General features: G+C 40.9%; 1 long non-coding RNA gene across 1 annotated transcript; it reads left to right on the forward strand.

Moving 5' to 3' along the window:
• The first annotated feature begins 610 nt into the window (after positions 1-610).
• On the forward strand, positions 611-84,329 carry LOC141987480 (uncharacterized). Its single transcript, XR_012639549.1, has 3 exons — positions 611-675; positions 4,152-4,296; positions 84,305-84,329. It is a non-coding gene; the product is annotated as an uncharacterized LOC141987480 (long non-coding RNA).
• The last annotated feature ends 28,742 nt before the right edge of the window (positions 84,330-113,071 follow it).

Raw genomic sequence — 113,071 nt, forward strand, 5'->3', positions numbered from 1 at the left:
ACCATTTCAGATAACAGCTACCTCCACCAAGTTCATTGAGTAGAACACCTTTCATAAAGACTGTATCATAAAATCATTTGCAGAATCAAAAATAATACCACTTAATTTCTCTTTACTTCAGCTATTAGTAAGGCAGAAAAGAGATGTATTCAGCAGAGACTTGAAATGCATGAGAACCAGTGAAACAGAGAGATACTGCAAGCCTTTCCAGATGACAGAAGCTATAGCAGGAAAGGGTTTCACACCAATAGTGGTGAGATTGCACAGAAGGACAAAAGTTACTCAGGCAGAGGGGAATAGAAAGAGACAAGGGTCATCAGATAAGCTGGAGCAAGTCATGAAGGATTTTAAAAATGAGGGGACTTTTTAATTGTATTCTGAAAGAAATAGGGAAGCAGTGGAGTTGCTTTACCACAAAATGACCATTCCTTCTTCTTGGTAGATATAGGAAGATGGGCAAAGTCTGAGATTTGAAGAAATGGGACTTGACGGATTTGCAGTAATTAAGGAGAGATGATGAATATATGAACAAAGACTTGAGCAGAGATGGAGTCGGGGCAGTGGCGTATGTTGGCTTTGTTATAGGTACAATGATAGGCCGATGTAGGAGGTTCAGAATCAAGTATAATGCTAATGTTACAGAGAACAGAGCCAAATGGAATATCTCAGAGCCAGGTAAAATTTTTTGAATGAAAAGATTTTTGTTAATTGAAAAATGGTCTTTTGTTAAATGATTTTTTTTCTGTAAAGTTGTTGACATTGTCAAAACTTCTCTTCACTGCGTGAAACATGTGATGCTATTCTGGTGGCTTTTATGTGTTTATCAAAAGGATTATTGAAAAATTTCTCTTTAAATTTATGGTCAGTAAATGAAATATGTTGAGTTTTGGTTTAAAAAAACTTGTCTGGAGAATTCATAAAAACAAGTCCCATCCCTCAAAATGGGCCAATTTTGAGCCTTTTAAAATTAAAATAACTTCTAATTTTCAAAATAACCACATCAAAAATATTTGTTTGGGGGGGGGAAAATTGTTTGTGTGTGGGAAATACAAAAATGAGTGGGAGGGGAAGAGAAAATAATACCAAATTTTCACATAGTTTTTCTTCATTTTTTGACAAATCCTATCAGTGCTGGTTGAAAAAGGGAATAGTTTTGCTGCAATATACTTAGGCATCTGTAAGGCATTTGACTTTGTATCATGTGATGTTTTAATTTGAAAACTAGAGCAATACAAAATCAACCTGGCACACAATAAATGGATTAAAAACTGGCCAACGTATAGGTCTTAAAATGTAATTATAAATGGGGAATCATTCCTGAGACGGTATATTTCTTGGGGGGTCCTGCAGGGATCGGTTCTGAGTCCTATGCTAGTCAACTTTTTTTTTTAAATTAGTGACCTGGAAAAAAACATAAATTCATTACTGATAAAGTTTACAGAGGAAACACAGATTGGGGGAGTGGTAAATAATGAAGTGCACAGGTCACTAATATAGAGTGATTTGGCTTGCTTGATAAAATGTGTGTTAATGCAGCCAAATGTAAAGTCATACATCTAGGAACAAAGAATGTAGGCCATATTGACAGGATGGGGGACTCTAACAGTGACTCTGAAAGAGACTTGGTGGTCATGATGGATAATCAGTGAAACATGAGCTCCCAAGGCGATGCTGTGACCAAAAGTGATAATGCAATTCTTGGATGTATAAACAAAGGAATCTTGAGTAGGAGTAGAGAGGTTATTTTACCTCTGTATTGGTCACTGGTGTGATCAGTGCTGGAATGCTGAGTCCAGTTCTGATGTTGACAATTCAAAAAAAGTGTTGAAAAATTGAGGGGTCAGAGAAGAGCCAAGAGAATTGTTAAATGAGTGGAAAACATGCCTAATAATGAAAAACTCAAGGAGACCAATTTGTTTAATTTAATAAAGAGAAGGTTAAGGGGGGGGGAAGGGTTGATTATCCTTTATTAGTTCCCATATGGGGAACAAATATTTGAAAAATGGGGATCTTCAATCTAGCAGATAAAAGTGTAACATGATCCAATGGCTAGAAGCTAAAGCTAGACGTATTCAGTCTAGAAATAAGGCATAAATTTTTAATAGCGAAGTTAATTAACTATTGGAACAATTTACTAACTATTCTCTATCACTAATAATTCTTAAATAAAGTTTGGATGTTTTACTAAGAGACATGTTGTGGTTCAAACAGGAATTAATTTAGGAAAATTCTGTGCAACACTGGCCATAGAAGGTCAGATTACATGATCACAGTGGTCTTTTCTGGTTTTATTATTTAATCTCAGTATAGAAAGAATAAAGAAAAAGATTTATCTTAGAGGTATACTACTTTAAAATATTACACTGGAGGAAGTTGAGATTAAGCCAAAATTTGTTTTGCCAAGGGCTGGGAGGGGTGAACTACTTTAAGGGGGGAAAAATACTCTTGAACTGTAGTCTTAATTTTTTTCTTTTTGAGATTCAAATATCAAAGACACCCATTCCTTCACCCTGAGGGAGATGAGGATAGCCTGCATTTTCCCCTGCACCCAGCTATTCTTACTTGCTGTGGCAATTCTTCTGGCTAGGCATTGCTCATACACAATGGCATGATGCCACACTCCAAGATCCTTGGGTAGCAGCTCTGAAAGCTTCTTTGTGTCCTCTTTTGTCAGGGCTGTCGTCTGCATCTTCAGCCTTTGGGTGTTTACACTTTATTTCATCAGGACAGGCTGGGGCTGGAAGTTGATTCCATCATCCATACACACCTCATTCACATATCTAAACTAAACTAATAAGATTACAGCAGGGTTTTGCAAAAATGAAGGTTGCAGTAAGCTTTTACAAAATGAAGTGAGCATTTTAAAATGGAGTTTGGGGACAAGTTAAAACGGAGTATGAGTTACAGTATGGACAAGTGTAAGGAATGGCAAACAGTGAACAGAAGTTACAATAGAGACAAGTATAATGAATGACAAACAGTGAGCAGAAGTTACAATGTTGAAACAGCATAAGTTTCAGCGATTTATGCAGCAATTGGATTGAAAGTGAAACTCAATTACCCAGTTATTGGTGTAACCGGTTTTATGAATGAATGTTGTTTCATTCATAAAATTTTGCTTATGAAGTTATATTAATAAAGTGAACAATTAAAAATTTCATTGATCAGTTCTACAACAGTGCTCTGGGGCTAGTGGGGCGAAACATAAAACTAACCCAGAGGTGGAGAGCTTCTGTTGCAGTAGCTGATTGAAGTTTTGGCTTGTTTTCATGTTGTCCTCCATTAAAGATATGAGAGCCTCTAAAGAGAGTGTTCTTTAGTACTAGACAGGCCTGCTTAGACTTGTTTATAATCGGGGTGAGGGGAAACTGAGGCAGGAGTTCACCTGTGGCTCCATGTCTGATTGTAGGGCATATTTGGGGTGCCCTTATGCCATTACAGTCAGAATTTCCTGTGGAACAATAATTTGAGGTTTTGACCAGCTTTACGCAGCAGCTTATTTAAAATTAACAAATTGAATTTAACAGTGTAATGTTCATAAAAGATGTATTGATAACCATACAGACTGAAACCCTTTGTCTGTTCTCAGAATAGTTAATGACACACCCCAATTTTCTGTGGTATTTCAGCTGCATAGATCCAGCTTTTTGAAAGAGTTGTTTATTTTTGCTAATAGGTTATGTAGGTGGGTCCATTTTGCTCTATTTCAGGCCCTTTGATGCAGAATATTGCGATACACACACTTCCTCCCCTCATTTCTTTTACTGTAGTAATTCAATACTAAGTAGTTAACATTAGATTCCATTTAATAGTTGGATTAACTAGAACATTCTTTAAGGGCTTTCTTTCTATATATTTCACATATCAAGCCCATACATCATTTAATAGGTATATACACTAACTGCTTTTGGGTGAGCTCCTGGGTTTAAAAGTAAATTACAGTAAATCACAAATAATTGGTATTCACTCAGATAGCAATTTCACACAGTGGCTTATCCCTGTGACACTTCCCAAAGGGTTTTGAGTACCTCAGAATATTTATCCCATCAAGTTCATGCAAACTATTTTAAATGACTCAATTTGTAGCTGTTAAGTATTGTGACAAGCTATGATTTTTCTCTGCAATTTTTTTATTTTTAATATTTCCCAAGAGAACAAAGCAGACTGAAATGCCTTTGAGTTTAAGGAAAGGTGGATTTTTATGAACTGACCAAAGAATGGTTTCTGAAGATGGGCTGCTTGGACTCAAGTGATGTTAATAGGTTTCAACAACACCTCCACAGTGGCTTTAAACAAGTGAGTATGAATGGGTCTTACAGTGTTGTACATGACTGTTTTTAAAGTTCACATGAAAACATTTTTCCATGTTATTTTAGTCTCATACATTTTTAGTACTGTACTGTTTTTCCATACTCCATTGTTCACAGTAGTGAAATAATTGCCCAAGCCTAGCTTATATTGAAAAGCTTCTGTGGAAGCAATAAAAAATGATGGAAAAAAAATATATATATATACACACACATACACATACACAAAGGCCATGATCAGCCGAACCTGCGGACGCGGCAGGTAAACAAACCGGCCCGACCCGCCAGGGGCTTTCCCTGCACAAGCTGCGGAACAAGTTTAGGAACCGCTGGCTTAGAGAGTTGGTTAATACAAACCTGAAATACCAATCTGAGCCCATGCAAAACTGATTGGTTTCATATGAAGGTGAAGTTGAGTAGGGCCTGTCCTCCTTTTCTCTGCCCTACTCCACAAAAGGCCCATGACCTTTACTTTTTATGAAGTCTTCTGGGTGTAGTCTGGTGGCCTGAAGCCACTGCCACCTATTCTTATCCATGTCTTTAGAGAACAGTTGGCTGGACCGCTTCATACCCTGTGATCTTTAGAGGGCATCACGTGATGGCTCTCCCCAATACCCTGGCTTTTTTCAGAGAAGATGCCTGGCATAGCTCTACATACATGCAGTAATTTGTTATTCAGTGGGTGCTCCAAGTTCCACTACTTGCTTATTTTCTCTTTAATTTATATCACCACTGAATTTGGCCAGTGTCATCTGAATAGGTTATTTTACTTGTTCCATATTTTTATTTTCCTCCTACCAAGTCAAATAATAACAATTACTCTTTCATTTAGCAGAGCAGGGTAACAAAGGTAAATTTTGCCACCTCCACTTATCTTGTACAGGGATATATTTTGCTGGCTTTGATGATACGGTTTATTTGCATGGGCTTAGTATCACAGAGTAATGTATTAAGTGGATATAAAAATGTCCTGGTATTTCTCTTGCCAATATTCCGGCCTTCTCTAAGTTATCATTGCTTTTAATAAACAAAGGATGGTTCGCTGTTATAAACGCTCTGTGAATGGTCTTGCATTCTGACACATTTGAAGATTGAAAGGTCCCTCCTGGCACTTACTGTAGCTGTGCTTGATAGAAATCTGGGACTCCTTTCCTTTACTACTCAGTGGGAGTGTGACTGTGTAACCTTGTCTCCAGTCTATATCACCAGGGAGTTCTGGCATCTTTCCAGCATCTTCAACATTTGTATAATGTTCCGCTGCAGGAGTTCATCTTTTATCTACAGCTCAGGCACTTTCTTCTTGCTACCCTACAAGATTATCTCCTACCAGTGGCAACAGACCTTGAATCCCTTTTCCTCAGATTAAAGTCTGTAAAAGGATTTCTTTTAAAAACATTCCTGCTGATTTCATTGTAATGAGCCTCCCATCCTTGGAAGTTTTAAAAAAATCACTGGGAACTAAATTCCAAAGTAGGTTTTCTTTTGTTAGAAACACAAATATATCATTTTGCAGCAGACTCTTGGAATCCCAAATCTTACCAATGGAAGTTTAATGGAAGATTTTGTTCATATTTTCTTTGCCCCGACCCTTGCTAGCACTATATCAAAATTGCATTTACAAAGGGTGTTCCCTGTGCCCAGTGATCTGGGAATTATCCTGGAACTTCAACTTTGTGGGGTGGCACAGGAGTGTTTTCACAGTTGCCCTAAGGAGGTATACCAATGTATATGACAAAACTTCTGTCTCTTTCATTCCATCTTTAAAGGATTCTTTCCCAATATTGGTGTTTAATGGATTGATCCAGGAGCCGAATTTTCCATTTTTAGCTTTCAGTTTTGTGCAACTTAGCAAACATTACTGATGGGCTACATAGACACTATTTGGGCTAAATTTTGTGGTACTTATTCAGCTAAAATATCCCTCCCCCCCCAAATTCACACCCAACAGAAGGCTTTGTTTCCATGGATTTGTAGACAGAAGTTTTAACTGAGTAAGGACTGTACAATATGGCCATTTGTTGTCTATTTCTCAAGTACAGTTCTTTTGCTGAAACTTCTAAATCTCTGCTTTTAGTCATTGTTTCTCTTGTGCCTTTGGGTTGTGTGTTTTGTGCAGACCATACACTCTTTTAAAAATCCTGATAGAATTCTTAAAGGCATGTAGAAAGGGGTGCTTGATTACTTGTATTTTTTCATTTAATGTTCATGATTGCATATAGATTTTGTTTTTTAGAAAACAAAATGAATACTAAATGTAGTTCAATAATTTAAATTAATAAATTGACAGTGGTGTAATTACATAGTTTTCATAGAATACTTAGTTACTTAGCAGAAACCACAATCATGAATTTCGCTAGCTACAGTGCCATGGAATCTAACTGACCTAGATTCTGGTGGAGGGTTCAGAGTTGGAAAGTCCAGCAGAGGGGAGGTTGCAGTGGTGGGAAATAGTCCAACCTCCCCTTCACTGATTGATAGGCCCAGAGGGGGCTGTGATTCTTAGTAAATAACAAGTTGATAACTTGTGTACTTCTTGCTAACAAGATAGATCTATGGGAAAAATAGCTTCCAAGTTCTCCAATACTGCCAAAGAGATTTCTCAATATGCTACTTTATGGGATAGACAAATTTGGTCCCCAGTTTGTGAAGTTACTTAAGTATGTATCTAACTCTAGGCAATCTTGACTTCAGTGGGACTACTCATGGTCAAAGTTAAGCACATCCTTAAGTTTCTTCCTGAATTGGGTCTTGGGTAAGCCCACTGATGTTCACAAACAGCTGAAGTGTAGCTATTTCCACCTTCCCCAACTCTTTTTTAGTTTGTAGGTGAGAAGAAAAACATATTTTAGCCCTTCTAAGTTTAGCTAATTCATTAAGATGAGTAATTTGAGTTTCCATTAGTCTCAAGTACCTGCTTGAGGTAATCTAAGTGATTGTCTTAGCCAGTAATGGTCTAGCCCTTATATTTCAAAGTATATCTCACATTTTACAGCAGTTTTGGTTTTCAGCAAACTAGGTAAAAGACTGAAGAACAGGCTTCATCCTGATAGAAGTAGCAAATGATCATATGTTTGTTTTAGCTGGTGATACTTTAATATTTGCAAGGAATGATTTTGAGCTGAGACAAGCTTTTGCACAACTTCTGCTGACTCAATCTGATGGACTGACTGTCTGACTCATCACACAGACTTTCTGCCTCAGTACTATAAAGGTTTTGGTTTGAATCCATATTACATAGGGTGGACATGAGCATGAATGCAGACGTGGTCACACATGAATGCAGGGTATGTTCAGACACTATTGTAGAAGTCCATTCTTGTGTATGGACACTATCTGAGAGAGACAACAGAGAGCTCACTGCTTAGCATTATAAAGGTTTATTTTTCAGTAATATCTCCTTTTCATAGTCCCTTGGAGACCTGTAGAGTTCAGTATCTCTCCTGGACTTGTAATTCATAACAAGCTGTCATAAGATCCGATCTATGAGGAAGCTTTTAGTTCCGACTCAAATTTGATTATATTATAGTTTGAGATCAATGATGGGGTCTTGCTTTGAACTCTTGCAGTAAATAGACCCGAAAAAAATCTCACTAATTAGTTTTTTTTCTTATAACATTAGCTAGTGGATTAGGGGTTCAATCCTTCAAATTACTGAGGACTCCTACAAATTGCTAAGCACTCTCTACTCCCACAGACTTCCGTGGGAGTTGAGGGTGCTCAATGCTCACATCTTGTTGAACTGAGCCCTATAAGAGTAATAGGCTCTAGTTATACACTAGCCTTTCCTCTGGATTACAGTTAACTCTGTTGCTGCTGCTTACCAGACAGGATTCTTCCTTTCTTTAATCTGAAATTGCCACTGACTTTCAAATGCATTTTGAAATTAATGGCATACATTAGACACACTGATATGCTGACAATTTTTTTTAATAAGGGGCACCCACAAACTGGCCCCTTACTCTGTGATTAAACCCTGGGTACCAGACCTGCAGCTCCTTGAAGACAGAAGAGTGAAGTAATCAGAGAAGCTCATAACCAGGGGAAAAGACATTGCCACTTGGCCAACAAACTTATGTCCAGAGCTAGTGTGGAAATATTTTTTCTGAAAAAAATTTAAAAGATAAAGAAAAGTTTGGTTTTTTGGCAATGTGTTTGGTTGTTCATTGGAAAATTAAAAAAACAACAACAAACTTTCTTGGTTTTGGGGAAAAACTTGTTTTGTCAAAAAGCCACTTTTTTGCCAAGTTTTGAAGAGAAAATTTCAACCCAGATCTATTAATATTATGCTGTACTTGGTAGAAATGTTTGTACTTTGTGCCAGATGACTGTAATGAGGATATTGACAGCATAGGACAATGTTTAACTTGTTTAGTTTAAGTGGTGAGTGGAGCTAACCGTTTTTTAAAGGGATGTTGTGTTATCTTCCTCAAAGAAAAATACTGAAAATAACTGCTTGTCTGTTCCATGTGATCCATGCTATAGTTAAAAATATCTCTCCTGAAGTATTATTAGCCCCAAAGCTAAGTAGTCTTCTGCATTAGTAGTATCTGGAGGGGATGAAGTGCTATAGAGAAAATTTTTTATCAAATTTCCCTTCCATTTGGTGGCAGAATTTTCACAGGGGGCTTCCAGAAGCCCTTCTGCCCATCACTGATAAAACACTTTTTTCATCTTTCTAATTAAATGTATTGGGCCAGGTGCTCAGTGGGTGTAAATTGGCATAACTCCATTTAAGTTGATGGAGATACACTGATTTACACCCGTTGATGATTGGGCCTGCTTGCCTGTTTTGTAACAAGACCCAAGTAAATAATGCAAAAAAAAAAATCTAGAAATGTTAATTTTAAATTTTAAATTGATATAAGTTTCACTTGTTTTGTGTTTCAGTTATGAGTTCTCAATTCTCATGATTGAGTTTTGTTGGCAAAAAGCAAAGGAAAGTGAATATCAGTCGTTTATACAGTAACTCCTCACTTAACATTGTAGTTATGTTCCTGAAAAATGCAACTTTAAGTGAAACGATGTTAAACGAATCCAATTTTCCTATAAGATTTAATGTAAATGCGGGGAGTTAGGTTCCAAGGAAATTTTTTTTGGGCAGACAAAAGGCATTATATACTGTACAGTACTATACTATATAGTGGTCGAGAAGTGCCCCTGGCTACCCGACACAGGCACAGCCCACTGCAGGCAAAGATACTAGGAAGCACCTTCGCAGCACCAGTGGCAGCTTACCCAGAGAAGAACAGGCGCTGACGTCGCTGGGGGATGCTCCAGGCCCGCCTCTTCCTGTCCCCGCTCCACTCCAGGCCCACCTCTTCCCACCCCCACTCCACCTACTCTCCGGAGCATGCCACATCCCTGCTCCTTCCCCGCTGCCAGAAAGTCCTAAGTGGGGGAAGCACTGGGATGGAGGAGGCGGAGAAGAGGAACTTGTGCAATGCTCCCTTGTAAAGTTGCTGCTCTTCCACAAAATCTTACATGCAGTGTACAGAGCAGGCAGCCAAACGACGTTATAAGGGAGCATTGCACAACTTTAAATGAGCATGTTCCTTAATTGAGCAGTGGCATAACTTTGAAACAATGTTAAGCGGGAAGACATTAAGTGAGGAGTTACTGTGTGAGTATTCATAGAAACCGGATATTAAGAACATAAGAACGGCCATACTGGGTCAGACCAAAGATCCATCTAGCCCAGTATCCTGTCTTCCGACAGTGGCCAATGCCAGGTGCCCCAGAGGAAATGAATAGAACAGGTAATCATCAAGTGATCCATCCCCTGTCACCCATTCCCAGCTTCTGGCAAACAGAGCCTAGGGACACCATCCCAGCCCATCCTGACTAATAGCTATTGACGGACCAATCCTCCATGAACTTATCTAGTTCTTTTTTTAACCCTGTTATGCTGTTTGTGCACACACACGTTTATTTTGAAAGTGCTTGCATCCCTGTTAAGTTATCAAGAGAAACCATATCATGTCCTTCGTCTGAGCAATCGGCGTTCAATAGTACAACTTTTTAATATCTGTGATCAATCCATAGAGAAAATAAATTTAATAAGATATTAATCAAATGAATGTGAATAAATTTGAGGAAATTTGTGATCAGCTTGTAAATATTTCATGAAGAGAAAGATGCTAAATATTGATTAAATTTATTCACTCAGCTCCATTTGTAAAATAACCTGTGGCAGGAGTGGAGAGATTTTTGTAGAAGACTATAATTTAGAGACAATCCCTCATAAGGGAGAGTATTATGAACATAGGAATTTGGAGACGTGTCCTGGAGGCGGGAGTTGGGAACACTGCATGGCTGCATATTTTAAAATTTTTTTATTCCTTTCTCATTCGTTTGGTTTGTTATTTAATGAACACCAATATGCTTACAGCAGGAAAGTTTGTTTCACATAGAGGTCCTGATACAATGGAAAGATCTATGGAAAGATTCCCGTTGACTTCAAGGAACACTGAATCAGGCCCATAGTCAGTTTTCAACAGGATAATACGTACAGTATAAAAGTGTAATGACAAATATGAAGGCAGAGAGCAAAACCATTGCTATTTTAAACAAGTGGCTGTGTTTAACTAGGTAATGCAGAGTGATAAATTTAGTCAATAATCAATATTTAGACTTTAATCAATATTCAAACATTAAGTCTTAAATGGAAAACCGTGAGGGACAGACTTCCAAAGCAGGATGCAAAATGACCTCTGCTACAGTGGGTCACTCCCATCACACTTCCAAACCCTCAGATTTATCAGTTTGGGAAGTTGCTCCTTTGAGTTTTTTTTAAAAAAAGCTCATCATGCCTATCTAATTAAATTTATCAGATGACTTCTGAGCATAGAGGTTTTTAAGAGCTACTTGAAAAAAACATCTGTGGACATAGATTTGGCAAAGAAACCATTGTTTCCATCTGTGGAATGATTTGAAGGCTGATAGAGTACTTGTGACACTTGAAGGTTACCTCTGCATTCATTGTTTTTTGCACTGACACACAGTAAGTTAATATTCCCACTGACAGTGCATATATCAATTTATAGATGCACTTTTCAGCAGAACTAATAATCTTATTAGCTTTCCACAAGATAATCAGTATCACAGCGAGTAATGCATGAATTTTATGACATTGCTGGATTTGTATCTGTCTTGGGAGCTACAGGCTGTATGCATGTGGTAATGCATGCATCACCACATAATGACTAATGAGGCAAGGTAAAGAAATCGAAAATCTTTTCATTCCCTCAACATGCAGCTGGTGTATGATGCCAGATGTAAAATCATTGATGTATTTGCCAAGTTCCCAGGATCATGTCATGATTTATTCAAACTCAGACAATAAGGATTAGGTCAATCTTTTGAAGATGGTCAAATTCAAGGAGACTGGCTAATAGATAAGTAGGAGCATTTCTTGTAAATAAAACATTGAATATGTATTAAATATGAGAGTATTATTTACATCTTGCCTTTTTTTAGGTCACAGTGGTTCTTCTCTGAAGAAATGGCTAATGACTGCAGTTCTTAATCCCCAAACTCCAACAGAATTACTTTATAATGAGGCACATAAATTTACCAGACCTATAATCGAAAGAACCTTTGGTCTTCTAAGAAATAATACAGATGCCTAGCCAAATATGGTAGTATAGATTATATAAAATCACTCCTTGAATGTTTGTGAAGGTTTTTTTCTGGGTGTTGCATATAACAAAATGACACTGTCCGATGTATAATTTCTCAAGGAGAGAATGAGATCAATGTATCAAACCACAAATATATGGTCAAATAATTAAATAGAGTCCATTTGTAATATGAATTTTCTGTTAATTTGTGAATGGCAAGGAAATGCCTGGTGGATTGGGCCCTTTTGTTGTTAGAGCATAATACTTGATGTATACATTTTTCATCTTTCATTTGTAAACTATGAGTGTTCCTCTTTGGACTTATTTGCTCAGGTAATGTCATTTCTGAACTATAAAGACAAGCGCTTTATAAAACCAATGCACTTGCATTTGATTTGCTGAAATTTGAAGAAAATATCTTTTTTGAATGAGAGAGATGTCTTGACAAATCATGTGGCAGATTGCTAGCTAGGAGACAAATTGATTTCATCTCTAGTGATTAAAGTGCACAGAAGGTTTTTCAGGGAGACAAAGAAGTTTGATTTCTTCCATCTCCTCTTCCTTCTGTGGAGTGGGAATTTACTGGGATTCCCCTGAGGTGGATGCCACGAAATTCTTACAGAGCAGCATAAGGGGGCTGCAATGCTTGTAAGCACGGCTCTGTAACAGCACTCTCACTTTGTGATGATCCAAAATCCTAGTGAAAAAGTGGATTTGAGGAGGGTTGGGGGCTCTGACCACTATGGTTAGTAAGACTCCATGGTAATATTTGTAAGATTAGGGATTAGTGCCATGGCCTTTGCCAAATTCCAACTCAGGTAATTACTGTGCCTTTTAAAATTTCTCCCATAGCTATTGTGTGTGTTGCACTAACGTTTAGAGATCCCAGTGGAAATTGAAGAATCATGATAGGTGGGGTAAACACTTGGTAAGAGTTAATCCCTGTCCTGAAGAGTTGTCTGTGTAACTAGGCAAGACAAACGGTAGGATATAGGTCCTCTTCAGAAGAAATGGGTATAATTTCCTGAGTCTGAGACCTTAAGTGACTTATTGAAGGTCACAGAGGAAGCCTTTGGCAGAGGCTTCTCCCACCCTCAGTCATGTTCATATCATTCGTTTTATTTTTGCTTCACAAACAGTTTTTTTCTGTTCTCCATAAACATACCGGTATTCATAACAGAACAAGGCTAGAGGTGCACAAAGTGAGTTTCTTATTCATTATTTGTTATTCACTGTTTGTTGTTTTTTTCTCATTAGTACCCTGATTTAAGTTTCAGATGTCCAGCCATCTGAAATGGAAGCACCATCTGACTTTGCTGGCCAGTCATTCACCATGAATAATGAATAGCAAACAAGTGAAGAGAAGCTTGTGAACACCTTGTAGGCTGAAATGTGTTTGCATAATTATTGAATACTTATGAATGAGAAATGCATTAGCAAAAATCAAGATTGGTTTGTGAATAATCTGTAAACAGAAAAAAAGACTAGTGCTCTAATTTTATTTGCAATGAACTCAGCCTCATTCTGTGAACCCAAGATATAGTTGGAGAGGTTTGCAAAATCTCAGTCAGGATCACTCATCTGTGATGAAAAAATCTTTTACATTGCCCTGGAATTTTCCTTGACTAGGTGTTATTGCATGGAACATTTTATAGTGTGAAATGTAGTCATGTACAGCTTGGTATAAACTAGGGAAGCACTTTGTTTGAACTCTGTTGCTGTTATAAAAATGTTTAATTAACCTTTTTAGTTAATGTCAATATGTTTTTATTACATTCTTCAGCTTCCCCTGGTGACTAGTGAAAATTCTTGATTTCCTTTACCAAAGAGACTTAGTGTTGCATGATGAATATGGTAGCTGACTTTTAGGGTTGCTACCTGCCTGGTTGTAGACAAGAGTTTTTGACTTCTTTAACAATATGGCAGTCTACAATGGTTCTGCTGTTTTTAAATAGAGGCTGACCTGACCCATAGCTAGGAATAATATCTCCCACACTGCTGGGCCTGTTGCCTACCTTGCTCCAGTCACTAAACACAGATTAGTAGAGTATTAATCCAACCAGCACCACCTCTTATAAGGCCTGATCTAAAGTCCATTGAAGTCAATGGAAAGACTCTTACTGACATCTGTGGGTTTTGAATTGAGCCAACAGTCAAGTGGTTTTCAGCAGCTTCTGTTTCTCCTGCCCCCCCTCCGTGCACACAAAAGAAGTCACAGGAGCTAGATTCTGCCTCCTTGAACTCAGATGTATTCATGGAAATGTACTGTAGACTACTGTACTAGGCCAGCTTCATCTTCATCTCTTTAGTTTTAGGGATGAAAGAGCAGTTTTCTGGTTACAAATGGGATTTGATTTATTTGTAGAAGCTTTGGATTTTTGCAGAATGTTTTGGGGTTGATTTGCAATTGTAGGGTTATCTGCTGCTCCGTCATGCTCACCTTTGCCCCAGTGCTGTTAACACACTAAGTGTTTCTTCATCTTTGGCTAGACTACTGTGGCCTTGATGTCTACATGTAACTGAAAAGAGATCAATCACATTGCTATCTACCAGCCAAGTGGCAGAAGACGTAGGAGCCTGCAACAGAATTGCAGAACTCATAATTTTTTCTGAATAGAGTCCTAAGGGATCAACTTTGATTTCTTATAAGAACACTATTAAATGCTTTAGGCATTAAATTTAACATATTTTAATCTGTACATTCCAGAAGGAAATTTGTTCCATTTATTCCAGCATACTGTAATGTGTTTGTTTGGTTTTAAACCAAGCCTTCCGGGGCTGAATAATTAAAAACAAATGATGAGAAGGACTTGAGGATGCAGTGGAGTATTATAACGATATGGATTGCTTCACTTCTAGGTCACTATTTCAAATCAGCCAAAGCTGGTAGTGGCCAAACGTCATTGCCATTTGATGGTTGTTTAAAATCAAGGTCCAATGCCACAAAACCCACAATTAGCAACATTCCTGAGAATTTCAGCAGAGAACCTAAGGATGGAACAGTGAATGGACGCCTCTCTCCGCCCTAGATGGGATCCTTTAAGGTCATATTTGACGTGTACTGTAGTTTGGATGGGAAGCTTGTCTCCAGCCTGTGTTTGCATCTCTTATTTGGATTAATACAGACATTCATTCTCCAGGGCAATGAATCTGGCATCTTTCATAAGCACTGAAATCACTAAAAGGAGAAAGGGGGCAAAAAAAGGGAAAAATCTTCACAAAAGCAAAATTTGACAAGCATCATCCACAATCAGAAATTCATGTACAAATGTGTTCATACATATAGAATTTAGAGAAAGTGCTGTTTGTAATGCCAAATATTTTTAAAGCAAAACAAGAATAAATATAATCTTTGCCCCAATACTCTAGAGTAAAGAGAACATTCATACAGGCAAGTACAGCTTTAAAGGTAGGATACATTTCAGGAACTAGCAATGTACATTAACAATGTTATTTTAATTTAAAAGAACATATTGAAGCCAGGTACACGGTGTTTCTAGAAACATCTTAGGACAAGTTGATAAAACTGAATAAGATATCTATATAGGCTTTTTTAGATTTGTACAGTTGCTACAAAATCTGTATCCCCCCCCCCAACTCAGCTCGCTATGAGAAAACAATGTTGTTTTTTCATGTCTCCTGTTAAATATTGCATCTTATTAGTTTTCCTTTGGGGGTAGAATTCATATTTGCATGGAATATGCAATGCAGAATTATTGTCCGATGCCATTAATTATATCTGTAGGCACAAACAAAGTTGCAAGTGATGAGAAACAGAAGTGAGGTTACTACATAGTTACTCCTAATTATTAAAAATGTTTTAAACAGTGTTTTGACTTAGCATATGTAGTTAAATTATGTATCAACTTCAGACAGTTATATCCTTAATCTGCATGACACCTGTCCAAATTGTATAATGTATTCTAACTCAGCACATCTTGGTCCAAACTGATGGTACACTGGAATAAATTTGGTGTAACATCCTTGACATCATAGGATTATTCTGGAATTACATAGGTGAATATGACCACTTGTGCCTATATTCCTTTTTGGAGAATGCCCTGGCCTTGACCTCTGAGATTATTTGTGGATCAGGTAAGATGGGTGTTTCCATCTCTAATTTCTAAAATGTACATGACCATCAGTCAAAATGTCCCCATTTATCATGCAATATGGTTAGGGCAGAGAGTACGAGCGTCAGACTCTGCTCTTATGCATTGAAAGTATTAAATACTAGAATCGAAACATGTACAGAAATGATAAGTCAATGCAGAGCATGCAGCGCTAGTGTCATCCTACCTAGAAGGCAGGCTGCTGGGGGTAGATTCAACTGATCCTTTCACATGGCTTTCACAAACAACCAGCATGAAGATGGAAAAAGATATTTCTAGCTATGGCTGTTGGTTGAGCCTCTAGGTACCTGGAGTCTAGCAGGATCCTCAGTTTGAATACCATTTTCACAATGGTGGTTAGAGAACCTCAGAAGGCAACTACTTATATTTCATGTAATATGATTGTCACTGTGCCTCAGTAGGTCACAGCTGAGAATACCACATTCAGGACAGACCACTGAGAAATAGGGCAGACTCATCCCAAACTGGTCGTTATTCTGTCATTAGATAACACCAAATCAGTAACAAAAGTGAATTTCTGTCTCACCACTGCTGGTTAAGAAGCCAAAAATTCAGTCTCCTTAGGCATTCCAGCCCTTGGCCCACCACCCAGACACTGGACTATATGAGGAGTGATTACTGAAAACCAATTTAATCAAATATAAGGTCCTTCTAATCCCAAAGGATCAGCCTCTTAGCCAGGTCAATCTATAACTCACATTTTACCCAATAATCACACTGATGCCAATCCTTTAGGAACTAAAAAATAAAGGTTTATTAATAAAAGGAAAGAGTTATAAATGGTTAATAGATCATATATATTCAGGTGATTTTTCAGTGTTCATAGATCAGGATTAGAGCAGTGGTGGAATAAACTGCTATCTTGCAAAAGTCTTCTGGAGTTACCCAAACATATTGGGGGTCATCAGTCCTTGTTTAGAGTTTCCTTGTTAGCAATCCAGTCCAGAGAAACAAAGCAGACAAAATGGGGAGATCTAAGGGGTCCTCTTATATCCTCTGTCATGTGCATGGAATATTACTGTCTCAAACAAAGCCCACATCCTGTTTGTGGAAAGTTACTGACCCAAGATGGAGTCCAGAGTTACATGAGCATATTACATGTCCTTAATGGCTCATAGGAGGTGGCCATTGTAAATGCTATCTGATGGGTGTTACCCAGGAATACAACACATGTATAAGATATAACTTCATAGTCAGTGTCCATAACTGTAGATACAAAGATAATTCTGAATTTAACCAGGATTATCATATATGATTGTAACTTTTCCATGGACAGTTTACATGGCATACTTTATACAAGATTTGTTGCAATTGCACAACAGTGGTACAGTAATATCAATGATATAAATGGTCATATTCAATCATACAGCATCACAATGAAGAAGGTATTTAACTGGATGCTTATTTTGGTCCCCATGAATATAATGTAGAGCCAATGTTGCTTTAGGCAGCGTCTAAGCAGTAGGAGATTATACATAGAGTGTCACCTATGCTGTAGAGTGATAGGAAAAGCTGTAACTTTTGTCAGTGAGCACATTTTCATTTCATTGATTTAAATCGTGTAGAATGGTGACTTTCTCTGGATATGTACAGCAATATACTTTACTACAGTAGTTATAAAATCATTCAATTTATTTAACAATATCTTTGTGATTAGTTTGGTTAGAATAAGAATCTGCCTAAATCTTCACACAATGCTCAAATCAAACCCAAAATGACTATTTTTAAGGTTCAAAATAGTCTAGTTATTTTTTTCTATTTTTATTCCTGTCCATTTTCTTGTTAGCCAGGTTAGGATGCAAAGGTAGTTCTTTTGTATGGCAACTTAAAAAGCAACATTAAAGGTTGACAAGTTTGTCATCCCTTCTATGACTTCCAGTGACATGGAATGAATCAAGGGTGTCCCTCCAGAGAAGGATCTTAAAGGACACCAGTTCACTAGGTGATGCATGGTCTGGGTATTTTCTCCAAAGGCCCCATAAAAAAGTAAAACTTGTGGAAAAGATTCTCCTTTACCCGGAGGGATCACTGCGTATGTTCTCCATATTTGCATACCAGACTGTGCTTCGTTTTCCATTTGTGTAGTAGGTAATTGCATATGAGAATCTGATGTGGTTCACTATGATCCAAGACCTGGTCATAGATCCTGCAGAGAAACTGAAATACAGAGAGAAAAGCTATTCTCATGGTACACCTGAACCAACTCAACTGACTATCTGACTTACTCCAACAGAAGAAAACTGTTCAAATATCCAGCCTAATTTCTAGTCCAAAGGGGTTTGGATGAATTCAAACTTATGAATGCTTATGTGACCCAAAACTCCACTCATTCTATGTGAACTGGGATTATGACAATAAGATTTCTGATTAGGTGATGCAGTACATAGTGAATAGCAAGCTCATTTTGTAAATAGAATACCCAAAGTCATCTCTTCTCTACCTCTGTCTGTACATAGATTAAAAATACTCAAGGTATCTATTTCTTGAATGACTTACTATAATTGCATAACAGAGTTACATTAGGTACATCACAAACATTGGAGATGCAGAGTATACACAGGAATGTAAACTGCAGTCCTTCGATTGCCTTGTAAAAGAATAATTTACATGAAATAACGCATCATCATCTACAACCTATCCTGAAGGACGACCCATCACTCTCACAGATCTTGGGAGACAGGCCAGTCCTTGCTTACAGACAGCCCCCCAACCTGAAACAAATACTCATCAGCAACCACACACCACACAACAAAACCACTAACCCAGGAACCTATCCTTGCAACAAAGCCCGTTGCCAACTGTGTCCACATATCTATTCAGGGGACACCATCATAGGGCCTAATCACATCAGCCACACCATCAGAGGCTCGTTCACCTGCACATCTACCAATGTGATATATGCCATCATGTGCCAGCAATGCCCCTCTGCCATGTACATTGGTCAAACTGGACAGTCTCTACGTAAAAGAATAAATTGACACAAATCAGACATCAAGAATTATAACATTCAAAAACCAGTTGGAGAACACTTCAATCTCTCTGGTCACTCAATTACAGACCTAAAAGATGCAATTCTTCAACAAAAAAACTTCAAAAACAGACTCCAACGAGAGACTGCTGAATTGGAATTAATTTGCAAACTGGATACAATTAACTTAGGCTTGAATAGAGACTGGGAGCGGATGGGTCATTACACAAAGTAAAACTATTTCCCCATGTTTCTTCCCCACCCCCCACTGTTCCTCAGACGTTCTTGTCAACTGCTGGAAATGGCCCACTTTGATTATCACTACAAAAGGTTGCCCCCCCCCCGCTCTCCTGCTGGTAATAGCTCACCTTAGTGATCACTCTCGTTACAGTATGTATGGTAACACCCATTGTTTCATGTTCTGTGTGTATATAAATCTCCTCACTGTATTTTCCACTGAATGCATCCGATGAAGTGAGCTGTAGCTCATGAAAGCTTATGCTCAAATAAATTTGTTAGTCTCTAAGGTGCCACAAGTACTCCTTTTCTTTTTGCGAATACAGACTAACACGGCTACTACTCTGAAACATGAAATAACTTGTTTTCTTCCATCAAGCCATTTGCAAGTTCTGGAGCTCATTGAGGCTTTATTTAATGGCCTGTCTTTTTATTGCCTCTTGTAATATGCCAATGAGACAGAAATCAGAATATATCATGCATAATTTAATCAAGAACTCATTACTTAATAGATTTAATAACAGAAATCTGTACTGTTTTACAAAACATCTTTAAATATTCAATATTTAAATGACTTGTTTGCTCCATTTTTGAAATGGCTAAATTTTTGTTTTGTATTATGATGAATGCAATGCTTGGCATTTTGGACCCATGCTTTTAATCAATATCTTTAATACTTACAAGCACCAGTAAGGAGAACAGTACGATAAACATATTATTGCTGTAGGGCACATTTAAAATGTCTAAATAGTAATCAATACTGAGAAATTAGGTATTGACTAAAATAGTTTTATAATAAGTAATTATTGGTTTGCTCTTTTAGAAATTAGACATTTTCACTTTGGGAATAAAGAGTAAATATACTGTCATGAAATTAAAGTGTTTGTGACCTTTTGATACAACTTTCCTCTTTCTATGAAATTACTAAGTTTAAATATGATTGCACAGCTGTATTATGCTCTAAGCGTCAATTTTTAATTATTATAAGGTCAATGTTGGAACAAATGTGATTAGTACAATACTTCAGTACGCTTCTGTTTTTGATTCAGGGACCTTCAGCTGTTTCAGGTTACCCCTTAGCACACTGGACCTTATCATAACACTTTAGGGTAGGATTTTCAAAAGTGCACAGTATTTGTCTAATTCTGTGACCATTGAGGTCAATAGTAAAACTCCTAGTGACTTCAGGGGAACACAGGTGGGCCAGCAATGAGTGCTCTTGAAAATCGCACCATTACCACATAGTAGTATACTGTCTGAGATTGCATTCATAACGTATCATCAGGTAACTGGGTGACAGCAGCTTGACCTTCAAGCTGGTATAGCAGTATGGTTGCTTGCAGTACACTCTCTCTCTCTCTCACTCTCTCTCCATGCGTTTTATGTTGCTACATTATTTACTTCTGCTATCTTAATCAAAGAGAGAAGGGCTTGTGATCAGTATGGTGATTGAAGATGAGGGCTCTGTATGTCAGCGTCTCTGTATATCTGTGTTCTCATTGGTACACTTTGAAGTAAATTAACTACCGTATTTTATATAACAAATTCCCACAGAGTTTTAAAGCTTTGTCTGAGTAGCCTCATAACGAAAATGCAATAAATAAAATAATTAATAAATAAAACCCACCATTACACAATTTCTCCCATGTACCCCCAGAGATGTCTCATGTCCCACAGTTTGGGAATTTCTGATCTACTGGTCACAGCTCCTGAATGAGCTCTATTATGGCTAAAACCAGGGTGCAGTTATTTTTGTATTAAATAGAGGTATGTATGTCTTTGCAAAACATAGGGCTCAGGTGTGCCTTTAAGAGTCCTGCACAGAGGCATGTGGGGCTCACCACTCCAAGGAAACAGGAAACCCCTGCACAGTTGGCTAGGTCATAGGGCTTGTGGGGCCTCTGGTCCTACCGCTTTTTGGGAATCTTGCAGACAAAGGGCACATGGAAGGATAAATTCATGCTCCCAGGATTTTGCAAGGTCTGTGATTGTGTCCTGCTGTGGCTCACCCTCTCCACTTGCAGACCCACAGAGCATCAGGGCACTGTCTGGACCATCATGAGTATAGCTTGATATTTTAAAACAGCAAATACAGAAAAAGCCACTACTCTGTAAAGGAGTTGATATAAAGGTCACAAACGTACGTGTGACCGGATTCCAGGCAAATGAAAATACTGCTTTTCAGTAGCAGACTTGTTGTGTTTCAGTCAGGACCTTATCTTTTTCAATAAGTTTTCTGAACCAAGGAATATCCGTCACATTATATTGCTGAGTGGTGATCGACTCTTGTAATGTTTTCTTGTTCTGGCCCATTATCACTATTTGTAAAGCAACTCATGTTTGCCTGCAAACATAATAGAACCAATGCTACAAGGATAATAGGTATTTTAGTTAGACTGAAGAGATATTGGATAAGTCCTGGAATTTGATATTAATAAATTTATTTGTTCAGAATGTGCAGTGTACTTGGCTTTGTGAAAAACATTACACCATTTTGTATTAGGATTTATTAGTCCAAATTCTATACAGAATATACACTGCTTGTGGTCCTATTGACTTCAATGATGTTTCAAAGTAGGGGAGGCAACCCAGAATGTGGCTCTGGGATCAATCCATTTTTATCAACTGATAACGATATTAGTTTGAAAAAAGAGACCACGTTCTCTGATTGCATGCACATAATTTAGATATCCTGGAGCATGTCTTGGATTAAATTGTACAGGCATAAAATATTCTGTGCACAGGGATAAAACATTGTGTACTTTTTCATTGAGCAAACTTGTATATGATTTTATCTGCCAACAATTCAAATTAAAATAATCTAGACAAGGTTGTGTGTTGGATAGACATTTCTGTAGAGCAGATCAGAAAAGCCTTTGTTCCAGGATGGACAACAGATGGTAGAAGATGTCTGATCTTCTTCCCCTTCCCATTCCCATGTCCCAGAGATGGGAACTACAGGAGCACAGGACTACCATTTTCTGTAGGACTGCTCTTTAATGTAATCTGATGGTGAGCTGCTAGATCACAGGGAACAGCATTGCGACAACATGACCATTGGTGACTTCACAATACTTGAGCCCAGGGCTGGTTTCCAGTACTTTTGTGCTCAGTCCTTACAACAATACAGAGGGTAACAGAGCCAACTAGGACTAGAGGCGGTTAAAGCATCAAAGGCACATCTCTGTAAAGACTTCTTTTGAGTCAGCTGAAAAATGTAATCAAAGTATAACCAAGTTTATAAAAGCACCTATATATATATACATCCAGATTATTTATGGTATTGGAAAAATCCTCTGCTTGCGAGCTCAGTTACAGCAGTTAGTTGCACTTGTTTTGCATGCCTTATCAATCAGGTTTTTTAAAAAACAAACTAGTCATTCAGTCTATGACTAGAAGCTCTCATTGGTCCCAGTATGGAAATTTTTATTTCAAACTATTTTCATACAAAACTTGGAGCATCCAAACTGGTTTCTCAGTCAAGCCACTGTGAATAAAATTTTGCAGCTGTTGCTTTAAAAGGATAAAATGAAAACGGGTCAGTGTATTGCACAACAGGAAGTCACAAATCTATGCCTAAGAAACTAATTTTTTTTGGAGATATGGTTCATGTCTGTTAACCTCTGAAAGGTTGTAACCACATACTGGCTGAGGGCCATTTTGTTTTATTCTGTTGTTTGAATATATCCGTAGCTGACACAGTCTAATCTGATAACTCAGAGCCAAAGCTGTTCTTTCTATCCAGGCCTGAAGTCTTTCTCCTGAAATGGGGGGTGGGTGGGATAGAGATCAAACTTTGTACTTTCATAAAAGGTGACTTGCTGGCTGCTATAAAGAAGTCTGGTAGAAAGAAATATGACCTTAGCAACTAGTCTAGACATTCATAATCCAGTATAAGGCAAACTGTTTTCTATACAATCTCCGGCAGTCCAACGTTATCAGGGAAGGATGCATTGAAAACCAATATCAACCTGCCATGGTTATCAATCCAATCTTGACTAAGTAAATGAAACCCTCTTTGTGCCTCTTGATTTGTGTGAGCTCAAATGCTTTACATGGAGAACCTTTTTCTGTTAGTGGTAATTTTGGCTTGCAGAGTTGCTGAGCCCTACACATTAGTGACTGAGCAATCTCACTCTGTTACTGAAGAAAGTAGTGTTGCATACTCATCTACATTTTCCAGGTTAATTTTGAAGTTACATATCAATCAACTGTGCTGCAGCAGGTTGTACAGTAGTTAGAGCAGGGGAATTGAAATAAGGAATTCTAGGTTTCATTCTGGCTTTATCATTGATACTTCAGTTTACCCATCTGTAAAATTGATACATTCTCCAACCTCACAAAAGTGTAAAAGATTGAAGCTTGTAAAGTGTCTTGAAGTTCTTGGGCATAAATGCAATGTTTGGTGGTGTTTCCCCCACCCCCGACAACACTTACCCATGGGATGTATGGTCTTGGTTGTTCCCTCCCCTTTATCCGCTTTTGAAGGGGATCGTCTCCTCCCTCATGGAGACAAGGTCCTGTCATGCAACACTGTTCCCCTTGAGCCTGCAAAGTGTTGTCTGTGGGCGGATAGATCCATGAAGGGGGAAAGGCAAACCGGGAGGAGTTTCTTCAAGTTTCAGTGGCTCTTACTTGTGGGTTCAATTTATATGGTGAAGGGAACCTGATTTTCAGGTTTGGGAGGAAGACAAAATTTGAACAAACCATTCACTCAAACAAATTTTGTTACAGTACCAACTAAACACTACCATATCACCCTCCATACAACTCTGCAACTGACTGGGCTTCTCCCACCCCCATATACTCATCTAGTGTTGACTTTTGAGAAAGACCAACTTGTCATTTTCCCACATGTTCCTTTGCCATCCCATATTCTTCACAGGGTAGCAGGCTGTTCCACTTTCCCCATCCTCCGTGTTCCAAAAGGAGGGCAGCAACACAGGACTTGTTCCCTCCCTAATTGCAGGCAAGGATCTTTGGGGACAAAGCATCACACTGGCCACTGTGTTTGTAGCCACAGAACTTTGGTTTAGTTTCTGCTGATACTTCTAACACTAGGGATGGTGTCCCTAGTCTCTGTTTGCCAGAAGCTGGGAATTGGCGGTGGGATGGATCACTTGATGATTACCTGTTTTGTTCATTTCCTCTGGGGCACTTGGCATTGGCCACTGTCGGAAGACAGGATACTGGGCTAGATGGACCTTTGGTCTAACCCAGTATGGCTGTTCTTATGTTCTTAACTCAATTGGGCCTGGAAACTCCCCAGACTGTACCACCCTAACAGGGAATCCCCATACAAGAGTTTGTGTCATCCAGTGGTGGCAAAGAAAATACCTACTATTGACTAACACTAATAGTTTTACTACTTAATTTTTAAAAATATTTTTATTATGGACCGAGTTTGAAAAAAAACTTTGCACATTAAAGATTATTTCAGGAACAAGGGGATGAAATTAAACTTATTTGAGCTCTCTATAAGGGCAAGGAGCCAGAGATTTATTGAAAATGGAATTTAAATCATCACTTTCTATTTTTTTCTGATATAATAACATTTGTATCCACTTACTGATGAAAACATCTGCTTCATACCCTCCCGCAATGTATATCTTTTGTTTCATGGGATTATGACTGAACAAAGGTCAGCCAGGTGGCTATAAATGATGCCAAGCTCATTGTCCAAAGCAAATATTTTTAAAAACAAAGTACAATAATATTTAAAAAGAGACTCCTACACAGTATAACAATGAGAACAATAAAAGAGAGGGGAAATGGTAGGTTACTATAGCATATTTTAAACATCGAGCCAGGCCTTGAAGGAAATTAACAGAAATGTGCATGCAACATAATATCCTTCTCTCTCTTATACAGTAGAAGGTGCTTTGAAGATTGTTTGCAGTATACATTACACCCCATGTGATACAGGCTACATATACTTTATTTAACTGTATTGTAGATGAGATACTATAAGCACAGAGGAGCTGTTTAATGTTTTAGAAGTTGCAGTAGGTCCCTTTAAAAAACAAAAGCTAAGTGATGCAGACAGCATATTTGCCTGTTGGAGGAGGGATTAACTGCACTCATTCCAATTTTAATTAATCTTTCTTGAATATGGGTGACCAGAATTATGCACAGTATCCCAAATGAGAGCTTACCAGTGCCTTGTGCAATGGCATTAATACATTTGTCTCTACTGGAAATACCTCATCTGATGCAATCTAGGATGTATTTGCCTTTTTTCACATTGGTGGTTCACATCACAAATGGTTGCTCATAGTCATCCTGTGATCGACCCACACACCAATGTCTCTCTACTCCTCTGTTGCTTCCAAATGATGAGCCTCCAGCTTGTAGCAGAAATTCTTATTATTACACCCTAAGTGCATATCCTTGCACTCTATACTACTGAATTTCACCCCATTTCTGGCTCTCCAGTCTTCAAGGTCATCCAGATCTTCCCGTATAATTTTCTGATCCTCTGTTTTAATGATGCCTCTAACTTCGTATCATCAGCAGATTTCATTAGTAAACTCCTACATTATTTGGCAAGGTCTTTAGTAAAAATATTGAATAAGATTGGTCCCAAGACTAATCCTTGAGGAAACGCCACTAATACTCTCCCTCCAGTCTGATAATTCGCCTTTCCGCACAACTCATTGCCTTCTCCCCTTAGCCATTTCCTTATCAACCTTAAAATTCTTGTACTGATCCCCAACTTCCCTAATTTAACTAATAATTTCCCATGTGGTCCTGTGTCAAATGCTTTACTGAAATCCAAGTATGTTAAATCTACTGTACTTCTCTTAACTGATTTGTACTTTCTAGATATTTTCTTCAAGAAGGATATCCGATTACTCTGGTATGATCTATCTTTAGTAAACCCATGTTGCATTACATATTTACTGTTCTAACTCCATGAATTTAATTACTCATGCCTTCACAATTTGTTCTAAAGCCCTGCATACTACAAAGATCAGCCTAACAGGCCTGTAATTTTTTTCACTATTTTGCCTTTTTAAAAATATAGGTACAATGTTAACTATTCTCTAGTCATATGGTACTAACTTCAAATAGATAGATTTATTAAAAATTCTTGCTACCGGGCTAGCAATTTTATGTGCCAGTTCTTTCAGTGGTCTGGGATGGAAATTTTCCAGTCCCCGCAATTTGAGCACATTAAGCTCTTTAAGTTTTTCTTCCATCTCAGATGTAATTTCCATATCTAGACACTCATTTACATCAGCCCTACTGCCTTCATGCACATGTTCCAATTTATCACTCTTACTGAAAACTGAGGCAAGGAATTCATTTAGTTTTGGGGCCATACTAGATTATTTGTAAGGTTCTTCCCATGCACACTGCATAGCAGCCCAACTTCATGCATCCTTATTCTCTATTTTATTTATATAACTAAAAACCCTCTTGTTATAAATTTTTCATTACCTTGGCAAGAGCTAATTCAGCTTGACTTTTAGCAATTTTCACTTCATTCCTGCATTTTCTGACCTCTTTGGTTTTCTTTGAGGACCAATCCTTTTTTTCATTCCCCATAGTCTTTCTGTTTGTTCCTGATAACCTTTTTGAGGTGGTTATTCATCCGGCTGGGTCTGAAGCTGTTCCCTGCAATTTCCACCCCCCCGTTGCTTGGGATTCAAATTTCAGATCAGTTTTTGTATAGGTGATCTGAAGAAATTTCAAGCCTCCTCCACACTTAAGTCCTTGAGTTCTTTAGTCCAGCTGACTTTTTAACTAACATCCTTCATTTCCCAAAATCTGTCCTTTTGAAATAAAAAAACATAGTTGATGACCTGGTTTTGATTATCCTTCCATTTAATCTAAGCTGAATTAATTTGTGATCACTCAATCCAAAGTTATTTCCTTTGACCAGCTCTTCTACAATGCCCTCACCACTTACCAAAACCAAGTCTAAAATTGCATCACCCCTTGATGAATTGGTTACAGTTTGGTGATGAAAATTGTTCTTTGTCACATCCAGAAATAACTGCATCCTACCAGTATTACTAGCATTTATTCTCCAGTCAATATCTGGGAGGTTAAAGTGTCCCATTATGACACAATTCCCAATAACTTTTATCTCTCTAATAATAGTTAGAGATCTCTATCTGTATCCAAATCTGACCCTGGGGGTCTATAGAAAACCCCTAACATTATCAATCCTTCGCCAAAGTGATTTTGACACAAACAGATTCTGTTTTATCTATGCTATCGCTTCTTACTGCTTTTATAGTTTACTGCTTTGTTGATGTTCAGTGCTGCTCCATCACATTTCCCTTTATTGCTAACTCTTCTAAATAGCACATACCCTTCAATACCTGTACTCCAGTCATGAGTGCATTCCACTATGTTTCTGTAATCCCTACAACATCTTGTTTGACATCCTGCACCAGCATTTCTAGTTCCTCCATTTTTATTGCCCAGAATGCTTTTATGCATGTATAAGCATATCTGTTATTTCCCTCGGACCTCACTCCAGTTTTCTAGCCTGATTAGATATAGTTCTGTTACTAACCGTAAGACCTAAGTGACTATTACTTAAATCAATATTTGTGCTCACTTTCTCCTTGCTGTCCAAACTCTAATTTTGTGGTGTTCCCTTGCTATATCTTAATTTGACTGATTTTCCTACTCCTGTGTATTGAAGCCAGATATGGAGATTTCACAAGTCTCTCCCAACCTTCTCTCCTCAAGTCCTAGTTTAAAGCCCTTCTTATCAATTGTGCCAGCCTTGATCTCAGAAGGTTAATACCAAAGGTACTCAAGTGGAGTCCATCAGTTGAGAAGAATCGTCTTTCTGTGAATGCCTCCCAATTGTTGATCATCCCCAAACCTTCCTCCTAGCACCAGTCCTTGAGCTATCTGTTGCACTTCATTATCTTGTCATGCCTTCCCCCTCCTTCTCTAGGGACCAGAAGTATTTTGCTGAAAATCAACAGAGTTTCCACTTCTTTAACGTCTTACCCAGCTGAGCATAGTAATCCTTGATCCATTCCAGTGGGAATCTAGTAGTGACATTCATTCTGACATGCAACATAATCAGTGGATTTTCCCCCACTGCTGTCAGAATCCTTTTCAGCTTCACGTTCCCATATCCTTGCTCTTGGAAGACAGCACACTCTTTTGTTCTCTGGATTTGGTTCGGTCCAGGCTGTATAGTGGGCAATTAGGGAATAACTTTCCCATAAGGGAAGGTCCTTCCCAACTCAGGCAATTGTTACTATTTTTACTCTTCACCAAGTGTCCAAAAATGTACTAGGTCCCGTGTATACAAATAGTAAAGAGAAAGTTTCTGTCTTGAAAGGCTCACAATCTAAATAGACAAGAGAAACCAAGGATTCCATCAGGGGATACAACATACAAGATGAGGTGATGTTAGGCCAGAATGCATCTTGTTAGTTCTAGCTATCCCTCTTCTGACCCCTTACATCTCCTAGTGCTCTAGGTACCCTGGCCTATCATTTCTAAACCTTTGTAGGAGTAAACATGGCCTCATTCCATGCAGCCCACCTCACCCCAACATAGATTTGAAAGTGGGTGTAAAAGCAAAAATAAACATCCAGAAGGTGCTGACATTGATTCATTTTTGGAGGTAGGAGTAGGGCTTCTGACATTCTTCCCCTCTCACCCCCCATCCCTGAGAGGCCTTGTGCCCAAGGGTCAGATGACATCTCCTGTTGCTTTTTGTAGAGGAGCTGGGGGTATAGCTCAAAGGGGGTTTGCCTCTTATGCTGTGTTACTTTAATGCAGTGGTTCTCGACCTTTCCAGACTATTTTACCCCTCTCAGGAGTCTTATTTGTCTTGCGTACCCCCAGTTTCACCTCACTTAAAAACTACTTGCTTACAAAATCAGACATAAAAATACAAAAGTGTCACAGCACACTTTTAATGAAAAATTGCTTACTTTCTCATTTTACCATATAATTATAAAATAAATCAATTGGAACATAAATATTATACTTACATTTCAGTGTATAGCATAAAGAGCAGCATAAACAAGTCATATGAAATTTTAGTTTGTACTGACTTCACTAGTGCTTTTTATGCAGCCTATTGTAAAATTAGGCAAATATCTAGATGAGTTTGATATCCTGCATCAGTAGTTCTAGTTCCTCCGTTTTTATTGCCCAGACTGCTTTTATTTGTGTATAAGCATATCCGTTATTTCCCTCGGACCTCACTCCAGTTTTCTAGCCTGATTAGATATAGTTCTGTTACTAACTGAGTTGAACTGCTAAACACTTGGACTTCCTGAGTTCCACAGGTTAGTTACAGGCTGTGTAATTTAATCAACATATGGGAACTGGGCCCATCCATTTTCTCTGGAAGGGAAGGCCATTGTAAAACGGAGCGCCGGACTTTCTTCTGTACCAGGGCTCTGGACAGTGCAGGAGGTTGAGCGAAAAAGTTGTGGTCAAGGATCCAGTTACAGCTCCTTGATTTGGAGGGTCAGCCCCAGTCCTGACTCCACTTAGAACTGAAGCCAGGCAGCTCTAAATTATGCCACTGATGTAGGGTCCCCTATAATAGTGGAGGATTGGCAGATCATAGTGGTTCTCGATGTCTCTTCCCTATCCCTGAGATACCCCCTTTCTCACTCAGCAGAGGCTCTGACCCAAATCTGGCACAGTTATGGCCAGCACAGTTCCCTGACTTCAGGAGAACTTTCCTTGGGGGAATTTATAGCCAGATTGTGGCCCCTTTTCACTGTCAGTGTGGTGCAAAGGATCCAGATCCCCATAAAGAATCTGACGAGGGTTCTGTAAGGGAATAAATAAAGGGGGAACTATGAAGGGATCCTGGGGTCTCCATTGTCAAAATAAATTGAATTTGTACATTATAAATAAGAACAGCTGGGACTTTCCTTTTGCTTGGCAGCTTCCACTATTTTATTTATTTTTTTATTTAAAGAGCTGCACTCTCCTGAGTAGAGTAACTTAAATCATATGTTTGGAAGAAAGAGAAGTTAATGAAACAAGGAAAAGGGCTTTATCATGGGGAAAGCATTTTACATGCTTTTCTACTGTGAAAAATGAGTTCTGTGGGAAAATATTCCTTATAATATCTTATCCCTTCCATGGAGATATGGTGCTTGGTTAATTCTGCTTCTTTGCAGGCAAATGAGATTGTGTCCATTCATGATGTAGTGGAAGACTCTCCCTTTTGAAACCAATCCTGCTTTGGCAGTAGGTGATGAATCTAAAATTTGTCTTTTCTCCTTCCTGTATGAATATAGTACCAGATAATATCTCCTGTCCATTTCTTTATCTGCCTCTGAGAGCTAGTTAACTATTTTTAAAGGGTGAAAATCACTCATCTCTGCTGGATTATGCACAGTCTGAATGGCAGGAATATTGCTTTAACTCTTATAGTGTGGGTGAGACATGTTGGTGACCTCTCAACCCCCATGTGCTGCAGAAAATTTTCTGCTCTGGTCCTAAGTAGTAGGGCAAGGGGGAGGTTATTGAGGGGTGGAGCTAATCAGGATTGCCATGAGCAGACAAAGCACTAGCCCCCAAACCTCTCAGTGGGGCAGCTGCAACTAATTCTGCTCCACAGGCTGAAATAGGAACAGCACAGGAGAGGCAGGGGAGGTCCCTTGGCTTTTGGGTTGGGAGGGGGGAACTCTTTCCTCACTCAACCACACTTAGACCCCCTTACAAAGCTATATTCCTTGGTCTTTGTTCAGAGAATGATGAATTTCACCCTCAGACTTTGTTGTTCCTCATTAGGAGAAATCAGTGGCTTGGTAGTTTGATAGGGGATGAAGTAATTTTGTGTGTGTTAAACCTACAGCTAGTCAACATTTTGAAAAAAAACACACAACCTTTTTATCTTTTATTAAATCTTTTTTCCTCAACCAGCTCTAGTTAAAATCTCCCTTTTTGGATTAGGCCAGTTTTTCATGCATTGGATGTGGGGAGATACCCCCATTCTAGTTAAACTAATTTGGCTCTGTGTCAAAGAACAATTGAAGGAGCTGCTGTAACTGCAGCTTAGCATTCAAGTCATGTGAATGCAGACAGACTTCCAGGTGCCTCTTCCAAATTCTTTCCTTCCGCAAACATGCTCCTACCTCCACATATCTGCAGGCAGGCTGTTTGCATAGTTGGACCAGGGTTGCTACTCCAGAGTAAGCAGCAGAATGGCTGTGGCCAACTGTACATTCCTATGTCAGGATTTGTCCAGGTGGATCTTCACTGTAAACAAACCCATTGGCTGTTCCCCTACTGCAACAGTAGTGTGACCACTGTCTGCCCTCCAAATTCTGACACAGAAGCCCACCATAGAATTCTGCTCTGCAGCAGAAATGGGTATAAAGTAACCTTGTGTGGGTTTTCCCTGGGCTAGCAACCTACACAATAGAAATGTGATATTTCTACTGCAGTCATCCCTGGCTGGGATGATTTAATTGGGGATTGGTCCTGCTTTGAGCAGGGGGTTGGACTAGATGACCTCCTGAGGTCCCTTCCAACCCTGATATTCTATGATTCATGTATGTTTGCAAAGGGAGTGTTGCATGATTTAGGTTTTACATGGCTAGGACTTGATTCTGCAATCCACTGAGTGGCCTTTATTCATGTGAGTAGAACCATTTATTTCAATATAACTATTCATGTGAGTGCTACTTAACTTGTGTAAAGGTTGCAATATTGTGCTGTGTACAATCAAGGTAAGGATTTTATTATTTCTCTCCTCCTATTTGGCTTACAACAAACTAATATTATTTGGTTTATCTTGTCCTTTAAAAGATAACAAATTACTTGATAATGCAGCATTTTATAACAGTAACCTGCACTGATTGAGGAAACATGTAAAGAAATGTTTCAGAGGGATAGTGGTGTTAGTCTGTAGACTCCTCGTTATGTAAAGAAATGCTTGCCATTGAAATTTCACTTTTCCCCATTTGGCTATGCAAGCATGTATATTTTCCATTTTGGGTATGTAGCATTTTGCAAGAGAATTTGAAAAAAATGTTTCTGTGAAAATTGTTGTCTGGAATGTTCTCTGAAGTCTTCTAGTATTTGTGTTTTGTCATGGCGTCTTGTGAAGATGTTTTACTTTAGGCTAGCTATTCCAAGTAGATATTGGCTAGAGTTTGAGCTTTACAAACATCCACTGGTTCTCTTACAATTCTCTAAGAAATAAATATACTGGTTTTCTGAGAATAATCAATAAAAAGTATACATGGAAATATAATGAAAAGAAGCTGCTTTGTGTGGGAAGAACCTGCTACTCTGTTCAGTTGTTTTTAAAAAGCAAATCATGGACCAGGGCACTCATATTATGCGCTTACGATGTCCATGGCCATCTGTGAATACTGAAAGTAAAAAAAAATGCTACAGGTTACACTGGAATATATTTTGTGAGTCATTTCCTTCCAGTTACTTTAATTTACTGTACTTTATCTTTCCTTCACCCACCCCGCCAAATTCACCTTGTGAGCAGTAACAGTGTTTTTGTAATCTTTCAGTTGCATTGTGCAATAATTAGCCTTTTTAGTACCTCAAATGATCCTTGTTTGCTAATTCCAAAGACGTCCGAAGGAGGCAAGAATGGCCTTCAGAGCTGTTAGACTTTGGAATGAAATAGTAAATCAACTGCTGATAAGACATATATATCATATTAAACACCGGGAATCCACCACAAAATCATTACACTAAAAAGCGACAATTTTGATTGATTAAAATGGTATGGGCTGGATAGTGTTAAATCACAGTGAGTGATGTGACATTACAATTTTACATATCATATTTCTGTCAAGACAATGAGGGTAAAAGGCATTGTCATCATATGATAACGGACAATAAGAGGAATCCTGATGTTAGATTTATTACTTGGCTTAGATTTAGAAAGAAGTAATTCTTGTCTTATGCCACTTATCAAATAACTGTAAATTCAGTGATGATGTAAAATTCTAAGGCAGAGCCACTTAGAGTTTTGACAAAGTGCCAGCTATAAAGTATTTACTGTTCTCAGTGATTCTGCCTTGCACACTTAAATATTTATCAGAAACATGAACCCTTCTGATAAATGTTTCTGATCTTTGTTGGTGTTTTTTTAAGCTTATATTTTTCATTAGAAGCTGGGTTCCCTATTTTCATCATAATAATAATATAAAAATTAATAATCCGCTGCTGTTCTTAAAATAAGGATTGTTGGTAATATACATTATTTCATTATATTTATTTATTTTAATATGACGTACATAACATTTTCATGGTTTATGTCCTTTGCCATTTTCATTTTAGAGGCATGGAAGATTATCCACATTATCGACAGTGATAGTCATGACTCATGGCATATAGTGACTCAGCATTAGTAGAGCCTAATTGTTAGAGCCCTACCAAATTCATGGTCCATTTTTGTCAATTTCAGGGTCATAGGATTTTAAAAATAGTAAATTCCATGATTTCAGCCATTTAAACTTGAAACTTCACGGTGCTATAATTGTAGGGGTCCTGACCCAAAAATGAATTTTTTTGTGGGGGGTCACCAGATTATTGTAGGGGGGGTTGCAGTACTGCTACCCTTACTCCTGCGCTGCTGGTGGCGGCGGCGCTGCCTTCAGAGCTGCGCAGCTGAAGGGTGGTGGTGGCCGGCTCTGAAGGCAGAGCCACTGCCAGCAGCAGTGCAGAAGTCAGGATGGCCTGGTATGGTATTGCCACCCTTACTTTTGCACTGCTGCCTGCAGAGCTGGGTCCTCAGTCAGCAGCCACCACTCTCCGGCCACCCAGCTCTGCAGGCAGCAGCGCAGAAGTAAAGGTGGCATGGTATGGTATTGCCACTCTTACTGCTGCTGGTGGGGCGCTGCCATCAGAGCTGGGCACCCACCGAACTCTGAAGGCAGTGCAGAAGTAAGAATGGTAATACTGTGACTCCCCCTAAAATAACCTTGTGACTCCTCCTGCAACTTCCTTTTGGGCAGGACCCCCAATTTGAGAAACACTGGTCTCCCCCATGAAATCTGTATAGTATAGGTATATAAGCACCTAAAAGACCATATTTCACTGGGAGAGACCAGATTTCATGGTCCATGATGCATTTTTCATGGTGAGTATATTTGGTAGGGCCCTACTAATTGTCATTCACCTCTTACTATTTGATCCCTTGTGCATGTATAGTGTTTTCTATGGCCACACTTATTATTATTTAACATTTACATCATCATAGCACCTAGAGGCCGAAGCCAAGTGGGGAGCACATTGTGCTAGTCCCTGAACAAATGCACAGTAAATGACAGTCTTTGCCCCAAACAGCTTACTGTCTAAAAGACAAAACATAACAGGTGTATGAGATACATAAGCAGGGGGGAGGGAGGAAGGAAGGATGATATAACAAAAGGGATCTGATGTTTAAGCACCAGTTGTGTGCATCCTTCTTAGCCAATCAATAGCTGCTATCAGATAGCAGCTTGCTGTATGCATTACAGCAGGGATGAGTTTTTAAGAAGAGACTTGAAAGAGAATGGTAGTCATAGGTGGTGGTTTATAGATTTTGAATGAGAGTTTTGCTTAAGAGACAGCTTGAGAGAAAGCACAAAGATTCTTGTGAGAGAAACAGACAGGCAGACAATCAAGGCTGGCATTGTTGGTGGAGCAACCGGCATGTGGACTTCATAATAGGACAGACAGGCTGGGACAAGGAGTTCATGTTTGTGGTTGAAGAGAGGGATCCACTATATTTTTAATGACAGGTTTCACAGTAGCAGCCGTGTTAGTCTGCATTCGCAAAAAGAAAAGGAGTACTTGTGGCACCTTAGAGACTGACCAATTTATTTGAGCATAAGCTTTCGTGAGCTACAGCTCACTTCATCGGATGCATTCAGTGGAAAATACAGTGAGGAGATTTATATACACACAGAACATGAAAAAATGGGTGTTATCATATACACTGTAAGGAGAGTGATCACTTAAGATGAGCTATTACCAGCAGGAGAGCCGGGGGGGGGGGGGAACCTTTTGTAGTGATAATCAAGGTGGGCCATTTCCAGCAGTTAACAGGAATGTCTGAGGAACAGTGGTGGGTGGGTGGGGAGGGGAAATAGTTTTACTTTGTGTAATGACACATCCACTCCCAGTCTCTATTCAAGCCTAAGTTAATTGTATCCAGTTTGCAAATTAATTCCAATTCAGCAGTCTCTCATTGGAGTCTGTTTTTGAAGTCCTTTTGTTGTAATATTGCGACCTCTAGGTCTGTAATCGAGTGACCAGAGAGATTGAAGTTTCCCGACTGGTTTATGAATGTTTTAATTCTTGACATCTGATTTGTGTCCATTCATTCTTTTACGTAGAGACTGTCCAGTTTGACCAATGTACATGGCAGAGGGGCATTGCTGGCACATGATGGTATATATCACATTGGTAGATGTGCAGGTGAACGAGCCTCTGATGGTGTGGTTGATGTGATTAGGCCCTATGATGGTGTCCCCTGAATAGATATGTGGACACAGATGGCAACGGGCTTTGTTGCAAGGATAGGTTCCTGGGTTAGTGGTTCTGTTGTGTGGTGTGTGGTTGCTGGTGAGTATTTGCTTCAGGTTGGGGGGCTGTCTGTAGGCAAGGACTGGCCTGTCTCCCAAGATTTGTGAGAGTGATGGGTTGTCCCTCAGGATAGGTTGTAGATCCTTGATGTTGCGTTGGAGAGGTTTTAGCTGGGGGCTGAAGGTGATGGCTAGTGGCATTCTGTTATTATCTTTGTTGGGCCTGTCCTGTAGTAGGTGACTTCTGGGTACTCTTCTGGCTCTGTCAGTCTGTTTCTTCACTTCAGCAGGTGGGTATTGTAGTTGTAAGAATGCTTGATAGGGATCTTGTAGGTGTTTGTCTCTGTCTGAGAGGTTGGAGCAAATGCGATTGTATCATAGAGCTTGGCTGTGGACGATGGGTTGTGTGGTGTGGTCTGGGTGAAAGCTGGAGGCATGTAGGTAGGAATAGCAGTCAGTAGGTTTCCGGTATAGGGTGGTGTTTTATGTGACCATCGCTTATTAGCACCGTAGTGTCCAGGAAGTGGATCTCTTGTGTGGACTGGTCCAGGCTGAGGTTGATGGTGGGATGGAAATTGACATTCCTGTTAACTGCTGGAAATGGCCCACCTTGATTATCACTACAAAAGGTTTTCTCCCCCCCCTTCCCCCCCCACCCCCGGCTCTCTTAAGTGATCACTCTCATTACAGTGTGTATAACACCCATTTTTTCATGTTCTGTGTGTATATAAATCTCCTCACTGTATTTTCCACTGAATGCATCCGATGAAGTGAGCTGTAGCTCATGAAAGCTTATGCTCAAGTAAATTGGTTAGTCTCTAAGGTACCACTAGTACTCCTTTTCTTTTTGTATATTTTTAATGTAGTTGTGATACTAGCAGGTGGGCTTTACTGAACTAGCTCATGAAGTCTTTTAATGTCATTGCGGTAGAAGAGGGCTAAGTGAAGCTGACTTGGAAACAACCCCCTTTTTCAAATACAACAGTATACCATAAAGCACTACTCAATAGCAGAAAAAAATTGGTGGCACATGTTGGCCTGGGACATAAAAAGATGTAAAGGGGCGAGTTAGATAGATTTCATGCCAGTGCACCTGCTGGGATTTAGAGAGAGACAAGGTGGGTGAGGTAATATCTTTTATTGAACCAGCTTCTGTTGGTGAAAGAGACAAGCTTTCTTCTCCAGGTCTTTTAGGAATTGTCATTGCACCTATCTGATCAAGATCTTGTATAAGTGTCCATCACTTCAGTATCTGGAATAATTCCACTGGTTCAGTGGTGTTACGGATTTATAGTGGTATAAGTGAGAGCAGAATTTGGTTCTTTGGCCTTTTTCCTTCGAGTTTTCCATCCTGTTTCAGCCTGGGGAACAAACATAGACTGATAATTTTATGCTGAGTGACAATAAAAAAGCATTAAAAAACTATTAAAATAGCCTCCAAGGATTATTTTTCTCCATTCATGATTCAGACTGACAGTCACAGTCAGAGAATGTGAGACTAATGTACATTAAATTTCCCATGCCATTTGGCTCTCCGAGGCCTATGCATTGAAAACAAAAAAGTTTCCATTGCCTGGTTGAATTTCTGATGAATCGATAAGGCTGGGTGCAGAGCTGCATTCTGTGACCCTCTGTAGCTTGCACTTAGTCCCTCTACAGCTTCTGTGACATGAAAGGTTCAAGATTATTTTGAGTGAGCATAGCCTTTTCAAATCACATCTGTGAAACACAGAAGAGCTGGGTAGCAGTCATCTTTAAAAATAGGAGAGTTTGCAAAACTGGGGCAGGTTATTAAAGCACTTTTGAAATATCTCAGCAGTCTCAGTGTAAGAACCAAAATAAATCCCTTGAAATCACATTAGGAACTCTGTATTTTCTGTTACAGATTTTTTCCTCTTAGATATCTAAGTGGAAACAAACAAATGAAGTCTCCACTAAAAGTGGTAAAACTAAGGGCATTCATAATTAAAACTGCCACTGTGCCAGAGTCTTGGAGCAGTATGTGATCTTCTAAAGCACATGATGCCAGAAAGACATGATGTAATTCCCCAGGGGAGCCACAAAACTAAGTCCACCACAATTTAAAGTGAAACCCTCTATAACCTTAACATTACATTTATTTTCGTATGAGCTTTTGTGGTCTGTTATTGGTGGGGAGGGGGACGTGGAGAAGGGGAGAGGAAAAACAGGAAGGGGAAGAGGCAGGAGACATAAGAGGGTTGAATGCATCTCCTAGAATTTTCCTGCTCTCTCTTACCCAGACACCATCACTCTATATGGGTCATTATGAAAGTCTTTCTTGTCTTGGGAGAGTTGGATGCCATCCCAGACTTTGGTTAGAAAGCAGTTTAAGGATTCCCTCAAATCTGAGTATGTTGTGCATCCCACAGTCCTAGCTACCATAGCAGGTCACAGCCAAGCACTCTGGTTTTGGGTCACAATCAAATTAATACCAAAACCATTGTAATGAGCTTGCAAAAATGTGGCTGCATTGATTCCTTCCATATAAAGGAGTTGCTACTAAATCTTTCTCTCTTGTCTCTTAACATTCTCAGGCAGAATCTCACTAGAAACCACAACCTTTGTTTACATCATCTGGTTACTGCTGGCCCTTTTGGCTCTTTTGGCCCAATCCTAAAGTGAATGCTAAATCTCCCATAGGAGGATCAGGCCCTTTGGTTGTAAATTTTAATCAGGTTAAATTCTGTTTCTCGTTTTTGATTAAACAAGTTTCATTTGTTCAGTTTTTCATTGTTATTGTAGGGGTTACTTTGGTCCAAAATCTGCTTCATTTATAATATATTTTTTTTCATAATGTAAAACCTGAGACCTTGCCTTCCCACACTCCAGGGGCATCAGCATCTTGTGGAAGTAAGCTGATAATATCTAACTACTTTGTTGCATAATTGAAATGCAGAATACTAAACAGTATTGTTTCCAGATTTATATGCATGCTTTTTTTGACGCTAGATGTCACTGTAGGACTGAGAGAAAGCTTAACTAAGAGGGTGAAACATGACTTCATCTTTCTCATGTAGCCTGTTAGCATCTGCTTCATAGCCGAAAGGAGCCAGCATGGAATTGGTGCTTACACAGTTTGTTGGCAACTCTAGAGCAATATTTATGTAGGGCAGCATATCCCAAACATGAGTAACTGGGTGTGAGGGTTGCTTCTCTGTCCAGTGTTTAAAATGTAGGATATACTTGTGTTTTAGAACATAATGGAGTTGTCTCAAAGATACCTGTTATAAATGTCACGAAAATAGTTTGTGTCTATAAACGAGGGTCTTTTGAAATTGTCAGCCCTTGTAACTCCCACTGTCTTTCACAGGATTTGCGCAGCTAAAACCTAACACACAGTAAATGTAAATTTACTCCAAACTATTAACCCAAGATTCAAGGAATTTACTAATGATAAAGTGATCAAATCTCTTTGGCCACAACCTTTGTTTGAGTTCAGTTTTTATTTTATTCCAATCTGTCATCTTTATTTTTGTTTTTTGTTTTCTTTGCATCCTTTACTTTTCATTTCCTGTGTCTTTAGTGCATCTTTCTTACTCATATCTTAAAGCATATTTTCCCATTGTTTTTCTATATTTTTAAATTTCTCACTTTCCTTTTTGATGCACATTGTAGTGCTTTCATCTCATTACTCTCTTCATCGCTAGTTTTCTTTCTAACTCGGCTATTTTCTGTCTCTTCATCCTGTTGTTTTTTTCTCTCATGTAGTCGGAGCAGAGACTGAAGATGTCTTTCACCCCGATTCACCCAAATCTTCAATAGTCTTTCCTCCTCATCCCTGAATCTATCACTCCTTCACTGTCCCTTTCCTCTGTCTCACTCTCTGCTTCTTTTCCCCCCCGGAATCCACTTTTCCCATTACCTCCCTCCAAGTCCATTGTTTTATGCCGTCCTCTTTCTTCGCTCTTGTTTAGTATATGTTTTTTTCTGACCTTCCTTGTTTTCCCACCTACAGAGTTTCCCTTCCATCTTTTCCTTATCTTCTGCCATTTGATCTCTACCCATCCTTGGTTCTCCCTTCTCTGCTACCTGTTCCCACCCTCTTAAATATCTTTGGGCTTTTTGCCTGTGTCAGCAATGTGGGCACCTGGGAGAAAAGGATCTGTAGCAAGAAAGTGCTGCATATGCAGCTACCCCACCATCACTCCTGGCAGCCCACAGGGCATGGACCTGGTTAAAGGTGGTGTAACCGGAACTGGGAACAGACTCAGAACTGCATGACCCATTTCCCCTTGCATTGTTTAAGGAGCAGTGTGCCAAAGATTTACTCTCTTTACAGCATTAAGCAAAGGTCCACTCACATCTGACTGGCTTCTTCTAGCTATCCATGCATGTTCTCGGTGTTCCTCAGTCTTTTGGCTATGGCTGCCCATAGAGCCACTAGAATTATTTCTTACCAATAAGATGCACTATGAATTTAGTCTTTTTTTTCCCCTGAGGGACTCATTCAAAACTGATCCTGGTTTTCTGCCAATGTCTTCATTATTTGTAAGTTCTCACTACACAATTTGGATGAATTCTTTTCAGAATACAGTTTCTTCAGAGTGTTCACTTTAGCTGTTTGCTGTTAACTATGATGATCTCCTAAGTCCGATGGTATTGTTTCTGCTTACTGATTGGATGACAAACCTTTTAAACAGGAGAAAAACCCAAATAATTCAAATGGGCATTCATTTTTTAAACCAGTAATCATTCATGTTTCACTAACGTTCACTAACATTTTCATGGTACCAGGAGATTGTCTGAATATCTGAAAAAACCTGTTATGATGACCTTATGGCTTTCAATAAATTGAAATTTCCACTGGTATTCATCTGCATTTTTGCAAATCAGTAGAAGTTTTTTACCAGAAAAATAGGAATTGCCATCTGAATCAGACCATTCGTTTATCTAGTCTAGAACCTTGTCTGTGAGAGTGAGTAGTATGAAGTGCTTTTTGAGGAAGAACCCTGCAATATCAAGCTGTGGGATACCCTGCCCCATAGAAAGTTTCTTCATAACCTCCAAAAGTTAGTAGTTGGATTATGCCCTGAAACTTGAGAGTTTATATCCTTTCCAGAACTCTTTTTTTAAAAAATGTTTACTATTATAAATCTGGATATTCTTTGATACCATGTAGATGTTTAATCCTTTATTTTTATTCTGACTAAGCTCTGGGCCTCCATTATTCCACCAGCTCTAGTTACTAGGCTTGCTGTCTCTGAAGTCCAGCAGCAACAACACTGTTTATGTTCTACCTTGCTGGAATGAGCTGCGTTCTGGGCCATTGTAGTAACTGCCCCTTGTGGAACACTGTTCACAGTGTAATACTCAACTGAAGGGACGATGAAATTACACTGTTTACATGTTTCTGATTAGTTAAGTGATGTTGGCCAGGGGCTGCAAAGGCAGAACTGCCACTGAAGTGAAAAGCATCATAATCAATGTATTACAAATATACAATTTGTACATCTGGAGTAGAATAAAAACATAGCTTTCCATATACAGGGGTCATAAAACACTAATGGGAGAGTAAGCATGTTTCTCAATCACAGCTCTCTTTTTTTGCTCAGCAGGCAGCTAGTCACCAGTAATTATGGGGGTGGGGGGTGGAGGGGGAAAATGTGCTTCACCTGCATTGTTTAAGAATTTTTGTTGTTGCAGAAATAATATGGTATGACTCAGAGAAAGATGACATCTGGCAATTCAGCGGCTTACCCTTGATGTAACACTTTGATTTATAGCACATTAGAATGTTCTTTCAGTGTAAGTAACAACTAAAATCTGAAAACTAGTTAAAAGAATATGCAATGGAACCTCTATATTTTTAATTGACTAGTGACTCCTGCATATCCTTTAGCTGTGAAACAGCCTTTTTCTTTCCTTCTCTCTTGCTCTCTCTTTTTTCCCCCTGCAGCTGGTAATAGTTTATGGAGCATGTTGCTGTGTTAATACCTTGTTAAGGCTGTTTCAGCTGCTGGGTCTTTGAGAGGTCAGTGTCAGGACTATTTTACTGTGAACCCTTGATGTGCAGGGTAAAGCCGGGGACAGGTAGAACTTTCACCCTCTCACACTGCAGGAAGCCTTACTGCTTTCGGCATCCCCCCTCCCATAATGCAGTGTTGCTGGCTGTATAAGCAATAAAAAATAGTATGTTTCTGGTCACAAGTAATTAGGGAAGCTTTAAAAAACATTTATGTTAATGGACTAGACATAACATCACTGGCATTACTTGATATTTCTAAATTCAGTTTGGTAAAGCTGCAGGTGTTAAAGAGCTGTTGAATGTAGTTGTCTATACATTTTTGACAGGTAGCAAAAAAAGTCATTCTCCAGCTTATAAAGTACCAGTAAAAATAAAAGCATACGTTTAAAAATACAAAATGTTCATATTGTCATACTTGCGGTATTACATCACTGGTGACTGCATTTGGCAGGTTTCTAAAGTATAGTCGATGGCATTTGGGATAAGCCAAAGATCAGATCTGAAAAGGGAATATTAACATCTCATTTTTCAGTTCTAGGTAATATTTTAAATTTCCTAATAGAAGTTCATCCAAAAAACATACCTTACTTAGATTCCCAATTGTGAAATGGAAAAACATATTTTAGGAGCCTAATAGAAATAAAATCCAGTTTGCATGCCCGCTGTTTCCAACACAAAGCTTTGAAAAAAAAAAAAAAAGAAGGTGACCAGAAACACAGTATTTTCCCTTCATTCTTTTTCTGGTTAATTTCAACATGCAGGTTGAGCGGTCAATTTTTGCACTCAGTTGGTTTGTGAGGTTAATCGTAGGCCAGGAACGTTTGTTTCTGTAAAACTTGTTTAACTCACTGGCTGCTGCTACATTTAGTTTTAAGTTTCAGAGTAGCAGCCGTGTTAGTCTGTATTCGCAAAAAGAAAAGGAGTACTTGTGGCTCCTTAGAGACTAACAAATTTATTTGAGCATAAGCTTTCGTGAACATCTGATGAAGTGAGCTGTAGCTCACGAAAGCTTATGCTCAAATAAATTTGTTAGTCTCTAAGGTGCCACAAGTACTCCTTCTCTATTTAGTTTTAGTTTTCTTTTATACTACATAATTTAAGAAAAAATATCAAGACTAATTAGTTAATGAGAAATTCATATAATGAGAACCAAATGCAATGTTTATGTCATGTACAATATATGTCTATGTATCCTAAAAGGTAGGAATGCAACCATTATTCAAAACTGAGTAAAATCTTTGAAATAATTATTAACAGATGTGTTGTGAATTAAGATTTCAGTATAAGAACAATTTGTTGCAAATGGTAAAATGTGAATGCTTTATGTATTTTTTTTTAGATTGTTTTATAATTGCTTTTTAAAGAATTGCTTGGATTTTTAGTTGTCCACCACTTGGGTTTTCTCATTTAATCTTTCAAGCCAATGTAAGAATCTATATTAATGGCTTGCATTTCTTTACCACCTTCCACTTAAAGCTCTCCAAGCACTTTAGAAATATTAATGAATTAAATAGCCCAGAGGTGGATATTTTCTCTATTTTACAAACGAGGAAATGGAGGATCACTGAGGCTAAGTAACTAGACCAATCTTGGAGACAGAGCCAGGAATAGAACCTAGATATCCTTATCTTTTACAAGATCATGTTTCCCTTTCATTTTCCCTAATTGCATGGTTTATTCATTGTATTAATTTTACTTAATAATGCAATGTTGCCATTCATGGCATCTAGGTTTGAGACAAAAGCAGATACAATTGCCCACAATGGGAAGCTATAGGAGCTCTCTGCTTTAGTAATCAGACTCTAGCTCACATACCAGGAAAAATAAGGTAATTTAAGTCAAGAAAGTAATTCTATAGTTTAGACCCTATCAGATAAGTCATGACTAAAAAAACAAGCACGGCAGAATCACCTGAATACTAGCAAACTTGGGCTCAGTGCTATGGAATCAAAACTTGTACTCCATCTAGGGATGGGCAAATAAAATGCCGAGCACCATGAATACCGGCCATGTTAGTGAATATCAATCAGAAGGCATTCAGCTACTGGATATCTGAAAGTGCATACGCCAAAACAGGGCTACTGGCGATTTCCAGGTCTCATGAATCTTGGAGGAGACCAAGAGGAAAAAAATCTCTTTGCTCTTGTTTCAAACCTATACGAATTCCCATAAATTAAAGTTCCCTTTTAAAAATGCTAAAATCATAGCTAGAAAGGGTGAACCAGAGAGAAAGAGCCTGCCAGACTTCGTTTGTGTTGCTGGTTGCATTGCTAGCACAGGAAGGCAAGAGAAACGTGAGCAAGGGGCAGGCATACAAATATTCCTCAGTAGTGTGTGTATATATAAGATGGGCTGTGACACCATGTGCTGCTGTAAATATTGATGCATCTGTTCTTTTCTGATAGCTAGCTCAAGTTGTGATGTTGCAGTTGTTGGCTGTTGAGTTTAGTTTTCTCTAAATTTTAGACAATTGGTACCAATTGATTTTAAAAAAGGAGGTCTGAGACCACTGTGAAAAACTGTAGGTGAGCTGTCATGCACTTACATTTGCATCTGCATAGGGTGACCAGACAGCAAGTATGAACAATCGGGACAGGGGGTCGGGGGTAAAAGGCACCTATATAACACAAGGCCCCAAATATCAGGACTGTCCCTATAAAATTGGGACATCTAATCACGCTACGTCTGCAGTTGCTGCCACTACAACAAGCAAATCAAGTAAATGCACGTGCAGATCAGCATTTAGAGGCCTGTCTGGCCATTTGCCCATGCACGTAGCTGATTCATATGTGCCAGATAGGCGCACAATTGTGCAGATTGCTTTTTTTTTTTTTAAATCCCCTTGCCTATTTTTAAGTGGCTTTTGAAGTGAAGTGGGGGACTCTGTGCTGCTAGTTCCCTTTGGTCTGAAGAGGCAGGAATTTCTGATCTTCCATTTTAAGAAGAACACATCTAGACTACACGAGCACAGTGACAGAGGGGATAGAATGTGGCATTACTAAACTCAAGTGGAGCAGACGCAGTAAACCTCCCCTTTTAGTAGCCTTGTTAGTACTGCTTCTGGCGATTTTCTTCTGTCTGTTACCACAGCTATGAATACCATCTCTTCCATTGTTTGGGCTTGACTTCAGTGAAGTTATGCCAGTGAAGAATTTGGCTTCTTGTCTATTATGCCTAGGACATTGATAATATTGTAATCTGATGAGTGGGAGGACATTAGTGAGGAGATAAGGAAGAGTTAAAAGTGCAACTGTCAGATTCTAATGTATTTTCTCCAGCAGAGACACTTGAAGTCCAAGCTAAAGAAGACAAACAGTAAGGAGGGCAGTGATAGCTAGAGCACCTGCAGTTCCTTTCTGGTTGTCATTTTGGAGGAGGAAAAGAATATGCAAGCTGTCAGAAACAATACATGGCAAGGGGGGTGGGAAGAAAGAAAACTGATCAAGGACCCCCGTGCATTTAAAGCTATGACAGTACTAATCACTTCATTCTTCCATTCCTTTCTGCAATCACTGGTAAGAACAGGGCTGTGAAGTACCATCAGCAGTAGCAGCTGCAGGTAGCTCTGGACATCAAGGATATATCTACAGAGTCCGCGGCAGTTAGACTCCCAGCCTGGGTCAACAGATGTGGGCTAGTAGAGCTCGTGCTAACACTTTATAAAAATAGCTGTGTAGATAGAGCTTTGAAATTGCAGCTCAGGCTCTGAATCCCACCCCACTCCCTAGGCTTCAGAGCCTGAGCTCTAGTCGCAGCCACAATTTCAAAGCACGGACTACACCGCTATTTTTAGAGCTCTAGCACAAACTTTGCTCACCCAAGTCTGTTGACCTGGGCTGGGAAGCTCACTTTGTGCAGACTCCAAAATGCTGTGTAGATGTATGCAAAGGCACGTAGCCTGAAGCACAAATTAATTGAGTCCTACTGCTGATGCACCGACACATGGTAATGTGTAGGGCCCTACCACATTCATGGCCATGAAAAACGCATCACGGACCATGAAATCTGGTCTTTTGTGTGCTTTTACCTTATAGTATACTATACAGTTTTCATGGGGGAGACCAGCGTTTCTCAAATTGGGGGTCCTTCAGAGCTGGGCGGCTGAAGAGTGGCGCCTGCTGGCCGAGGCCATCCTTACTTACCATGCCATCCTTACTTCCTCGCTGCTGCTGGCAGCGGCTCTGCCTTCAGAGCTGGGCTCCCAGCCAGCAGACACTGCTCTCCAGCTGCCAAGGTCTGAAGGCAGGGCCACCGCCAGCAGCACCACAGAAGTAAGGGTACCACTACCCCTCCTACAATAACCATGCAACAACCCCACAATTCCTTTTTGTGTCAGGATCCCTACAGTTGCAACAACTGTAATATTTCAGATTTAAATAGCTGAAATCATGAAATTTCTAATTTTTAAAATTCTGTGACACTGAAATTCACCAATGGACCGTGAATTTGCTAGAGCCCTAGTAATGTGGCAGCCTTTTCAAGGGTTAATATTCTTAATGCACTAAACTAATGTTTTCTTGAATGCCAAGTCCATTGGTTAAGATGCTAGATTTCCCAGTACAGGATTTCATACAGTGATTTACTTGTAAATGGTGTGTGTGTGTGTGGGGGGGAGGTGCAAGGAGTGGAGAGTCAAATATCCACCCATACCCTCTAATTAACCTGTTCCTTCACTGACTCTAGCAATTACTTATTATAATAATAATAATACCTAGCTGTTATAGTACTTTTCCTCCATAGATCTGTGATGGGGTATTCACCCCACACTGGAACGGAGGGGGTTAAAAGCAGCCTAGAGATACTGCACGCAGAAGCCAATCAGGGCCCAGTGGGCTCACATAAAAGGGAGCTGCAGGGAGCCCAAGGAGAGAGGACTGTGTTCTTAGTGGGCTGCAGAAAGGTAGCACCTTGGACAGAGCAGTTGCTGGCAGGGACCGGGGGATCAAGAGGGAGTTCCTGGCTGGCTACTGGGACTTGTGAGCTGAGAGGAGGGCAAAGAAGGTGCTGGGGCCACATGGAAGTGGCCCAGGGAATTGAAGCAGCACTGGTGGTGAAGTTAAGGAGAGGCAGCAGGAGGCCTGGGCAAGGACCCGGAATAGTGGAAGGGCCTGGGTCCCCACCGTACTCTCTGCTGGGGAAGTGGCTGGGTTGGACTGGGAGATACGCCACCCACCATAAGGGGGAAACCACATATGGTGGCATGGCCAGAGGGCTGAGTCACATGAAAAGGACACTGCAGTTCCTGGGCTCAGACATGTCTGCAGGTGGAGAAGGCAGTGGGAATGGCACCACCAGGAGAGGGTGCACTGGCTGAAAGAGCTAATCCCTGAGTCAGCCAGCAGGAGGCGCCACTCTGGTGAGTGGACTCCATCACATAATCTCAAAAGCTCTTTCTAAAAGAGGTCAGTATCATTATCCCTGTTTTACTGAGATGGGAAAACTGAGGCACCTAGTGGGAAAATCACTTGTCCAAGGTCACCCAGCAACTGACTGACAGAGCCAGGAAAAGAACCCAGGTCTCCTGAGTTTTAGTCTACTTCTCTATCCACTAGGCTACACTGCTTCCTTCCTAGCCAGCTAGCATATATTTTTTCCTAATTCACACTCCTATCTAATCAACAGGTGACTGATAATTTAGGGCACTTAAATTTGGATAAGGATTGTAAATGAAACAAAGAATGAATTACATCTTCTAGTCTCATCCAGTAGAAAAAAAACCATGCTAACTGCTCAGCTTCCCTGATCATCATATCAGTTCTCCTGGGCAAGTGCTGAGCCATTAATAAAATTTTGCCTAGGAACTGAAAGATACTTACATTAAGCATGCTGCGAGTGATGCTGTTGGTTATGGCTCATCCTCTGGAAGAGAAAGGACCAGGAGTGGAGAGATGAACAGACCTCATGTCAGGAAGTGTATACAAGAAAGGCATGGGCTCGTGGTTAGCGCACAGGATTGGGAATCAGAAAATGTGGACTGCATTCCTGACTCTCACTTCCTTACTGTTTGTGATTTTTAAAAAACCCATACCTTCTGGCCTCAGTTTCCCCATCTGTAAAATGAGAAATGCTGACGACAGCTGGCTAGAAACGTGAATTCACATTCTGTGGGAAATTCTGAAATTTAAAAAAAAATCATTCTGAAGTAGAACGAACAATGAAATTTCAAAATTTCCCATGGAATGGGAATTCCAAACTTTTTTGTTTTGAAAAGGTCAAAATGAAATGTTTGGACTATTTCAAAACATTTCTGAAGCTCACTGAGCTGTCCAGCGTCCCAGCAGCCTGTCAGGTGGGGAACTTGTCATCATGGGAAGTATGGGAGCTGGGCCTTCCAGACTGACAAAAAGATGGGGGCCAGCTGGCAGGAAATCTGCCTGGTTTCCTTTAGAATTTCATCCAAGTTGACACATTCCCACAGAAAGTTTCAATGTCAATGTTAGAGAGACAAGGTGGGCAAGATAATATTTTTTTATTGGACCAACTTCTGTTGGTGGGATGGAGACAAGCAAAAGAAGTAGGTCCAATAAAATATATTACCTCATCTACCTTGTCCCTCTAATATCCTGGGACCGACATGGCTGCAACTACAATGCATTTGTCAATGTGACAGAGAGCTGGAAGCTAACAGGTGAGCCAGCACTCTGATCATTTAGGCACCAATCAGTTCCTTTGGAGAAGGCTGATTGGAGATATGCAGCTGATCAGTCTGAGAGGCTTGATGAACCAATTAGCCATCAGCTGAGGGCTATAAAAGACAACCCAGGAAGAAAATCACAGGGGGAGGACCAGGGTTAGTGTGCTCAGATATTAAGGAATGGAGATCACTGTTATGGACCTGTGGGGAAGGACAAGAAGCAGTGTAAATACTTTGCTGCATGAGGCTGTATTGGTGATGGGGAATATAAATAAATTAATGTGAAGATTCCCTTTACTGAAAAGAATCTGAGAAGTTCCTGGGGCAACAGAGGATGGAGATGGAGTAAACAAATCAGCATTTTCCAATGGAAGACTATTATGTCGGAAAATCTCTGACCAGCTCTTATGCTAACCTTTGTAAAGGGCTGTGAGGTCCTAGAATGAGAATTGCTATACAAAGGGAAAGGATTCCTATTACTTCTCATTATTTGAGTAAGTTAAACTTTGCACTTAAATTAGTTTATGATGACTAGAAATGTACTAGATATATTTTAAATTTATTTGTAACTTTAAAATAGTCTCTAGTGTGAACTAGCTGGATTCACCTCTCTAGGGTTCTAATTATTTGGATGTTGCATTACCCTTTTTCTTATTTTGCCAGTTGTGGCAGACAGCATATTTGGGACTGATTCCAAGGGTTTTAAAGCTTCTCTTTCCATCTGCTTTCTTAAAATTGCACAATCTGAACCAGTACTGCCATCTGGGAAATAATTTGATCTTGTGATGGAGTAGAATCATTTGTATAAACTAAAACAAAAATGGTCATTTCTTTAGAGTGAAAATTAACAGCTTTCCCCTCCCTACCTAAAGTTCCTGCCAAATAATGGTAGAATGAGCTGCTTGAGGGAACTTAACAGTAAAGCAAAAGTTATTACAAGTCTTTGGATATGTCAGCACTGAAGCCAGAAGGTGTAAGTTACGCATTGGGGAGATATTCCTGTGCTAGCTCTGATCCAGCTAGCATGCTAAAAACAGAGTGTAGCTGGGCTAGTTGAAGGGGCTAGCCACCTTGAGTACCATCCCCTTCCAAGACCTCAGATATGTACTTGGCATGTCTAGCTCCACCTCCTGCTCCAGCTGCTATGGTTACATTCTTTTTTGTAGCATGCTAGCTCAATCAGAGCTAGTGAGGGTGTGTGTCCTAGAGCTGGAATTTATACTTCCAGCTCCACTGTAGATATACTTGTGACCACCAGGGTCCGGATACCCCCAGGTGAAGAACAGGGGGTCTGAGCCCCAAAGAATAAGCAATTGAATCAGCTATAAAAGTGGTAATGAGTTAGGTCTTTTATGAAAGTCAGTGATATGAATCAGTAGTATGTCAATAAAAAGAAAAGGAGTACTTGTGGCACCTTAGAGACTAACCAATTTATTTGAGCAAATAAATTGGTTAGTCTCTAAGGTGCCACAAGTACTCCTTTTCTTTTTGCGAATACAGACTAACATGGCTGTTACTCTGAAACCTGTTAGTATGTCAATGTGAACTGTTTGCAGTAACACTGTATGGAGAATCATGGATACTGACTGATTATATACTTTAAAGTCTGTGACCAAACATAGGGTGGAAACAGGCTTCCTCCAGACAGGAGGAAAGGCAGCTATCTACCTCTCTCCAATGTAAATTAAGCATTATGGAATCAAAACAATGGAAGTCTCATTTGCATATGAATCAGCAAGGCAATGGGAAGTCAGCAGGAAGGGAAGAACAGCAGGAGGTCATCCTGACCCTGAGGACAAAACAACGCACTTTGGGGAAATATAAGCAGAAGGAAAAAGCCACTTTGGCATCCATCACTTAAGGAACAGCATGCTGTGAGCCTGTGAAAGTCTCCGGACTATGTATGATGCTATCTTGATGTCCGTGAGAAAACTCCCTAGGCAAAGGTTGTAACTTTCTATTAAGTTGTAGTGACTAGAAAGCATCACTTGTTTTGTTTAATTTGTAACTATACCTGCCTCTTTCATTCTTGCTTAGTATCACATAAATCTCTTGTTCTTTAATACAACATATGCTTGTTTAATTACAAAACCATCTCTGTGCTGTGTATTAAACTGGAAGGTGAGTCCTTAGCTAGCTGTACAGACTGGTGTGTACTCTGACTGTTTGAGGTAGCAAACTTAACTTCTGTGAGTGTCCAGTGAGAGGGACTGGATGCTGCAGAGACACATCTCTGGGGAACTTGGGAGTTGGCGGTTCGCAGATTCAGTCCAACTTTGTCTTGCAGGTAACAGAGACCTGTTTGCTGGGAAGGCAGACAAATAGGTGTGGCAGGGAGCTGACACACAGCTTAGCAGCTGCAAAACTTGCTGAGGCTGAGAGGGGGTAACAGAGGAGCTCACAATTCTGGGTACCGCAAGCATGATGTCACAATACCCTCAGAGAAATAGGGTCAGATTCTGCAAAACTCAACACGGGTGAGGAGACCCTCTCCTCCCCATCCCCCCGCTTCCATTACTGAGATAAAGGCTATAGAGGATGGACCAAGCATTCAATTCCAACTGCAAAGATGATGAAGTGGCTGAATAAGGATTACAATGGCTTGGACTCTATCCTTAAAAGGACAATTCACTTCAAAGAGAAATGTAGCAGAGGAGAACCCTGTGAGCCAGAGTGGGCAAGAGAAGAGAAAGTATCCTTGCCCCCACTCCAGATGTCATGACAAGAGGGCTGATGAAGGGCTAGCAAGAGCATCCATCCCTGACAGAGCAACACCTGGTTTTCAACAGAGAACAAGAACTGTAAGCTGTGAAAATGAGGCTGATCACTGTGCTGGCAGTCCTGCCGTCGTCGTTTAGATAGACTCTGAGCCTCACTACTTGTGAGTGATCTAAGTGGAATACACTGTTGTATCTATTCGAAGAAGTAGAAATGGTTACTTACTGTAACTGTGGCTCTTCAAGACATGATTCAGACATGTGTTCCATGACCCACCCTCTATTCCCCCGCATCGGAGCCCTGTCTCTGAGCATTCAGTGTGAAGGAACTGAGGGGGCTTCAGGCAGTGTTGCCTCATACAGCTGGGGAGAGGCTATGAGCATGAATGTGAGCACTGTCTCCTACAGGTACTGCTAGGTAAAATTCTCCACCTCTTTTGCACTGGGCTCGCACACACCTAAGCTGAATATACATCTACATCACATCTCAAAGAACCACAATTACAGTAAGTCACCGTTGAGTATTGCTAACTTCCTCAAATAGCGTTCCCCTTTCCTATTATGATCACTTCTGTTTTTCCTGGAATGAGTTTGATCCATTTATTTCTTCCAGGCATTGGGACATCTTAGCTGGCAACAGACTTCACACACTACAGTTAAGTGTCCTCTTCGTTTGATGGCATTGCAGTCTATGGTGTTTTGAAATCTCTATAAGCAGCCTCATATAGGAGGTGTGAGTTTATTGATCCTTGCAGGGATCCTCATGATGGAGTTTTAGGTGTGTGTGAGAGGGGCCGAGGGGTAGGAGTTGTGTCTGAGAAGACTGCATAGAACCTGCGTGGTGCTAGGCCTTTCACTCCTGCTCGGTCTTATATGTTTATCATAAGCATTAAATGGCTACTGTGCAAGCACTGTGAAATGACACCTTTTCGACATGAATGTCAATAAGTGGAATTGCAGTTAGAATCCAAATCTGAATTTCTTTGGGTTTCCTGACAGCTGACACAAATGCCAATTCATAAATTTCAGGGGGAAGGGAGACCTGATTTCAGGACCGTTAATGTTTTAGAGAATATTTGCTTAATAATTTCCACACATGTGGAATTAAGTAGGAAGTGTGATTTCCTTCTGGGATGATGCAATGATAAATATTGCCCTGTAGATGTGCATTATATGCTAACGATATTCTGAAATCACTAAAAATCCATAGTGTATAAGAACTCTCTTGTGGTTGCTAGATGTACAGTAACTGTAGCAAAATGGAATCCTTCTCCTGGCATAGAAGATACTAAACATCTAACAAGTATAGTATCAACCTGGACGAAGTTAAGAATGTTGGCATGGTTGTCTTAACAATTATTGTTCTGATGGCAAATGTAAACAAGGGTACACTCAAGTGCTGAGATATCACTGGCTATCAAGAGGCTACAGGCCTGTATCTTGGCTACACACAGTATTCAAAGTGGCCCTGACACAGCAGGAATTGGAATCAGAAAATGGGTGGGGGAGGGGCACGAGCATAATTATAAAATGCACAAGATCCAAATTACTGGCAATAATCCAAATTGGGAAGGGGTTACCCAACAGAGAGGGTTCACTTATTCAGAGGAGCTGGTTTCTCTTGGAGAACAGATTATGTGATTCTTGCAAGGCAAGAATTATGAAAACTCAGTGTCAGACAAAATATCTACAGTTCTTTTTAATGCTAGGAAAAAATTCCACAGGAAAGGCATAAAACTTAAAATGGAAGAAATCTTCTTCTGTTTCCAAGCTCCTGAAAAGCTTATATTGTATATTTATTAGCACAGGGTTCAGAGACGGCTTCTCTAGCAGTTTACTCTGCAGACATACAAAGTTGACTTCCATGAGTTAATAGAAAGCAACCCCTTTTTCTGCACACCTAGTTTATAGTGGGTTGCTTTATTAGAGAATGATGTATGAAATCCCCATATATAAGCCACTCGGGATATTTTCTGCTAGTTTAAGTACCTCACGTTATTTTATTTTTTTAACCAAGGGCTAGTAACTTTGGCTTCTTGGATCACTGAGCTTTGATTTCTAGTACTTGCCATTAATTCACTCCAGAATTAGTAAACTATGAGGTGATGCTAATGATATTTTTTTTCAAATTCTTAAATAAATGTTCCAGTCACCTCACATCTATACCACCTTAGGCTGTGATCTCAGCATCATTAATAAACTAATAAGGATGTCCCTAGTCAGTACTTGGAAAAGTAAGTAATATGGGTGACTCACTAGAGGACATTTTCCCCTCAGTCAGTCCTGAACAAATGCCCCATTATTCTTTATTATGGGCCAGATCTTCAGTTGGTGTAAATCAACATAACTTCATTGATTTCAGATGATTTTAGAGATAAGCGTGGTGCTTCATCAAACAAATAAAATACAGGTTCCCTGCCCATGAGTGCTCATATCACAAAATAAGGTCAGTTGGAGGAGAAAATATCACAGCTAGGGGATGGGACAGGATAAGTAGATGAAGGAAAGGACATTAAGGTTACGAGGTCACGCTGGAGATGAGAATACGCATATGGGTAAAAAAAATTCTTTTGAATAATCACTGTTTTTAGTTACAGATATAGTTTATAGGCAAGGGACATAGTGTAGGAGAGACAGGAAGCATGACAGACTCAGACAGAAGTGTGTGGCAGGCAACATGAAAGAAAGCATTGGAGAAGGACACAAACATGATCAGCTTGGACTGACCAGAGAAGTCATTTTTGGTATTGGGATGGAGAAGGTCTGAACACGAAAAGAGAGATGGGCAGAAAGGTGCCATCATGGTGGTTGAGAGGCACTGTGCTGTTACATTGCAGCCAAAAGGTAGCACCTTTAAGAGTGACATGCTGATCACAAACAGCAACATCATTCAGTCTTCTGTCGTACTTTCCAACAGAATGGGATCATAGAATTACAGAAATGTTGGACTGGAAGGGATCATGAGAGGTCATTTAGTCAATCCCCTTCTGCAGAGGCAAGACCAACTACTGAAGTTAGACATTTTTAAATCAGCAGGTCCAGATAACGTGTATTCAAGAGTTTTAAGAGAGATGGCTGATGTGCTCACTGGATCGTGAATTTTTTTGTCAGTGAGGTCTGAAGCTAGATCCCTGCATGGATACAAATTTATCACTGTGGATATAAATGGGTATCTGCAGAACTGCAGGGCTCTCCCGGGAACCACAGTGGTGAAAGGAGCAGAATGTGGAGCCGTTGGTCCCAGGAACCAGTGCCCTGCGCCAGCAGCTCCTCCAGCACAGCTGTACCACCCCAGCCCTGCCCCCAGCCTTTCCATGCAGCTGTCTGTGTCTCCTGTCCAATGGTGTGCAGGTAAGCCTGGTGCCCACCCCAGTGGGTGGGGCTGGGGGCAGTACAGCCACGCCGGAGGAGCTGCTGACGTGGGGCACTGGCTCCTGGGAGCAGCAGCTCCGTGTTCTGCTCCTTTCACTGCTGCGATTCCCGGGAGACCCCTGTGGTTCTGCGGATACCGATTTATATCCGCATCCGTGGATATAAATTTGTATCTGCACAGGGCTCTACTTGGAGCACTGGAGAAGTTCCAGAAGACATAAGCAAGATAATGTGCCATTTTTAAAGAAGGTTAAATGGGATGAGCTGAGTAATTATAGGCCTGTCAGTCTGATATCGATCCTGGGGAAGATAATGGATCAGCTGATATGGGACTCAATTAATAAGGAATTAAAGGAGGATAACATTAAAGCAAATCAAAATGGGTTTATGGAAAATAGATGCTGTCAAACTAACATGATAGAGATCAGTTCTCAGCCCTATACTATTTAATATTTTTATCAGTGACCTGGCAGAGAACATAAGATCATCACTGATAAAGTTTGCAATTGATCGAAAAATTGCGGGGAGTGGTAAATAATGGAGAGGACAGGTCACTGATTCAGAGTGATCTGGATCACTTGGTAACCAGGCACAAGCAAACAATATGTGTTTTAATATGACTAAATGTAAAAGTATACATCTAGGAACAAAGAACATAGGCCACACTTACACAATGGGAAAAGCCATGCTGGGAAGCAGTGACTCAGGAAAAAATTTGGGGGTCATGGTTGGATAATGAGCTAAACACGAGCTTCCAGTATGATGATGTGGCCGAAAGAACTAATGCAGTCCTGGAATGCATAAACAGGGAAAACTTGATAGAAGTAGAGAGGTTATTTTACCTCTGTATTTGGCAGTGGTGCAACCACTGCTTGAATACTGTGTCCAGTTCTGATGCTCACGATAAAGAAGGATATTGATAATTGGAGAGGATTCAGAGAAGAGACATGAGAATGATTTGTGGGTAGTCCGTCGGTTAGACGATGATGTTTTCATGCTCTCTCTTTTTGTGGATTCTGGAGTGACTCTGAAGTCCAAAGTGTGATGCACATGTTCATGAGCAGATTGGGCAGACAAAGTCATTGGTGAGCGTCTTGGTAGCTATAGCCATAGTATGACACTTTTTCCTTGCAGCTAACAATCAATTATTTCTGTCCTCTTCAAAGGCTTGGAAAGCTCTGAGTGTTGTGTGTTGCCATGCTGATTTATTTAACGCAGGCTTCTCAAGATCATCCAGTTTTATTGCGCCAAAATGTATGCTGTTCTTGCTGCTGTCCTTGTACAGCTTTCTGGGGCGGCCTTGATTCCAATGTCCTTGTGCCAATTCTCCATAGAAAATTTTTCTGGGGAGTCAATATTCAGGCATCCTAATGGTGTGTCCAACCCAGTGTAGTTGGGCTTTTATCAGCATGGCCTTGATGCTCGTGACATTTGATTTTTGGAGAACCTCCACGTTGGTAATTTTGTTGTGCTAGCGGATCCCCATAATGGTACACAGCGACCGCATATGGAAGGCCTCTAGCTGTTTGATATGCCATTTGTATGGTTTCCAGGTCTCACAGCCGTAGAGGAGAGATATGAGCACAAAAGAATTATAAAACTTTATTTTTGTTGAGAGGGTTTTGTTGTGGGATTTCAGGACTTTGTTATGTAGCGTTCCTAATGACTGAGCAGCTTTCTTTATCCTGTTTGTGATCTCTGTTAACTTGCTTTAGTTGGTTTCCACTAATGGATATGCTAGGGCAGGGATCGGCAACCTTTGGCCCACGGTCCACCAGGATAATCCCGCTGGCGGGCTGGGCCAGTTTGTTTACCTGCCAAGTCCAAAGGTTTGGAGATCGCAGCTCCCACTGGCCATGGTTCGCTGCTCTAGGCCAATAGGGGCTGTGGGAAGTGGCACAGGCTGAGGGATGTTATGCCACGGTAGTTATCAGAAACCATTTTGCTGCCTTTATTTTTAAATAGAGGAATAATTGTGGCATCTTTGAAGTCTTGTTGCATTTCTTCACTATCCCAGATCTCAGTAAGGATTTTCTGGAGTGTTGTTACCACTTTTGGACTCGCAGATTTATATATTTCTGCCGGTATTCCATTCCTGCCCGAGGACTTTCCTGAGGATGATTAAAGGATTAGAAAACATGGTATCGTGATAGACTCAAGGAGCTCAATCTACGTACTTTAATGACGAGTAAAGGGAGACTTGATCCCAGTCCATAAGTATCTACATAGGGAACAAATATTTAATAATGGGCTCTTCAGTCTAGCAGAGAAAGATATAACATGATCCAATGGCTGGAAGCCGAAGCTAGACAAATTTAGATAGGAAATAAGGTGTACATTTTTAATGGTGAGAATAATTAACCATTGGATTAATTTCCCAAGAATCATTCTTCACCACCGACCATTTTAAAATTAAAATTGGATGTTTTTCTAAGAGACATGTTCTAGGAATTCATTTTGAGAAGTTCTATGGCCTGTGTTACACAGGAGGTCAGACTAGAGGGTCACAATGGGCCCTTCTGGCACTGAAATCTGTGGAAAGAACACACATTCTATAATAAAGAAAAATCTAGCAGCCAACTGTTACCATATAGTGTAATAAAAATAATCAGCCAAATCCTTAGAACAACAAAGACTGACAACACCCCACACACCAGACTTCAATTCTCAATGTTCTTCCCACCTCCCCAAAAGGTCTGGTTGAAAGATAGGCTGACCAGACAGCAAGTGTGAAAAACTGGGACAGAGGGTGGAGGGTAATGGGCTTCTATATAAGAAAAAGCCTCAAATATCGGGACTGTTCCTATAAAATGGGGACATCTGGTCACCCTATTGAAAGATGACACTTATAGTGTGCCCTGAGAGTCAACAGATTCAGGCTATTTCTATTTCAGACCAGGAGAAAGTGAGTTATAAAGATGTACAACCTCAGAGCAGCCCCATCTTTAACTAATGGGGTTTGAGTGCTTCTGCTCATTTCAACGTAAAAGAATCCCACAAAAAATAGGCAGGTCCCAAACCAGTAGGGGCTCTGGTATTGGTCTTTTATACAAAAACTTTAGGCTGGTGCTGTAACATACTCATGTCCCTTGCGGATCAGGCCCAGAGCATGACCAGTAACATGCTTTCACCCCAAAGGAATCCAGTTACCACCCCAGCTATAGAGTCTTTGCTCTTTAGCTCAAGTTGTAGTAGATCAAGTTTTCAGCTCTGGAGTTCCCACAAAAGCAATATATCAATGTAAGTTGCTGCTACTTTTAATTGTTTCATTATAACTAATGGAGAGCATATTTTCAAATGGATTGATTTATAATACTTCCATGATGTGTACAAAGCCCTTTATTTGGAAGGTTTCCTTTTTTGGTTTTGAGTATTCTTAGAAGTTTGTGTCCATGAAAACTCTCAAAGAGTTATCTCATGCATTTTTCACATTGGTGTTCCTTGGTGGGAGTAGCTGCTGAGGATTTGAAGTAATACTCATTCAACCAAACATATGGTGCACATGGTGTATCTGGTATCAGGTCAGCTCTGTCTCTTCAGTTTTGCAAGACAGCCACTTAGCGTTCATTGCACACTTACAAACATTAACAAGGTCTAGTGATGAGATTCCAAACTCAGTTTGGCTATCTCATAAGAGCTGTTTGAGTGCCCAGTTCCCCCTTTCTGGCTCTTGTCAATGTCTGGCAGCTGGCTTTATATATGCCTACAACTTCTGTAATATAAATGTAATATAACATTTAGCTTTCAAACTTTTTATATGTTCTGTTTGCCATAAAAAAAACGCTTGCTCCAACATCCTCTTTTTTTGTTTTAAAGAAGCTTTCCCTTTCATGTGCAGATGTTCTATCTCATTTTGTATCTTGTGCTATAGTGACATTTTCTCAGCTCTTCAGTCCACACGTGTGGGGCTCATGCAGGATATTTACATTTGAGAGGAAAGATAATTACTTGTAACTGGAGATTTGTAAAGGTGATTTCCACTCTATGCTCATAGTTACCCTCCCCTGCATCAGGTTTAACATTAGCTTATTTATGTTAAGTGATTTAATAAGTAAGGGATTTTGTCTTTATTTCCACAACTCCCACAACCGGTAGTAATAGTCAGCTGTCTGCAGCCACTCAACAGTATTGTCAGTGGAAACAAAAAATGGTTTAACTCTTGTTCTCAGTTACAGCAGATTTCACGTATTTGTTGTATGCATGTCAATTTTTAAAAATGTTGTAATCACTTGGCCTAATTTGGACCTTTAAAATTCCCTACCTTAGAAGTCCACTCCCTTTTGTGCCAATACAGCATGTATCTATATTGCCTAGCTCTTATCTGCGTTGTTGCACCGTTCCACAGTACCTCTGCTGGATGAACCAGAACTGGCACATCCATTGACTTCTACCAGCTGTTCTCTGCCAATTCCAGTTCCTGACAGGTAGCAAGCTGTGTAGTTGGCAGTGAAAAATCTCAAACAGTTCAAATGTGCCCCAGGGAGGGCAACTGCTTATCCTAAACCCATCAAAGAAGCACTGTTGTGCTTTGCAAGATACATTACATTAACAACATCTGTCTCATATTTTTGGTATTCAGAACTGAGGAAGAGGTGAGATGCAGCTTTTAATATAAAGCAAGAGCACGTTACTTGTAACACAGCTAATATAAACATCTTGATGAACAAAGACTTTGTGTGCTGTGTGAAATGTTTCTGAACCTAATCTGTTTTTTTAGATATAAAAGACAAAATTATCCATTTAAATGTCAAGGCAGCCTATTATTTTACCTTAAACTCATATTTGGTTCATTATTCATATGCTGCTGTGATGGTCACATGCCATACGGCAAATGGGCATGATCCTGTGAGGTGCAGAGCACCCACAGTCCTCATTGACATCAGTGGGAGTTGGCATGGCTGGATTGGGCCTTAAATAGTTGGAAATTCAGGATATTAGAGTTTGGAATAGTTAAAAATGTAAATGAATGGGGATCATGGAACTACTTTAAGCTTCAGTCTTTGTTCAGGAATAAACTAAGGTCTTGGTCATGAGAGAAGCTTTGTGTCCTCAATTCCCATTAAAGTCAGTGGGAGTTGAGGGAGTCCACCACTTCGCAAGACTGTGCCTTAAAGTAGCTGCTGATAAATGCACTACCGGAGGAAAAAAGTCCTGACTAATTTGGTATGAAAATATTAGTACAATATTAAATGTAGTACTTGTGCTTTGGATGACTTCCACCTCCTCTATCTGTAAGAGTTAGACCTGGGTGGTGGTGATTTATTTAGAGCTTTCAAAACCTTTATCAAGTGAATCTGAAATTTAGAAGCTGAATAAGTTGACAGTAATGGACATAAACTCATGTTTTTCCTCCAACCCCAAAATGCAATAAAATAAAATGAGACTTAGATAGAAACACATTGTCGCTTTCTATCCAATAGAACTGTACTGGATCTACTAGATCAATATCTAGTATCACCTGGAAGAAAGACATTAAGTGACCTGCATATGGGCTTCATTTAGAACTCCTCACATTAAGAGGCCCAGCATTTATAAGTAATGTGGACATTTTTTCCCCCTTGAAGGCTAAGCAGAGTACAGATGCTCACTTTGCAACTGATTTGGAGTGACAGGGGTTTAGTGTAGCCCTGCAGTTACTGACCTGGAGCATTCATGATTCTGTGCCTTGAGCAAGAGGGAATAAATTATTCTGCTACCTTCCACTGTCACTTTAAATCCATAAAGGAATTTTGCAGTCTAAAAATGTGAAGACTGCTATTCCATTGTTAATATATGATTTTTTTTTAATTGAGCTGTCAAAGATCAAAACAGGGGGTTGCCCAGTGCAAATGTTATTTTTTTCAGTCAGAAGCCAATAAAACATTTTATAACAGGATACTGAAGTGTATTTGTTAATTATAGTGATCATATAGTCTTTCAAATGCTAATGGTCTGACTCAAATTTCACTTTGTTTAGTACTGTTAGAACTTATGATTAAAGAATGGTATAGCTTTATAGTTGTTTTACTGCCATCTGTGTGCACCAGGCAATAACTATGTACAGATGGTTGTGATTCAGAGACAGGTTGCCACATGCAAAAAAAGTATGTTTCAGTTATTTTAATAAGATTTATTGCAGCAGTCACAGTTAAATGCTTGAACCATAATGATAATTGCTACTAATCTTTCAGGAAAAATGATTAGAGTCTAATAAACCTCAAGGAGCAGGTTTTGCCATAAACTTAAGAAACATATCATCAAAGGTGTGTTGTTTTTTGTTCTTCCCCTCCCGTGTCTAATTATCTATTCTCCTCTTCATGGTCCTGCAGTGTTTTGTATGGAATTGCAGGAGATCATCTCTCAATACTCTGTTTCCTTCTTGCATTTTTTTTTAAATTGGGCACAAGTGCAGAAAATGTCTAAGTATTAAAAAAGCCCTTAAAATAGTTTTAAAAAATTGAACAAATTTGGAGTGAAAACCAGACTGTGCCTCACAAAACTTTTGTTTTAGTGATGGGGGCGAGGCTCAAACTCCAGATGTAACCCCCTTCTGAGCTTTAGTGGGAGAAGTGGTGCTTTAGAAGCTGTATCTGAATCTAAATCCAAATTTTGTAGATGATCCCCATAAAGTAGTCAGAAGTCCCTTCCATTATTCTGTTTTCCAGGACAGAATTTAAAGGAGACTGCGTGTGGTGACACAAGACAACAGGCTGTGCTTCTCTGCCTGAGATCTACAGGGTCTGGCTTTGCCCAGAGGCCTTGCTAGAAAATCCAATTTTTATTCATTATAACTGAACCCTGTCTCTTCCTTATCTCTGGCATGGGTCAAACTATAACCTTAAGTCCAAACACCCCAGACTCTGACGTGTTTGAAATCTTTTTTGAAATCTTTTTCCCCCAGTTTTCAGCTGAGCCCTGTCTCTAATTTTTGAGTAATCAGCCAGATTTTTCAATTAAAAGTCCATATACATTAGTGTATATTTAATTAATGTAAGCGAATACCAGGTGGATGTAACTAGCCATGTGCTTATGTAAACCTTGAAAGTGTTTTTACTTTCAAGATGATCCCTCAACTGTGTGTTGTTTTTTTTTAAATTTTGAGAATGGCACTTAACCCAAGGTCAGGGGTTCGGCCAGAAACATAGACATGCAGCAGCCATTTTAAGAGGCTGGCCTGAGCCTAGAGAGTCCTGGGAGATTCTGCCTATTTATTTGCCTTACCTGTCATAATTCCCATTTTCATTTGTGTCATCAAAATTTTGGAATCTTATAATATTTTTTGGAATCTAACAAGTAGCAGTCCAGAACACCCCAATATTGAGTTTCAGAATCAGTGACTTGAATCTTCCTCTACTGTTAGCTTTAGAGCCTCCTGCTGCAAACTCTTATTGCCAATCATTGCTTACTGCTAGGAAGAGTCACACTCAAGTCAAAAATAGAAGAACTGGTCTGCTTGTTGTAGTCAGTGATCAGCCAGTGCTTAAGGTGCTTGCAAGAGTTCACGTTGTTCTGTGTCTGGTTCTAACTAGCTGTGTATACCAACAAAGCCCTTCCAGACTGTGTGATAAAGTCAGCCCTCAATGGCACAATAAGCATTTCTCTTGATAGCAACTGTTGCAGCATCAGGCTTGTATTGTGTAGATTAACGGTTTGGTTAATTACTAAATTTTGATGTCAAGAAAAAAAATATGATCCTTAGAACTGGGATGCTTTTCCTCTCTCTCCTCGTCTGTATGACCTCTTTTCTTTTGTGAGGCTTTCTCTGCTTTCCGGGCAACTTTCAGGGCCACTTTTATATAGGTCAATTGCTGCTGTCCCTTTTCCTTTCTCTTTTTATTTCCTCTACATTTTGTGAAATATTGTTTCAAACGTGGGGTTGAGTGCAGTGCCCCAAGGAGAGGAATGTCATCACTTGTTGTCTACATGCATTATTGTTCTCTGATACCACAGAGGTTGCATTTAACGGCAAAAGTACTAAGTCTTACAGTCACTCTAGGCAGTGCTGAACCAGACTTAAAGCTACCTTAGGTTTTGGGTGCTGATATGAGTCATTCCTAATACAAAATATTCACTGGAAAAAGTTAAAGCTTAAAGGTGCTCAGTCAGGTTAAAATCACATTAAAAATAAATGTCTTTACTTGGGTTACTAAACCATTTATATGAGGGATTCTCAAGCTTTTTAACAGTGTAGACCACTTCCTATTAGAGAGATTGTCCCTGGGATCGGCTCCTCTCATTACATCCCTGTGACAACTAGGTAACTGTGTAAATGAAAAAGAAATATTAGGAAAGTATCCTGCATCTGTCCTTTTTAATGCTGTTTAGGAGCTGGAAACGAGGAGGAGGAGCCAGCACCATGTCACAAACCAGTTCAGCACAGCGCAGGACGGGTAGTCCCCAAAAGTGAATTTAAACCACTTATGCGTTCCTCTATTCCCAGGGCCACTTCAGCACTGGACCAGTCCCAGGCACAACATAGATCAGTTTCGGGGCCAACAGTTTCCAAGGGGCTATTCCAGCAGTTCTAGGATGCTTGATCTTCCAAGGTAGTGAGGGAAGGAGGAGAATGAGGTGAGACTGCTACACAATTCTTGGACTCAGTCTATGTGAATGGTAAAACTACTATTGCCTTCAATGGCAGTAAGATCAAATTCTAATCTCCACAGTGAATCCATTGATTTGGCAGTAAGAATCAACACTAATCCTTCATCTTCCACCAAAACTGGTCACCATTTGGAGACAAGAGAAATTCTGACCGCGAGGATAAGACAGACAGCAGTTATGAAAACACTGACTGGTCCCCTTGGACACCCAGTGTATCTCACAATGAAGCTTATGGTAAAATTCTACCCCCCCCCCCGCACCAATTTATGACTTTAAAATTGGCCTTGTGGGGTTCCATTAAAGAACCTTGGCCATCTTTGTCCCAGCCTGGCCTGCTGCATGTCTTTCTGTGTATACAATAGACTTTAAATATGTGTGAGCATCTGTTAGTGTATTGCTTCCTGTCTTCTCTCCACACGCCAAGATTTCCACAGTCTGCTGCCATGGTACTTGTGTATGACATTTTGAATTCACGAAGTGCAAAAGCATGACATTTTGAATTAGAAGTTAATTTAACAAAAATATCTGTGGAAAAAGTTTGAGCCCTCAAAAATATGTCAAGTTATATTTTGAGATGTTGAAAGGAAATTAAACAAAATGAACTGGTGACAGTTACACGTGAAAGTTCATGGGGGAAAATATGTGCACTACCTGAGCAACATCATGGTCTACTGTGTAGTGAACTGGACTAGGAGCCAGCTGTGGCCCTAACTTGCTGTGTGATTTTAGGCAATTCACTTCTTTTCTCTGTGCTTCTGTTCCCGCTCCTCTTTCTCTGTTTAAACTGTAACCAATTCTGAAGCAGGGACTCTCTCATAAGTATTTTTACCATGCCTAATACTATGGTGTCCCAATCCCAAATGAAATCTGTGTGCTTGTCTCAGTTACATTAGCCTGTGGGTGCTAATGCAGTACAAATAAATGATGATTAAGCAATCCTAAATTTCTCTGGGAAGCATAAAAATTAGCTGAGGTTTGATAAAGGGGTCAAAGTATGAAGATTGAAATTGGTTTGTAAATATTATGGAAAGGAAAGTGATACTGACTATTTTGTAAATATGCACATATATTGAAATTCACCACATTACACAGTGGCTGAAAAGTGGTTCCCTTGGATGTGTAGACTCATCTTATGTCAGTGTAAAGAGGAAGGATGGAGGCCTCTCTGGATGTTTTAATTTTAAAATGTTGAATTTTTATTTAAAAATGTTAAAAGGATTAAATCAGCATAAACAAGTTCCGCTAATAATTAGGTCCTGATCCTGCAAATGGATCCATGCAGGTGGTCCCTTACACCATCTGATCTTTGAAGGCAATATGGTTCCATGTGGCCTTCCAGAACAGATCCCCTTCCAGGACTGGGATGGTGCTCCTTATCAAGGCCCAAAGCCCCAAAGGTATTTAAGCACCTTCCCCAGATCCATAAAGGGACTTAGGTGTTCCAGCACTGAGCATTGCAATGCCTAACTTTGAGGAGCCTAGAAAATCACTGGAATAACAATGGCATCCACAAAGCCTTCATTAGGTGCCTAGGCTCCCTATACAATGCATAGGGAGAAATAGGTACCAAAGACTGGGTTCCACCCTAAGCCTAAACTAGTTAATGGCAGATGCTGACAAGAAGAGTTGTCCTAAACCCCATGGCTTTCATGAAATTCAGCGCCTAAGTCTGTGTTGCAAGCAGATGCCCATCTCTACTTGAGATCCACAGCCAGGAGCCCCTCTTCTAGAGACTGGTGACTTTGGTTCCTAAGCTGTTTCTTGCAAGAATGAGTTTGGAGTTAGCCATTTGCCTCACAAAATTGTCAGGATGCACAAGGGGAGGAGGAAGAGAGGCCTTCATCATAACCTTTAGCCCAATGATTAGAGCAATCACCCAGGTGTGAGAGACTGCAGTTCAATTCCCCCCCCCCCCCCCGCCTGATGAGGAGAAAGGATGCGAAGAAGGGTCTCCTACCCTTCAGGTGAGTGCCTTAGCCACTGCACTGTAGAGTGATTCTCACTCCTCCTCTCACCCAATTAATATTTAGTTATTTAATTAAAATTGAACAGCTTCAAAGAGAATTTGAGAGCCCCATAAGAATATCCCATATTCTAATGGCTAGGGCATTCACATAAGAAATGGGAGACCCCTGTTAAAATCCCTTCTCAGGAGGTGTAAGGGGGAATTGAACCATGGTCCCCCACATCCCATGTGAGTGGTCTAATTATTAGGTTGAAGGTTATCAGGGAGGACAACTATAGCAGCAGTGTCATAATAATGGAGCTTAGGCAGGTGATAGGTGTCAAGATGCCTAGGATGAGGAAGTAGAGTGAATGCTCAGAGGCAGAAACGTAGATGACTAGGGAACTTTTTACAGTGGAAATTTAGGCACCAAGTAAATTTAGGCATTTATAGGGTTAGGTGCCAGCTGAGTGGGCGTTGTATGGATCACAGTCATACCTAAAACAGAGAGTGAGGCATCTAGTCCTGGGGTTTAGGTCTGATTTCAAAAGGGAATTAGATACCTAAATACCTTTTGAGGATTTGGGCCCAAGAACCAGTTCCTGCTTAAGAGCTATGCAGAAACTGGCTGGCTTGAGATCCTCTTGAGGTTTCAGTGAATTGCCCTCTACCCAAATTTTTCTTTGTTACTTTTGTGTGTGTAAAAGTAGCTCATTCTGGATGAATGGGGGTAGTGACACTAAGTCCCCATGAAACAACAAGATGCTAGAGGAAAAGGAAAATAGAGAAATAGAACAAATGTAAGAGAGAGTGCAAGAACCATCCTACATCTCAATAGGGGACTTTCAGCATGGTATTTCTGCCACTATGTGAGGTTGTAGATGTGCTTCAATCAAAGAAGCCCTCACATGATTCCAAGCTAGCCTATCTTGGCAGTGCATAGGCAGTACATGCTTCTCTAGTGCTTTCTCCTGAAATAAGGAAATTATTCTCCCCAGGCTGAAAGAGTGGCCTTATCTCTTTCTCTAATGCAATGGGCAACAGAATGAAAAGGGGTTTGATATATGGTATTTAGGGAATATCCTTCTGGGTTAATTGTTCAGTGGCCCCCACCTTTGTCCATTCTTTTTCTTAGTGGCGGATTGCTCTGTCACACCATGACATGGCATTTTATGTACATGAAACATCAACATCTCTTACTATTGCACAATGAGAAGTAAATTAATATAGTAATGTTTATTAATTTAAAAATTCTGTTTGCTGTGAGCATTAATATTACTTAGCTACTTATTTTACATTTCACTTGATATACTAATGCAGTTAAAATGAGTAGGATATCTGCTAGTCTGTCAACCAATTCTTAGAAATTCTTTGTGTTTCTTTTCATTGGCCTCTTCTCCCCACTAAGAATTAGAGATGGGAGCACATCAAAAAGTTGAGCTGAGGTAAGCACCAAAGATTTGGTTGTCTGTCTGCAGTTAATGAGGTGGTCTTATCCTTTCCTTCCTTTCACGGCTCCATTGCTCAGCTTCTCAGTGTCTCCATGCTCAGTTCCTATAACTTTCACAAGCCCCCCAGTCCTGCATCAACTCTGTCATTCCCTGTTACTTCTCCCAGATTTATGCTCTCCCTCTTCTGCCCCCAACTTTGATCCCATTGTGAGACCCAATATAATCACCAGTAATTGTGCTGTGACTCATTACAGTATCCCTATTTCATGTTCTCTGGGTCTTATTGCTTAAAGCCACTAGCTCTGTTATGTGTTTCTCAGTGCCCAACCACACTGCCTGTGAGATTTGAAAGGAAAAAAAGAACAGTCTGGAAGTCTCATAAAGCCTATGTTATCACTAATAAGTGATACGATGGTGGAAAACAACAGAAAGGCTAGGAAACCTATAGAGAGAGGGAAGGACTGTTGATTGTAAGGGTGGGTGTGCGGTGGGATAAGTTACACATACAGATCCAAATTGTAAAATATATATTGCTAAGATATGGGCTGTCTTTTTTTAAATGAACCAGTTTGTCCATCCCTACTCTGAATCAATACTAAATTACACTGTACCAATATATATGCTTTGCACTTCTATATTACTCTATACATGAGTACCAGTATCTCAAACTGCTTTACAAACACTAATGAATTTAGTATGACAGTCCTGTGCGAGAGAGAATTGTCATTTTCCCCATTTTTAGAAATGGCCAGTTGTTATAGTTCTATGGCCAGTTGTTATAGTGAAGTGTCCTTAATGGGCCATCAACCTTGAAATAGTTCATTCACAATGGGCTGGCTAGACTGGACGTAAACTACCTTGTGGGAGTTACCTAGGAACAAGCACATTTGAGATATAGGTACATAGCCAATATTCATAACTTCAGATACTGTGGTGATACATGGATTTAAACAGGATAATCTTATTTAGCAAATCATAACTTCTCCATTGACACCTTATGATATACTTTTGTACAAGATTTGTTGCAATTGTATTAGTGGTAATATCAATTATACAAAGGGTCATATTTCAAGCAGACAGCATCAATGAGTTACCCAGCTCCATACATTAAATATGTGACAAAACTGGAATTATAATAACTCACATCTTGAAACTCCTAGATATCTGGGACCACAAAGACAATCTGATTCCTTTCTGATAAGTTGATTCTAGGCATCTTTATTTCTGTAACTTTTTCTGTAACTAAGATTGCACAGAGCTGAAAAACAAGCTCGTTAAGTGTACACACTGGACTTGTAAACTCTGCATGTTCAGAATATATGGACACTTCAGAAAGGTACAGATTAATACAATGTTTGACATAGTTAGCTCACATGGATTCAATTACCATATATGCCAATGACTCACAAATCTACCTCTTTCCTCCTGACCCGTTTCCCTCTGTCGAGTCCCACACATCTGGCACACCATCCTATATAGATATTCAGAGGCAAGATCAAAATAGTAAAAATCAGTAATTCTTCCCCCTCCCATCCTCTGCATTGCTGTGGATAACATGATCATCCTCCCCATCAATCAGGTTTACAGAGTTGGGGGAGTCTTTTGATGTCTCATGACACATGAAGGCCGTGATCAACTTATTGTTTCTTCTTATAAACATTTTTGACCATCCAGTCCTCCTTTTTTTTTTCTCTCTGAGAAAACACACTTCACGTCTTGGTAATTGTAGGCCTGTGTGGCCCTCCCTCACTGTCAGTCTCTGAGGGAGTACACATCTCTTTGCTGTCATGCCCCTGTAAGGACAGTCTAAGATAATGGGGAAGTTAGTCTTGGTGCTCGATCCGTCCAGCGGGGTAGAGCAGGGAGTGGTTCAGGGACCCAAGCCCTCAGACAGGGCAGGGCACCAATCTAAACCCCAACCCTCAGGCAGGGAACCCATGCCCTCAGACAGGGCAGGTACCAAACACAGTCTTGGTTCCAGCCCTCAGGCAGGGGTGAGCACCCAACACAGTCTAGGGGGCTCCAGCCAGGAGTGAGGCACCCAGGTACAATCTGTTCTCCTAGCTCTGGTGGGAGGGAGACAGACAAGCACAGGCTTCTTGGCTTGAAGAAGGGGAGTACTGCCACCTCAGGGTTGGAGTGGCAGGGGTAGGGGGACGAGGCCTGCCCAAGTCCACTGCATCCCAGTCCAAGGCCCTAACAGTGGCAGAGTGGTCTGCCACTGGGTCAGCGAGGAATCCCACCACAACACACTAACCACATTTTGGATACCTCTGCTGCCAGACTACAATCACCTTTCCCTGGGCTCCTTCCTCCCGTCCCATCAGGGTGTACCTTACCCCCAGAATCATCCTCTGTCTCCTCGGGATATATTGCCAGTGGCAATCCTAGCAGCTCTTCAGCATTGGTTGGGTCTGGTAGCTTGGGCAAGTCCTCAGGGTAATTGAAATCTTCTGCAGCCTCCTGCATCAGCAGTGGGGAGAATGCATCCATCTCCTTTGGTAGCTGCCTCCCAACTGAGCTACAGGGCCCACCTTTTATACTTCCTGTTCCTGTCCCGTCCCTTCTGCTTCCTGGTTCCACCCACAATGGAGCGTCTGGCCCTCCCTTGTTGTCAATCTCTGAGAGAGGCCATGTCTCTATGCTACAGTCATCTCCTGCCTTGATTAGTGCATCCTCCTCTCTGACGTGCATATTGCTCTTCACCCCTCCATCCAAAGTGAAGCTGCTAAAGTGATCTTTCTTCCTTATTAATTTGTCCTCATTATACCCTCTTCTGGTCCTTCCACTGTATCAATTTAAGGGTTCTATGCAACTCCATCCTGGCCTACACCTTAGATCTCATTGCTTATCATGTCTCTCTGCACATAAGAAGGGCCATACTGGGTCAGACTAATGGTTCATCTATCCCGGTATCCTGTCTTCTGATAGTGGCCAATGCCAGATGCTTCAGAGGGAACAATCAGAACACGTAGCCATCAAGTGATCCATCCCCTGTTGTCCAGTCTCAGCTTCTTGCAATCGGAGGCTTGGGGCACTCAGAGCATGAGGTTGCATTCCTGACCATCTTGGTGAATAGCCCTAGATGGACCTATCCTTTATGAACTTATCTAACTCATTTTTTACCCCCCTTGTACATTAGGCCTTCACAATATCCCATGTCAATGAGTTCCCCAGGTTGACTGTACATTGTGAGAAGAAGTACTTCCTTTTGTTTGTTTTAACCCTGCTGGTTCTTGTGTTATGTGAAGGAGTAGATAACACTTCCTTATTTACTTTCTACAAACCACTCACAATTTTATAGATCTTTATCATATCCCTTCTTAGTTGTCTCTTTTCCAAGATGAACAGTCCCAGTCTTTTTTATCCCCCCTCATACGGAAGCTGTTCCCTACCCTTAATCATTTTTATTGCCCTTCTCTGTACCTTTTCCAGTTCAAATATACATATTTTTGAGCTGGGGTGACCAGAACTGCATGCAGTATTCAAGATGTGGGTGTACCATGGATTTATATAGTGGCATCATGATATTTTCTGTTTTATTATCTATCCTCTTCCTAATCGTTCCTAACATTCTGTTAGCTTTTTTGACTTCCGCTGCACATTGAGCAGAGGTTTTCAGAGAACTACCTACAGTGACTCCAAAATTTGTTTCTCGAGTAGTAACAGCTAAGTTAGACCCCATCATTTTGGATGTATAGTTGGTATTATGTTTTCCAATGTGCATGACTTTGCTCTGCAAGAGCTGCCTTATACCCTTCTTCCTGTTCTTTGCGGTTTCTTCAGTGCTACCCGCTATGCATAGAATCACCTCCCAGTCCTCTCTGTTTGGCCCTTTCCCTCTCTATTCTAGTCTCTCCTAAAGACTAACATCTTCCACGCGCAAGCACTAGATTACAGTAGTCAAAACTTTCCTCACCATAGCATGCTATAAAATAGAGAGAGTGAGTGAGAAAGGGATCAAGGCATGAGAGAGAAATAACATAATTTCATATAGTATATCAAGAAGCATGAACAGTGCAAAGAAACTGTATAATCTTCCTATTTTAACCCTAGGCCTGGTCTACAATTAAAATTTAGAGTAATGTATCTACGTTTCTCAGAGATGTGAAAAAAATCACACCCCAAGTGCAGTCGCTATGTTGATCTACTCCCCAGTGTAGGTGTGGCTAGGTCGACTGACAGAAGCATTCTTCTGTCTAGCTACTGCTTCTTGGGGAGGTGGATTTCCTTCAGCGATGGGAACCCCGCCACTTGTCTCTGTGGAAAGGATCTACACTACAGCAGCATAGCTATGCTCCGTAGCTGTGCAGCTGTATCGCCTGCAGTGTAGACAAGCCCTTAATCTGCTCTCCCTGCCCCGGAATTGTCTCGTGGCTCTCACTTGTATATCATCTTAAAATTAGATCATAAACTCCTCGGGGCAGTGACTGCCTCTTTTATTTGTTTTGCAAAGCACCTAGCACATTGTATAAATAATCATCGTACTGTAAAAACATATTCATCTTTTTTTAATTTTTCCACAGGGATTATGAATAATGTAAAGCATTATTTCACTCTCCTGATCTTGGAGTCACTATAAAATCTCATCTGCTAAAAACTGTTTTTCTTACCTTTAAAGCCATCTGTAAAGCTTTGTCTGCTATAATAGTTTTCACTTAAATGGGACTAAAATATTTTTATTGTTTAATGACAGTTTTTGAAGGCTAAATATTTAACAAATTCTCCGCTTCAGAAAGGTGCCAGGTAGCCTCTGAAACATTGCTAAGTAAAACAGCTGTTTATCACTTTATCTGCATTATCCATACAAAAAAGGGGGCATTGTCATGAGTCTTGTGTCTTTTTGTGTATTTTCCCCCCTTTTCTTCTCATAGATTATATTGTTAAGTGTTTTTTGGTTTCTTTTGGAAACATAATTCTTCATTAGAATCTATTAACAATGGGGATATTCCAAAAGATGTGATAGAATCAGACCCAAAATTCCTATGTACTGCAGCCTTTTGCCCCAAAGATCACAGGGGAAGGAGCTCTCTGCTGCTACCTAGTGGTGAGCCAGAGGAAGTGACAGAATGAGCCAGGGTTTATTTGCATCGTTGATGCATGCCATGCCAGTGAGAAGGGTTTTTTTGGTTAAAATTCATGTATGATTTGGGTGGAGGGGTAATGAAATCATTACAACTCTACTAGTGTAGGTTAGGGGCACCTGTACTTCTACGTTGGCTCTGGCCACTATGCAGGATCCGGGTCTTCAGTTGCTTAACCCAGTTACAGTGATAGCAGCTCTCGGGATTATGGGGAGGTGAAAAGGGTGTGTGTGTGTAAAATATTACTACTGCAGAGTGGTAGCATGTTAGACCCACTTCACCCTGTTGTAAGTGACGACACAAGTTGCAGAGAAACAATCAGGCTTAGGTGAATATGCAGCAAAAAACCAAAAACAAGCCGAACCCTAAGGCAGCTAGTCTCAGAGCTCAGGTCAGCTGCCTAGGCTTGTGTTCTGGGGCTAAAAATAAAGTGTAGACATTCAGGCTTGGAAACCTGGCAAGGAAGGAGGGTTTTGGAGATCAGGCTCTAGCTTGAGCCCTGAGACCCTTTTCCCGCACCAGTTTTCCAAGCCTGGGCTCCAGCCTGAGCCTCATCATACACTGCTATTTTTAGTCTTGCAGCACAAGCCTGAGTCAGTTGACCTGAGCTCTGAGACTCACCATGGGTCTTTTTCTGTTGTATAGATGTACCCTTAGAGGCTTATAGATAGACTAGTGATTTTGCTGACTGCAAGTCTAACTACTTGTGGCTGGTACACTTTGCTTTCCTTTACATCTTTGTACTTTCTTTCAGGAAATACTTTGCAGGAAATAAATACTGTGTGTGAATGTTTGACCTCATATTCTCTACTGTGCCTATACTGCCAGAATTGGATTAAGGGGACAGCAGAAGGAAGGGGAGAGAAGAAGATAGCAGTTTGGTATTTATTTGATGCAGTATGGTCTAGTGAATAGAGCACTGGACTGGTCTCAGTAATCTTGGGTTCTCTTGCTGGCTCAGCTACTTGCCTGCTGGCTGACCAACCGTGGGAAAATCACTTTGTATGGGAAAACTGTTATGTATTCTAACTGTATATTGTGTTATAGTGTCGTTTTTAAAAATGTGTTCACAATCGCCATCTTCAATTCTGTAAAGTTGTTTGGGAGCCATGTTGGTCTCCCTTCTTGTTGCGCTTTTGGTGCTCTTTTTCTGTAAGGTGGGAAAAGATTGGTCATGTGATCTGGCAATTTTGCCCAGAGACAAGAGAGTATATAAGCTCCTCTCACAGGCTATAAGGTGCTGTTCATCATGGTGGCAGCCTTTGTCCACGTCAGTCATCGGTCGTCGTGAGCAGTCTCCGAGAGGCAACACATCACTCATCCCTACTTATTTAAGATTGAGGGATTCTGGTCCAACAGCTGATTTGATTCATGTTCCTCCTGTGCACATCACCATCACCAGGTCTAGGTTGTCCATCACACCGGAGCTGAAGCAATTGGTCAGACACGACCCTCCCTCCATGACTGACGTCTCGTCTGTAAAGTATAGATTTCTTGACTGTTAGTCCATAATATCTATAAGGGCTAGAGCGCTTGGGCTTTGCACCCTTGATTTCAAATCACAGAGTGTTTTTCTTTTACTTACCTGTACACAATAAACTGTTCACCTTTTTATTCACCTTTAATTTTGTCCCTCTTCTGTTTCACTGAGACCAGAGGTGACAGACCCTAAGTCAGGGATAACCCGAACTTCCATCATTAGCAGGGGTCCTTTAATACCCCCCTTTAATTCCCTTTTCCCCTAACAACTTCATCTCCCTGTGTCTCAGTTTCCCTATCTGTAAAACAGAGATAATGATGCTTACCTCCTTTGTAAAGGGCTTTGAGATCTACTGATGGAAAGTGCTATGTAAGAAGGAGGTGGTATTATTATATTATTTGCCCTAAAAGAAATTCCAATAGACTCCACTGAGAATCTTCAATTGCTCTATGATCTTTCTTGGCCTCTGCTGAGGGACCAGTAGTCTCAGGGAGCAGAAACACCATCCAGCTAGTGCTTTGTTCCAAAAACTTAGTTGCTCGCTAGAACAAGTAGCAATTAGCTAAAATTGGCTGTGCTAGTGACTTATGTTGCTTTGTGCCAGTTGTTTGACTCATCTGAAAAATTATACTAGGGATAGTAATTACTTCAAAGAGGCATTATGAGGATCACTTAGTAGTTTGTACAATTTTTTGAAAATGTAAAGTGTAACGTCCCATTATAGTTTTTGAATGGAATGGAATGTCACACCTTAACTTTTACAGCCCATGCCTCCTTTCCCTTTGTTTCCAGTACAGAAGAATCTAGTTTTGGGCCTCCCTTACTGCACACCTTACCCTTACCCTCTAGACAGACTCTTTTCTGTGGGTTAAAGTGCCTCAGTATTTAAGAGTCTAAAGTCCCATTGACTTGCGCTTAGAAGCTTTTGAGAATTGTATTCTATATTTTTAGAGGGGTGTTTGCCTGTCAAATATCCCTCCTACCATTGCTTTCACAGGATACCTCTTTTGGACCCAGTTTCACTCCTAATCTTCTACCAAAGAAGAAAATCACATAAAACAATAAAGCATCTGAGTAAAATATGTCTTATTGAATTCAGATGGTGGGCAAACTAGATAGAAAATAGCAGGTTTTGCTAGTTTAGCCACACACAACTACTCAACTCTGAATACATTATTGGTTGTTCTTTCAGATTATTTGACCTTTTCTTTATGCAGATATTCTTGCAAGAGTATAGTGGCAAATTGACTTTGCCGTGACACTCCTGCTCCATTCTGGGCAGATGACAAAAAATCCATACAATGCACATTAATGTCAAACTAACGTATACTTGTTGCTGCAGGCTTTACTGTGATTCGCTGTTCCCTCAGCCTTTTTTTGTGCCCCAGGGTACATGCCTAAGAAATGTACACACTTTATGTGCAGGCCAAATATGAGTCAGAGATTCAAATAAACAGGTGGAGGGGAAAATGGCGGGTGAAATGGCCTGCAACAGTATGTTCTTAGGAACAACCTTCTAATGACCTGTATCTGCACCTCTGTTACCTGCTGAGGTATTGTATGCTTTCAAAAAGAAAAGGAGTACTTGTGGCACCTTAGAGACTAACCAATTTATTTGAGCATAAGCTTTCGTGAGCTACAGCTCACTTCATCGGATGCCGATGAAGTGAGCTGTAGTTCACGAAAGCTGATGAAGTGAGCTGTAGCTCACGAAAGCTTATGCTCAAATAAATTGGTTAGTCTCTAAGGTGCCACAAGTACTCCTTTTCTTTTTGCGAATACAGACTAACACGGCTGCTACTCTGAAACCTGTATGCATTCAGGTTTTTCCCTGGAAATGTGGATCAGTCAGTGTTGTAAACGTATTTGTCCCTGTCAAACAGCTCACAGGTTCTGGAGTCTGTGCGTACCTTGAAAGGTTCCGTTATGTCTCATGCCAGGGTTCTCATAGGAGTTTCCTACACCGTCAGATGCAACAATAACTGCAGTTTAAATACAAACTTGTTAGCCTTTCATCATAACAAATATTAATTGAACCTGGAATCTCTCTAATTGCCTAAAACTTCCTGTCTCTGGAGAAATGTTAACCTTCCCAGGAAATGGTGAGCAAATATGATCATAGTGTTCTAGACAATGTATACTTACTGTATGCCAGATTAAACTACCATTTGATTCATATTTTGTATTTTTAATATATTATGCCAGGAGAGAGTTTGCTGGGGTTTTTTCCTATTGGCTGCCAGCTTCAAGTCTGTTTAGAAAAAAAGAATTCCTGGTCAGTACTCTGCAACTTGTCTCTCTTAGCATTATCTATGTAAATGTAGTTAATTGCTTGTAGGTTTATTATTATACATTTATCCACATTGAGCTATGTTTTCTATTTATTGGTTCTGTCATCTAAAATAACCAAATACCTCAAATCTATTGTAATATTGGTCCATGTTTGGACTATTTGAATTTTTGTAGCTCTGGGTAGAATTGTGGTATTACTGGCAAAAATCACCCTGTTCTGGGGCTCTGCTAAAAGAGAAGTTGCCTGCATTAAGCCAAATAAAAGGCAGGGATTTTTTTTAAAGATATCACTGAGTGTTTTAGAACATAAGGCCAGAAGAATCATATAAAATGAAAAACTATTTGTGTTTTTTTTTCTCCTGAATTTTATTATTGACTTGGAAATGGCCCCATTTCTGCCAAAACTTGTGCTAAGGTAAATTCATTTTTCCAAGTGCTATAGAGGCTTTCTCTGGGGAATCAAGAAAATGGAATATTTTCAAATGGAGGGTGCTCTCAATGTGCCATAGAGATTTCACAAATCTGTGTGTACTTTTTAAACGAGTTATGGTCCATTTTCAAGAGGAAATGGGTCCATTTTTATCAGATGATGGATTTGTATTGAAACTTGGACTTCTGTGATGTTTTTCATTTTTTTTTCATTGTGAAAACAGGAATTTCAGATAAATTTTTCAGATAGTGAAATGGGAGGAGGTGGTGGGAAGGCTTCTTACAAACAGGGAAGAATTGGTAGGGGAAGTAGAAGTGGGTGGCAACCTAGGCAGCAGTGACCATTAGATGGTTGAGTTCAGGATCCTGACAAAAGGAAGAAAGGAGAGTAACAAAATATGGACCCTGGACTTCAGAAAAGCAGACTTAGGCTCCCTTAGGGAACTGAGGGGCAGGATCCCCTAGGGGCTAATATGAGGTGGAAAGGAGTCCAGGAGAGCTGGCTGTATTTTAAAGAAGCCTTACTGAGGGCGCAGGAACAAACCATCCTGATGTGCAGAAAGAAAAGCAAATATGGCAGGTGACCAGCTTGGCTTAACCGTGAAATCTTCAGTGAGCTTAAACTCAAAAAGGAAGCTTACAAGAAGTGGAAATTTGGACAGATGACTAGGGAGGAGTATAAAAATATTGCTCGAGCATGCAGGGGTGTAATCAGAAAGGCCAAAGCACAATTGGAGTTGCAGCTAGCAAGGGAAGTGAAAGGTAACAAGAAGGGTTTCTATAGGTATGTTAGCAACAAGAAGGTGGTCAGGGAAAGTGTGGGACCCTTACTAAATTGCAGAGGCAACGTAGTGACAGATGTGAAAAAAGCTGAAGTACTCAATGCCTTTTTTCCCTCCATCTTCACAGACAAGGTCAGCTCCCAGACTGCTGCACTGAGCAACACAGTATGGGGAAGAGGTGAGCAGCCCTCAGTGGTGAAAGAAGAGGTTAAGGACTATTTAGAAAAACTGTACATGCACAAATCTATAGATCCAGCTCTAATGCATTCAAGGGTGCTGAGGGAGTTGACTGATGTGATTCCAGAGCCACATTGGCCATTATCTCTGAAAATTCGTGGTGATCGGGGGAGGTGCCGGACGATTGGAAAAAGGCAAATATAATGCCCATATTTTAAAAAGGGAAGAAAGAGAACCCAGGGAACTACAGACTGGTCAGCCTCACTTCAGTCCCCGGCAAAATTATGGAGCAGGTCCTCAAGGAATCCATTTTGAAGCACTTGGAGGAGAGGGAGGTGATCAGGAACAGTCAACATGGATTCACCAAGGGCAAGTCATGCCTGACCAACCTGATTGCCTTCTATGATGAGATAACTGGCTCTGTGGATACGGGGAAAGCAGTGGATGTGATATATCTTGACTTTAGCAAAGCTTTTGATACGGTCTCCCCCAGTAATCTTGCCCGAAAGTTAAATAAGTATGGATTGGATAAGTGGACGATAAACTGGATAGAAAGCTGGCTAGATTGTTGGGCTCAATGAGTAGTGATCAACGTTTTGATGTCTAGTTGGCAGCCGGTATCAAACAGAGTGCCCCAGGGGTCGGTCCTGGGGCTGCTTTTGTTCAATATCTTTATTAATGGTCTGGATGATGGGATGAATTGCACCCTTAGCAAGTTCACAGATGACACTAAGCTGCGGGGAGAGGTAGATACGCAGGGGGGTAGGGATAGGGTCCAGAGTGACCTAGACAAATTGGAGGATTGGGCCAAAAGAAATCTGATGAGGTTCAATAAGGTCAAGTGCAGAGTCCTGCACTTAGGAAGGAAGAATCCTATGCACCGCTACAGGCTGGGGACCGACTGGCTAAGCAGCAGTTCTGCAGAAAAGGACCTGGGCATTACAGTGGACGAGAAGCTGGATGAGTCAGCAGTGTGCCCTTGTTGCCAAGAAGGCCAACAGCATATTGGTCTGTATTAGGAGCATTGCCATCAGATTGAGGTAAATGGTTATTTCCCTCTATTTGGCACTGGTGAGGCCACATCTGGAGTATTGTGTCAAGTTTTGGTCCCCTGACTACAGAAGGGATGTACACAAATTGGAGAGAGTCCAGAAGAGGGCAACAAAAATTATTAGGGGGCTGGGGCACATGACTTACAAGGAGAGGCTGAGGTTATTTAGTCTGCAGAAGAGAAGAGTGAGGGGGGATTTGATAGCAGCCTTCAGCTACCTGAAGGGAGGTTCCACAGAGGATAGAGCTAGGCTGTTCTCAGTGGTGGCAGATGACAGAACAAAAAGCAATGGTCTCAAGTTGCAGTGGGGGAGGTTTAGGTTTGATATTAGGAAAACTATTTCAATAGGAGGGTGGTGAAGCAGTGGAATGGGTTACCTAGGGAGGTGGTGGAATCTCCATCCTTAGAGGTTTTTAAGGCCTGGTTTGACAAAGCCCTGGCTGGGATGATTTAGTTGGTGTTGGTCCTGCTTTGAGCAGGGGATTGGACTGGATGACCTCCTGAGGTCTCTTCCAACCCTAATATTCTATGATTCTAAGGCTGTGCCAAATAGTGTGAAATGAAGCTGAAAGCATTTTTCTTACAGAAATCAGTGAAATGGACATTTGAACTTCATACAGCACTATGATTTTACCAGAGACATCTTCAGGATCTTATTAGAGGAAATGTCTTTACTGGAGGCTGCTAGAGACTCTTGAAACTTGATTGCATGTGCTAAATCTACTTGTGACTTTACACTATGAATCTTAGTTAGTGACCATAGCTTGTCAAAGAAAGTTCCCATTTCTTTATTAATCTTTTTAATCATCAAATGTACCATAAAGATGTTTGAAATAATATTGCTGTTGACACTCTTTTTCTTTTTAAAATGGTGGAGAATATAATCTGGTTCAATTAGTTTCAGTTAAAGAGAACAGTCCCTCTGTTCAAGTGGTTGGTTTGCTGCATAATGTCCTTCTTTTGAGAAGCTTTTTAGAAATACTTCTTTTCACTAAATAAAGAAATTTAACTCTTGAACATATTGCAAACCAGCTGCAGATTTGTATATTGCCCAACTTTGGTAAGGAGCAAAGTTAGTGTGAGAACTAGCAGGTTAACACGGGAAAAACATAGCACCTGATATGTGTCGGCACAAAGTGTCTACTTCTGGAAACAGGCCAGTAAGTATTAATGAACTGAGATTCTTATCTGTATGGCTCAGATCCTTGAAAATAAGAATGTATAATATTCCCCCCTAGTAATTCAGGGAGTTATTGTTGTTTGCAGACATACTCTATGCAAAGTGACTAGTGTAGGAGGGAGAGATGGATTATATGAAACATCTGTCAAAAGATTCAGCAAGTGGGTGACACTTTTGTCTTTGATGTTATCTGAACTGAAGATAGAGGCACAGCCTTTCAAAGCTAGGTACGTACAATTGGGCACGTACACTTGTGTGCCCTTAATTTGTCATAGAAGTGCATGTAATTCCAGTAATTAAATGTACACAGGATCAGTTAAGCATTTAACTGACCATATACATGTATAAATGTGACTTCAACACATACGTGTTTTTTTTTTTTTACAAGCAGAAACCAAGTGCATCAGTGTTTGCCTGTGAAATGCAGCCCTCATGGCTCAAAAGGTGACACCTGTCTCAACATGAGTAAAAGTATCAAATTTGAAATTTTTCTTTTAAGTAGCATTCTAAGGATGTCTTTTGGGGGATTTGAACAACAGCAGGAGAAGGCTGGCTAGCGCTGGAGTTACATGTTGTATGTGGTCAAAACTCACTCCTTTCCTTGGGTTTATTAACAAAATTACTGGAAGTAAAACATAAACCCCTCTTCTCCCTAGGTCTGGCTCTTCCTTGAGTTCCTCCATTTAAAATTTACCAGCCAGACATTAGATTCCTCTGACTTCTAACCAACAGTTCTGTAGGTTGCTTAAAACCATTTATAACACCTTCCACGATATGCTTTAACCATCTATTCATATCTGTAACTTGTCTGTATAACCCTTCTGCCAGGTGGAGCCAGCAGCAATCAGGGCTGCATTCAATATCTAGGGGTTCCTTTTCAACAATACAACACAGAACCAGCTCGAGCCCCCACCCAGTGACCTGGGAAAATGACACACCACTCCGGGGCAATACTTCCCCACTCGCAAGCACAGAGTCTGAGTGTGGAAAAGAAACTTTTAATGAAAGGAGGGAAGTCACCCGAAATTAATCAGGGAAAATGCCACAAGCAGGATTCATAATAATAAAACTGTGATCAGGACACACACCCCAGAGTGCAGGGGGTAGTGTCTTCTGCCTCATGTTCTTGAGTTCTACAACCAAAGGGCCTTTTCTGTGCCCCTCTCCTCACCATATTCCACTCATAGTGGTTGTCCTTCGTCAGTGAGGACCCAGGGTTTAGAGGTGCATTTGTGTGAGTTCACCTCCCAACCCGGGAAGAAGGCATCTTGCTTGCTCCACCATCTAAGCACTTGCTTTGGCTGGCCGCCCCACCAGCGTGATCCCTCTCTGGCGATCGACCCTCCAGCCATGGTTCCTTTTCACTGGCTGCCCCGCCAGCTGCGGTTCCTTTCTGCTGGCTGCCCTGCCAGCTGCTCATTCCGCTCATTGCCTTACCAGCCAATTGTTGCCTTGCCATCCGCTTGTTCTGCTCAGTGCATCACCAGCCACTCATTTGCCGGCCGTCAGTCACCTTCTGCTGCCACCTGCCTCTCTGCTGTGAACTCTGCACATCAGTCTCTTAGTGATTTTCAGCTCTTTGCAGGCTGGGCAGGAACACTGCACCACGACAAGTGATTTCAGCTCTCATTTGAGCACTTTAACAAAACAAAGGGCTCCTAATGAAGCCTATTGAGCTCTATCTTTGAACAGTGGGGAAGAACAGGTTAAACCAGATTGGGGACCCTTAGGGAGAGTCCCTACTTCCTGGCTGGGTTACCTATCCCCCCCCTCTTACCTTCATGGGGTCTGGCATTTGAGCCCTTGGCTTAGTGAGTTTTTTTCATCGGAGGGTGACCCCTCAATTGGGACAAGCTCAGCACAGTTCTGCTCCCCTTTAGTCATACAATGAAGATAACAAGAATTGATAACATTTCACTACCCCTGCATTCAATAGTGAAGTGATTTGTAACCCAACACCAGCCAAAGCTGATCACCTGGAGCTGCACAACTCCTGTTTGCTAGATACCTATGGAGAGTAGGTCTGTTCATGAAAATACAGTTTGCTCCTGAAGTCTCTCCCCACTCCCGAACTAGAGCTGTCAGGGGAGAGTTCATTCACACCCTGCTTACATGCGTAACATCCAGTAATAATTTATTAAGTTTTTATAAACTGGTTATAAATGTACTCAATATAATGAGTGGATGAAGGTGTAGAAGGGTGATTTGGTTTCATGAAGGATTTTGATATTTTGAAATTTATTTTCATTCTGGTTTGGAAATAATCAAAAAATTCTAAATTAGCTGTGAAAGGGAATGGACAGCCCTAGCTTGAGGACAGTTTGCCGGGCAGGTTGTCCGGGACTCTGGTGGTCCTGAGGTTCCCAATTCTGATAAAGCCTATTTGGCAGAGTAACCTGAACCCTGATTCCAAGGCAGGCAGCCTGGCAGGTCAGGTAGCTATGGTTCCTGGAAGCCCTGAGTTCCCTGACTCTGAGGCAGTTTACTTGGAGGGTTGTCACAAAGCAGGGGACCCTAGGTGTCCAGGCTGCCAAGAAGACATGAGCCTTGTATTGCCCAGCACCCTCCTGGACAATATAAGCTCGTATAAAGTCCATCATTTATTAATAGAAAATGATATGCGCAAACCTATCCCAAATTGAGTTTGCTAAGTACTTCAATCCAAACACAGTGGTTTACATAAAACACCAAAACACATTTATTAACTACAAAAAGATAGGTTTTAAGTGACTATAAGTAATATGGCATATAAATCAGAATTGGTTACAAAGAAATAAAAGATAAAATGCAACTAACACCTAACTTAACAAGCTAAGTGAATACAAAGCAAAGGTCTCTCTCACCACATGTTTCAGCAGTCTTACTGGCTGAACCTCTTTCAGCAGGATATCTCCTCTCTCCTGTGCAAGTCCAATGCTGCTTCCTTTGTTGTTTGTGTGTTGATGCTGCCGTGAGTAGAGAGCAAGGGAGAGATTATTTGGGGCATCTGCCTTCTCTTGTTATAGCTCTTTCTCTTGTGCAAGAATCACATCCAGCTGATGTTCAGGAGACAGAAAATCAGGGCATGGCCACACTTGCGGATGTAGAGTGCTTTGAGTTAAACCAGCCTTCGTAGAGCGGAGTAGGGAAAGCGCTGCAGTCTGTCCACACTGACAGCTTCAAGCGCACTGGCATGGCCACATTTGCGGCACTTGCAGTGGTATTGGGAGCGATGCATTATGGGTAGCTATCCCAGCATGCAAGTGGCTGCAACATGCTTTTCAAATGGGGTGAGGGTGGAGTGTGACAGGGAGTGTGTTGTGTGTATGTGGGGGGAGAGAGAGTGGGTTTTTGGGGGGCTGAGAGCACGTCAGCATGCTGTCTTGTAAGTTCAGACAGCAGCAGACACCCCTCGCCCCCCGCCTCTCTCTCTCTCACACAGCATTCCACACTAATGGTTGCTTTGTCTTGGAGGAGATAAGCAGCCGGCTGCCAGAAACAGAGCTTTCAAAGGGCATTTCCACATTCCTACAGCTAATTCCAAACAATGACATGAGTGGCCACTTGACTTAAGGGGATTATGGGATGTTTCTGGAGGCTGATCAGAGAGCAGTAATGCAACACCTCGTTCACATTGGCACTGCGGCGCTCCAGCAAGAGCGCAGAAAACGTTATTCCACTCGCCAAGGTGGAGTACCAGCAGCGCTGTAGCCACGGAGTCAGAGCGCTCTATGTTCCTTGCCAGTGTGGATGGGTAGTGAGCTAGTGCGCCTGGGGCTCCTTTATTGCACTGTAACTCTCAAGTGTAGCCAAGCCCCAACTAGCCATGGACCTTAAACTGCTTCTTTGTCAAAATGTAGATCTTTTGTCCACCCCCTCGCTCCTATGGAAGAGTGGTCACTTAATCAGGTGATGGCCCCTTTGATCCCGTTGACACCTGGCTGAGGCGTTGGCTCATCTTCTGTCTCTAGGACTCTTGTGTGTGACTTCCCTCCAGAATAGGTTGGAACATGCTTGGGTAATATTATACAGTGGAATCTTATATCTTTACATACAATATTACCCCACATATTTTACCAGGACAGTAATGATCAGCAAACCCAGAGTTTTCAAATGATACCTTAGACGGTATGCTTTATACAAAATTTAACATGGTCTCGTAAGAGGAGTGAACACAGGGTGCAGATAGTCACACAGATGGAACTATTTTAAATTTTTTGCTTGCTAACTTGATCTAGTTGATTATCTTAATCACATATAAAGTAGGTTTTTTTGTGAGTGGGGAGATGAATTCCAAACTTCCATCCTTGGGAGCATTAATTCTCTCTCTTTTCCACATAGCCTCCATTTTCAAAATGGTTACTTTGAGGAAGTGAAATTTATTTCTTGTCTGCTTCTGGATGCCTAGTGTTTACAGCAATTGTAGGTGATATTTTGCTCTTCTCCTGCTACTTTATTTTCCATATTACACTATCTAATAACATTGTGATCAATGACACTTGACAAAATAGCTTAATCTACCCATGGAATAACCTTTCTGGGAAAGAGCATCCAAGATATAAACAATAGCCCCTGCAGATTGACAAGGTCAGTGTTGCCTCAGGTTAGGTTTTGTTCCCTGGGTAATGGCATATATTTTAATTTTATGGTCAGGCTTTTCTCAGGTAGACTCAGTTACCCCTCAGTGCAGCATGTTGGGTGACTTTTCTTGTTACTTTAGTTCTCCTATGTTTGACAGTTTTCTTTACAATTTATACTTGTATTTGGATGAGGTAGCTTGGATCTGGAGTTGTGCTTGTCATCATGTAAGTACTAGGTATAACTCTTTTTCTCTTTCCTATTCTTCCACTACCCCATTAGTCTGCAAGATGATTATCTTCTCATGACTACAGTAAAGTGAGAGACCTTACTCCTACTTCCTTCCCCTAGTACTGTCATTATCTGTCTTGGGTTAGAAATAAATTCAGCTGGAACTAGGCAGCTAGCCAGGTTGCACACTACAGTATTAGTGCACTAGCCTTTCAACTCACAGACATGATATGAAATACAGGTTACAATTAAAAATAACTTTGCTCTCACCCTAGTCCCCATTTGTGCCCAAAATGAAAACCACTGCACAGTTTGATACAGTTGTTAGTCTCTGCTCACTAGTGCCATCTGAGTAAAATAACAAAGGTGTTGTTGCAGGTCAGAAGTGAAGTGTATTAGCAGAGCTTTCACTGTAACTTTTTCAGGCCAGTGCTATAAATCTTTCATATTTGTGAACTCTAAATTCACTCACTAACTTAAAGTGCAATTGGAATTAGATAACTTCAAGTATCACAGTGTTCATTGTATCTATATGGAAAACCTGAAAGCCTGTTTAGTTCTTACTTTTTTATTTTTATTTTTTACAACAGGTATTTTTACTTTGAGGAACAGAAAAAGAGTGAAGAGCAGAAAATTTACTTTCTTCTCGCTACAATAACCAACTGTCTTGGGTATTTGTTTAAGGAGTGTTCTGACAAACATCAGAATGTTGGTGTGGTGATTTAAGGACTCAGTCTATCCAAAGTATGAATTTTGGTCTACTATGAAGTTATTCTTATTCCACAGTCAACTTTAGGCACAGTCAACCTGTGGAACTTATCGCCAAGGGATGTTGTGAAGGCCAAAAGTATAACTGGGTTATACTGGGTTCATCAAAAGCTATTAGTCAGCATGTCCAGGGATGCACTCCCATGCTGTGGCGGCCCTAAACATCTGACTGCTAGAAGCTGGGACTGGATGGCAGGAAGTGGATCACTTGATAAAGTGTCCTGTTCATTCTCTCTGAAGACAGCCATTGTCAGAAGGCAGGATACTGGGGTAGATGGACCATTGGCCTGACCTAGTACTGCCATTCTTATGTTCCATGATACAGCAATTTCTATGCAGCTATATCTGTGGATATCCACCACTGCTGAGCCCATAAGCACATCTCTCTCCCAGACTAGATACAATGGAGAAGAGTAAACCTTAATGACTATACTCTGACCTGTCATAGGTATGCTAAGAGGTTGGCTGAAGCTGAGAGAAGCCACTTCCTCCAGCTTGTTTGTAGTGGGCTTGGAGTTTGGAGAGTGGAAAATTACTGACAGTAAGACAAAGGAACCAAGTGTTAGCTGGTGGAACATATAAACTTGAGGGACTTACAGAGCCCCACAGCAAACTTTGGGAAGGAGAGGGGGAAAGAAACGGACATGCTTCGGTAGAAGAGGGGGTGGTCTGATTTAACTTCTGACTAACCCAAGATCAAAGCAAGCTGACTGCATGGGTGAGAGAGAGGCTCCATGATTGAAAGGATGAGCCATGTGCCATGTAATTCAGTATGTGCCCTGTAACTTACTGGTTACAATTTTGAGCATTAGGTGAAAGAACTTGTAGGACTTGTGAGGCTGCAACTTGCACTGGTAAGTACTAAAAACATTGCCTTTTGAGATTTATTCTTTTTAATCATAGTTGTTGTGAGCAGGTGTGTAGAACTGTAGCTTGCAACAGTGCCCTGGGAAAATGAGTTCTGTATAAAGAATAGGTTTGGGCAGATAAAGTACATTCATAGATGTTAATAGTTTATGGTTATAATAAGCACAAACCCAGCAATGGTAGAACCATTTTTCAGCCTCACAAAGGAATTTAGGATTTTTTCCTTGTTTTATGCTTATTTAATAACTTGCTTGTGAGTGGACTAAATGTCTTGTGCCATATGGCAGCACCTTGTCAAACTTAGGACTAGTTAGCATGGTTCCAGTCTTGAACCAATAGCTACTATGTCTCCCTGCTTAACTTTCTTATCTACCCATACTTCCACCATATATATGGATCAGAAAGTGATAACAAAACCAGGGTCCTATTAAGTATATGCTTGATATGAGGTAGTCAGCTTCTCTTTTGAAAATGTACCTTCACCAATTTAAGCCACTGTTGTAATAATTGCTGAATCATCCAGTGTGTTCAGCTTGCTCAAAAACATCATTGGTTGATTGCTTAACATAGTATAGGCTTTATTACTTAATTTACTGAAATGATGCAAAGTAAAACCATGTAATCTCAGAATTGTTCCACCAGCTATACATTAAAAGGTCCATTTTTGAATGACCCTTAGTGTATAGCATTATCAATTCATCACACTTAATTTTACTCTTCATTTGATTGTAAGCATAGTTTACAGTTATATGAATCTCTGAGCCAAATTTCACTGGAGAGAAGACAGCTGGTTTACTAGTTACAATTTTGTAATCTTTATCCACTATTAATTCATGTCTTTCCTTCCTCTAGCACACCATGGCAGGTCCTAGCTACTCAAGTGATTTACCAGAGTGTGTGCATTTTCTCCATTCTTTCTAGCCACTGACCACAAAGGAAAAAAATGCCCTCATTAGAAACAAGCAGAGAAATTCCAACTCAAATAAATCAGCATTCAGAGGTGTTGAAACACACACATGCTGACATCATTCTCTTCTCAAGTTCAGACATATGTGGTAGGGATGTCCTGTATATGGATATCTTTAACAATGTCAAGAATCATATTAGTCTGTCCCTCTGCTTTCTAGCTTCTTATGCCAATGGGCCAACTGAGCCTTATGTCAGTGGGTTTTCATTGTGCCTTCAAGTCCTCCAACCTAAACGCAGAGTCATTGAAATGAAGTTAAAGACTTATTTCTGGATTTACACCAATGAATTTGGGCATTTTCTGAGGTTTTGGGATGAAGATTACTGTGTAAGTAATTTTTAACATTATATTGATGTCATATTGGCTGCATTGTTTTGCAAGAAGTCAAAGTGTTGTAGCACTTTAGTCTTGATGATGAAGGCTGTGTTTGGTTAGCTAAAATACTAGAATTTGTCCTTGTAGTAGTAATAATAATACTAACAATTAATAATAAAAATTATTATAATAATTTATGTTGGGGGAGCAGCTAGGAGCCTCAGTCACAGACCAGGACCCCACTGTGTGAGGTGCTGTACAAACAAGATAGTCTCTGCTCCACAGAGCTTACAATCTAAGTATAAGGCAACAGGTGGATACAGACAGATGTAAGAGCATAAGGATACAATATTGGATGGCATGGTAGGCAGTGGTCCTCATAGCTCAGTAGCTATTTAAACATTGTCAAGTTTTTTTGTAGGCATCATAGCAAAGGAGAGTTTTCAGGATTTGAAGAAGGACAAGGAGGAACTTTGTGAATGTTTAGGGGAGCTCTTCCCAAGCATGAGAGCGCCCAGATTTGTCTGTTTGAAAGTTTAACAAGTGAGCAATGGAGTCTGATGAGAGCTGATTAGAGCTGCGAGTCAATACCTTGATAACATAGAAATGGTAGGTGTCATGGGGAAAGACCAGGAAGGGCCTTGAAAGTGATGCTTATGTGTGATATGAGAGAGAAGGGGGAGCAAGTGTAGGAGTGGTGACATGGTTAAAATGACAAGCTAGGAAAAAGATCTTTGCAGAAGCATTCTGATGGAATATTTGTGTGGCAAAATTGCATTTGTGAAGGCTGGAGAAGAGAATGTTGCAGTAATCAAGATATAAGATGTTGAGGGTCTGGATGAGAGTTTTAGCTGTGTGGATGGATAGGAAAGGCCATATCTTGGAGATGTTGTGCAGAAACCATCTGCAAGTCGTAGACAGCACTTGGGAGTAAGGATCTAGAGAGCAAACCCTAGCAGAAGATGAAGACCAAGTTATGGGCCTGAATGACAGATAAGGTGCCTTATTGTCTGCAGTGATTGAGAAAGGAGTGAGTGGAGACTGAGTGCTGTTTGGCCATGTTGAGCTTGAGCTGATGGCCAGACATCCATGAGGGGATGTCAGAGAGACAGGCTGAGATTTTTAATTTGGACAGAAGGAGATAAGTCCAGAGTAGAGAGGTAGATGTGAATTGTCAGCAAAGAGACGATTGTTGAATGTTTTTGCAGATGAGATTACCAAGAGACAAGCTGTGGAGGGAGAAGAGGACCAAGGACAGAGCCCTGTGGTACTTCCATAGAAAGTTAGAAGGGGGATGAGTTGGATCCTTGAATGACATGCTGAAGGAGTGATGAGAGAGGAGGAGGAGAACCAGGAGAGGACTGAGTTATGGAAGCCAAGAGAGGACAAAATATCAAGAAGAATAGCGTGACTGACTGTCAGAGGTGTCTCAAAGGTCGAGGAGGATGAGGATTGTGTAATGATTTGGAGATTTGGTGAGGAGGAGGTCATTAGAGGCCTTGGCAAGAGTTGTCAATGGAATGCAAGGGGCAGAAGGCAGAACGGGGAGGGTGTAGGATGGAATCAGAAAAGAAGAACTCTAGAGAGGAAATATAGTACATTTAATAGGCTTAGAGATGATAGTGAGCAGGGAGATGGGGCAGTAGTTGAAGAGGAAGGTGGAATCGCCTCCCCACAGATACCTATGCCTGGGACCTCCCGCCCAGAGACCTCTCCATAGAGTGAGGCCAGGAGCGGAGCCCTGGGTGGGGGACTGGGTGGCAGGGACCCCGGGCCCCACTGTGCAGGGCTGGGAGGCAGCCTCGACCAGGTAGCAGGTGACAGACTGGACCCCGACCCCAAAGAGCTGGCCAGCAGCCCCAATGCCGACCCTGGACCCCGACCTCAGCTATGTGCTAAAGGCCACTGGGCCCAGGCGGTGGGGTCCCGGTTTCCGGCAGCCACAGATCTCTGCTGCGCAGGGGTGGCTGGCAGTCCCGGAGCCCCCCCACGTGCGGCCAGCTGGTGACCCCGAACCCACCGCACAGGGCAGCCCAGAGCCTGCTTCACTGGGCGGCCTGGACCCTGCCATACGGGGTGGCTGAGAACCTGGACCCCACTGTGTGGACCTAGCAGCCTTTAGCACACTGCTGGAACACAGCTGTGTGCTAATTGGGCCGCATGCAGCCTGCGGGTTGAGAACGGCTGCTGTAGAGTCTGTCTCTCTCCACAATGACAGCCTCCTATCACGATTTTCTACTGGAAAAATGAAACGGTTGACCAACAGAGGGAGATTCATGACCACATGAGTCAGACTAGCACTATGGAACTCACTGCCAGATGAAATATGAATCTCCTAACTTTGCCACATTCAGTGCAAATGCAAAATGGACTTTTTCACTGAAGCATTCCTAAATAATATACCTTGCTTGATTCAAAATTTTCATACCTTTCAAATTAAATAATAATTTAAAAAAATAATTCTATCCCACGTCTTGTCAATGGGGAAGGAAGATATAGTTGTAGTTGTTGTTTGTGATGAGCAGCAGCATAAGAATCTAGATAGTTGGGTAGATGTTACCTGGACTTTCCTTGTTGTAGGTATTTACTACTCTCTGGAGCAAAACTATATCAGAAGCCCCAGAGAGCTAAAAGATTTGGCAAGTATAAAAAATAGATCCAGGAAGAAGCTGGCAGAGTTGCTTAGTTTCATCACCATTTCTGCTATTTCTCAAAGGGAGGGTGGAAGCTAGGCTTGGTGGACGTATTCTGTGGGAGAAGGCCTTGGGGTAAGAGTGGGAAGCCATCGTGTACAGTTTGGGCCTGGGAAGGGCAGGGAAATGAGTTATGTACATTGAAAAGCTATTAAGAAAAACATTTTGTTCTCAGGGATCTATGACTGTTCACACTTGATCTTTATTAGTGTCTACCAATTTACCCTTCTTCAATAGGAAAACAGGGGATCAAATGTATGAATGGCTGGCGTGAGGATGTTGATTTGTTTCTAATATAAGGTACCCACATTTCTGTGTGTTGTCTATTTATTGCCATAATTATCTTCTGCTGGCCTGTTTAAAACTGATCATAAATAAATTTCTTTAATGTTTAACTTCTGTCCTAAAAAAGTATGTAGTGTGCTATATCTATGTATAGATACTGTGGCTACTAGATAGATGAGTGGATTGGCAGGTGTGGTATTATATAGCACCACATTTAAAGTAGGCAGTTATATTATTAGTATTAGTACTTTCCGAAATTGCATGCCTTTTAAAAATAAAATGGATTATACTATTACTTGTCCTTCTTTAGCAGATGTATTTAATGTTTTAGTTATGAAATATTTGATGGGAAAACTCACTGGGGAGATTCTTTGCACTTGAATTCCAGTTCACTTGGAAGGTGGAGAAGGAATTTTAATAATTGCAGCAAAGGTAATTTGATACATTCTTAGCCATAAGTATGCCTATGACAGCATGCTTGCTGCCACAAATCAGACTAAGGGCTCTATTCATGAATGAGTGATATCCCGTTTTTATGTAGTGTAAGTTAAATGGAAATATCAAGTAGTGTGTCTTTTCTATGTAACATGCAAGAACATAGCTCTCTATCCTGTACAGCTTAAATGTATGACAATACCTTTTGTTTTTATGTATGAGAGACTGAAGGTGAGGTTATGCATAAATCAACAAAATAGAAGCTTGAAATGATATGCAAATCTTTTTTGGAATGTGCATGAAGTTGTAACCTCAGTTTTAAGATGTTCAGTTTCTAATGTCAATTTATCCTTATATAGAATCATAGAATCATAGAATATCAGGGTTGGAAGGGACCTCAGGAGGTCATCTAGTCCAACCCCCTGCTCAAAGCAGGACCAATCCCCAATCAAATCATCCCAGCCAAGGCTTTGTCAAGCCTGACCTTAAAAACTTCCAAGGAAGGAGATTCTACCACCTCCCTAGGTAACGCATTCCAGTGTTTCACCACCCTCCTAGTGAAAAAGTTTTTCCTAATATCCAACCTAAACCTCCCCCACTGCAACTTGAGACCATTACTCCTTGTCCTGTCCTCTTCTACCACTGAGAATAGTCTAGAACCATCCTCTCTGGAACCACCTCTCAGGTAGTTGAAAGCAGCTATCAAATCCCCCCTCATTCTTCTCTTCTGCGGACTAAACAATCCCAGTTCCCTCAGCCTCTCCTCATAAGTCATGTGTTCCAGACCCCTAATCATTTTTGTTGCCCTTCGCTGGACTCTCTCCAATTTATCCACATCCTTCTTGTAGTGTGGGGCCCAAAACTGGACACAGTACTCCAGATGAGGCCTCACCAATGTCGAATAGAGGGGAACGATCACGTCCCTCGATCTGCTCGCTATGCCCCTACTTATACATCCCAAAATGCCATTGGCCTTCTTGGCAACAAGGGCACACTGCTGACTCATATCCAGCTTCTCGTCCATTGTAACCCCTAGGTCCTTTTCCGCAGAACTGCTGCCTAGCCATTCGGTCCCTAGTCTGTAGCTGTGCATTGGGTTCTTCCGTCCTAAGTGCAGGACCCTGCACTTATCCTTATTGAACCTCATCAGGTTTCTTTTGGCCCAATCCTCCAATTTGTCTAGGTCCCTCTGTATCCTATCTCTGCCCTCCAGCGTATCTACCACTCCTCCCAGTTTAGTATCATCTGCAAATTTGCTGAGAGTGCAATCCACACCATCCTCCAGATCATTTATGAAGATATTGAACAAAACCGGCCCCAGGACCGACCGCTGGGGCACTCCACTTGACACCGACTGCCAACTAGACATGGAGCCATTGATCACTACCCGTTGAGCCCGACAATCTAGCCAACTTTCTACCCACCTTATAGTGCATTCATCCAGCCCATACTTCTTTAACTTGCTGACAAGAATACTGTGGGAGACCGTGTCAAAAGCTTTGCTAAAGTCAAGAAACAATACATCCACTGCTTTCCCTTCATCCACAGAATCAGTAATCTCGTCATAGAAGGCTATTAGATTAGTCAGGCATGACCTACCCTTGGTGAATCCATGCTGACTGTTCCTGATCACTTTCCTCTCGTGTAAGTGCTTCAGGATTGATTCCTTGAGGACCTGCTCCATGATTTTTCCGGGGACTGAGGTGAGGCTGACTGGCCTGTAGTTCCCAGGATCCTCCTCCTTCCCTTTTTTAAAGATTGGCACTACATTAGCCTTTTTCCAGTCATCTGGGACTTTGTAGCCAGACAGCCAGCCCCCCCTCTCAGACCAGCATTGCTGGAAACACACGGGAGCCAAAACACCAGGGCACTCCAGCACAGCCTTTGAAGCTGTGAGAAGCACAGGTGTGCTGCGACAATGTGCCTCTGGGAACGTATACAACAATTGGGCTCACAGCAGGCAGAGGCGCTGTGACAGACATGGCTCTTAGCCCCTACTAAACAGCATGATGCACACACACCAACATCCTAGGTGGGAAAATATTTACCCTGATAAAAGAAGTGTCCAGTAGTCGAAACTTATTGTTTCTCCCTTGCAAGTGTGAACTACTCTTGCGAGAGCTGGCGTCACCCCGACAGACCAGCCCCAATTTAGCATAGAAAGGAGAAAGAGAATAAAGGAGTACAGAGGTATAAGTAGGGGACCTACAGCACCATGATTTTTGAGTGCTTTTCACTATCTATCTGCTGGTCAGATAAGTGACAGCCTCCCAAGGCTTCTGCAGCTAAGAGGGTCCCTAAGCCTTGTCCCTTATTCGTCTTTCCGCGGAATTGAGTGACCGATCCTGGCTTGGCACCGCTGGAATTGAGAGATGCAAGGAGGGTAAGAAGCACCCACACCTGATCTCCTATCTTTAGTGTACACATATTTTGAAATAGAGCTCTATACTTTGTTTTCTTTCTTTGGGATTGTAGCTTCAGTTTTGTAACTTGTTTGTGTGTGTAACATCTCTACATTTAAATAAGTAGGCACTAGCAATTTTGTAACCACATGATTAGAATCTAGTTTAATAAATTTTGGTAACCGTTTGTGCATAAGCCTGACTTGTTTCTCTGGTTTACTGTGAAGCAGGCAACACAATTAAAAGAACCTCAGCCGTTTTGGCTATAAAGCCTGGCCATTAGGTGAGAGTACTAAGAGCCTAGCGTTGAGTTGTGCCGCCTCCACGGGGCAAACTTTTGGGGCACCTGTCAGTCAATCCTGACTGCCCGCTGCGAAGGAGCTCTGAGCTCTAGCAGTTAAAGTCACGGGTGTGGAGAGGCTCTTAGTGCTGCCATTGGGGCACCTGTCAGTCAGTGTTGACTGCCCGCTGCGAAGGAGCTCTGAGCTCTAGCAGTTAAAGTCACGGGTGGTTAGGACCTTGGGGCATCCGTCAGCCTAGCCCGGGCTGCCCGCCGCGAAGGGACAGTGCGTCCTAGCGGTTAAAGTCACGGATGGTATAAACGGGCATAGCTGGCACCTCACCAAACATCCCTGGCCATCGGCTAACAGATTTGGCGTCACGAACAGGATTGTGATATAGGCTGCACTACAGTAACACAATGAAACCAGTCATGATAAACACCACAGAATTCCCTGAGCTAGAGAAAAGTTTGACCCAAGAGGGATGGGGAAATCCTCTGTGGAGCAAAGAACTGCTGGAGAAATATTGGGGAAAACCAGCAGAGATCTGGCAGCATTTCTGTAACTGGAGAACTGCCTGCAAGATGAAGAAAGGGAAAGGAAAAGGTGCTTGTATATGGCTGCTTACTAACATTTGGCAAGCTGCCTGTAAGGATTATCATAGTCTGGCAATAGAATTTAATAGGCTACAACAGGAAAGGGACACACTGTGCAAGGAATGCCAGAATTTAGATACCAGAGTAAGAACACTGAATAGGGATATGGAACATCTTCAGAAAAGATTACTTCCCTTAATTGAGAAAGAAGGGATAGAACGAAGGGAAAAGCTGGAGACTAAAACACGCAGAATCAACCGGGCTAAAGTTGAGACTGCTCTCTGGCTAGACCCTGAGGAATGGGATGGAGATATTTGGGATTCAGCAGATGAGTCCCCCTCCTCTGAGGAGGAAGGTCCCTCTGTAAAATTAAGACCAGCTATCACACAGCACAAATCAGAAGAACATGAGGGAAATTTGAGTGGGGCAGAGCAGGATGAAGAAGGGGATGACAATGATCCATCCACCTCTTCAAAAACAAAGAGGGGAGGTAAAAAGGGAAAAGGGAATAAAGCTCCAAGACACTTTACCAAAATTACCACCCGCCAATATACTCCCATGGAGTTAAAAACAATCCAGGGAGATTTTGCTAAAAAGCCTGAGGAAGGTATAATAGAGTGGCTGGTCCGCCTCTGGGACACTGGGGGTGGATATATACGCCTGACAGCCCAAGAAACTGAGCGCCTTAACTTAGGTGCAGGAATATTCCTGGAACATTCAGAGGGGAACACCCCTAAAACACTTTGGTCTCTGGCTTGTCGATGGGCAAGAGGAATTTACCCAGCAGACCGAGATGAACCCACAGCAATGCACTGGACCAACATAGATGAGGTAAAAGCAGCTCTATTAACTGTGGCTGTCATTAGCATGCTTGGCCAAAACCCTCAAGAGTTAACCTATGAAAGTCCATGGGAGGGTCAGGTAAATGTAGATGATCTCAGACCCCTGCTTAAGGGAGCTCCGAGTAACCATAGGGCTATGGCACTGTCCCTTAGATCAGAAGCTGCCACACATAACAGTACCTTTCGGGCACTGCTAAACCTTCTGGTGTCATACTTTAGAGAATTCGGAGACATCAGAGCACTGACAGGCAAAGCTAAGATGCGTTCCCTTCAGGGAAACAAGGGGGCACCATCTAAAGGACATAAAAACAAGCGAGAGCCAACCCAGGAGGAAAAGGAGCTTAGAGCCAAGTTGTGGAGACAATGTCTGGCTTTAGGTTATCCCAGAGATGTGATAAATGGACTGCCCACAGAGCGGCTAAAATTATTCACCACCTTCAAAAGAGCTGACTGGGAGACAACTAATGCTACTCCCAGTGCACCTCTGCAGCTCTCTCCTCCTCCCCCTCCTACAGACACTCTGTATACTCCATTGCTCCAGCAACTGCAAGAGTTACCAGAGCAGGGAAACTAGCTTGCGGGGGTCAATCTCCTCTCCTAATAAACCAGCTTAAATCCAAAGAGGAGAAAACAACAGCAAAAGACCCCCGGATACATGTAACTGTAAATGACAAACACATTATTCCTTTCTTAATGGACACAGGGGCTCAAATGTCCATGATTAAGCGAGAAAGTTTTCAGGGCTTGCCACTTACTGGCCGAAAGCAGGTACTTGTTACAGGAGTAAATGGCAGTACCATAACTTACCCATTAGTTAAGATAAAACTGGATATCCCATTGCAACCCCACCATCAGCCCCGAAAATATGAGGTGATTTTGGGCAATGCCAACATACTGGGCATGGACGTTTTAAGAGGAAAGAAGGGAAGGATTAATGGGGAAAGACGGGCTTTTGGAGTCAGTTCTGTTCCTCATGCCACCCACCTGGAAGAGGAAAGCCCTCCCCGCTATTCTGTAAACTTACTTAGCAGCGCGCCTGCTCTCCCACCCTCAACAGTAACAAACATAAAGCAGTATAATGTCCCAGCTGAGGCCATAAGCCCTGTTACTGACCTGATCAAAGATTTGGAACAGTGAGGAATTTTAATTCGTACCCACTCTCGCTTTAATTCTCCTGTGTGGCCCATCAAGAAACCAAATGGCAAATGGAGACTCACTATAGACTATAGGAAGCTAAACAGTAACACTGGACCATTAACTGCAGCAGTCCCTAGCATAACAGATATTGTAAACACCATACAAACCTGAGATAAACCCTGGCTAGCAGTATTAGATGTAAAGGACATGTTCTTCATGGTCCCTTTGCAACCAGCTGACCAGGAAAGATTTGCTTTTACTTGAAGAGGTGTACAATACACTTTTACCCGAATGCCACAAGGGTTTAAACACTCACCCACTATTTGCCATGGGGCACTGGCAAAGGTCCTAGATGACCTTATACTGCCACCCAATGTACAAACTGTGCAATACATTGATGACATCTTAATAGGTGGGAAAACCTCAGAAGAGGTACAGGAGGCTATGAATCAAATCAAAGGAGCACTAGAAGCCCTTAATTTAGAGTTACCAGCTGAGAAATGCCAAGGTCCCTCCCAAGAGATAAAATTCTTAGGTACTGTATGGATGGGAGGTAGGAGGTCTGTGCCTAATGACACTGTGCAAGAGCTAAATCAGGCACCCTCCCCTGAAAGTAAAGATCAATTGAGACAGATTTTGGGAACCCTGGGGTTTTGGAGAAAACATGTACCTGGCTTTGCCATTATAGCCAGACCATTGTACAATTTGTTAAAGAAAAGTGCTGCCTGGGAATGGGCTCCTGCCCATGAGGAAGCCCTCAGGCAACTGATAGGGGAGATACACACCTATCAGGCTCTGGGTCCCATACATCCTGAAGCCCCATTCCATTTGTACCTAACTGTGGGAGCCACTGGAATGTCTTATGCTCTCTGGCAAGAAAGTGACACTGCTCCCAGACGACCAATTCAGTTTGGTTCCAAGTCATGGCAAGGGTCACAGGCTAACTACACGCCTTATGAGAAGGTGCTTCTGGCAGCTTACACAGCCTTGAGAGAAACTGAGGAATTAACTCAGGATAAGGACATTACAATTCACACTCCTCTTCCAATCATTAAACCCATATTGGAAGGGAAAGAGTTACCACCTGGTGTAGCACAAAAAATGACTATCCAAAGATGGGCACTTTACATACACCACAGGGTAGGTAGTGCAGACACTGCACAAAACCCCACTATGATTCAGGAATCCCTATGGAAAGTAGGAATGCCTGATGAATACCGCCTACCTCCACAGCAGTCTCCTATTAAGGATGCTGCCCCATTTGATCCTTCTAAGCCTGAGGGAGTATGGTTCACTGATGGCAGTGCCAGGCTGGTAAAAGGAAAATGGAAGGGAAAAGCTGCAGCAGTGCCTGCAGACGCCTCTGCAGCACCCCTAACTGCTGAAATTGATGGGTCAGCACAACTTGCAGAATTGGCTGCAATTAAACTGGCCTGTGAAGCAGGAGCCACCACAGTATATACGGACTCCTATGCGGTATGGGCAGGTGCCACTCAGTGGATCACTAACTGGAAAAATAACCACTGGGAAATAGGAGGTAAACCAGTATGGGGACTGGAATACTGGAAGTGGTTATATCAGCATGCCCTGCAACAACCCCTGTCTATAGGACATGTCTCAGCTCATCAGAGGAATAATACCCCAGCTGCACAGTTAAACAATTTAGCCGATGCAGCTGCCCAGCTCTTTACCACACAAGTAGAATGGGAACGCTTATATTCATGGTTACATGATAATTTAGGACACACAGGAAGTGATGAGTTAGTGCGGCAAGCACATATCAGGGGGTGGCCTATCACCCACAGACAGGCTAGAGACCTGGTGCAAGCCTGCGCTATTTGTGCTGAGACTAGAAAACATATAGCAGAAGGACAAAGGTTTGCCAGGCTAAGAGATGGAAAAACACTATGGGCAACCTGGCAGGTCGACTATGTCGGACCGCTGCCCACTACAAGGCAGAGGTGGAAATACATCTTGACTGGGGTAGAAATTGTTTCAGGAATTGGTTTTGCATATCCAACCCGATTGGCAACAGGGTTGTCCACAATTATGGGACTAAACCGCTTAACAGCAATTGTCCCAATGCCTCAAGAAATCCAATCAGATAATGGTTTGCATTTTAAGAATAAACTTGTAAGGGAATGGACCCTTAACCATGGAGTCCAATGGACCTTCCACCTTCCATATCGACCTCAATCTAATGGCATGGTCGAGCGCTGGAATGGGTTGCTAAAGAATCACTTGAAGCCTACTGACGGCACATGGGGAGACAGACTGGACGAAATGGTGCAGAGATTAAACAACAGACAGACTCCTACAGGAAGTCTAATCAGCAGGGGATTCTTCCCTACAGGGAAAGCTATCTCCCCTGCCAGAACACCACTGCACAGTTCCAAGTATGCTCCCGGAGACACTGTTGTGATTAAACACCCAGCCCTGGGAACCCTTACCTGCGTTTTGCACGCCTATAAAGAGAAAGGTGTATGGAGTGCCTTAAATGCTGATAAAAGGCTAATAACCATTACAGAGGCTTGGATCGCATCCAAGACCGGCTGACCATGTGATTTATTGCAGGAATGGTCCCATGGTTCCGAGCAACCTGCCAGCTAACCTGTCAGCAAAATGGACCATGCAGCAGACCTGTTTGATCACTAGAGACTACTATGGACTGTTGATATATTTGCCATTACTTATAATAGCAGGTGTAATTTTTGCTTTTGGTTTTAAAATAAGTTTTTTAGCTAGACCACGACCCACCAGAGATATGTTCCTGCAAGCCCTCATGATCCTTCTGTTGGCTCCAGTCACCTTGGCAATACCAGAATATCCTCTTCGGGGAGCAATCCAAACCATCGCCTCAGCTGCTGGTGCTACAAATTGCTGGATGTGCACCTTGCTAGATTCAACCAATGGACTGGGAATTGAATTTGTACCACTCAGCCCAAATGATTGGTGGAACAAAAGCGACATCTTTCAGTGGAGACCAGCATGGTACACCAACAACCCTCGCATTGACTCGGGGGAGGTGGGACAATGGCATCGCACTGTTTGGGGACGGCCTGTGAAATATGTAACGGGATCATCTAAAGAAGTTTATGTAAATCATTCAGGGCAAATAGAGCAAGATGTGGTTGCTATTAAAGGTGCAGTTAAAATTTTACATGCAGTGGCTGAGAATGGACAAACCTCATGGATGCAATGGTTAGCTCAACACTTGGGATTTTCCCTCTCCCCGTTTTTACATTCGGTTGTAAATACTGTTTTAACCATTTTAATTATTGTAATTGTTTTTTGTGTAACTTTATGTATTATGAAGCATTTGATTCAAACTGCTCTTTCCTCCACACAAATCAGATACCTAGCGCTAAAAAGGGATCCTAACCAATTCCGCGAACCCTCATCCTCTAATTTGGTTGTTGGGTATTTCTAGATTTCCCCAAGGAGGGCAAGAGGTGCTGGCATCACCGCCACCTTGCAATCTGGGATGTAGTGTGGTGCATCAGGGGGTGGAATGTAGCCAGACAGCCAGCCCCCCCTCTCAGACCAGCATTGCTGGAAACACACGGGAGCCAAAACACCAGGGCACTCCAGCACAGCCTTTGAAGCTGTGAGAAGCACAGGTGTGCTGCGACAATGTGCCTCTGGGAATGTATACAACAATTGGGCTCACAGCAGGCAGAGGCGCTGTGACAGACATGGCTCTTAGCCCCTACTAAACAGCATGATGCACACACACCAACATCCTAGGTGGGAAAATATTTACCCTGATAAAAGAAGTGTCCAGTAGTCGAAACTTATTGTTTCTCCCTTGCAAGTGTGAACTACTCTTGCGAGAGCTGGCGTCACCCCGACAGACCAGCCCCAATTTAGCATAGAAAGGAGAAAGAGAATAAAGGAGTACAGAGGTATAAGTAGGGGACCTACAGCACCATGATTTTTGAGTGCTTTTCACTATCTATCTGCTGGTCAGATAAGTGACAGCCTCCCAAGGCTTCTGCAGCTAAGAGGGTCCCTAAGCCTTGTCCCTTATTCGTCTTTCCGCGGAATTGAGTGACCGATCCTGGCTTGGCACCGCTGGAATTGAGAGATGCAAGGAGGGTAAGAAGCACCCACACCTGATCTCCTATCTTTAGTGTACACATATTTTGAAATAGAGCTCTATACTTTGTTTTCTTTCTTTGGGATTGTAGCTTCAGTTTTGTAACTTGTTTGTGTGTGTAACATCTCTACATTTAAATAAGTAGGCACTAGCAATTTTGTAACCACATGATTAGAATCTAGTTTAATAAATTTTGGTAACCATTTGTGCATAAGCCTGACTTGTTTCTCTGGTTTACTGTGAAGCAGGCAACACAATTAAAAGAACCTCAGCCGTTTTGGCTATAAAGCCTGGCCATTAGGTGAGAGTACTAAGAGCCTAGCGTTGAGTTGTGCCGCCTCCACGGGGCAAACTCTTGGGGCACCTGTCAGTCAATCCTGACTGCCCGCTGCGAAGGAGCTCTGAGCTCTAGCAGTTAAAGTCACGGGTGTGGAGAGGCTCTTAGTGCTGCCATTGGGGCACCTGTCAGTCAGTGTTGACTGCCCGTTGCGAAGGAGCTCTGAGCTCTAGCAGTTAAAGTCACGGGTGGTTAGGACCTTGGGGCATCCGTCAGCCTAGCCCGGGCTGCCCGCCGCGAAGGGACAGTGCGTCCTAGCGGTTAAAGTCACGGATGGTATAAACGGGCATAGCTGGCACCTCACCAAACATCCCTGGCCATCGGCTAACAGACTTCCCCCGTTCGCCACGAGTTTTCAAAGATAATGGCCAATGGCTCTGCAATCACATCCGCCAATTTCTTTAGCACTCTCGGATGCAACTCGTCCGGCCCCATGGACTTGTGCACGTCCAGCTTTTCTAAATAGTCCCTAACCACCTCTTTCTCCACAGAGGGCTGGCCATCTACTCCCCATGTTGCGATGCCCAGCGCAGCAGTCTGGGAGCTGTCCTTGTTAGTGAAGACAGAGGCAAAAAAAGCATTGAGCACATTAGCTTTTTCCACATCCTCTGTCACTAGGTTGCCTCCCTCATTCAGTAAGGGGCCCACACTTTCCTTGGCTTTCTTCTTGTTGCCAACATACCTGAAGAAACCCTTCTTGTTACTCTTGACATCTCTTGCTAGCTGCAGTTCCAGGTGCGATTTGGCCCTCCTGATTTCATTCCTACATGCCCGAGCAATATTTTTATACTCTTCCCTGGTCATATGTCCAACCTTCCACTTCTTGTAAGCTTCTTTTTTATGTTTAAGATCCGCTAGGATTTCACCGTTAAGCCAAGCTGGTCGCCTGCCATATTTACTATTCTTTCGACTCATCGGGATAGTTTGTCCCTGTAACCTCAACAGGGATTCCTTGAAATACAGCCAGCTCTCCTGGACTCCTTTCTCAGAAGAAAACCTACAACCAAGAGGGCAGCCCATCTACAGGGGCTGGGCATGATGTAGAGGCAAGGGAACCCCTAACATCTCCAGTTGAGGACCCCTTTTCTCTATCTCCCATTCTGATTTTTCTTTTAATCCCTTAATCTCTTTCTTTTCCTTTTTTTCATTCCCTGCTCTTCCTTTCGCCATACATGGTGTGTGAAATATATTCATACATAAGAACATATTACATGCAATATATATTATATTCACTACCACGTAAAACTATATCTTAACTTGGATTTTAGGTTGAACAGAGAGATAAGATTCCATGGGTCCCATTAACTGACCACTTCTAATTGTGACTTCAGATTTCCCAATATTCCAAAGTTTAGATCCCTCCCCCCCTTAACTGATATGTCCTTTAAAGCCATATTCCAAAGAGGTTACTCTTATGCCCATTGAACTTTAATTCTAGATCAATACATTGTTTTTACCTGTGAATTTGTGTAGATTTTTTATAATATATAATAATTGCTCTATGGCAGGAACCTTGGTGACCTTGAAAGCTTGAAATAGATGGATCCCATTCCTTCTCAGACAGCTTCTGACCTCCACATGTAGCCTCTTTTCTCCCCTTTTCAAGATTTGGCCTTTTATCCTCCATGTTGCTTTTCTCTCCTGTTCCTTCCAGACTGGATCCACCTGCCCCAATGAGGTTCTCTGCTTTCCACTCTCATCTGGGCCATGAATATTATATAAAGCCCATATTGCTTCATGTGTAATTTCAATGTGCAATGCTCACTTTGTAAAATGTCTCAGTGTGCTGTATATGTAATGGTGGCATGCTGCTTTAGGGGCTTCAGGCCAGCCAACCCTATTTACTAATTAGAACCAGCTGAGAAGGGTATAGGTGTTCCTTATAAAGAGCTGCAGGAAGCTGGGGTTGGGTGTCAGCAGAGAGAAGTTACAGGAAGCGGTAGTCCCTGGAGCAGGGAAAAGACTCCAGGAAGGAAGGCAAGCCTGGTGAGTGGCCCTGTGGCCATTGCGTTGTACCAGGGGCATGTTGAGAAGGAACCCAGGAAGTATGTAAGATTTTTATTTAAAACCAGGGTGGGTGGACATTGTTTGTTACTGTCCCATTTGAAGGAAGATGGGGGAATGATGAAGAGACTAGAGTCACAGAAGGCAGTTGAGCCAGAACATTTTGTGTTACATTATTGAACTTTATTTTGTGATTTTATGTGTCCATATTAATAAATTACTCTGTAATATGGGTGTTATTAGCCTAAGAGTGTTAAGAAAATATGCTTGAGGAGCATGGAGAGGAGGAAACCAAGGGCTGGGGAGCACCAAGGCCAGCCCACATGGGGGGGGAGGACTCTGAGATGGTGACCCTATGATGGTATACTTGATTATGTTTATGTACATTCAGAATCAAAATACTAATATCCTTACCAGTGTCAGAATAAATCTGTCTTATAGTTTCTAACCTTGTTTTAGAACTATGACAAGCCATGTCAGTTTCTAAAACCCTGCATAAATACGAAGGGCTATTTTGTTGACTTCTGCTGGCAATCAGGCCAGGTGAGTCTCATTAGTTCCAACTCAGGAGGATAAAAGATACTGTGTCCAAGCACAAGAGGGACTATGGCCTAAGACAAAAGATGTTGAAAGGAAAAAAACTCTAGAAACAGCCTCTGAGCAAGAAGCTCAGACGATGATTTATATTTGTTAAGAATAAAGGACACTCTAGGAAGGGGGAGGAGTTTTGGATGCTAACCCGACGTGTGTGCACTTTGTTGCAAGTGAGATAGGGCTTCTACCTACTGATAACCCCCATATCTCCAAACATCTTGTGTGATTAGCATCATATTATTTTGGAAAATTCTAAGCTCTGATGTGACTTTTCAAGTGGAATCATTTTGGTTTTAGCAAAGTTGGCGGAGTGGGCATCAAAATCTGACTAAAAACTGTAACTACGTAGTCACAAACAGTTTTCCATATTATAATACATTATGTGTGCCAAACCCCACTGAACTGAGTGTTTGGTATTCTGGAGACTTGAGTTATGTCTTTTAAGAACAAAATTGGGGATGCAACACCTAGTCGGATAACATTGTGCATGCTGGGAATGGTCTACCAGATCAATTTAGGTAGGGTAAACACCTTTCCTTAACTTGCAGTACAGAAGACCACTTGACAAGCAGCCCATGGTCTTGGAGAAAATGGCAAAGGAGTTATGGCTGTTTGGCACATCTTGTACATTATGTATTATAAGTCTGCACTGTGTTTTCTGCATATATGCATATTTCTGTGTATGTGTATATTTCTTAAATATTAGTGTGCCAGATCTTCAGTATTTATCACAGCTCTGTTTATTCCAATGAAGCTGTAACTGTTTATACCAGCTGAGGATCTTCCCTATTATGATTTGGTTTAAAGCCCTCCCCCCCCCCCCAAAAGGGGGGGGCAATTTCACATAAGGGCAAATTTGAGCTGCTGCTGTGGGATCCTTTTATGCTTCTCTGTGTGTCATTATATATAAATAGACATCTTGAAACAAAATCACCTTTATTTCAAAACAGCTCACCAGACTTTAGGGGAATTTCACACAGCTCTATGGCTGAATCTGTGCAGCAAAAGTCTGTTGACAGAGAATTTTACTGTAGTTATAACCCCCCGCCCCTGTCCTGAAAAGCTTGTCAATTAGCAGAAAAGCATTATCTTTTCCTGTTTAAATGTCCGTCTTATATTGCTGCATTTTGCACAGATATGATAGTAAGATTTTTTTTTATATACATTGTACTTTTACTACATGACACATACATATGTTCTTCTTGATACTAAATTTGTGGTGAAAAGCCACTGAATTGGTATGTGAGTGTTCAAGTGCATTTTTATGTGCATTGATTAATTTTACGTTCTTTATACCATAAATCAAGGTAATAAGGAGAATTTCCAAATGTGCCACTGCAAATATATCTTTCATATTGCCTTTGTTCTATTTATAACCTTGCTTTTTTTTTGTACATAAAGTGTTCTTATATACTGTAGAGTGGCTGATGTATAGTAATGGGTGTAGAGCTGTAAAAGTCTCTCTTGGCACTCTTAACATGGTCAGATTATTATTGTGTTCTCCAATTCAGCTAGATGTGTTCAAGGATCTTCTCTGGTCTGAAAGGTCAGCTGCTTTTAGTTGTGCACTGGTAGAATACTAATACTGTCCTTATTCAAATTACCTGCTACAGTACTTATTAAATTGATGGCCTGGTGCTCTAATTTAATACTGTCGTCGTTCAGAGGCAGGTCACAGCTGCAATCTGCGCTGAATTAGGTGGTGCTGAGGCAAAGTTCAAGCAGAAACTATGGTTTTGGGCTGCATTGTCCCACTAAATTAGCAGTCAGTTGCAGTGTATAATTAATTAGCACAAACCAGGGAAAGCTTGTCATTTAATAAGCTTTTTTTATTTCCACATTACACAAACAGTGGGAATTGATCCATTAAGTGCCTAGCTATTAATGCTGTTTAATGTATGTCTGGTTGTTAAATTGAGATGTCTAGTTACATACATCCAGTGTTTAAGAGCTCCTCACAGATTGTTCAGTGTTTGCTGAGATTTTAAGTCATGTTCCACAAATCAATAATGGCTTCATTAATGAATTTGAACATTGCTGGAACAGATAAATGGATCTAACCTGCTAGGTTTAGCCTGGCTAAAAAAAGGTGTCTGATGTGTTTTAATATGTTGCAATAACCTAGGTAGTATTGCTTTTATTTTGTCCTAAATATTGTGTTTACGTTGTGTCACTTGTACTTACATTACATCTTTCTTTTTTCATACAATCCTTTTTCATAATTGCCTAAGGCATTGTATAATTTTATCTCTTCAGTGTGCTACATGGTATTAAATATGCCGAACAATACATTTCAGCAGCCCACTTCAAGATGTCTGCAAGAGCACAGAGGATTGCCTCTGGTGTTCTCAAGAAAGTCAGAGTATTATTTGAACCAGATGAATGCATTAGAAATGGTGTATATATCTTTACAATTCTTATAAATGATTATATATCATTATGATCCTGTAAATTAGACTTATTAGTATTACGTTTATAAGAGGTTCAATGATTAAGTGTTTGTTTTTGTGCTAGCCACTATTCAGTGAAAAGAAACGATACATTAATACTGTTCTTCTTCCCCCCATCACTTACCTGACAACTATATTTCTAACTGGAAATCATTGAGTGAAGTACTTAATATTAGATCAGTATTCCAACAGAAACTCCACATGTTGCACAGGCAAAGTATTTCTAGAAGAAATTTTGAATCAGCAAGATGAGTCCTTAGAATAATTATCTCATTTATTTTAAATATTAAGATTTCTTCTTGGGTATTTTCATAATGTACCACATGAATATACTGCATCTCAATTCAAAGTAGATGCATAAGAAATGTGCTTAAAACTCTAGCAACACTTTAAGTGTTTCTTTCAAACCCTTAGAATTCTGCAGAATATTAACAACCACTTGTCTGTTCTGCAGGCATCTTTGCTAGAAATGCAAATAAGGACACACGATGTCTTGGAGTATGAGGGATCTGTATATAGATAGAATGGCTCATGCAAAATAAATGGCTTGAACTAAATCTGAATCAAAGGCTAAAGGCAAGGAACAATCTCTATCTGCATCCTCCTAACTCCAGTCACCCTCCCTCCAACAGGTATGTATCCTCCCTTCTACAACTTCTATCAGGGACACTCATATATCACTCATCTGTGATTGGGCCCTACTCTCTTTATATGCCCTCTCCTGCCCACCTTTGTTGATTCCATAACTGATCCAACAGACTTTGGTCTCTGTTTTGTCTGCTCTTTTTTCCCATTTAAATTTCACATCTTGTGCTTGTCTATCAGCTGTAGCTCATTTTGCATTAAATCCATTCTTGGGTGCAAATAATATGAGAACAGTAGAGTGGATAATACCTGCTCTAAAGAGCTAGTCCTGCTCCCCACTCCCACCCAGGGAGAGGGACTAGAATTCTGAGGCACCTGCCATGTGATCAGTGAAGTTAAATGTATGAGTTCTTGGGAGAGGAAATCAGTGGAAGAAGGCTGTTCAGTGGTAAGCAACTGGGTTGAAGGGTGACCATAAAGCCTGCCTCTAAATATTTTGGTAGATAGAGATCACAGGTCTGTTGGAAAGAGGGTAAGGCAGAATGGCCAGAGTGAGACACAATGAAGAAAGGATATTTATCTGAACTTAAGCTTGTTTTACGTTAATGCATCACTAATTCTGGCCTATCTAATCTAAATAAGGGGTAATTTGGTGGCAGAGGAATTTTACTGTGTCAGTGTAGTTAGGATGTTTTTAAATTCTGCATTGTATTTTAGGCTATGATAAATTTAAACTAATATTTCATTAAGTTTGAGTGACTGGAACTGGGTACTACTGCACTGGACAAATTAGCATGCTGTATATTGTAGGGATGGATGAATGAAATAATGTAGTTGTCAGTAATTTCCCTAATTTCCCTGGACATCTCCAGCCTTAATTGCTGTTGAGTGATGGCAGGAGAAGCATTTCCTGTCCCACAGCTGTGATGGTTGGGAGGCAGCAGTCAGCCATTTTCCTGAAGATCGATTGAAGGGGTAGCAAGCAGCTTGCTGGGAAGCATGTTGCTAATAGTGTAAATGGAAAATGCACTCCAGCCAAAAAACCAAACCAAAACTGGAGGGCTACTTGCTTGGCCCTATCTTCCAAATTATGGGTCCTGGTGGTGGTGGTAACAGAGCCTATTGGGGGCAAATGAAGGTTGGGATGTGGGATTGGGTAATATGGAAATCAGAGCCTCCAAACTGAGTATCACTTGAAAGACAATACAACCTTTATACTTATCCATAGTAAATGGCTCAAAGTAGATGAATGGAAGAAACTGACAGCTTGGTTGGTGCTGTATTGTTTGTCTGTTTGGCTACAAAACAAACAAGACAGCAGTGCATTGATATACAGGGTGAAGGCTATATTCAAAACTAGAAGCTTCATTTTTTAACAAAAAGAAAGTATACAGATTTCTTATGTCCCAGTTTTAAAGCTTTTTGCAATGTTTGTGATAAGATGAACATGCAAATCTACAGTACAAAAACATCCTTGACAGCTATGGAAATTTTGTAGCCTGACAACTCCTCGTTTTAGCTAAGGCAAACAAACAAGGCCGAGTTGATTGAAATTTAAAATCGTATCTTATCTGCAGATGTGGTGGCAGCTTGTTAGGATTGCCATCCAAAAGCCACAGTATTGTCAGACTTAACAATACTGTGGTAACCTTGACTGTGTTGACCTCAAAGATGTGCATGCTTCTGGGGAAGGGGATGGAAAGGACGATGTCCATGCTGTTTATAAACTGTTTTTGCTGGTCCAGTCACTGTCTTCTATAGGCACAGATAACACTTAAGCTCTAATAAAAGGAAGTAAAGATCTATGAAGATATCTGGAAAGATTTTTGGATTGCGATAGCACCTAGGAGCCCCAGTTATGGACCAGGATCCCACTGTGCTAAGTACTATACAAACACAGCACAAAAAGGATTAACATAAGGAGTACTGAGAGGAAAAGAGGAGCTGAAACTCTGCCCACACCCCAACTCTGCTGAATGCAGAGAGGAGCTGCCCTTCTTTCTCTGGCTTGGCTTAGTACCACTATCCCACAGCTCTTGCTTTTCTTTGCCTGATTCAGAGAGAGCCCCCCTCCTCTTTCAGTCTACTTTAGCCACTCGGTATTGGATAACACTAAGGAAATGGCACACTGAGACCCAATTTGTAATGAAAGATGATTATACCACAGATAGAAATGGTCTCCCCTCATATGCTGTGCCTTTGGCACTACACAATGTCAGTGGGTTAAGGCTCACTGGTGGACTGAGTACGCTGATGCCATACATGTGAACCTTTTTATCACCACTGTGGACCAGTCAGTTAGTTCACACTACTAGATGAAAGAAATCAGTGTTCAAAATAGTAATACAGGATTGGTCATAAAGACCAGCCAGCAATGGTATTCTCTTGGGGAAGGGACACCAGCTGAATATCTGGCCTTTGACAGAGTGCTGAGAGGAGGGAGCTTGAGCCAGCACTCTGGTCAGTATTGACACCAATTAGGAGCCTCTGGAGAAGACCTAATTGGTCAGGGGTGTTCCTGATTACTAGGCCAGACTGGGGTTAGGAAGCTAATTAGCCCACTAACAGACAAGTGATTTTAAAAGAGCACAGGAAAGAAGTGCTTGAGGAGGAAGAGGGGAGGAGAGAGAGAAGGCTAGGAGAGCTTAGCAAGGGGAGTTCTCTCAGAAGAGACCCATCAACCTCTCCCTCTGCTGCAGGAGAAGGGGCTGGGAAGCTGGAAAAGACTGCAAATGTCTGGATGCATGGATTGGTGGAGGATTTGAAACACTGTAAATAAAGTACACATCAGTGTTTACAAACAAGAAGGTCTCAGAGTGGTCTGTGTTCATAGAAGAGGTGGGGGGTACAGTGGCTGTGCACCATCACATGACCCTATTTATTTGTATGTGTTTGTACGACACCTAGCACCGTGGGTCACAGATCATGACTGGAGCCTCTGGATGCTACTGTAATATAACTATTTAATAAGAAGAATATTTATATTTCTTGTTTTTGAGCAAAAGCTGCTTCCTCTGTTCCTTGATCTCTCTATTGCCACAAGTTATTTTATAATGACAGTATTAACATTTGTTTGGCTTTTGCCACAAAGGATGACACATTTATATAACATTGCAGCACAGCAACAGATGCCAGGGTATTAAAAACAGACTAATCTATAATCCTCCACAGTAAAATAACTACATTTAAATATGGTAAACTCTGCTTTCACCCTCCCCCAACCTTACAGAATTGAACACAGTGCTGAATAGAACAAGACAATTACCTCCCATGTCTTACATACCACACTTCTGTTGATACACCCCAGAATATTAGCCTTTTTGCAACTGCATCACACAATTTGTAATCCAATAAACTCCCAGATCCTTTTCAGCAGTACTACTTCCTAGCCAATTATTCCTCATTTTGTAATTGTGCATTTTGTTTTCTTTCTTCCTAAGTGAAGAACTACTTTGCACTTCTCTTCATTGACTTTCATCTTGTTGAATTCAGACAAATTTGAATTTTAATTCTATTCTCCAAAGTGCTTGCAAGTCCTCCCAGCTTGATGTCAGCTGCAGATTTTATAAGCCTACTATCCACTCCACTATCCAAATCATTCATGAAAATACTGACTAGTACCAGACCCGGGACTGACTGCTGTAGAACCCCACTAGATATGTCCTCCCAATTTGAGAGCAAACCATTGATAACTACTCCATGACTACAGTCTTTCAACAAGTTTATGCACCCATCCCTTTAGTCATTTCACATTTCCCTACTTTGCTTATGAGTATGTCATGTGGTACTGTGTCAAAAGCCTTAGTAAAATCAAGATATTTCATGTTTATGGCTCTCCCTAATCCACTAAACTAGTAACCTTGTCAAAGAAGGAAATTAGGCTGGTGTGGCATGATTTATTCTTCACAAATTCATGTTGGCTATTACTTATAACCCTATTATCTCGTAGGCGCTTACAAACTGATCGTTTACTAATTTATGCCTGTATCTTTTCAAGTATCAAATTTAGACTGACTGGTCTATAATTCCCTGGGTGCTGTTTCTTCCCCTTTTTTAAGGTAGGTACTGTCTTTGCCCTTGTACAGTCCTTTAGGTCCTCACCCATCCTCCATGAATTCTTGAAGATAATTGCTAGCAGTTCTGAGATTGCTTCACCTATTTCCTAAGTACCCTAGGATGAATTTCATCAGGCTCTGATGACTTCAATACATTTAACTTATCTAAACATTCTTTCACCCATTCTTTCCCTCTTTTGGCTTCTGTTCCTTCCCGCTTGATGTTAATATTAATTGTGTTGAGTATTACCATGGTTACCATTATTTTTGTTGTAAAGACTGAAGCAAAATAGGCATTAAAGACCACAGCCATCTTGATGTCATCAGTTATTAGCTCTTCTCTGCTAAGTAGAGGACCTACACTTTCCTTTTTCTTTCTCTTGATTCTAATGTTTATAGAACCTTTTCTTATTGCCTTTTATGTCCCTTGCTAACTGTAACTCATTTTGTACCTTAGCCCCTTTGACCCTACATGCTTTTGCTATTCTTTTGTACCCCTCCTTACAATTTGTTCATGTTTCCACTTTTTGTAGGATTCCTTTTTGATTTTCAAGTCATTTTTCAAGCCTGATGGAGCCATAGTGGTCTCTTACTCTTCTTCCTATCTTTTCTTTGCATTGGGATATTTGGCAGTTGTGCCTGTAACATTGCCTCCTTGAGAAATTGCCAGCTCTCCTGAACTCCTTTCTCCCTTAGGTTCCCCCCACAAAAAAACTTACCTACAAGTTTTCTGAGTCTGTCAAAGTCTGCTTTTTTGAAGCTCATTATCCTTATTCTGCTGCTCTCAATCCTTCCTTTCCTTAGAATGATGAGATCTATGATTAAATGATCACTTTCACCCAATCTGCCTTCGACCTTCAGATTTGCAGCCAATTCCTCTCTGTTGGGCAGAATCAAGTCTCAAACGGCTGTCCCCCTGGTTATTTCCTCCACTTCTTGAGACAAAAAATTGTCCCCAATATAGTCCAAGAACTCACTGGAAATTTTGTGATTTGCTGTACTATTTTTTTGGTAGATATCTGGGTAGTGTAATTTCCTGTTACTACCAGGTCTTGTATTTGAATACTTCTGTTCTAGAAATGCCTCATTCATCTGTTTTGATTTGGTGGTCTACAGTAGATCCCTTTTTTTATAGTAGATCCTCCTTTTTTCTTTCCAGGAAGGAAAGACCGGGACAAGCTATACCATTCTATTGCACTTAGAAGAAAAAATTAGGGGGCAAACTTTATGTATTTGGTTTTTATCATGGGACTTTTGGGCTTGGTGAGTTATTCTGGTTACTCCTCTGATTTGAACTGAATATAGTCTGAATGTATAAAGTGTGGTGCCTAGCCTTTCTTGCGTTCTCTGTGGATGGGTCATTTATTTTTTATTTCTATGCTACATTGTTCACAAGTCGCTCTAGTGAGCCCAAAAAGCCATACTTAATCTACACTTGTGCAGTTGGGTGCATAAAGGAAGTGTCTTGTTGGTTTTTTTTGAGTCTCTCTGTGGGTTCAGTGAGGATGCCTGCCTTGTTTAGCACTCTAGCATTAGTTATATTGTCTTCTAGGTCAGTGGCAGTCAACCTTTAGCAGCTGGAGAGCCACTTCAGATTGAATTTTAAAAAGATTTGAGGTGCACATGCTCACACATGAACACTCTCAACAGGTAACATCCAAGTGCATGAAATCTGTTGCATACCTCAATAAAAGCAGAAAAACTAAACCTGGGTGCATCTCTTTAAGTGTGTATTTTCCTCCTGGCTAGAAGCAACGGATTACATATGAAAATAGACCTACCTGTTCTAAAAAATAGGTGAAGCACTGTCATCCTTTGACTTCCATTTTCTACAAGTCATGGCTCTAATCCTGTATCAAGTACACCTACGTAATATCCCTGAGCGCAGGTAGGGTCCCATTGATATCAATGGAGCTCCACAGAAATCCACATTAGTACCCAAATCACTAGAGGAGATATTGATTAGGAACATATTTAGTAGAGCTGGATTAATTATTTTTGTGAATAATTTAACTGATAAATGTTGGTAGTAATCAAGATTTTTTTTTTTTTACTTGACCAGCTCTATAGCTGGTCTAATAATATTCAGTGAATTCTTAGGCTTTTTTCTGATTGTCAAATTATTCAATTTTGTTTCTTCCAGCTCTAAGATTTAAAAAATATTTTCTATATTATATTTGTAAATTTAATTTATACCCCATTAGTGTTACAAAGTTAAACTCAACTACAACCTCCTCCAACCCACATAGCTGGAGAAAAACAAAAACATAATAAAGAGAACAAAACAATAGAGAGCAGTATAAATCGGAAGTAAATAACACAGTTGTTCATAGGTGAGCCAATAGCACATGCTTACTCTGATAACAAATTTCCATATGGGGAAAAGAGGGATCCAAATCCAATGTATATCTTAACAAGAAAACACCACTAAATCTGTCTTTATGAATTTCACTAATCTCACACTGTTACAGGGCAGGTATTTTACATAATTGCTTGGGTACCAAGACACAATTTTTAGGAACCAGTCAGGTCGTTGCTCTCTCGGGAGTTAAACAGAGTTCTTGGGTCCTCAGGACTCTTGAATATCAGGCGTTTAACTTAGGAGCCTAATTTTGGGCATTTATTTTTTGAAAAAGTTGGCCTCAATTTAATTGATAGTAATATATACTAGCCATGCTATCATATTGTCCCTAAAATTGTCTTTATCACTTCATTTTTTGAAAAAATGTAATTATTGGGTCAGAATTCCAACATGGGATACAAAACAGAGGGAAAAAACAATATAAGTCAGTACATTAATGAAATTAAATACTAAAAAAAGTGAACCATTGTATAATCCACTGTTTATACAAAGATCTGCTGGAAGCCTTTTTGGTCTGATCTTGCAACCCTAGTTTTCTGAATCGCCTGTCTCATTGAGTAAGAGATCCGGTGTGAGTCTGCAATAAAACTGTGCTTGACGCACACTTTGTTCCTGTACCTATTCATGGTGAAGTCAACTGGAATTAGAATAGATTTTGTTTTCTGCATTTTCTGCATCACTTTTGTTGAATTTTTACATTTACAAGGCCAGATAATATAACGAACACTAATATTAAAGTCATGCAAAATAAGATAGGGCTAATAAAGGTCATTCTTCAAGGTGTACACTGGCTGCTAATAGGGTCAGAAAGTGGGTTTCTCATATTCCCTAAGGCACTGGGCACTGGCCACTGTTGGAGGCAAGATACTGCTCTTGATGGTGCCGTGGGTTGATCTGGGTTGACAAATCCTTTGTTATGAAATCATACCACCTAAAATGAACCTCTCTGGGGAGTTTTGTTTTTTGGGGGGTGCAGGGTGATTGTGGTTTTTTTTAACTTGTTTGATTGCAATAACTAATTTCCTGTCTTACTGCCAAAGTTTTTACTTTTAAATTTCCAGAAGTTTATAAGTGGCAATGATCCTTTTCTAAAATTTCCTTTTCCAGGCCTCTTAGAGAAGGACCAGATACTGCATATCTAAGACATGTAGGATCACTCAAGCATCAGTTTCCTTCCTACATGGGATCTTATGTGGAAAGATAAGTTTGGCGTTTTAAACTTCAGAATGTAATTTGAAAAAACTTGATGTGGAAGTGAAGTAATGAGTCAAGTGGTTTGGTGT

This window comes from Natator depressus, chromosome 5, assembly GCF_965152275.1.
Source record: "Natator depressus isolate rNatDep1 chromosome 5, rNatDep2.hap1, whole genome shotgun sequence".
Taxonomy (NCBI): domain Eukaryota; kingdom Metazoa; phylum Chordata; order Testudines; family Cheloniidae; genus Natator; species Natator depressus.